This window comes from Salmo salar, chromosome 24 (assembly GCF_965601325.2).
Source record: "Salmo salar chromosome 24, fSalSal1, whole genome shotgun sequence".
In the NCBI taxonomy this organism is placed as follows: Eukaryota; Metazoa; Chordata; class Actinopteri; order Salmoniformes; family Salmonidae; genus Salmo; species Salmo salar.
The window spans coordinates 47,101,285-47,245,463 of NC_138314.1; the positions used below are offsets into that span (position 1 = coordinate 47,101,285).

At 43.5% G+C, this 144,179-nt stretch overlaps 2 protein-coding genes across 4 annotated transcripts; both read right to left on the bottom strand.

The window, feature by feature from the left end:
- Positions 1 to 46,851: 46,851 nt before the first annotated feature.
- On the bottom strand, positions 46,852 to 59,188 carry LOC100136466 (follistatin). 3 transcript variants are annotated; one of them, XM_014172715.3, is made up of 6 exons: positions 58,981 to 59,188; positions 57,225 to 57,416; positions 56,776 to 56,994; positions 56,206 to 56,430; positions 51,910 to 52,140; positions 46,852 to 48,662 (listed from the first exon to the last, which is right to left on the bottom strand). In XM_014172715.3, exons 1-6 carry the CDS (start codon positions 59,066 to 59,068, stop codon positions 48,556 to 48,558), a joined length of 1,062 nt encoding a protein of 353 aa, XP_014028190.1. In that variant the 5' UTR covers positions 59,069 to 59,188; the 3' UTR covers positions 46,852 to 48,555.
- A 2,510-nt stretch (positions 59,189 to 61,698) lies between these two features.
- LOC106585965 (integrin alpha-2) lies at positions 61,699 to 112,358 on the bottom strand. The gene is made up of 28 exons (XM_082968773.1): positions 112,315 to 112,358; positions 111,509 to 111,667; positions 109,018 to 109,127; positions 107,843 to 107,934; positions 106,011 to 106,159; positions 105,621 to 105,771; positions 103,350 to 103,515; positions 103,006 to 103,082; positions 102,449 to 102,590; positions 101,352 to 101,497; positions 97,297 to 97,440; positions 94,417 to 94,620; positions 90,941 to 91,071; positions 90,322 to 90,485; positions 84,586 to 84,743; positions 84,221 to 84,331; positions 82,382 to 82,467; positions 80,522 to 80,663; positions 80,166 to 80,258; positions 77,689 to 77,765; positions 77,501 to 77,584; positions 77,041 to 77,143; positions 75,856 to 75,966; positions 75,195 to 75,302; positions 74,549 to 74,662; positions 73,635 to 73,724; positions 65,020 to 65,136; positions 61,699 to 62,915 (listed from the first exon to the last, which is right to left on the bottom strand). Exons 1-28 carry the CDS (start codon positions 112,356 to 112,358, stop codon positions 62,835 to 62,837), a joined length of 3,354 nt encoding a protein of 1,117 aa, XP_082824899.1. The 3' UTR covers positions 61,699 to 62,834.
- Between the last annotated feature and the right edge of the window lie 31,821 nt (positions 112,359 to 144,179).

The window sequence follows — 144,179 nt, forward strand, 5'->3', positions numbered from 1 at the left end:
ACTCTCTTTTTTCTCTATGCATAATTACTTTAACATCTCTACCTACATGTACATATTACCTCAATTACTTCAACACAGTACATTGACATTGACTCTGTACCGGTACACCCTGTATATAGCCTCCACATTGACTCTGTACCGGTACCCCCTGTATATAGCCTCTACATTGACTCTGTACCGGTACCCCCTGCATATAGCCTCCACATTGACTCTGTACCGGTACCCCCTGTATATAGCTTCCACATTGACTTGGTGCCGGTACCCCCCTGTATATAGCCTCCACATTGACTCTGTACCGGTACCCCCTGTATATATCCTCTACATTGACTCTGTACCGGTACCCCCTGCATATAGCCTCCACATTGACTCTGTACCGGTACCCCCTGTATATAGCTTCCACATTGACTTGGTGCCGGTACCCCCCTGTATATAGCCTCCACATTGACTCTGTTCCGGTACCCCCCTGTATATAGCCTCCACATTGACTCTGTACCGGTACCCCCTGTATATAGTCTCCACATTGACTCTGTACCGGTACCCCCTGTATATAGCCTCCACATTGACTTGGTGCCGGTATCCCCCTGTATATAGCCTGCACATTGACTCTGTACCGGTTCCCCCAGTCTGTAGCCTCCACATTGACTCTGTACCGGTGCCCCCTGTCTGTAGCCTCCACATTGACTCTGTACCGGTACGCCTCCACATTGACTCTGTACCGGTACCCCCTGTATATAGCCTCCACATTGACTCTGTACCGGTACCCCCTGTATATAGCCTCCACATTGACTCTGTACCGGTACCCCCTGTATATAGCCTCCACATTGACTTGGTGCCGGTACCCCCCTGTATATAGCCTCCACATTGACTCTGTACCGGTACCCCCTGTATATAGCCTCCACATTGACTCTGTACCGGTACCCCCTGTATATAGCCTCCACATTGAGTCTGTACCGGTACCCCCTGTATATAGCCTCCACATTGACTCTGTACCGGTACCCCCTGTATATAGCCTCCACATTGACTCTGTACCGGTACCCCCTGTATATAGCCTCCACATTGACTTGGTTCCGGTACCCCCCTGTATATAGCCTCCACATTGACTCTGTACCGGTACCCCCTGTCTGTAGCCTCCACATTGACTCTGTACCAGTACCCCCTGTATATAGCCTCCACATTGACTCTGTACCGGTACCCCCTGTATATAGCCTCCACATTGACTCTGTACCGGTACCCCCTGTATATAGCCTCCACATTGACTCTGTACCGGTACCCCCTGTATATAGCCTCCACATTGACTTGGTGCCGGTACCTCCCTGTATATAGCCTCCACATTGACTCTGTACCGGTACCCCCTGTATATAGCCTCCACATTGACTTGGTGCCGGTACCCCCCTGTATATAGCCTCCACATTGACTCTGTACCGGTACCCCTGTATATAGCCTCCACATTGACTTGGTGCCGGTACACCCCTGTATATAGCCTCCACATTGACTCTGTACCGGTACCCCCCTGTATATAGCCTCCACATTGACTCTGTACCGGTACCCCCTGTATATAGCTTCCACATTGACTTGGTGCCGGTACCCCCCTGTATATAGCCTCCACATTGACTCTGTACCGGTACCCCCTGTATATAGCCTCTACATTGACTCTGTACCGGTACCCCCTGCATATAGCCTCCACATTGACTCTGTACCGGTACCCCCTGTATATAGCTTCCACATTGAATTGGTGCCGGTACCCCCCTGTATATAGCCTCCACATTGACTCTGTTCCGGTACCCCCCTGTATATAGCCTCCACATTGACTCTGTACCGGTACCCCCTGTATATAGTCTACACATTGACTCTGTACCGGTACCCCCTGTATATAGTCTACACATTGACTCTGTACCGGTACCCCCTGTATATAGCCTCCACATTGACTTGGTGCCGGTACCCCCCTGTATATAGCCTCCACATTGACTCTGTACCGGTACCCCCTGTATATAGCCTCCACATTGACTTGGTGCCGGTACCCCCCTGTATATAGCCTCCACATTGACTTGGTGCCGGTACCCCCCTGTGTATAGCCTCCACATTGACTTGGTGCCGGTTCACCCCTGTATATAGCCTCCACATTGACTCTGTACCGGTACCCCCCTGTATATAGCCTCCACATTGACTCTGTACCGGTACCCCCTGTATATAGCTTCCACATTGACTTGGTGCCGGTACCCCCCTGTATATAGCCTCCACATTGACTCTGTACCGGTACCCCCTGTATATAGCCTCTACATTGACTCTGTACCGGTACCCCCTGCATATAGCCTCCACATTGACTCTGTACCGGTACCCCCTGTATATAGCTTCCACATTGAATTGGTGCCGGTACCCCCCTGTATATAGCCTCCACATTGACTCTGTTCCGGTACCCCCCTGTATATAGCCTCCACATTGACTCTGTACCGGTACCCCCCTGTATATAGTCTACACATTGACTCTGTACCGGTACCCCCCTGTATATAGCCTCCACATTGACTCTGTACCGGTACACCCTGTCTGTAGCCTCCACATTGACTCTGTACCAGTACCCCCTGTATATAGCCTCCACATTGACTCTGTACCGGTACCCCCTGTACATAGCCTCCACATTGACTCTGTACCGGTACCCCCTGTATATAGCCTCCACATTGACTTGGTGCCGATACCCCCCTGTATATAGCCTCCACATTGACTCTGTACCGGTACCCCCTGTATATAGCCTCCACATTGACTTGGTGCCGATACCCCCCTGTATATAGCCTCCACATTGACTTGGTGCCGATACCCCCCTGTATATAGCCTCCACATTGACTTGGTGCCGGTATCCCCCTGTATATAGCCTCCACATTGACTCTGTACCGGTTCCCCCTGTCTGTAGCCTCCACATTGACTCTGTACCAGTACCCCCTGTATATAACCTCCACATTGACTCTGTACCGGTACCCCCTGTATATAGCCTCCACATTGACTCTGTACCGGTACCCCCTGTATATAGCCTCCACATTGACTTGGTGCCGGTACCCCCCTGTATATAGCCTCCACATTGACTTGGTGCCGGTACCCCCGTGTATATAGCCTCCACATTGACTTGGTGCCGGTACCCCCTGTATATAGCCTCCACATTGACTTGGTGCCGGTACCCCCCTGTATATAGCCTCCACATTGACTCTGTACCGGTACCCCCCTGTATATAGCCCCGCTATTGTTATTTACTGCTACTCTTTAATTATTTGTTATTGTTATCTCTTACTTTTTTTTGAGGGGGGGGGGGATTTTCTTAAAACTGCATTGTTGGTTAAGGGCTTGTAAGTAACCATTTCACTGTAAGGTCTACTACACCTGTTGTATTCGGTGCATGTAACAAATACAATTTGTTTTGATTTAATTTGAGAGAGCTGACCTGCTCTACTCAGCTCAGACAGACACATTCAGTTCATCAACATCTGAGATATGGGGAAACATTTTACTCCTCTCAGTGCTAAGAAACCACAACAATTTAAATAGAAGGTAGTTGGTAAATTTTTTTAAAACAAATTAAATATTGCAGCACAGCATTACTGCATGCCATTTACATAATCATCACCTTCTTGTGGACAATGTTAGTAAAAGGGATTATTTATTTATTTTTACAAAAAAAAATAAACTAGTCTAGTCTCTCCATAATGATGTGACCAAGCTGCACTTCAAAAGATAACGAGACGAAATAACGAGATGAAATGTTACCAAACAGACCAGACAGGACAGGACACTAGTCATAGCTGCCAGTTGATGCCAAACAAGCCAGCTGGCACTGAAAGACCATGCCCTGAATTTCCAAGCATGGTGGTCGCTGCATCATGTTATGGATGTCCTTGTAATCGGCAAGGACTGGGGAGTTTTTTTTTTTTTAGGATAAAAGAAACAGAATGGCGCTAAGCACAGGCAAAATCCTAGAGGAAAACATTGTTCAGTCTGCTTTCCACCAGACACTGGGAGACAGATTCACCTTTCAACAGGACAATAACCTAAAACACAAGGCCAAATAGACGCTGGAGTTACTTACCAAGACGACATTGAATGCTGCTGAGTGATCTAGTGACAACTTTGACTTAAACCGACTTGAAAATCTATGACAAGACTTGAAAAGGTCTAGCAATGATTAACAACCAACTTGACTGAGAAACCAGAAAGACCAACAGCTGCAAATGCTGCCAAATTTGATTCTATCATGTATTGACTCAGGGGTTTGAATACTTATCTAACGAAGTCATGTTTGCGTTTAATTTTTCATCTATTTTTTTGACAAATGTTCAAATGTTTTCTTCACTTTGACATTTGAGTATTTTGTTAAAAAAAATTATAATTAAATTCATTTTAATCCCACTTTGAAACACAATAAAATGTCAAAAAAGTCAAGGGGTGTGAATACTTTCTTAAGGCACTGTGTTTAATCTAGTATAGTCTAGTGAGTGTGTGAAGGGTCAGTGCTGATAGCATAAGTGCATGATAGGGTCAGTGAAAGAAAGGGTCAGTAGAGATAGGGTCAGTAGAGATAGTGTCAGTGCTGATAGGGTCAGTGCTGATAGGGTCAGTGAAGATAGGGTCAGTGCTGATAGGGTCAGTAGAGATAGGGTCAGTAGAGATAGGGTCAGTAGAGATACGGTCAGTAGAGATAGGGTCAGTAGAGATAGTGTCAGTGCTGATAGGGTCAGTAGAGATAGGGTCAGTGTAGATAGGGTCAGTGTAGATAGGGTCAGTAGAGATAGGGTCAGTAGAGATAGGGTCAGTGAAAGATAGGGTCAGTAGAGATAAGGTCAGTGCTGATAGGGTCAGTGAAGATAGGGTCAGTAGAGATAGGGTCAGTAGAGATAGGGTCAGTAGAGATAGGGTCAGTAGAGATAGGGTCAGTAGAGATAGGGTCAGTGCTGATAGGGTCAGTGCAGATAGGGTCAGTGAAAGATAAGGTCAGTAGAGATAGGGTCAGTGCTGATTGGGTCAGTGTAGATAGGGTCAGTAGAGATAGGGTCAGTAGAGATAGGGTCAGTAGAGATAGGGTCAGTAGATATAGGGTCAGTAGAGATAGGGCCAGTAGAGATTGGGTCAGTGCTGATTGGGTCAGTAGAGATAGGGTCAGTAGAGATAGGGTCAGTAGAGATAGGGTCAGTGCTGATAGGGTCAGTGCTGATAGGGTCAGTAGAGATAGGGTCAGTAGGGATAGGGTCAGTGCTGATAGCGTCAGTGAAGATAGGGTCAGTGTAGATAGGGTCAGTAGAGATAGGGTCAGCGCTGATTGGGTCAGTGTAGATAGGGTCAGTGCTGATAGGGTCAGTGGAGATAGGGTCAGTGAAAGAGGGTCAGTGCTGATAGGGTCAGTAGATATAGGGTCAGTAGAGATAGGGTCAGTGAAGATAGGGCCAGTAGAGATTCGGTCAGTAGAGATAAGGTCCGTTAAGAAAGGGTCAGTAGAGATAGGGTCAGTAGAGATAGGGTCAGTGCTGATAGGGTCAGTGAATATAGGGTCAGTAGAGATAGGGTCAGTAGAGATAGGGTCAGTAGAGATAGGGTCAGTGCTGATAGGGTCAGTAGAGATACGGTCAGTGAAAGATAGGGTCAGTAGAGATAGGGTCAGTAGAGATAGGGTCAGTAGAGATAGGGTCAGTGCTGATAGGGTCAGTAGAGATAGGGTCAGTAGAGATAGGGTCAGTGAAAGATAGGGTCAGTAGAGATAGGGTCAGTGCTGATAGGGTCAGTGAAGATAGGGTCAGTAGAGATAGGGTCAGTAGAGATAGGGTCAGTAGAGATAGGGTCAGTGCTGATAGGGTCAGTAGAGATACGGTCAGTGAAAGATAGGGTCAGTAGAGATAGGGTCAGTAGAGATAGTGTCAGTGCTGATAGGGTCAGTAGAGATAGGGTCAGTGAAAGATAGGGTCAGTGCTGATAGGGTCAGTAGAGATAGGGTCAGTGAAAGACAGGGTCAGTAGAGATAGCGTCAGTGAAAGATAGGGTCAGTGGAGATAGGGTCAGTGCTGATAGGGTCAGTAGAGATAGGGTCAGTAGAGATAGGGTCAGTGATGATAGGGTCAGTAGAGATAGGGTCAATGCTGATAGGGTCAGTGGAGATAGGGTCAGTGCTGATAGGGTCAGTAGAGAGAGGGTCAATAGAGATAGGGTCAGTAAAAGATAGGGTCAGTGCTGATTGGGTCAGTAGAGATAGGGTCAATAGAGATAGGGTCAGTGAAAGATAGGGTCAGTGCTGATTGGGTCAGTAGAGATAGGGTCAGTGTAGATAGGGTCAGTAGAGATAGGGTCATTGTAGATAGGGTCAGTAGAGATAGGGTCGGTAAAGATAGGGTCAGTTGAGATAGGGTCAGTGCTGATAGGGTCAGTAGAGATAGGGTCAGTGATGATAGGGTCAGTAGAGATAGGGTCAGTAGAGATAGGGTCAGTGGAGATAGGGTCAGTGCTGATAGGGTCAGTAGAGATAGGGTCAATAGAGATAGGGTCAGTGTAGATTGGGTCATTAGAGAAAGGGTCACTGTAGATAGGGTCAGTAGAGATAGGGTCAGTGAAGATAGGGTCAGTAGAGATAGGGTCAGTAGAGATAGGGTCAGTAGAGATAGGGTCAGTGCTGATAGGGTCAGTAGAGATAGGGTCAGTGATGATAGGGTCAGTAGAGATAGGGTCAGTAGAGATAGGGTCAGTGGAGATAGGGTCAGTGCTGATAGGGTAGGTAGAGATAGGGTCAGTGGAGATAGGGTCAGTAGAGATAGGGTCAATGGAGATAGGATCAGTGAAAGATAGGGTTAGAAGAGATAGGGTCAGTAGAGATAGGGTCAGTAGAGATAGGGTCAATAGAGATAGGGTCAGTGAAAGATAGGGTCAGTAGAGATAGGGTCAGTAGAGATAGGGTCAGTTAAGATAGGGTCAGTACAGATAGGGTCAGTAGAGATAGGGTCAGTGGAGATAGGGTCAGTAGAAATAGGGTCAATAGAGATAGGGTCAGTGTAGACAGGGTCAGTAGAGATAGCGTCAGTAGAGATAGGGTCAGTGCTGATAGGGTCAGTAGAGATAGGGTCAGTAGAGATAGGGTCAGTGCTGATAGGGTCAGTAGAGATAGGCTCAGTGCTGATAGGGTCAGTGCTGATAGGATCAGTGCAAGATATTTCTGGTGCCTTTAATTTACTGTTTAGCAGTCTGGATATTCAGCAGTCTTATGGGTTGGGGGTAGAAGCTGTCTCTGAGCCTGTTGTTCCCCGTGCTGATTTTAGCAGAGTGAACAGTTTATGTCTTGGGTGGCAATTTTTTGTTCCTTCCTCTGACACCGCCTGATATAGAAGTCTTTGATGTTAGAGAGCTAGGCACCAGTGATGTACTGGGCTGTCCGCACCGTCCTCTATAGCGCTTTGCGTTCAAGGGTGGTGCTATTGCCATACCAAGCGGTGATACAGCCAGTCAAGATGCTCTTGATGGTGCAGCTGTTGAACTTTTTAAGGATCCGAGGGCCCATGTCAAATCTTTTCAGCCTCCTGATGGAGAAGAGGTGCTGCCGTGCCACCTTCACGACTGTGCGGGTATGTGGATCATGTTAAGTTCTTAGTGATGTTTTACGCCAAGGAACTTCATGCCTACGACCCGCTCCACAACAGCCCTGTCGATGTGGATGTGGGCGTGCTCTCCCCTCTTTCTCCTGCAGTCCACAATCAGTTCCTTGGTCTTACCTCTTCTCCATCAGGAGGCTGAAAAGATTTGACATGGGCCCTCGGATCCTTAAAAAGTTCAACAGCTACACCATCAAGAGTCTAGGAAACCACCGATAAATCCACGATAATCGAGAATTTCAATAAGCATTTCTCAACGGCTGCCCACGCTTTCCGCCTGGCTACCACAAACCCGGCCAACAGCTCTGGAACCCCCGCAGCAACTGGTCCAAGCCCCCCCCCCCCCCCCCCCCCTTCTCCTTCACCCAAATCCAGACAGCTGATGTCCTGAAAGAGCTGTAAAATCTGGATCCCTACAAATCAGCTGGGCTAGACAATCTGGACCCTCTCATCCTAACATTATCCACCACCATTGTTGCAGCCCCTATTACTAGTCTGTTCAACCTCTCTTTCGTATCGTCTGAGATTCCTAAAGATTGGAAAGTGGCTACGGTCATCTCCCTCTTCAAAGGGGGAGACACTCTTGACCCAAACTGTTATAGACCTATATCCATCCTGCCCTGCCTTTCAAAAGTCTTCGAAAGCCAAGTGAACAAACAGATCACCGACCATCTCGAATCCCACCGTACCTTCTCCGCTATGCAATCTGGTTTTTGAGCTGGTCATGGGTGCACCTCAGCCACGCTCAAGGTCCTAAACAATATCATAACCGCCATTGATAAAGGACAAGTACTGTGCAGCCGTCTTCATCGACCTGGCCAATGCTTCCGACTCTGTCAATCACCGTATTCTTATCGGCAGACTCAACAGCCTTGGTTTCTCTAAATACTACCTCGCCTGGTTCACCAACTACTTTTCAGATAGAGTTCAGAGTGTCAAATCGGAGGGCATGTTGTCCGGACCTCTATCATTCTCTATGGGGGTGCCACAGGGGGGGAGACACTCTAGACCCAAACTGTTACAGACCTATATCCATCCTGCCCTGCCTTTCAAAAGTCTTCGAAAGCCAAGTGAACAAACAGATCACCGACCATCTCGAATCCCACCGTACCTTCTCCGCTAGGCAATCCGGTTTCTGGTCACGGGTGAACCTCAGCCACCCTCAAGGTCCTAAACGATTTCATAACCATGATCGATGAAAAACAGTACTGTGCAGCCGTCTTCTTCAACCTGGCCAAGGCTTTCGACTCTGTCAATCACCGTATACTTATCGGCAGACTCAAACCGCCTTGGTTTCTCTAATGACTGCCTCGCCTGGTTCACCAACTACTTCTCAGAGAGAGTTCAGTGTGTCAAATCGGAGGGCCTGTTGTCCGGACCTCTGGCAGTCTCTATGGGGGTGCCACAGGGTTCAATTCTCGGGCCAACTCTTTTCTCTGTATATATCAATGATGTCAGTCTTGCTGCGGGTGTTTCTTTGATCCACCTCTACGTAGACGACACCATTCTGTATACTTCTGGCCCTTCTTTGGACACTGTGTTAACAAACCTCCAAACAAGCGCCATGCCATACAACACTCCTTCCGTGGCCTCCAACCCGCCCACAATCACTACTCAGGACAGTTCTGACTTAGAATATGTGGACAACTACAAATACCTAGGTGTCTGGCTAGACTGTAAACTCTCCTTCCAGACTCATATTAAGCATCTCCAATCCAAAATTAAATCTAGAATCGGCATCCTATTTCGCAACAAAGCCTCCTTCACTCATGCTGCCAAACATACCCTCGTAAAACTGACTATCCTACTGATCCTGACTTCGGCGATGTCATTACAAAATAGCCTCCAACACTCTACTCAGCAAATTGGATGCAGTCTATCACAGTGCCATCCGTTTTGTCATCAAAGCCCCATATACTACCCACCACTGCAACCTGTATGCCTCGTTGGCTGGTCCTCGCTACATATTCATTGCCAAACCCACTGGCTCCAGGTCATCTATAAGTCGATGCTAGGTAAAGCTCCACCTTATCTCAGCTCACTGGTCACCATAGCAACACCCACCCGTAGCACGCGCTCCAGCAGGTATATTTCACAGGTCATCCCCAAAACCAACACTTCCTTTTGCCGCCTTTCCTTCTAGTTCTCTGCTGCCAATGACTGGTGCGAACTGCAAAAATCACTGAAGTTGGAGACTTATATTTCCCTCTCTAACTTTAAACATCAGCTGTCAGAGCAGCTTACCGATCACCGTACCTGTACACTGCCAAAAATAGTTATTGGTTTGACAACAAACAACGTTGTTCAGTAATGTTACCTAGCTAGCTAACAACCTGGTAACTTGACAGAAGGTTTAGGCACATCTGATTGGCCCAGCAAGAAAGGACAAAGGTCTGCAACTCATGAGATGTAGAAAGACTAAACTAGATCAAACAGCTATTTCTGGGGCTTCTTAAACTGTGTGTGTGTGTGTGTGTGTGTGTGTGTGTGTGTGTGTGTGTGTGTGTGTGTGTGTGTGTGTGTGTGTCTGTGTGTCTGTGTGTCTGTGTGTCTGTGTGTGTGTGTTAACTGAACAGTAAAGAATGTTTCATACAGATCATTATGCAGTGTACTGTACTGTGAGCTCCAAAAGTATTCGGTGTGTGACCCATTTGTTGTTGTTTTGACTCTGTACTGCAGCACTTTGGATTTTCAATGATACAATGACTATGAGGTTGAAGTGCAGACTGTCAGCTTTCATTTGAGGGTATTTTCATTCATATCGGGTAAACCGTTTAGAAATTACAGCACTTTTGTACATTAGGAGACCAGCAGTATTGGGGCATATTGTGTATTAAAGTACTCAAAAGTTAAGCATTTAGTCCCTTGTTCCTACACATATGTTGGATGCATTTGCTGTTTGTTTTGGTTGTGTTTCATATAATTTTGTGCCCAATAAAAAGAAATGAATGGTAAATGAGCGTATTGTCATTTTGGAGTCACTTTTTTAAAATTGTAAATAAGAATACAATATGCTTCTAAACACGTCTACGTTAAAGTGGATGCTACCATGATTACGGATAATCCTGAAGGAATCGTGAAAAACGATGAGTGAGAAAGTTACAGAAGCACAAATATCATACCCATAAGACATGCTAAACTCTCACCATTATACTAACAGATAGGTTAGCATTTTTAGGGGGGTAAATTTCTCAGAGGGAGACACACACACACACACACACACACACACACACACACACACACACACACACACACACACACACACACACACACACACACACACACACACACACACACACACACACACACAGACACACACACACACAAACACCGTGTCAAGCTGTGTATCAGTGGCAGCCTACCAGCCGGGTCCTGGAGGTCCACAGCATGCTTAATCAAATAAGAATTACTAACAAAAGCTGGTTGGCGCAGGGCAAAGGAGGGCAGGGGCGAGCAGGAGGGCAGAGCAAGGGGAGGGCAGAGGACAGCAGAGCAGGGGAGAGCAGGGGAAGGTATGGATAGCAGGGGAAGGTATAGCAGAGAAGGGAGAGCAGGAGGGCAGAGAAGGGGAGAGCAGAGGAGAGCAGAGCATGGGAGAGGAGAGGGCAAAGCAGGGGAGAAGAGAGGGGAGAGCAGGGGAGAGGAGAGGGGAGAGCAGGGGAGAAGAGAGAGCAGAGCATGGGAGAGGAGAGGGCAGAGCAGGGGAGAGGAGAGAGCAAAGTAAGGGAGAGGAGAGGGCAGATCAGGGGAGAGGAGAGGTCAGAGCAGGGGAGAAGAGAGACCAGTGGAGCGAGGAGAGAGCAGAGCAGGGGAGAAGAGGCATAGTTCTCGGGAATTTAGCATCTTGATTGAGAACAATAGTGTGCAATCCAGCCTAACTCTCTTTTATTTCAATCTGGTCTTGTGAACACAAAAGCAATTTCACAGCTATTGGTAACATGTTAGCTACGCAAGTCAATGAACAGACCACTGACGTTGGCAGAATGATCCAACAAGTCTAGTATTCCCAACCCGGCTCCCTCCCTCCCTCCCTCCCTCCCTCCCTCCCTCCCTCCCTCCCTCCCCCCCCCCCTCCCTCCCTCCTCAACCCTCTCCCTCCCTCCTCAACCCCCTCCCTCCCTCCCTCCCTCCCTCCCTCCCTCCCTCCCTCCCCTCCCTCCCTCCCTCCCTCCCTCCCTCCCTCCCTCCCTCCCTCCCTCCCTCCTCACCCTCTCCCTCCCTCCCCAACCCTCTCCCTCCCTCCCTCCCTCCCTCCCCAACCCTCTCCCTCCCTCCCTCCCTCCCTCCCCTCTCTCCCTCCCTCCCTCCCTCCCCAATCCTCTCCCTCCCTCCCCAATCTTCTCCCTTCCTCCCCAACCCTCTCTCTCCCTCCCCAACCCTCTCCCTCCCTCCCTCCCTCCCTCCCTCCCTCCCTCCCTCCCTCCCTCCCTCCCTCCCTCCCTCCCTCCTCAACCCCCTCCCTCCCTCCTCAACCCCTCTCCCTCCCTCCCCTCCCCCTCCTCAACCCCCTCCCTCCCTCCCTCCCCAACCCTCTCCCTCCCTCCCCAAAACCTCTCCCTCCCTCCCTCCCTCCCTCCCTCCCTCCCCAACCCTCTCCCTCCCTCCTCAACCCTCTCCCTCCCTCCCTCCTCAACCGGCTCCCTCCCTCCCCAACCCTCTCCCTCCCTCCCCAACCCTCTCCCACCCTCCCTCCCTCCCTCCCTCCCCAATCCTTTCCCTTCCTCCCCAACCCTCTCCCTCCCTCCCCAACCCTCTCCCTCCCTCCCCAACCCTCTCCCACCCTCCCTCCCTCCCTCCCCAACCCTCTCCCTCCCTCCCTCCCTCCCTCTCTCCCTCCCTCCCCAACCCTCTCCCTCCCTCCTCAACCCTCTCTCTCCCTCCCCAACCCCCCTCCCCTCCCTCCCTCCCTCCCTCCCTCCCTCCCTCCCTCCCTCCCTCCCTCCCTCCCTCCTCCCTCCCTCCCTCCCTCCCTCTCTCCCTCCATCCCCAACCCTCTCCTTCCCTCCCTCCCTCCCAACCCTCTCCCTCCCTCCCTCCCTCCCTCCCTCCCTCCCTCCCTCCCTCCCTCCCTCCCTCCCTCCCTCCCTCCCTCCCTCCCTCCCCAATCCTCTCCCTTCCTCCCCAACCCTCTCCCTCCCTCCCCAACCCTCTCCTTCCCTCCCTCCCTCCCAACCCTCTCCCTCCCTCCCTCCCTCCCTCCCTCCCTCCCCAATCCTCTCCCTTCCTCCCCAACCCTCTCCCTCCCTCCCCAACCCTATCCCTCCCTCATCAACCCTCTCCCTCCTCCCTCCCTCCCTCCCTCCCTCCCTCCCTCCCTCCCTCCCTCCCTCCCTCCCTCCCTCCCTCCCAATCCTCTCCCTCCCTCTGTCCCTCCCTCCCTCCCTCCCTCCCTCCCTCCCTCCTCAATCCTCTCCCTTCCTCCCCAACCCTCTCCCTCCCTTCCTCCCCAACCCTCTCCCTCCCTCCCTCCCTCCCCAACCCTCTCCCTCCCTCCCTCCCTCCCTCCCTCCCTCCCTCCCTCCCTCCCTCCCTCCCTCCCTCCCTCCCTCCCTCCCTCCCAATCCTCTCCCTCCCTCTCTCCATCCATCCATCCCTCCCTCCCTCCCCAACCCTCTCCCTCCCTCCCTCCCTCCCTCCCTCCCACCCCTCTCCCTCCCTCCCCAAATCCCTCCCTTCCTCCCCAACCCTCTCCCTCCCACCCCTCCCTCCCTCCCTCCCTCCCTCCCTCCCTCCCTCCCTCCCTCCCTCCCTCCCTCCCTCCCTCCCTCCCTCCCTCCCTCCCTCCCTCCCTCTCCAACCCTCTCCCTCCCTCCCTCCCTCCCTCCCTCCCTCCCAATCCTCTCCCTCCCTCTCTCCCTCCCTCCCTCCCTCCCCAACCCTCTCCCTCCCTCCCTCCCTCCCACCCCTCTCCCTCCCTCCCCAAATCCCTCCCTTCCTCCCCAACCCCCTCCCTCCCTCCCTCCCTCCCTCCCTCCCTCCCTCCCCAACCCTCTCCCAACCCTCCCTCCCTCCCTCCCTCCCTCCCTCCCCCTCCCTCCCTCCCCTCCCTCCCTCCCTCCCTCCCTCCCTCCCTCCCTCCCTCCCTCCCTCCACAAACCCCTCCCTCTGTCCCTCCCTGCCCAACCGTCTCCCTCCCAGCCCACCCCTCTCCCTCCATGACAAACCCTCTCCCTCCCAGCCCACCCCTCTCCCTCCCAGCCCACCCCTCTCCCTCCATGACAAACCCTCTCCCTCCCAGCCCACCCCTCTCCCTCCCAGCTCACCCCTCTCCCTCCCAGCCCACCCCTCTCCCTCCATGACAAACCCTCTCCCTCCCAGCCCACCCCTCTCCCTCCATGACAAACCCTCTCCCTCCCAGCCCACCCCTCTCCCTCCATGACAAACCCTCTCCTTCCTTCTCATTCTCCCTCCCTAACCCTCTCATGTGAAAGAAGAGTTCATGATCGTGTGAAGGTACACCGCCGTGGCAAGAAGAAAAATAAAATCAAGCGTTTATTTTTTTCCGGAGTGTTTTGTTCTGTTGGGTGCCGACTGAACATGAGCCAGTGTAGCTTAGTGTCCATGTCTGCATAACGGGTCTCTGTCCTTCTCTGATCGGGCCATTATGTTTCTCTCGTCCACTACAATATAATGAAACCTCTGTGGCCCACAATGCTGAAGCACTGGCTTCTTGGCAATTTTTTTTCATTCTCCCTTTTATCTGCCCCTAATTCTCCAATTATTTCAACCCTGTTTTCTCCTCTGCTGCTCTTCACTGTGGCCCCTGCTGTGAGGACTGATGAGACAGAGACAGAGAGAGAGAGAGAGAGAGACAGAGAGAGACAGAGACAGAGACAGAGAGAGAGAGAGAGAGAGACAGAGAGAGAGAGAGACAGAGAGAGAGACAGTGAAACCCTGGGCTGGCCAAAGGCTTGTATGTCTGTCAGTCTCTGGGTGGTCAGCTCAGCTGTCCTATATGACTACATCCTACATCATTTCATAGTTTCGATGTCTTCACTATTATTCTACAATATATAAAATGGTAAAAAATAAAGAAAAACCCTGGAATGAGTAGGTGTGTCCAAACTGTTGACTGGTTCTGTATATTTACAAATGAAGATATGGGGGATTGGAAATAATGCAGCCAATGGAAGCCACAATCTATTAAAGCTGGTCTACTCCCCACCCCACCAACATAAAATAAAATAAAATACATCAACATATGTGAAAATGGCACATTTCTATGTTTTGTAGTAAAAAAGAGATAAAGTAAGCTTAACGTTTCCAATGACATCATCAACCAATTAGTAGGGAATTTATTTAACTAGGCAAGTCAGTCCCTCCGATGTCAACAACTACAGACCAGTTTCCCTTCTTTCTTTTCTCTCCAAAACTCTTGAGCATGCCGTCCTTGGCCAGCTCTCTTGCTATCTCTCTCAGAATGACCTTCTCGATCCAAATCAGTCAGGTTTCAAGACTGGTCATTCCACTGACACTGCTCTTCTCTGTGTCACGGAGGCTCTCCGCACTGCTAAAGCTAACTCTCTCTCCTCTGCTCTCATCCTTCTAGACCTATCTGCTGCCTTTGATATTGTGAACCATCAGATCCTCCTCTCCACCCTCTCCGAGTTGGGTATCTCCGGCGCGGCTCACTCTTGGATTGCGTCCTACCTGACAGGTCGCTCCTACCAGGTGGCATGGCGAGAATCCGTCTCCGCACCACGTGCTCTCACCACTGGTGTCCCCCAGGGCTCAGTTCTAGGCGCTCTCCTATTCTCGCTATACACCAAGTCACTTGGCTCTGTCATATCCTCACCTTGTCTCTCCTATCATTGCTACGCAGACGACACACAATTAATCTTCTCCTTTCCCCCTTCTGATAACCAGGTGGCGAATCGCATCTCTGCATGTCTGGCAGACATATCAGTGTGGATGACGGATCACCACCTCAAGCTGAACCTCGGCAAGACGGAGCTGCTCTTCCTCCCAGGGAAGGACTGCCCTTTCCATGCTCTCGCCATCACGGTGGACAACTCCATTGTGTCCTCCTCCCAGAGTGCTAAGAGCCTCGGCGTGACCCTGGACAACACCCTGTCGTTCTCCGTTAACATCAAGACGGTGACCCGATCCTGTAGGTTCATGCTATACAACATTCGCAGAGTACGACCCTGCCTTACACAGGAAGTGGCGCAGGTCCTAATCCAGGCACTTGTCATCTCCCGTCTGGATTACTGCAACTCCCTGTTGGCGGGGCTCCCTGCCTGTGCCATTAAACCCCTACAACTCATCCAGAACACCGCAGCCCGTCTGGTGTTCAACCTTCCCAAGTTCTCTCACGTCACCCCACTCCTCCGCACACTCCACTGGCTTCCAGTTGAAGCTCGCATCTGCTACAAGACCATGGTGCTTGCCTACGGAGCTGTGAGGGGAACGGCACCTCCGTACCTTCAGGCCCTACACCCAAACAAGGGCACTGCGTTCATCCACCTCTGGCCTGCTGGCCCCCCTACCTCTGCGGAAGCACAGTTCCCACTCAGCCCAGTCAAAACTGTTCGCTGCTCTGGCACCCCAATGGTGGAACAAGCTCCCTCACGACGCCAGGACAGCGGAGTCAATCACCACCTTCCGTAGACACCTGAAACCCCACCTCTTTAAGGTATACCTGGGATAGGATAAAGTAATCCTTCTAACCCCCCCCCCCCTAAAAATATATAGATGTACTATTGTAAAGTGGTTGTTCCACTGGATATCATAAGGTGAATGCACCAATTTGTAAGTCGCTCTGGATAAGAGCGTCTGCTAAATGACGTAAATGTAGTAAAGAACAAATTCTCATTTACAATGATGGTCTAGGAACAGTGACTTGTTCAGGGGCAGAACAGACAGATTTTGTACCTTGTCTGTTCGGGGGATTCGATCTTGCAACCTTTCGGTTACAAGTCCAATGCTCTAACCACAAGGCTACCCTGCTGCCCAAGTGTTTAATTGGCAATGTGATGAAAACCAATGATGTCATTGGAAACATTTATCTTCCTCTTATCTTTTGTACTACAATAGAAACGCGCCATTTTCACATAAATACATTTTGGGGTGGTGCTGGAGATGATGAATTGGACATTTCTTTTTTACATTTACCTTTAATAATAACAATAATAATAACAATAATAATAACAATAACAATAATAATACATTGTATTTATATAGTGCTTTTCAAGGACGGTCCCAAAGTCACTTTTGTCTTATAACGTAGCTATATACATTGGTTATACCAAACATTAGGAACACCTTCCTAATATTGAGTTGCACGACCATCCCCCACCCCTTGATACACACAGGAAACTGTTGAGCAACAAAAACCCAGCAGGATTGCAGATCTTGACACGAACCAGTCCGACTGGTACCTACTACCATACCCTGTTCAAAGGCACTTACATCTTTTGTCTTGCCCATTCACCCTCTCTGAAAGGCACACATACACAATCCATGTCTCAAGTCTTAAAAATCCTTCTTTAACCCGTCTCCTCCCCTTCACCTACGCTGATTGAAGTGGATTTAACAAGTGACATCAATAAGGGATCATAGCTTTTCACCTGGTCAGTCTATGTCATGGAAAGAGCAGGTGTTCTTAATAATTTGTAAACTTAGTGTACCGTATATAGCTAACCTTTCTATGTTCAAAGCAAGTGTGCGGCTGGATGTCAATGTTTAACCTATGCCATGGTATGTTTTGTTATACAACAATGTGGACAGATGAGAAGGACAACAAGCTGTGAAGACCTTGGATTTCTAGAAAAAAATGATATTAGTCTTTGACTTGTTCTAATGTATAGGGAGGAAACCTTCAGAAAAAGGAGACAGTCAAAACAGGCGATGATGAGGGATGGTGTTGTGTTATTTCAAATCTGTTTGATGACATGTAGTTTGTTGTTCTTCTACCATCATCTTTTATCATCTATATCTAGACTAGGAAATCTACATGTATTGGTCACATGTGCCAAATACACCTTGTAGCTTAAATTATATAATATAACAACCCAATTAATCTCCACCGTTCATGGAAGTTGATGGGTTATTTTTCGATATCATTTCAACAACTGTTTCAATAGTAGAAAGTGAAGAACAAAAAAATTCAGAAGTGAAAATGGAACAGTGAACCGTCATATTTTTGTATAAAATAGCAAATAATGAAAGAGAAGGGTTGTTGTTTTGAATTTAGTGTGGGATAGGTCAAGAAAGTGTGGAAGAGGTTGTCACGGTTGTCGTAGGAAGGAGCGGACCAAAGTGCAGCGTGTGTGTCGTTCCACATTTTATTTTCACTGTGAAACTATGCAATACATAAATAAACTGAATAACAAAACAACAAACTGTGACGCAGAGGTGAAACAAACACACTCAAAGACAATCTCCCACAAACCCAGGTGGGAAAAACCCCTACTTATTAAGTATGATCTCCAATTAGAGACAACGAGAACCAGCTGCCTCTAATTGGAGATCATCCCAAACAAAAACCCAATATAGAAATACAAAACTAGAATATAATAACATTACAAAAACTAAACTAGAAAACCCCCCCTGTCACGCCCTGACCTACTCTACCATATAAAATAACAGCTTTCTACGGTCAGGGCATGACAGAGGTGGAACAACTATTGTTATCCATTAATAATAATAATAAAGCCACGAGGTATAGACAACCTTGAAACTAGTAGCTAGAATAGTAGCCTAAAGGTGTGTGATTAAAAATAGTAAAGCACCCTTCGCTTGCTATAACAGCTGCCAGTTTGCTAAATGTTCTTAGTAAACTGATGTGGAGGATTGTGTTTGATCAAATGCAATGCCATTTTTCAGAGAACAAGTTAACTACTGACTTTCAGCATATAGAGAAAAGGGCACTCAACTTTGTACTGTATCGACTCAGATGACTGATGATAGTTGGAGCTGTATTGTTAGATTTTAGTGCAGCTTTTAATGTTATTGATCATAAATTGTTTTTGAAGAAAGTCACTTGATGTGTTTTTACATCAACTGCCATCACATGGTTGGAGAGTTATTCATCCAACAGAACTCAGAGAGTGTTCTTCAATGGAAACTTCTTTAACATCAGATATGTACAGTGCGGTGTCCCTCAGGGCAGTTCCCTTGGGCCGTTGCTATTCTCTATTTTGAATGCATGATTTGCCACTGTTCTTCCACAAAGCAAGAATATCTATGCATGTGATGATTCCACACTCAACATGTCAAATCAAACCAAATCAAACTGTATTGGTCACATGCACCAAATACAACAGGTGTAGACTTTATAGGGAAATGCTTACTTACGAGCACATTCCCAAATGTGTGTCTATGTGTGAGTGTGTGTGTAGCATCAATATGCATGTGTGTGTGCTTTGTGTGTGTGGGTATGTAGTGTGTGTGTGTGTGGGGGGGGGGGGGGTAGAGATGCCGCTTTCAAGGTGCGTGACACTATTTCAGATGCTTATTAGAAATGCAGTATTTGTTTTATGTGGTTTGGGGTGGTTGTGTGTATGTGTCCATGTAGAGAGGGGTATTTTATTTATTAGTCCAGGGTTTTGGTTATTGTTCTATGTTAGTTTATTTCTATGTTCAGTCTAGTCATTTGTATTTCTATGTTTAGTTAATTGGTGTTGGGGCCTTCAGTTGGAGGCAGCTGTCTATCGTTGCCTCTGATTGAAGGTCCTATAATTAGGGGGTGTGTTTGTATTGTGGGTAGTTGTATTCTGTTTTGTGCTTATCACCTGACAGAACGGTTAGTGTCGTTTCTGTTAATTGTATACGTGTTTATTTTGTTTCTCCTTCTTATATATTAAAAAGAGGAGATGAGTATACACTTCCCTGTTGCGTCTTGGTCCTCCACACACGACACGCGTTACAACAGGACTAAGATTGAATCCTACTACACCGGCTCTGATGCTCGTTGGATGTGGCAGGGCTTTAAAACTATTACGGACAACAAAGGGATACCCAGCCATGAGCTGCCCAGTGATGTGAGACTACCAGACAAGCTAAATGCCTTTTGAGTATATTGAGTATATTACCTCATTATTGTTGTGTCATTTTCTTGTTTAATTTTTTTAATTTTCTTGTATTTTTGTACTTTAGTTTATTTTGTCAATATTTTCTTAACTCTGTTTCTTGAACAGCATTGTTGGTTAAGGGCTTGTAAAGTAAGCATTTCACAGTAAGGTGTTGTAACCTGTTGTATTCGGCGCATGTGACAAATAAGATTTTGATTTGATTTGATTAGAAATGAGGTAAAAGGGATTTACAAGTTTTCCAGCGTTAAAATCACCAATCACTAGGATAGCCGCCTACGGATGAGCATTTTATTGTTTGCTTATGGTCCTAATGTTCTCATGGCCTTATACAGCTCGTTGAGTGCGGTCTTAGTACAGTGAGGGGAAAAAAGTATTTGATCCCCTGCTGATTTTGTACGTTTGCCCACTGACAAAGAAATGATCAGTCTATAATTTGAATGTTAGGTTTATTTGAACAGTGAGAGACAGAATAACAACAACAAAAAATCCAGAAAAACGCATGTCAAAAATGTTAGCGGTTTGTGGTGGTAAATAGACAGCTGCGAAAAATATAGATGAAAACTCTCTTAGTAAGTAGAATTTGTCCTATGGTCTACAGCTTATCATGCGGTATTCTAACTCAGGCGAGCAGATCCCCGAGACTTCTTTAAATATTAGAAATTGTGCAAAAGTCCTTGTCCAAATCAAGGTTAGTGATAGCTGTTCTGATGTCCAGAAGCTCTTTCCAGTCATAGGAAACGATGGTGTAAACATTATGAACAAAAACAAGTTACGATCAGCACAAAAAAAACATAAACAAAATCAATTAGTCAGGAGCCCGTAAAACAGCCGCCATTCCCTCCGGCACCATTCTGAAGTCTGCTGTGATGTTGTGAGACTAGTACACAGTTGAGATGTGGATGGAGTGACACATGGAGGTGAGTAAACCAGGAGAGCAGATTTGGCCACTACCTCACCCAGTGTTTTCCACAAGTACATAGAGTATCCAGCCAAAATAGAAAAAAAAGTAGCCAGCCAGGTGCCCCTAGGCTGTTGGGGGGGGGGGACTTGCAGTCCAAGGGTTGGAAATGGTTTGCCAGAGCTCTATTTTTCGTGGCCTCTGGTACATTCTAATGCCTTGATTCCATCCGAAATAAACAGTTACATTATTGAATGCTTTATTAAATTCACCTTCCAGATTGGAAAAATTTGGTGTGGTATTGATTTTACAATTGAAGTTAATGAAAAAATGTATGAATTCATTGTATTGTTAGTTGTTTTGGATATCGTCTAGGCGATCAGGACTACTTCGTATTTTCAAAACTTTTTTTTTAACACTTAGCAGTTGTGCTGCGAGATATGAGTTTCCACAATGTTTGATCTTCAAATTATTTATTTGATTAAAACAGAAATTGAAGTAAATAGCCCACATTTTCAACAACAAAAAAGTTAGCTAAAAAAAAAACAACATTATATCTTAAGTAGGGCGGGGAATATACCTGTATTGCAATACTCGTTAGTGTTGTGGCAAGGAGACAAAATGAGAAGCAGATTTGACTTCTTTAGGAAAATAGCCCTAATGTTGAAACAAACTTCATTAGGTTTCACATGTATTTATTTTCCAAGCTGAAGCACACAATATTTTAGATACAGCAGGTTTTTAAAGAACCAATGAGATTGGTCTGCTTCGTGTTTTCATTTCTGACATGGAATAAATATATTGATACTGGTATTGATCCTTGGGTATCCTTGGGTATCCATAAGTAGTATATCTTCCTGCTAATCATTAGGCCCTAGAATTCTGTTACGGTTTCTGCCTGATTCTGTTTTGTTTTTTCCCACTTCCGTTTTCTTCTTGGGGGGTTTTTCAGGTTTTTTCTCTCAAAATCACATGTTTGTAATAGAAAAACAACAACATTTGATGTTCTAAATCCAAAACAATGCTTAAACCACATCAGGAGACTGTCACGTCCTGACCATAGAAAGATGTTATTTTCTATGATAGAGTAGGTCAGGGCGTGACAGGGGGGGTTTTTCAGTTTAGTTTTTCTATGTTGTCAGGTTCGAGTTTTGTATTTCTATGTTGTGTTTTGTTTGGGATGATCTCCAATTAGAGGCAGCTGGTCCTCGTTGTCTCTAATTGGAGATCATACTTATGTAGGGGTTTTTGCCCCCTGGGTTTGTGGGAGATTGTTTCTGAGTTAGTGTATGTTTCTACTCTGCGTCACGGTTTGTTGTTTTTGTTCGTTCAGTTTATTGTGTATGTATTGCAAAGTTTCACAGTGAAAATAAAATGTGGAACGACACACGCTGCACTTTGGTCCGCTCCTTCCTACGACAATCGAGACAGAATCTCCCACCACAAAAGGACCAAGCAGCGTGCCCAGGAGGAGCAGGGATCTTGGGCCCGGGAAAGGAAAGAGTGGAGGACGTCCTGGACCTGGGAGGAGGTAATGGCAGGGGACAAGACCCTGCCATGGAAGCAGGTGGAGACAGTGAGGGAGGAACGGCAACGTTACGAGGAACTAGCACGGCAACGACGGAAGCATGAGAGGCACACCCCCCCAAAAAATTGGGGGGGGGGGGCACACGGTGATATTGGCAGAGTCAGGGTGGAGACCTGAGCCAACTCCCCGTGCTTACCGTGGGGAGTGAGTGAGGAAGCAAGCACCATGTTATGCGGTGATGCACACTGTGTTGCCAGTGAGCATTCACAGCCCGGTGCAATCTGTGCCCGCACCTCGCATTTGTCGAGCTAGGTTGAGCATCCAGCCAGGACGGGTTGTGCCAGCTCTATGCTCGAGACCTCCAGTACGCCTCCACAGCCCAGTATATCCTGTGCCTGCCCCATGTACCCGGCCTCCAGTGCGCCTGCTCAGTCCGGAGTGTCCTGTTCCTGCTCCCCGCACTCGCCCTGAGGTGCGTGTTACCAGTCTGGCGCCACCTGTGCCAGCCCCACGCATCAGGCCTCCAGTGCGCCTGCTCAGTCCGGAGTGTCCTGTTCCTGCTCCCCGCACTCGCCCTGAGGTGCGTGTTACTAGTCTGGTGCCACCTGTGCCAGCCCCACGCATCAGGCCTCCAGTGCGCATTCCCAGTCCAGAGCTTCCGGCGACAGTTCCCAGTCCAGAGCTTCAGGCGACAGTTCCCAGTCCAGAGCTTCCGGCGACAGTTCCCAGTCCAGAGCTTCCGGCGCAGTTCCTAGTCCAGAGCTTCCGGTGACAGTTCCCAGTCCAGAGCTTTCGGTGATGTTTTGCAGTCCGGAACCTCCTGAGACGGCCTACAGTTCGGAACCTCCTGAGACGGCCTACAGTTCGGAACCTCCTGAGACAGCCTACAGTTCGGAACCTCCTGAGACGGCCTACAGTTCGGAACCTCCTGAGACGGCCTACAGTTCGGAACCTCCTGAGACAGCCTACAGTTCGGAACCTCCTGAGACGGCCTACAGTCTCGGAACCTCCTGAGACGGCCTACAGTCTGGAACCTCCTGAGACGGCCTACAGTCCGGAACCTCCTGAGACGGCTTACAAAATCTGAGAAGTTGAAATGTTTTTCATTAGTCTAAACCCTCTCTCGTTAGAATGAACCAGAGTAGAGGCCCTCCCTCGTTAGAATGAACCAGAGTAGAGGCCCTCTCAGAGTAGAATAGAGTCCCAGAGCAGAGGCCCTGTCAGAGTAGAATAGAGTCCCAGAGTAGAGGCCCTGTCAGAGTAGAATAGAGTCCCAGAGTAGAGGCCCTGTCAGGATAAAATAATAGAGTCCCAGAGTAGAGGCCCTGTCAGAGTAGAGGCCCTGTCAGAGTAGAATAGAGTCCCAGAGCAGAGGCCCTGTCAGAGTAGAATAGAGTCCCAGAGTAGAGGCCCTGTCAGGAGAAGAATAGAGTCCCAGAGCAGAGGCCCTGTCAGAGTAGAATAGAGTATTGACACGGCCGGATAAAAAACGTACCCGATTTAATCTGGTTACTACTCCTGCCCAGTAACTAGAATATGCATATAATTATTGGCTTTGGATAGAAAACACCCTAAAGTTTCTAAAACTGTTTGAATGGTGTCTGTGAGTATAACATAACTCATATGGCAGGCCAAAACCTGAGAAGATTCCATGCAGGAAGTGGCCTGTCTGGCAAATTGTGTTTCATCTTGGCTCTTTTTATTGAAGACTGAGGATCTGTGCAATAACGTGACACTTCCTACGGCTCCCATAGGCTCTCAGAGCCCGGGAAAAAGCTGAACGATATCGAGGCAGCCTCTGGCTGAAACACTTTATCGCTTTTGGCAAGTGGCCGATCAGAGTACTATGGGCTTAGGCGCGTGCCCGAGTCGACCGAATGCTTTATTTTCTTTCGTCTGTTTACCTAAACGCAGATTCCCGGTTGGAATATTATCGCTTTTTTATGAGAAAAATTGCATAAAAATAGATTTTAAACAGCGGTTGACATGCTTCGAAGTACGGTAATGGAATATTTAGATTTTCTTTGTCACGAATTGCGTCGTGCTCATCACCCTTCTTTACCATTCGGATAGTGTCTTGAACGCACGAACAAAACGCTGCTGTTTGGATATAACTATGGATTATTTTGAACCAAACCAACATTTGTTATTGAAGTAGAAGTCCTGGGAGTGCATTCTGACGAAGACAGCAAAGGTAATAACATTTTTCTTATAGTAAATCTGACTTTGATGAGTGCTAAACTTGCTGGGTGTCTAAATAGCTAGCCCTGTGATGCCGGGCTATCTACTGAGAATATTGCAAAATGTGCTTTCACCGAAAAGCTATTTTAAAATCAGACATATCGAGTGCATAGAGGAGTTCTGTATCTATAATTCTTAAAATAATTGTTATGCTTTTTGTGAACGTTTATCGTGAGTAATTTAGTAAATTCACCGGCAGTGTTCGGTGGGAATGCTAGTCACATGCTAGTCACATGCTAATGTAAAAAGCTGGTTTTGATATAAATATGAACTTGATTGAACAAAACATGCATGTATTGTATAACATAATGTCCTAGGGTTGTCATCTGATGAAGATCATCAAAGGTTAGTGCTGCATTTAGCTGTGGTTTGGGTTTATGTGACATTATATGCTAGCTTGAAAAATGAGTGTCTGATTATTTCTGGCTTGGTACTCTGCTGACATAATCTAATGTTTTGCTTTCGTTGTAAAGCCTTTTTGAAATCGGACAGTGTGGTTAGATTAACGAGAGTCTTATCTTTAAAATGGTGTAAAATAGTCATATGTTTGCATTTTTGCAAGTTTTTGCATTTTTGAGGAATTTGAATAACGCACCACGGGATTACACTGGCTGTTGAGTAGGTGGGACGCTAGCCCATAGAGGTCTTTAAACTTTCCCCCACTTAGTGCACATCAGGTACGTTATTGCAGACGTGGGGCGTTATGCTAACAAGATATACAGTTGAAGTTCTAAGTTTACATACACCTTAGCCAAATACATGTAAACTCAGTTTTTCACAATTCCTGACATTTAATCCTAGTAAAAATTCCCTGTCTTAGGTCAGTTAGGATCACCACTTTATTTTAAGAATGTGAAATGTCAGAATAATAGTTGAGAGAATGATATACTTCAGGTTTTATTTCTTTCATCACATTCCCAGTGGGCCAGAAGTTTACATACACTGTAGTTGTATTTGGTAGCATTGCCTTTAAATTGTTTAACTTGGGTCAAACTTTTCGGGTAGCCTTCCACAAGCTTCCCACAATAAGTTAGGTGAATTTTGGCCCATTCCTCCTGACAGATCTGGTGTAACTGAGTCAGGTTTGTAGGCCTCCTTGCTCGCATACGTTTTTCGAGTTCTACCCACACATTTTCTATAGTATTGAGGTCAGGGCTTTGTGATGGCCACTCCAATACCTTCTCCAAAAAGTACGATCTTTGTCTCTATGTGCATATGCAAACCGTAGTCTGGCTCTTCAGGTTATGTCGATATAGGACTCGTTTTACTGTGGATATAGATACTTTTGTACCTGTTTCCTCCAGCATCTTCACAAGGTCCTTTGCAGTTGTTCTGGGATTGATTTGCACTTTTCGCACCAAAGTACGTCCATCCCTAGGAGACAGAACGCATCTTCTTCCTGAGCGATATGACGGCTGCGTGGTCCCATGGTGTTTATACTTGCGTACTTTTGTTTGTACAGATGAACTTAGTACCTTCAGGCATTTGAAAATTGCTCCCAAGGATGAACCAGACTTGTGGAGGTCTACATTATTTTTCTGAAGTCTTGGCTGATTTCTTTTGATTATCGCATGACACAAGTAATTTTTCCAACAATTGTTTACAGACAGATTATTTCACTTATAATTCACTGTATCACAATTCCAGTGGGTCAGAAGTTTACATACACTAAGTTGACTGTGTGTAACGCCCTGGCCATAGAGAATGGTTTTTGTTGGGTGGGCGTTCTATGTTCATTTTTCTATTTCTTTGTTTTGGGCCGTGTGTGGCTCCCAATCAGGCACAGCTGTAGTTCGTTGTTGCTGATTGGGACTCACACATAAGTAGCCTGGTTTTCTTTTGGGGTTTTTGTGGGTGATTGTATTCTCTTAGTGTGTTTTCCTGACAGAACTGTTTCTGGTCGTTTTTGTTTCGTTTTGTATTGTGTTCGTTCAGTCAATTAAAATTCTAATGATGAACACATCCTCCGCTGCACCTTGGCCTAATTCTGACGACGGCCCTTACACTGTGCCTTTATTGGATAATTCCAGAAAATGATGTCATGGCTTTAGAAGCTTCTGATAGGCTAATTGACATAATTTGAGTCAACTGGAGGTGTACTTGTGGATGTATTTCAAGGTCCACCTTCAAACTCAGTGCCTCTTTGCTTGACATCATGCACAAAATAGATGTCCTAACCGACTTGCCAAAACTATAATTTGTTAATTAACAAGAAATTTGTGGAGTGGTTGAAAAACAAGTTTTAATGACTCCAACCTAAGTGTATGTAAACTTCCAACCTCAACTGTACCTCCCTTCCTGCCTGCCTTCATTTTATAAAGCTAGAATCCTTCATTTTAATAAATATAGAATCATACATTTTATAAATCTAGAATCCTTCATTTTAATAAATCTAGAATCCTACATTTTATAAAGCTAGAATCCTTCTGTTTAATAAATAAAGAATTCTTAATTTTAATAAAGTTAAAATCCATAAATTGTCTAGGCGCACAGAAAAATATTTAGATGCTTATACGAGTAAAATGGTTACACTGTAGAGCCCTGTGTGTGTGTGTGTGGTGTGTGTGTGTGTGTGTGTGTGTGTGTGTGTGTGTGTGTGTGTGTGTGTGTGTGTGTGGCCAACTACTCACCAGCTTCTCGTCCACAGTGATGAGTTGGTTCTCGTCATGCTTTCTCTGCCGGCCTCCATCCCATTAGGCTCACTGACCTGCAACACAGTAAGTCAGAACAGACGGTTCATGCAAAGAATCAGGCATACACAATCAAACACACAACATTATGGAAACAAGTTAGGAACTTCCATGAAAAATAACCATTTCAGAGGACTCAGTGGAGGGGAAGAAAGGTGGGAGGAAGGAAGGAAGGGAGGAAAGGGAAGGAAAGGAAAAGAGGGAGAGAGGGAGGGAGGAAGGGAGGGAAGGAAGGAAGGAAGGGAGGGAGGGAGGGAGGGAGGGAGGGAGGGAGGGAGGGAGGGAGGGAGGGAGGGAGGGAGGGAGGGAGGGAGGGAGGGAGGGAGGGAGGGAGGGAGGGAGGGGAAAGTAAAAGGAGAGAAGGGACAGACAGACAGGCTGTGATGATTTTCCTTCCCTGTAAGAGCCATAACGCATAGAGTAGAAGAAGGTTAGGAGGGAGGGAGGGACTCAGAGGGAGGGACTCAGAGGGAGGGACTCAGAGGGAGGGACTCGGGAGGGAGGGAGGGACTCAGAGGGAGGGACTCAGAGGGAGGGACTCGGGAGGGACTCGGGAGGGAGGGAGGGACTCAGGAGGGAGGGAGGGAGGGACTCGGAGGGAGGGAGGGAGGGACTCGGGAAGGAGGGAGGGACTCGGGAGGGAGGGAGGGAGGGAGGGAGGGAGGGAGGGAGGGAGGGAGGGAGGGAGGGAGGGAGGGAGGGAGGGAGGGAGGGAGGGAGGGAGGGAGGGAGGGAGGGAGGGAGAAGAAAGTGAAAGGAAAGACGGGACAGACAGACAGGGAGATTCTATTCCTTCACCATTAGTTCTGTCTGGTGAGTTTCTGGCAGGCTCCTGCTTGCTGTTAACCCGACCTGCAAGGGTTCAAACAGTATTTTCAAACGTTAGGGCGCCAGGCAGCCTAGTGGTTAGCGCATTGGGCCAGTAACCAAAAGGTTGTTGATTCGAATACCCAAGGTGAAAACTCTTCGATGTGCTCTTGAGCAAGGCGCTTAACCCTTATTTCTCCAGGGGCGCTGTACTAATATGGCTGGGCCTGTAAAGCACCACATTTTATTGCACCAATCCAGTGTATGTGACAAAAAAATAAATACATATAATTTACATCTTTCAAATACTTTAAGCGTTTGTCCCCCAGCCTGCCTGGAGTGCCTTTTGGGCTGTTAGGATTATTCGATTGGATCCATCACACTAGACAAGCTCAATCAAACACAGCTAAAATATTTGAAAGATTTCAAATACTCTTTTAACCCTGGTCTGCTGATGAGTTGACGACAGACCACACTTTATGTTGGCTCACCGGCCAAATGTCCCCGGCTCACTGCCACCGAGTGCCTGAAGAAGGACTCGGATGGCTCTGTGTGGAGTAGTGAACGTGCTGGCTTGTCACTAAAAAGCAGCAAGTCTAGCCAGCTAACAGAGCCCTAAGGAAACTAGGGAGACTGTGTCTGTAGGGGGGGATCTGTGACATGTGAATGACAATGTAGGCTACTGGCTGATAGCTTGTCACAAAACATTAAGGTGCACACCTCCCAGTGAGGGAGACTGACTTTCCCAGGCCATGGAGGGACAGCCGGGGCACTGAAACTCGGTTAAATCCCACTGCACGCTCAGATGAAAAAGAGCAGTGTTCTGGTTAACCCAGGATGTCAGCTGGATGATGATTACAACCACTGGTTAACCCAGGCTGTCAGCAGGGCTGATGACTACAACCAAGGCCCGGGCAGTGAACGTGCTGGATTGTCACAAAACAGCAACGTTCCCAGCCTGGCCAGAGAGCAAGCTAGGGAGACAAACCGGACGGTCAGGGCAGGCAGACCCACTGAACTCACCAGCATTGTTTCTCTTCAGTCAGGCAGAGATCAGTCGGATTCGACCAGGGTCATATTCATTAGTTCACACGGTAGTAAATAATTTTGCAATGGAAAAAGGAAAACAAGTGCTTCTGTCATGGTTCCAAATTCAGCTAGGTCCCTCCTCGTTTTTCCCCCGATTACTTTCTAGTGAACAGACTGAGTTGAGGTAGCAGGGTCCAGGAGACAACATAGGCTAGTAATGAACAGCCATGGATGCTCACGCTATGGGTTCTTCATCGTGGGAGTCTTGGAACAGGCCTGGAACAGGCCTATCTAATATTAAAAAGGTGCAACACCCAGAACGTATCCCATATGTGGAAGCTACGTGAAATGCAACATCACTAGGCTGCATTCAAAACAAATCTCCATCCCCCACATCCCATTTCCCCGTAATATGGAGGAGACTCATGCTTGAGTCTTTTACGTCCCATTTCCCCGTAACATGGAGGAGACTCATGCTTGAGTCTTTTAACGTCCCATTTCCCCATAGCATGGAGGAGACTCATGCTTGAGTCTTTTACGTCCCATTTCCCCGTAATAAGGAGGAGACTCGCGCTTGAGTCTTTTACGTCCCATTTCCCCGTAATAAGGAGGAGACTCGTGCTTGAGTCTTTTACGTCCCATTTCCCCATAGCATGGAGACTCGCACTTGAATCTTTTATGTCCCATTTCCCCGTAGCATGGAGGAGACTTGTGCTTGAGTCTTTTTACATCCCATTTCCCCGTAATATGGAGGAGACTCGCACTTGAGGCTTTTACGTCCCATTTCCTCGTAACATGGAGACTCGCACTTGAGTCTTTTACGTCCCATTATCCCATAACATGAAGGAGACTCACGCTTGAGTCTTTACATCCCATTTCCACGTAACATGGAGGAGACTCATGCTTGAGTCTTTTACGTCCCATTTCCCCGTAGCATGGAGGAGACTTGTGCTTGAGTCTTTTTACATCCCATTTCCCCGTAATATGGAGGAGACTCGCACTTGAGGCTTTTACGTCCCATTTCCTCGTAACATGGAGACTCGCACTTGAGTCTTTTACGTCCCATTATCCCATAACATGAAGGAGACTCACGCTTGAGTCTTTACATCCCATTTCCACGTAACATGGAGGAGACTCGCGCTTGAGTCTTTACGTCGCATTTCCCCGTAGCATGGAGGAGACTCGCGCTTCAGTCTTTTACATCACATTTCCCCGTAGAAAGGAGGAGACTCATGCTTGAGGCTTTTATGTCCCATTTCCCCATAGCATGGAGACTCACACTTGAATCTTTTATGTCCCATTTCCCCGTAATATGGAGGAGACTCGCACTTGAATCTTTTATGTGCCATTTCCCCGTAGCATGGAGGAGACTCGCGCTTGAGTCTTTACGTCCCATTATCCCATAACATGAAGGAGACTCACGCTTGAGTCTTTACATCCCATTTCCACGTAACATGGAGGAGACTCGCGCTTGAGTCTTTACGTCCCATTTCCCCGTAGCATGGAGGAGACTCGCGCTTGAGTCTTTTACATCACATTTCCCCGTAGAAAGGAGGAGACTGGCTTTCCCAGTCCATGGAGGGGCAGCCGGGGCACTGAAACCCGGTTTAGTCATACTGCACGCTCAGATGAAAAAGAGCAGTGTTCTGGTTAACCCAGGCTGTCAGCTGGATGATGATTACAACCACTGGTTAACCCAGGCTGTCAGCAGGGCTGATGACTACAACCACTGGTTTACCCAGGCTGTCAGCTGGATGATGACTACAACCACTGGTTTACCCAGGCTGTCAGCTGGATGATGACTACAACCACTGGTTAACCCAGGCTGTCAGCTGGATGATGACTACAACCACTGGTTAACCCAGGCTGTCAGCTGGATGATGACTACAACCACTGGTTAACCCAGGCTATCAGCTGGATGATGACTACAACCACTGGTTAACCCAGGCTGTCAGCTGGATGATGACTACAACCACTGGTTAACCCAGGCTGTCAGCAGGCTGATGACTACAACCACTGGTTTACCCAGGCTGTCAGCAGGCTGATGACTACAACCACTGGTTTACCCAGGCTGTCAGCAGGCTGATGACTACAACCACTGGTTTACCCAGGCTGTCAGCAGGGCTGATGACTACAACCACTGGTTAACCCAGGCTGTCAGCTGGATGATGACTACAACCACTGGTTAACCCAGGCTGTCAGCTGGATGATGATTACAACCACTGGTTAACCCAGGCTGTCAGCTGGATGATGATTACAACCACTGGTTAACCCAGGCTGTCAGCTGGATGATGACTACAACCAAGGCCCGGGCAGTGAACGTGCTGGATTGTCACAAAACAGCAACGTTCCCAGCCTGGCCAGAGAGCAAGCTAGGGAGACAAACCGGACGGTCAGGGCAGGCAGACCCACTGAACTCACCAGCATTGTTTCTCTTCAGTCAGGCAGAGTTCAGTCGGATTCGACCAGGGTCATATTCATTAGTTCACACGGTAGTAAATAATTTTGCAATGGAAAAAGGAAAACAAGTGCTTCTGTCATGGTTCCAAATTCAGCTAGGTCCCTCCTCGTTTTTCCCCCGATTACTTTCTAGTGAACAGACTGAGTTGAGGTAGCAGGGTCCAGGAGACAACATAGGCTAGTAATGAACAGCCATGGATGCTCACTCTATGGGTTCTTCATCGTGGGAGTCTTGGAACAGGCCTGGAACAGGCCTATCTAATATTAAAAAGGTGCAACACCCAGAACGTATCCCATATGTGGAAGCTACGTGAAATGCAACATCACTAGGCTGCATTCAAAACAAATCTCCATCCCCCACATCCCATTTCCCCGTAATATGGAGGAGACTCGCACTTGAATCTTTTATGTCCCATTTCCCCGTAGCATGGAGGAGACTCGCACTTGAATCTTTTATGTCCCATTTCCCCATAGCATGGAGACTCGCACTTGAATCTTTTATGTCCCATTTCCCCGTAATATGGAGGAGACTCATGCTTGAATCTTTTAACGTCCCATTTCCCCATAGCATGGAGGAGACTCGCGCTTGAGTCTTTCATGTCCCATTTCCCCATAGCATGGAGGAGACTCGTGCTTGAGTCTTTTAACGTCCCATTTCCCCATAATATGGAGGAGACTCGCGCTTGAGTCTTTCATGTCCCATTTCCCCGTAATATGGAGGAGACTCGCGCTTGAGTCTTTTAACGTCCCATTTCCCCGTAATATGGAGGAGACTGTAACGTTCGTCGCCTGGTGACGAGGAAGCGGACCAAAACGCAGCTGGGAGCGAACACATGTTTATTCAACACACTGGAATTAAACATGTACACAAAAATCAAGAAAAATGCAGATACGTTACGTGCTCAAACAAAGAGACAACACCCCACAAACAGCGTGGGGAAAACAGCAACTTAAATGTGATCCCAATCAGAGACAATTAGCGACAGCTGTCTCTGATTGGGAATCGACAGAACCCAACATAGAAATAACCCACCTAGAGCCTACACAAGGCTAAAACGTAAACCAAACACAAACCAATGAAAAATACCTAACATGACACACCCTGACCTAATATACCCGAGTTCACCTGGTCAGGGCGTGACAGAGACTCGCGCTTGAGTCTTTCATGTCCCATTTCCCCATAGCATGGAGGAGACTCGTGCTTGAGTCTTTTTACATCCCATTTCCCCGTAATATGGAGGAGACTCATGCTTGAGGCTTTTTACATCCCATTTCCCCGTAACATGGAGACTCGCGCCTGAGTCTTTTACGTCCCATTATCCCATAACATGAAGGAGACTCGTGCTTGAGTCTTTACGTCCCATTTCCCCATAGCATGGAGACTAGCACTTGAGTCTTTTATGTCCCATTTCCACGTAGCATGGAGGAGACTTGCGCTTGAGTCTTTTATGTCCCATTTCCAAGTAGCATGGAGGAGACTTGCGCTTGAGTCTTTTTACATCCCATTTCCCCGTAACATGGAGACTCGCGCCTGAGTCTTTTACGTCCCATTATCTCATAACATAAAGGAGACTCGCGCTTAAGTCTTTACGTCCCATTTCCCCGTAGCATGGAGGAGACTCACGCTTGAGTCTTTTACGTCCCATTTCCCCGTAACATTGAGGAGACTCGCTCTTGAGCTTTTTACATCACATTTCCTTGGGGTGGTAGGTAGCGGCAGGTAGCCTGTTGGTTAGAGCATTGGGCCAGTATCCGAAAGATTGATAGATCAAATTCCTGAGCTGACAAGGTAGAAATCTGTTGTTCTGCTCTAGAACAAGGCAGTTAACCCACTGTTCCTGGACTGTCATTGTAAATAAGAATTTGTTCTTAACTGACTTGCCTGGTTAATTTAAAAAATAAATCCAACTTTTTTTTACTAGGGATGTCAGTTAAGAACACATTCTTATGCGGATAGTGTGTTGATATCCCTACTATTCGATGAACATCGCTTTTTTGTTCAGTTAACCTGGGCTAGGGGGCAGTATTTGCACGGCTGGATAAAAAAAATGTACCCGATTTAATCTGGTTACTAATCCTACCCAGTAACTAGAATATGCATATAGTTATTATATATGGATAGAAAACACTCTAAAGTTTCTAAAACTGTTTGAATGGTGTCTGTGAGTATAACAGAACTCATTTGCCAGGCAAAACCCTGAGACATTTTCTGACAGGAAGTGGATACCTGATGTGTTGTATTACCTTTAAACCTATCCCATTGAAAAACACAGGGGCTGAGGAATATTTTGGCACTTCCTATTGCTTCCACTAGATGTCACCAGCCTTTACAAAGTGTTTTGAGTCTTCTGGAGGGAGATCTGACCGAACAAGAGCCATGGAACGATGATGGCCCATTAGACACCTGGCGCGCGAGTTCATGTTGGGTACCCTCGTTCCAATACGTTATAAAAGAGTATGCATTCGTCCACCTTGAATATTATTCATGTTCTGGTTAAAAAAGGCCCTAATGATTTATGCTATACAACGTTTGACATGTTTGAACGAACGTAAATATATTTTTTCCCCTCGTTCATGACGAGAAGTCCGGCTGGCTTAGATCATGTGCTAACAAGACGGAGATTTTTGGACATAAATGATGAGCTTTTTTGAACAAAACTACATTCGTTATGGACCTGTGATACCTGGAAGTGACATCTGATGAAGAGAATCAAAGGTAATGGATTATTTACATAGTATTTTCAATTTTAGATCTCCCCAACATGACGTCTAGTCTGTATCGCAACGCGTATTTTTCTGGGCGCAGTGCTCAGATTATTGCAAAGTGTGATTTCCCAGTAAGGTTATTTTTAAATCTGGCAAGTTGATTGCGTTCAAGAGATGTAAATCTATAATTCTTTAAATGACAATATAATATTTTACCAATGTTTTCTAATTTTAATTATTTAATTTGTGGTGCTGACTTGACTGCCGGTTATTGGAGGGAAACGATTTCCTCAACATCAATGCCATAGTAAAACGCTGTTTTTGGATATAAATATGAACTTGATAGAACTAAAAATGCATGCATTGTCTAACATAATGTCCTAGGAGTGTCATCTGATGGAGATTGTAAAAGGTTAGTGCATCATTTTAGCTGGTTTTATGGTTTTGGTGACCCTGTCTTTGAATTGACAAAACATTACACACAACTCTTGTAAATGTACTGTCCTAACATACTCTAAATTTATGCTTTCGCCGTAAAACCTTTTTGAAATCGTAAAACGTGGTTAGATTAAGGAGATGTTTATCTTTCAAAGGGTGTAAAATAGTTGTATGTTTGAAAAATTAGAATTTTGACATTTATTTGGATTCAAATTTGCCGCTCTTGAAATGCACCTGCTGTTGATGGAGTGCACCACGGGGGGGACGCTAGCGTCCCACCTAGCCCATAGAGGTTAAAGTTGATTAAAACACAAAAAAATACAGTTATAGATCTAGACATGGTGGATTTACCAATACTATAAACATTTAGGAACATTTAGAAACCTTTGTACTCTCTCCAAGACAGGTAGTTCCCGAGTGGCGCAGCACTCTTAAGTCACTGCATTTCAGTGCTAGCAGGCGTCAACACAAACCCTGGTTCGATCCCGTGCTGTATCACAACCGGCTGTTATCAGGAGTCCCATAGGAAGGTGCACAATATTGGCCCAGTGACGACTCGGTTAGGAGAGGGTTTGGCTGTTGTAGGCTGTCATTGTAAATAAGAATGTGTTCTGAACTGAGTTGCCAAGTTAAATAAAAGGTCAAATAAAGATGCAGAGAGAGAAGAAGACTATCAGGGTTGAGGATACAGTGTTGGATACAAATGAGGGACAAGAAGATGATTATTGGGCAACTACTCATGCACATTTGGGTGAAGGCATTGTCATATTGTTGTCCTTCATTCATCCAGATGATTGTGTTTTGGGGTCCACCACCTGCACCTTGTTAACACAGCCGAGGGAGAATTTGAAACAGTCTACAGACAGGCTTTAGGAAGACAAGTTGAACTAATTAACAACAATGGCAGTACAGCAAATGTGAATCAACTTTCACATAATGTATTAAAAATGGTGTGTGTTACGGTCGTTGTTGCATGGCTTCTTATCCACAGAGGACCAGTGTGGTGTTATGGTCGTTGTTGCATGGCTTCTTATCCACAGAGGACCAGCGTGGTGTTATGGTCGTTGTTGCATGGCTTCTTATCCACAGAGGACCAGTGTGGTGTTATGGTCATTGTTGCATGGCTTCTTATCCACAGAGGACCAGTGTGGTGTTATGGTTGTTGTTGCATGGCTTCCTATCCAGAGGACCAGTGTGCTGTTATGGTCATTGTTGCATGGCTTCTTATCCACAGAGGACCAGTGTGGTGTTATGGTCATTGTTGCATGGCTTCTTATCCACAGAGGACCAGTGTGGTGTTATGGTCGTTGTTGCATGGCTTCTTATCCACAGAGGACTAATGGGGTATTATGGTCGTTGTTGCATGGCTTCTTATCCACAGAGGACCAGTGTGGGGTTATGGTCGTTGTTGCATGGCTTCTTATCCAGAGGACCAGTGTGCTGTTATGGTCATTGTTGCATGGCTTCTTATCCACAGAGGACCAGCGTGGTGTTATGGTCATTGTTGCATGGCTTCTTATCCACAGAGGACCAGTGTGGTGTTATGGTCATTGTTGCATGGCTTCTTATCCACAGAGGACCAGTGTGGTGTTATGGTCGTTGTTGCATGGCTTCTTATCCACAGAGGACTAATGGGGTATTATGGTCGTTGTTGCATGGCTTCTTATCCACAGAGGACCAGTGTGGGGTTATGGTCGTTGTTGCATGGCTTCTTATCCAGAGGACCAGTGTGCTGTTATGGTCATTGTTGCATGGCTTCTTATCCACAGAGGACCAGCGTGGGGTTATGGTCGTTGTTGCATGGCTTCTTATCCACAGAGGACCAGTGTGGGTGCAGTCAGTTTTTTTTAATAACTCCTTTGGGCTCATTGGGACGCTAGCGTCCCACCTCAACAACATCCGGTGAAAAATGCAGAGCGCCAAATTCAAATGACAAAAATAGTATTAATAAACATTCCTGAAAATACAAGTGTTATACATCGGTTAATAGATTAAGCATACCATGCGATTATCTGAGGACAGCGCCCTGCATACAAAAGCCTACAAAAATTTTCCAACCTAGCAAAGGCGTCACGAAGGTCAGAAATAGCGATAAAATAAATCACTTACCTTTGAAGATCTTCCTCTGTTGGCAATCCAAAGGGTCCCAGCTACACAATAAATGGTTGTTTTGTTCGATAAAGTCCCTCTTATATCCCAAAACCTCAGTTTTGTTGGTGCGTTTTGTTCAGTAATCTAATGGCTCAAAGGCGGTCAAAACATGCAGACGAATACATGCCAATATTACCGGTAAAGTTTGTCGAAACATGTCAAATGATGTTTATAATAATCCTCAGGTTGTCAGTTATCTAAATAATCGATAATATTTCAATATTTCAATAGCGTATTCAATAGAAAGGAAAAAGAACGAAGAGCGTGCACACAATCACACATGCAAACCAGTACTGCATGATTCCATAGATCACTTACCAAAAGGTCTTATTCTTCGTCGTTTTTCAGAAAACAAGCCTGAAACCATGTCTAAAGACTGTTGACATCTAGTGGAAGCCATAGGAACTGTAATCTGGGCCCTAAACCCTTATATAGTCAATCGGCATTCAACGGAAAACAACTCACATAAAAGAAAATCCAATTTCCTGGATGGATTTTCCTCTGGTTTTGGCCTGCCATATCAGTTCTGTTATACTCACAGACATTATTTTAACAGTTGTAGAAACTTCAGAGTGTCTTCTATCCAATGCTTCCATTTATATGCATATCCTCGCTTCTGGGCCTGAGTAACAGGCAGTTTACTTTGGGCACGTCAGTCATCCGAAATTCTGAATACTGCCCCCTAGCCCAAAAAAGGATAACAAAGCAATAACACACCTGATTCAACTAAGCAGGTCTTGATTGAAGTCTATGATTAGTTGATTAGTTCAATCAGGTGTGTACTGGTTGGCAAGAACAGAAGCCTAAGTCCACATTGATCTTTGTGGATACTATTGGACTCATGATGAATAGTAATGATCAGTTTATTTTAATAACTTTAGGGGAGATTCATATAATGTAATTTTACATAACAAATGTCAGTTTAAGTTTTAAACATTTGGAAAATCATTGAAATAGATTATTTTTTAAATTGTCTCATTTGGAAAAACCAATGGGTTTAAAGTGTACATTAGACCCAGTCTGGACTTTTCACATATTTGATCAAATATTTGTACGTCTTAAAAAAAAATTAAAGTAAGTCACGAAACTTCTCTTAATCTTTCATTTTATCTCCACTTTTCTTACAGAAATTAGGGCAGTGCATTCGGAAAGTATTCAGACCCCTTCACTTTTTCCACATTTACTAATGTTACAGCACTGTTCTAAAATGGATGAACTAAACATTTTTCGTCATCAATCTACACACAATGCCCCATAATGGCAAAGTGATTACAGGCAAAGCGAAAACAGGTTTTTAGACATTTCTGTACATGTATTAAAAATACAAAACAAAAATACCTTATTTACATAAGTATTCAGACCCTTTGCTATGAGACTCAAAATTGAGCTCAGGTGCATCCTGAGCTCAATTGTGCATCCTGAGCTCAACCCCATTAATTATCCATGAGATATATATACAACTTGATTGGAGTCCACTTGTGGTAAATTCAATTGATTGGACATGATTTGGAAAGGAACACACCTGTCTATATAAGGTCCGACACCATGAGGTCGAAGGAATTATACGTAGAACTCCGAGACAGGATTGTTTCGAGGCACAGATCTGGGGACGGGAACCAAAAACTTTCTGCAGCATTGAAGGTCCCCAAGAACGCAGTGGCCTCCATTTTTAAATGGAAGAAGTTTGGAACCACCAACACTCTTCCTAGAGCTGGCCGCCCGGACAAACTGAGCAGTCGGGGGAGAACGGCTTTAGTCAAGGAGGTGACGAAGAACTCAATGGTCACTCTGACAGCGTTTCAGAGTTTCTCTGCGGAGATGGGAGAATCTTCCAGAAAGGACAACCATCTCTGCAGCACTCCACCAATCAGGCCTTTATGCTAGAGTGGCCAGGCGGAAGACACTATTCAATAAAAGGCACATGACATCCCACTTGGAGTTTGCCAAAAGGCACGTAAAGAACTCTCAAACCATGAGAAACAAGACTCTCTGGTCTGATGAAACCAAGATTGAACTATTTGGCATGAATGCCAAGCGTCACGTCTGGAGGAAACCTGGCACCATCCCTATGGTGAAGCATGCTGGTGACAGCATCATGCTGTGTGGATGTTTTTCAGCGGCAGGATCGAGGGCAAGATGAACGGAGCAAAGTACAGAGAGATCCTTGATGAAAACCTGCTCCAGACTGCTCAGGACCTCAGACTGGGCGAAGGTTCACCTTCCAACAGGACAACAACCCTAAGCACACAGCCAAGACAACACAGGAGTGGCTTCGAGACAAATCTCTGAATGTCCTTGAGTGGCCCAGCCAGAGCCCGGACTTGGAGTAAAGCCAGTGTGTCTACATATGCAGATGACTCAACACTATACATGTCAGCTACCACAGCGACTGAAATCACTGATACACTTAAAAGCTGCAGTTAATATCAGAATGGGTGGCAAGGAATAAGTTGGTCATAAATATTTCAAAAACTAAAAGCATTGTATTTGGGACAAATCATTCACTAAACCCTAAACCTCAACTTAGTCTTGTAATAAATAATGTGGAAATTGAGCAAGTTGAGGTGACTAAACTGCTTGGAGTAACCCTGGATTGTAAACTGTCATGGTCAAAACATATTGATACAAGTGTAGCTATGATGGGGAGAAGTCTTTCCTGTAAGGACCGACGCTGGAGATGAGAAGAAGGTACGGGGAGTTAAACATTTAATGAGGAATAGACAGGCAACTGGACAGGAACAGCGTCAGCACACGGGTAAACAAGGACATATGACAATCAATGCAGAAGCAGGGAACAGAACCAGACAGATATAGAGAAGGTGAATGAGTCCAGGTGAGTCCAATAATCGCTGATGCGCGTGACAGAGAAAGGCAGGTGTACGTAATGATGACGGCAGGAGTGCGCAATGCTGGGGGAGCCTGGCGCCCTAGAGCGCCAGGGGGAAAGAGCGGGCACAGGCGTGACAGTACCCCCCCCCCCCCTCTAGGGGCACCACCCGGCGTCCCACCTGGGTGAGCCTGACGGGCCGGGCCAAGGCATGGGCGCTGGACAAGCCGGCTGGGCGTGAAACTGTGACGAACTGGCAGAGGCATGAGAGTCTGGCAAGCCGGCTGAGGCATAGGAGCCTATCGATCCCGCTGAGACGTGGGAGCCCGATGACCCGGCTGAGGCATGAAGGACTGTCGATCCGGCTGAGGCGTGGGAGCCCGATGATCCAGCGGAGGCATAGCAGCCTGACAAGCCAGCTGGGCATTTAAACCTGACGATCCGGCTGACGTGGGATGGGCGCCTTCCGAGCCAACCGGGGAAAGAAACCTCTCGAGCCAGCTAGTACGTAGCAGCCCGTTGAGCTGGCTTAGGCACCCCTGGTTCCATCGGTGTCGGGTCCCTGACCCAATGTTGCCACCAACCGGGAAACGTCAGCACACAGACACAGCATTCTGTAACGCCCGACGCTGGAGTCAAGAAGCAGGTACGGGGAGTTGACATTTAATCAGGAATAGATAAAGAGCAAGACAGGAACAGCGTCAGCACACAGACACACAACGACAAACAACAATTAATGCCGCAGCGGGGAACAGAGATTGGGTACTGACAAATATAGGGGAGGTAATAAACAGGTGATTGTGTCCAGGTGAGTCCAATAATACGCTGATGCGCATGACGGGGGGAAGGCAGGTGTGCGTACTGATGGTGGCAGGAGTGCATAATGCTGGGGAGCCTGGCGCTTTCGAGCTCCAGGGAGGGGGAGCAGGAGTAGGTGTGACATGCCCATAATTAAGCACTGCTCTACCTTCTTAACAGTACTATCAACTGGGCTGGTCCTACAGGCCCTGGTTTTGTCTCACCTGGACTACTGTTCAGTCATGTGGTCAGGTGCCACAAAGAGGGACTTAGGAAAATTGCAATTGGCTCAGAACGGGGCAACACGGCTGGCCCTTTGGATGTACACAGAGAGTTAACATTAATAATTTGCATGTCAATCTTTCCTGGCTCAAAGTGGAGGAGAGATTGACTTCATCACTAATTGTATTTGTGAGAGGTTTTGACATGTTGAATGCATCGAGCTGTCTGTTTGAACAACTGGTGCACAGCTCAGACATCCATGCATACCCCACAAGACATGCCACAAGAGGTCTCTTCACAGTCCCCAAGTCCAGAACAGACTATGGGAGGTGCACAGTTCTACATAGATCCATGACTACATGGAACTCTATTCCACATTAAGTAACTCATGCAAGCAGTACAATTAGGTTAAAAAAACAGATACAAATAAACCTTATGGAACAGCGGGGACTGTGAAGCAACAGAAACATAGGCACAGACACATGCATTCACACACATGGTAACATACGCACTATACACACATGTACACATGGATTTTGTGTTGTAGATATGTGGTAGTGGAGTATGGGCCTGAGGTGACATTAGTTGTCTTGGCAGCCGCCAATGGGGATCCATAAAAAATACCAAACCAATACAGAGACAGGGACATGTGACTCATTTCAGGAAACTAGGCATTTGTTGCAAGTCACTACTTCACAGGAGAGACATTTGAACGTAAAGATGTATTTTTTTTAATCAAAATTTGTTTTTTTTGGAATAAGTACCTTCTGGAACATGTGAACTTTCATGTGCCTTGATAACAAACTTGTATTCCATTCATAAATACAAAAAATAAAATTGTTAAATTACAATCCTAGTTGGTTTAGCCACGGAAAAAGTAGGAACCTTCCCGCTAGCCATGATTGGCTGAGATAATGGATGGGCTGGACAAGCCGAGAGATGAGTTCTGATTGGTCTGCCATGTAGCATGCTTCTGTCTATAACATGAGCTGGTCAATATGTGTTGACAGACCTTTATACAGCGCTATTTTTTTAAAGATCTAACGTTAGCCATCAAGAACTACAAAAGTTTTGCTACTTTTCTCAAAAACGTTGATACCCTGAATTTAGCAGGCGCTATCGACAGATCAGTTGTGAAAATGTGATGGGCTACTTTCAGCACACGCCACGGTCGGTATGAACCAGAGTGACTTGACACAATGCTGGCCGAATAAGATGTAGCTAGCAAATGTTAGCTTGCTGCCTCGTTAGCTAACGTTACGTGTATGATCTGTGTAGTAATATTATTCAAATCAGAAATCCATTTGCATTGCTAGTTATAGCCTAATTGTTACGCCCTAATCTGTTTCACCTGTCTTTGTGATTTACCTCCACCCCCCTCCAGGTGTACATCTTCCCCATTATCCCCTTTGTATTTATACCTGTGTTTTCTGTCTGTCTATTGCCACTTCGTCTTGTTTGTTCCAGCCTACCAGCGTTTTGTGTCTCAGCTCCTGCTTTTATTGGCCAAACAAGATGTAGCTACAAACAAAATGGAGGTAAATGGTTCCGGTCTGTCATGAAGCGTTCATCCATTTTATATATTTGCATTGCTAGTTATAGTCTAATGTTAGCTAGCTAGCGAACATTGAATCTAGTTGCTTTAGCTACCTGCAGGTTCACACTACAGCTAGGACAATCAGTTTGTATTGGTAGTCGTATTACTACCAGTAGTAGTAGTAGTATGGTAGGATTATGCCGGTTCATTGTTTAGCTAGCTAGCTACACGTCTAAACCTGGCAGCATCCCTACGCTGAAGCATGGTGGTGGCAGCATCACCTTGGTACCTGATACTAATGTTAGCTATCTAACATTGAACCTAGTTTGTTAGCTTCAGCAACCTACAGATTCATACTACAGCTAGGACAATCAGTTTGTATTGGTAGTAGTATGAGCTGGGATTATGCCGGTTCATTGTTTACCTAGCTACCTAGCTACATGTCAAAACCTGGCAGCATCTCTATGCTACCTACATGTCTAAACAAAAGACTCCACTTCGGACGGATTATTACATGTGTCTGGGGGTTATTACGGCTAGATGTTGCTGGCATTTTCTTCACATGACCCATCAATTTAGACAAGTGTGTCGGGTAAACGTACCATCTACTAATGATAAAATATTTATAAAATATTTGAATCTGGACACTTTCTGTTTTTGATATTGCTACTGTGCAAGTAACCACTTCACTGTACCGTTTACACCTTCTGTATCCTGTGCATGTGACAAATAAACTTTGATTGTATCGATATAGTGTGTGTTTACCACATGGTGTAACAATCGTCGTAGAATATAGACCAAGGTGCAGCGTGTTCAGTACTCATGAAAAAAAAAAAAATAATTAACTCAGAACACTAAAGCAAAGAAACACGACTGTCACGTTCTGCAGGCTTTACAGAGCTGTGCAAAAACAAGATCCCACACAGGAGGGAAAAGGGCTACCTAAGTATGGTTCCCAATCAGAGACAACGATAGACAGCTGCCTCTGATTAGGAACCCTACTCGGCTCAACACAAAGAAATAGACACCATAGACTGGCATAGAATGCCCACCCCACCCCACACCCTGACCTAACCCCAAAAAAGGGAAAATAAATGGCAATCTAAGGTCAGGGCGTGACACATGGCCTCACGTGTGAATCCTTAAACAGATGGGTGTGGCTAAGGATTAAGAGGGTGTGAACGATGCTGAATGGGTGTAGACAAAGAAGAGCTCTCCAGTAGGTGTACCAAATTAGTCAAGGACCATTTTCTTAAAAATTGAGTTACTTTCCCATTCTTTCTCAACTGCAGTCTATGATATACCAATCCCTACTTTAATCCAATGTAAAAAAAAACTTTTTTTTTTTTTTTTTTTTACATAAGACCGAATCAAGGCGGTCGGTCACATAAGTGGTAGTGGCCTGAGGGCACACACCTAACGTGTTGTGAAATCTGTTGTGAATGTATTGTAATGTTATAAAAATTGTATAACTGCCTTGGCAGCAGCTAATGGGAATCCATAATAAATATAAATACAAACCCAATCGATCATCTCTGGACAGACCTGAAAATAGCTGAGAACCAACGACACTCCCCATTCAAAATGACAGAGCTTGAGAGGATCTGTAGAGAAGAATGGGAGGAACTCCCGAAATACAGGTGTGCCAAGCTTGTAATGTCATACCCAAGGCTGTAATCACTGCCAAAGGTGCTTCAAGAAAGTACTGATAAAGGGTCTGAATAATTCTACATTTTTACTTTGTCATTATGGGTTATTGAAAAATGATTTACCCATTTTAGAATAAGGCTGTAACATAACAAAATGTGGAAAAAGTCAAGGGGTCTGAATACTTTCCGAATGCACAGTATGTGAGGACGCCTGCCGCCTGCTGCCTGCTACTGCCTACTGCCTGCTGCCTGCTACTGCCTGCTACTGCCTACTGCCTGCTACCTGCTACTGCCTACTGCCTGCTACCTGCTACTGCCTGCTACTGCCTGCCGCCTGCCGCCTGCTACTGCCTGCCGCCTGCTACTGCCTGCCGCCTGCTACTGCCTGCCGCCTGCTACTGCCTGCCGCCTGCCGCCTGCTACTGCCTACTGCCTACTGCCTGCTGCCTGCTACTGCCTGCTGCCTACTACTGCCTGCTGCTAATCATCAGATGGTGGGGAGGTAGGGGGCCAATATGGGTAACTGGGGGGCCCTGCCTTGATTGGGTAACTGATTAATAAAAAAATGTAAATACCGTGTAATAAATACATGTGACTGGTTAATTGTCTCAGTTAGAGACAAAAAAACCCATCTAAATAACGGTATTTATATATATTTTTATATATATTTTTTGTCCAACCACAGGGACCTGCTCTCAATGTTCAAAATACACCAGAGAGCATCATTTAGCATCATTTAGCCACAGAGGATCAATAGTTTAGAAAACATAACTGTGGATTAAATTTCATTACAAGCGCTTACAAGTAATTGCCAAAATTAAGGAAATACCAACATAAAAACATTAAAGGGTATTGGGCACAAGCTGCCAGAACAGCTTCAATGCGCCTTGGCATAGATTCTATAAGTGGATCTAAACCAAGCCAGGAAAATGCACCTCACACCATAACATTAACTTTGTATTCCTCATTTACTCATCTGTTTCCTTTATTTTGGTAGTTACCAGTATGCCTACTTGTCAGGAAGGCTGCAGTTGTGGCAGCATGCGTATCAAATATACAGCTTGTTGTTGACGCTATAGACATATAATCCATAGAAGGGTTATGTAACCTCTAGCCCTTGCCTGTTAAACTCATGGGAACACTTGCAATGGCTGCCAGTCCTGACTTGAATGGGAATTTCCGTCTATCGATTATTTTTCTATGTTTGGTTGCGGTTGTCTGTTTGTCTTTTGCAAATTTCAAAATACAATCACGGGACAAACGTACAATTTGGATAGCAAATGCCTACAACTGAAAAGAGAAGACTAATCTGTAGATTTAAAAAAAAATCCTAATCCAGCCCGGTTCGACTCCGTTTCACACAGACACACAGTACCATTCAAAAGTTTCAGAACACCTACTCATTCAAGGGTTTTTCTTTATTTTATTTTTTTACTATTTCCTACATTGTAGAATAATAGTGAAGACATCAAAACTATGAGCGTGCAAAGCTGTCATCAAGGCAAAGGGTGGCTTTTTGAATAATCTCAAATATAAAATGTCTTTTGATTTGTTAAAACACTCTTTTGGTTACTACATTATTCCATATGTGTAATTTCATAGTTTTGATTACTTCACGATTATTCTACTATGTAGAAAATAGTAAAAATAAAGAAAAACCCTTGAATGAGTAGGTGTATCCAAACTGTTGACTGGTACTGTAAATATAATGTATTAAATAAATTGAATAAAAATATAAACCCAACATGTAAAGTGGTGGTCTCATGGTTCATGAGCTGAAATAAAAGATCCCAGAAATATTCCATTTCTACAAAAAGCTTTTTTCTCTCAATATTTAGTGCACAAATTTGTTTACATCCTTGTTAGTGAGCATTTCTCCTTTGCCAAGATAATCCATCCACCTGACAGGTGATGAATGAGTCGGTGTTCTAGAACCTTTGACCGGTCGTGTAAATCAAGTCCTGTACACTTTATACCTTTTACTTTTTACCTTACCTTACCTTTTATCTCCTTAACGAAGAGAGAGTCTCTGAGTGCTATTCCAGGATCAGGTCCCCCCCCCTATCCATGTAGTCATATTCATTATGATCTAAAAGGCAAAACAGATCCTATATCAAGATCAGCACTCCTACTCTGAGATGCTTAATGAATATGGGCCCCCAATCATGGGATATTTATTACACAAAGAAGAAGGAGGAGGAGACTGGAAACTTCATTAAATAGTACCCGCAAAACACCAGTCTCAACGTCAACAATGAAGACGCCTTCTATGCAGAGTTGCAAAGAAACACCCATATCTCAGACTGGCCAATAAAAATAAAATATTAAGATGGGCAAAAGAACACAGACACTGTACAGAGGAACTCTGCCTAGATGGTCAGCATCCCGGAGTCGCCTCTTCACTGTTGACGTTGAGACTGGTGTTTTGTGGGTACTATTTAATGAAGCTGCCAGTTGAGGACTTGTGAGGCGTCTGTTTCTCAAACTAGACACTCTAATGTACTTCTCCCCTTGCTCAGTTGTGCACCGGGGCCTCCCACTCCTCTTTCTATTCTGGTTAGAGCCAGTTTGCGCTGTTCTATGAAGGGAGTAGTACACAGCGTTGAACGAGATCTTCAGTTTCTTGTCAATTTCTTGCATGGAATAGCCTTCATTTCTCAGAACAAGAATAGACTGACAAGTTTCAGAAGAAAGGTCTTTGTTTCTGGCCATTTTAAACCTGTAATCGAACCCACAAATGCTGATGCTCCAGATACTCAACTAGTCTAAAGAAGGCCAGTTTTATTCCTTCTTTAATCAGAACAACAGTTTTCAGCTGTGCTAACATAATTGCAAAAGGGTTTTCTAATGATCAATTAGCCTTTTAAAGTGCCATTGGAACACAGGAGTGATGGTTGTCGATAATGGGCCTCTGTACGCCTATGTAGATATTCCATAAAACAAATCAGCCGTTTCCAGCTACAGTAGTCATTCACAACATTAACAATGTCTACACTGTATTTCTGATCAATTTGATGTTATTTTAATGGACAATTTTTTTTCAACTATTCTTTCAAAAACAAGGACATTTCTAAGTGACCCCAAACGTTTGGAAAGGTTGTGTAAATATCTAATATGATGAATGATTTGGTAGAAGACGTAGTTGTTTTGGTATCATTGGCTGAAAAATATCTAATGATTGTCATCACAAAACCCTTTGATTTAGACTCCAGTGATCAGTAAATACAAAACATATGGGAACATTATATTTTATTGTTTCACTCTTTTCATATCTGTACAAATACCATCACACTTTGTATGTACATATGACATTTACATTAAAAAAAAAAATACAAAACTATATACTTCTAATTGTATTTCTCTTGTGATGTTTGAAAATAAAAAAAAAAATGCATTCTGACAACAACAACAGCATTGCCAGTGGAAACAAAGCAAAGCGATATGTTCGATATGCTAATATAAGTACTTCTCTGTAGCCTCCTAGTCAGGTGATATCTGCAAGAGCAATATTGAACAAAACATTGGCAGCACATAAAATTTGTTCACGGCACATTTTTTTTTCTCTGACAAAATCAAGTGTTGTCCCAAAAAAAAATTAAAAAAAATAAAACATATATTTTCTAACATGTAAAATATAAAAATACTACTACTGAGTGACATCTGGGTTAGACATAACATCTCCATTGGGAAAGTAGCCTAACTTCCAGAACTCATGCTGGACTAATGTCACCATATCCTAGGTGCCAGGTGGCTTCTGCTCTTCTGCCAACTCGTATAATTGTCAATAGCTTGGCAATGAAGGAGTAAGGCAAAAGATCTGGGGACCAGGGGCTACCAGCTATAACCACGTTGCACCATACATACAAAGCACCGTTACACTGCAGAACCATTGACAGAATCCCTTTGGCCAGTTATAATGAGGTGTAAACAAGACATTTCTGTATATAAACGATTGACAGATAAGATAGATAACCCATAAATAAACACATAGTAGGTTAAACATGCATCAATGTGTGAATGATAAACATCTGTGATAATAAAGATATGTGAAAGTGAGAAAGCATTTTTTTTTTTTTTTTTTTTTTACAGCTCAGGGAAGAATGATGCCATTTACAGAAAGAAGATGGATACTTTACTTAATAAATAACACTGCTTCTCTTTGGACAAATATATTTCTTCATAATATAAAAATAATGAAAAATAAAAAGAACCATGATAAAAACGGGTGGTAACAATAACATGGTTGATAGTAAGTACAGTGTAACTGTATAAATTATAAAAACACAAACCAAATGTATAAATAAAACATCTAGAACTGAACTAAATGTATACCTTTTGTCTCTTTAAAAAATATATAAGAATACACATATGGACTGTACAGTATGAACATGCTTCCAGGCCATAGGACTGTCCCTATTGCAGACCAGGCAGGCAGATAGATGGACAGTCTATCCAACCAATAAGGAGGGGAGGAAGACTATCCACCAATGAGGAGGACAGGTGGATATGATAGACAGCCTATCCATCCAATAAGGAGGACAGGTGGATATGATAGACAGCCTATCCATCCAATAAGGAGGACAGGTAATTATGATAGACAGCCTATCCATCCAATAAGGAGGACAGGTGGATATGATAGACAGCCTATCCATCCAATAAGGAGGACAGGCGGATATGATAGACAGCCTATCCATCCAATAAGGAGGACAGGTGGATATGATAGACAGCCTATCCATCCAATAAGGAGGACAGGCGGATATGATAGACAGCCTATCCATCCAATAAGGAGGACAGGCGGATATGATAGACAGCCTATCCATCCAATAAGGAGGACAGGTGGATATGATAGACAGCCTATCCATCCAATAAGGAGGACAGGCGGATATGATAGACAGCCTATCCATCCAATAAGGAGGACAGGCGGATATGATAGACAGCCTATCCATCCAATAAGGAGGACAGGTGGATATAAATCGTGTAGTCCTGATCTTCCTGCTCCTCCTCCTCCTCCTCCTCCTCCTCTTCCTCCGGGGCTTCTGTAATGGCTAGATGGGAGAATATATGGTAGCTGTTGTATAAATAAGGACCACAACAGCAATGTAGCAGAATAATATTTACTTAACGTTCTCAAAAGCCCCATATCCCTCCATGAAGCCCCATATCCCTCCATGAAGCCCCATATCCCTCCATGAAGCCCCATATCTTTCCATGAAGCCCCATATCCCTCCATGAAGCCCCGTATAGCCTTTTGGTGATGTTATGTTTCAGGGCTGAGAGGGGACTTGGCACTGAGTCATCCATCCCATAATGATGAATCGTGGTTTACATAATCTAAGGTCTAGGAAGTCAGGGCTATGACAGCAGAGCAGGGGGTGACGCAGGGTGGGGATGGGAGTGTGCGGGGCGATCTGAGGGTTGAAAGGTCTTTTTTTGGCAGCAGAATCCTGAAAGCAGACAGTCAGACACACAACAGCTCTTGTTTATGTTGTAGTGTTTTGCTGGTTTCGTTCTCATTTTTCTTTATGTCTCCGTTTTGTCTCAGACACAGTACAGTTGCTGCCATTGGGCGGAGAGTCTATGTGTCGCAGCAGTTTGACCTATGACCTCTACCAAGCAGGTCATGAGCCAAGCCAACGAATAGCACAGCTTTGAGGTATTTTCCACTGAATATTTTTTTTGGGGGGGGGTGGGGGGAATTGGAAAATAAAAAAGCAACACAGGGAAGAGTGACAGACAGTCCCTCATCATCCAATCCAAATGGATCTGCGTGTTTGTTAGGCAACAACACATTCACCACAATTAGCACACAGAGAAGTCAATGCATATAGATAGTTGACATGTTAATTGACTACTGGCAGACAGAGAGAGAGAGACTGAGGCGAAGTAAGAGAGCTGATTCTTCAATTCCAATTCAATTCCTTTCAATTCAGGAAGCACACTGACATTCCAATTCCCATTCACTTCAATGTTTTTCAATTAAGAACATTGGGAATTAGAATTGAGTTAATTTTCTTAATTGACTGGAATTCTAATGGATTTGACCCCAACCATGGCGTCTTCTGCTTATTATCTGCAAATTGTAAAAGTGCCACTTTCCTCTGCCCCATGAGGTGATCATGACATTGGTCCCTTTTTGGAGTTGTACTCCACACATTCTTTAAGTTACATTTACATTTAGGTAGTCAGTCAGACCATATAATAGTGTAGTGGAGGAAATCCTGATTTATTCATCGTGATGAAAATTAAATGAAATCATCAGACAATCTAGTGACTTGGCATGTAACTCGTATCCTTTTCTTGAGGCTATTTTATGGCAAGTAGCCTCAGTTTAGTGAGTACATTATTTAAGGAGGAATGGCTCAAAGTACCGGTAGAAATAGGTAGTCTACATGTTAAGGTTCACCTTAAATAATCTTAGCTATAATGGCACCAACGTCGCAATCACCTTATGCATATATATGAATGTATGTAACTGTTTACATTCTGACTCTATATTAAATGTTAGCAAAGCGGTGTGTGTTTTCATTCTGACTCTATATTACATGTTAGCAGAGTGGTGTATGCCAATACAGTGCATTTTGAATTACTGATTGATTACAGCCCAAAAAATAAATAAAAAATGTAAATACATGATTAATATATAATTAGCAATGTGACCATGGAATTTACAAGCTGTAAAGATATGACCATTATGTGGCTGTCTAGAAGAAGAAGAAAAAAAATATTTATAAAAACTATAATATTGAAATAAAACTGCATCAAAATTAAAGTAACTGTCCAGTGTTTAAAGATTTCTATGAAATACGACCTATAATTAATTAATTACAATATGAGTGAAGTCATTTTACTTCCCCCAAAAAGTTTAGAAATATGTTAAAAAAGTAGATGTTCTGTGTTGGAATGTTGTGGGGCGTACCCCAACAACAGAATGGTGTGGGCGTATACTGGTCATTAAAAATATTAACGCGAGCAGACAGCTGATTGGCTAGCTCATCCTCCTCAGGAGTATGACGTCACACTCTGTGAGGAAATAGTAAGCAATTTTAAAACAGTCAGTTTGAGACAAGTTTTAGGTGGCTTTTTATTTATTTTTTAAGTGTTTTATCTCAAATTTATGCTTTGGGAAAATAAGCGTGTAGGATGAGTCAACAACATCATTTTCGTATGAGGTAACAGAATATTAACTTTTAAAAGTGAGATTTTTACTAGACAGTTACTTTAAGGCAACCTACTAGAGTACAGCAGATTACTATGGGATCTCTATGACCACTAACTCATCTAGACTTGAAATACAATTAATGTTTTAATTGCAAAAGTTAGTCTCCATAAATGCTTGTTAGTGTAATGACGTTAGCATATAATCTCAACAACTTCCAAGAAATGGTTTTCTTTTGAACTATCTTTACCTGTTGAAATATTTTGTTTATTCACTTTTTTTCTTTATTCTTTTTTATTTTTTCTTTGCTGAAAAAAAAATGCTGAAAAGTTATAGAAGCAGGCAACACAGACGAAATCATGCAAGTTCTCTCTTCTCAAGTCCTTTCAGATGTGTAAGCTGAGCTATGCAGGGGAGGTGGGTGGGTGGGCAGGGAGGTGGGTGGGTGGGTGGGTGGGCAGGGAGGTGGAGGGTGGGTGGGCAGGGAGGTGGGGGGTGGGTGGGTGGGCAGGGAGGTGGGTGGGTGGGTGGGCAGGGAGGTGGGTGGGTGGGCAGGGAGGTGGGTGGGTGGGCAGGGAGGTGGGGGGTGGGTGGGCAGGGAGGTGGGGGGTGGGTGGGTGGGCAGGGAGGTGGGTGGGTGGGTGGGCAGGGAGGTGGGTGGGTGGGCAGGGAGGTGGGTGGGTGGGCAGGGAGGTGGGGGGTGGGCAGGGAGGTGGGGGGTTGCAGGGGAGGGGGCTCAAGAAGAGTCAGGGGTGACTTGGTGTCAGAGGGATTGGCGTCAGCAAGGATTGGTGTCAGAGAAGACTGGGTGTCAGGGAGGGATTGGTGTCAGGATGGGATTGGTGTCATGGAGGGATTGGTGTCATGGAGGGATTGGTGTCAGGGAGGGATTGGTGTCAGGGAGGGATTGGTGTCAGGGGAGGATTGGTGTCAGGGAGGGATTGGTGTCAGGGGAGGATTGGTGTCAGGGAGGGATTGGTGTCAGGGAGGGATTGGTGTCAGGGAGGGATTGGTGTCACGGAAGGATTGGTGTCACGGAAGGATTGGTGTCACGGAAGGATTGGTGTCAGGGTGGGGGGGGGGGATTGTTGTTGGGAAAGAACATGGAATTGTCTCGCTCGGTCGTGATTACTTACAGTTGCAAGATCCTGAATGCTTAACCTCCAGGAGTGTTCCCAGAGAGCAGGCAGTCTGCTTCATAACACACTCTGAGGGGTAGGTGGTGTTGTCGCTGGCGCAAACCGCCTCGTCCGTCCGGCTCTCCGAACACGCCTCCTCACAGAGGGAGCAGCGACCTCGGCTCATCCTGGCGTCCCACAGACACTTCTTCCCTGCGCTGCACTGGATGTCCTCGCACGACTTGGCCTCTGGAACCAGAGAGAGGAGAGGAGAAGAAAGACAGAACTTATCAGGGTGACGTATCGTTGGTGCTGCTTGGCATATAACCATGAAACCGTAAGGGTTAACGAGTCATGTCCTATGTTCAAGTATCCATGTAGTAGGGAGGGAAAAGCTTCCCAGGAAAACACCCCGGCTGTGGTGTGGGAGATGTTGCCAACTTCTAAACAGCAGCAACTACAAAGTAGTGCCAGCCTTGTATACTGAAATGGACCTCCAAAGCAAATGGAGACTCTCTGCTCTGAGAACCTCAATTTATGTTGAATGTTGGCAGAGTGGACACAAAAAGTACTGAAATGTTGGCAAAGTGAAGCAGCCTATGATGTACAGCCTACATTCAGACAATATTGTTTCAGATCACTGTATTTGTCCTATTGTACACATGGTTTAAAGTACATTTGACAGAAACATACCTAACCTCTACCTCTAGATCTCTGTGGAAAACACTTCAAACACAGAGCAATCAAAACAACCAATAATTGGGTAAAATATCAGGATTGGGCTGCCTCCGTAAAGTTAAATATCAGGATTGGGCTGCCTCCGTAAAGTTAAATATCAGGATTGGGCTGCCTCCGTAAAGTTAAATATCAGGATTGGGCTGCCTCCGTAAAGTTAAATATCAGGATTGGGCTGCCTCTGTAAAGTTAAATATCAGGATTGGGCTGCCTCCGTAAAGTTAAATATCAGGATTGGGCTGCCTCCGTAAAGTTAAATATCAGGATTGGGCTGCCTCTGTAAAGTTAAATATCAGGATTGGGCTGCCTCTGTAAAGTTAAATATCAGGATTGGGCTGCCTCTGTAAAGTTAATCTTAGAGGTTTGGACAGGTTTAAGCCATATGGTTAAGTGTCTAGGGGGTATTGTCTAGGGGGTAGTGTCTATAGGGTAGTGTCTAGGGGGTAGTGTCTAGGGGTTAGTGTCTATAGGGTAGTGTCTATAGGGTAGTGTCTAGGGGGTAGTGTCTATAGGGTAGTGTCTAGGGGGTAGTGTCTAGGGGTTAGTGTCTAGGGGGTAGTGTCTAGGGGGTATTGTCTAGGGGGTAGTGTCTAGGGGGTAGTGTCTAGGTTGTAGTGTCTAGGTTGTAGTGTCTAGGGGGTAGTGTCTATAGGGTAGTGTCTAGGGGGTAGTGTCTAGGGGATAGTGTCTAGGGGATAGTGTCTAGGGGTAGTGTCTAGGGGGTAGTGTCTAGGGGGTAGTGTCTATAGGGTAGTGTCTATAGGGTAGTGTCTAGGGGGTAGTGTCTACAGGGTAGTGTCTAGGGGGTAGTGTCTATAGGGTAGTGTCTAGGGGGTAGTGTCTATAGGGTAGTGTCTAGGGGGTAGTGTCTAGGGGGTAGTGTCTATGGGGTAGTGTCTAGGGGGTAGTGTCTATATGGTAGTGTCTATGGGGTAGTGTCTAGGGGGTAGTGTCTAGGGGGTAGTGTCTAGGGGGTAGTGTCTATAGGGTAGTGTCTATATGGTAGTGTCTATAGGGTAGTGTCTAGGGGGTAGTGTCTAGGGGGTAGTGTCTATAGGGTATAGGGTAGTGTCTAGGGGGTAGTGTCTATAGGGTAGTGTCTAGGGGGTAGTGTCTAGGGGGTAGTGTCTATAGGGTAGTGTCTAGGGGGTAGTGTCTAGGGGGTAGTGTCTATGGGGTAGTGTCTAGGGGGTAGTGTCTAGGGGGTAGTGTCTATAGGGTAGTATCTAGAGGGTAGTGTCTATAGGGTAGTGTCTATAGGGTAGTGTCTAGGGGGTAGTGTCTAGGGGGTAGTGTCTAGGGGGTAGTGTCTATAGGGTAGTGTCTAGGGGGTAGTGTCTAGGGGGTAGTGTCTAGGGGATAGTATCTATAGGGGAGTGTCTATAGGGTAGTGTCTAGGGGGTAGTGTCTAGGGGTTGGTGTCTATAGGGTAGTGTCTAGGGGGTAGTGTCTAGGGGGTAGTGTCTACAGGGTAGTGTCTATAGGATAGGGTCTATAGGGTAGTGTCTATAGGGTAGTGTCTAGGGGGAAGTGTCCATAGGGTATAGGGTAGTGTCTAGGGGGTAGTGTCTATAGGATAGGGTCTATAGGGTAGGGTCTAGACCAGGGTTGGGCAACTCCTTTACACAGCTGATTAGTCAAATTGCTTTCTAAACGGAAGATCATGATTAGGTGATTATTGGAGTCAGGTGTGTTAGCTGGGAAACCAATCAGACCATCGAGGAATGGAATCACCTACCCCTGGTCTAGGGGGTAGTGTCTAGGGGTAGGGGCTAGAGGGTTGTTTTTGCACAGACCTACTATGCTGTCTCCTATGTATAAGTCTACTTACCGATGTTCGCAGGAGACAATACTGACTGATGTTCCCAATACTTACCGATGTTCCCAATACTGACCGATGTTCCCAGGAGACAATACTGACCGATGTTCCCAGGATACAATACTGACTGATGTTCCCAATACTGACCGATGTTCCCAATACTGACCGATGTTCCCAGGAGACAATACTGACCGATGTTCCCAATACTGACCAATGTTCCCAATACTGACCGATGTTCCCAGGAGACAATACTGACCGATGTTCCCAGGATACAATACTGACCGATGTTCCCAGGAGACAATACTGACTGATGTTCCCAGGATACAATACTGACCGATGTTCCCAGGATACAATACTGACTGATGTTCCCAGGATACAATACTGACCGATGTTCCCAGGAGACAATACTGACCGATGTTCCCAGGAGACAATACTGACCGATGTTCCCAGGAGACAATACTGACCGATGTTCCCAGGAGACAATACTGACCGATGTTCCCAGGATACAATGCTGACCGATGTTCCCAGGATACAATACTGACTGATGTTCCCAGGATACAATACTGACCGATGTTCCCAGGATACAATACTGACTGATGTTCCCAGGATACAATACTGACCGATGTTCCCAGGAGACAATACTGACCGATGTTCCCAGGAGACAATACTGACCGATGTTCCCAGGAGACAATACTGACCGATGTTCCCAGGAGACAATACTGACTGATGTTCCCAATACTGTCCGATGTTCCCAGGAGACAATACTGACTGATGTTCCCAATACTGACCGATGTTCCCAATACTGACCGATGTTCCCAATACTGACCGATGTTCCCAATACTGACCGATGTTCCCAAGATACAATACTGACCGATGTTCCCAGGATACAATACTGACTGATGTTCCCAGGAGACAATACTAACCGATGTTCCCAGGAGACAATACTGACCAATGTTCCCAGGAGACAATACTGACTGATGTTCCCAGGATACAATACTGACCGATGTTCCCAGGATACAATACTGACCGATGTTCCCAGGATACAATACTGACCGATGTTCCCAGGAGACAATACTGACCGATGTTCCCAGGAGACAATACTGACCGATGTTCCCAGGAGACAATACTGACCGATGTTCCCAGGATACAATACTGACCGATGTTCCCAGGAAACAATACTGACCGATGTTCCCAGGAGACAATACTGACCGATGTTCCCAATACTGACCGATGTTCCCAGGAGACAATACTGACCGATGTTCCCAGGAGACAATACTGACCGATGTTCCCAGGAGACAATACTGACCGATGTTCCCAGGAGACAATACTGACCGATGTTCCCAGGAGACAATACTGACCGATGTTCCCAGGAGACAATACTGACCGATGTTCCCAATACTGACCGATGTTCCCAGGAAACAATACTGACCGATGTTCCCAGGAGAGAATACTGACCGATGTTCCCAGGAGACAATACTGACCAATGTTCCCAGGAAACAATACTGACCAATGTTCCCAGGAGACAATACTTTCCGATGTTCCCAGGAGACAATACTGACCGATGTTCCCAATACTGACCGATGTTCCCAGGAAACAATACTGACCGATGTTCCCAGGAGAGAATACTGACCGATGTTCCCAGGAGACAATACTGACCAATGTTCCCAGGAAACAATACTGACCAATGTTCCCAGGAGACAATACTTTCCGATGTTCCCAGGAGACAATACTTTCCGATGTTCCCAGGAAACAATACTTACTGATGCATTTTCCCTGATATGCTACTCCTATGGATCTGCCCAGGAGACATGTCGCCCTCCTCAGATGGCATGCACTGGCATAGATGATCCCGTCGTTGCCACACAGGAACTGATCCGGTGACCTCTGTTCAGGGCAGATCCGATTACACATCACACAATATGCGTTATTTGTCTGGTCCACGACGCACGTGGAGCTTCCTGGGCATAAAACGTCACGGCAGGTCTCTGTCAGAACAAAAAGTAGTAAAAAAAAAATATGCAATGCTTAAATATCTGCAGAGTTAGAAACTAACCATGTCTATCCTCAGATGTCTGGTAGACACCTGCTGTGAATCAACCACTACTTCCTGTAATCAAAGACAATTCAATTGACCTTTAAAGGCCACTAACTACACACTATGCAAACACAGCAATGGAGCATTTTCTACGTGTGCGTCTCCAATTTTGGAATGCGCCGTGTTTGCTTGCATATGACCCTTTATCCAACATCAGACTGAATCCAATTGATAGTTGTATATGAATAATACGGGCTATGTTCTGTTTTACGCTTCGACCTGCTGGTTTACTTACTCTTGCATTTGCCCTGGTACTGCACTTCCAGGTCCAGATGGACTTTACATTTGGACTTGAGCAACGCACACTCGTCTTTGTATGTCTTTCCATCCGACCCGCAGACAGGTCCTTTCCAAGTGACATTGGAGCAGTCTGGCGCGCAGACACAGCGTGGCTTGCTTCTTCTGTTCATCTTGCATCTCTTTCCAGGTCCACAGTCCACGTTGTCGCACGTTTCTGGAGTGAAATAGATGTCGATGTTCTTCAATTATATTAAACATATGGAGAATAGCCATTGTTTAGATGCAATTAGGTTTAACGACAAAAATTCGTCTAATTTAGTTTCACTTACATTTAAACGAAGTTAAACATTGTCTTATCGGACATGCTTTCACTCTAAAAAACAGACCATGTGAAATACTACGAAGATATATTATATGCGCCATATCATATAAACATCCATGTACCTTTGCAGGGTATGCAGTTGGGTGCTCCGCCGTTAAAGATCATCCACCGGAACAACGTGCTGTTAGGTACGTCCTCCTCGGTCCATGACGTCCCCAGCCTCCCGCTTCTACAGCATTCCTCTCGGTTCATCCCCGGTACGTAGAGTACCTGGCACCTTCCGTTCTTCCCTTGCTGTAACCAGCAGTTACCAGCTGGAAACAAAACACAAATTAGTCCAGTCTTTTTTAAAAGTCAAGGAAGCCAATGCCGCTTTACTGACTAACCTGATCCAGACACAATACGTCAGTCAGTAAGACTCTCTCCTCTCGCTCGTATTTGGTCAGTCCCCCCCCCCCCCCCCCCCCTCCAATACCATGCAACAGTTTTAACACTTTCTTATTCAGTCACCAATAGATGTTCAATACTGACAGCTGGCCAGTAGGATACAGAATTGAAGAAAATACTGACCTTTAATAACTGAGATTTTATATTGATTTAAAATAGTGTTGAGTTCTCCATGTTCACAGAGCAAACAGTTGAACAATCTAGTTCTATTGCCTATCACATAATGGCACAAGTTATAACAGTCATCGAATTTATTCCTCTTGGCCACGTCCAGAACATAACTGTATTCTTGACATTCCTTCCTCTTGGCCACGTCCAGAACATAACTGTATTCTTGACATTTCTTCCTCTTGGCCACGTCCAGAACATAACTGTATTCTTGACATTCTTGATTGATTAACACTCGAACAGTAAAAACATGATCTTTACGAATACAGTAGTTGTATAAACTTTGTTCCAAATGTCTATGCGTCTCACACCACCGGTGAGACGCATCGGTCAAAGCGGTATTTAACGAATAGCTACCGAAAACAAGACTTTGCCGAAAGACACATAAGGGCACTAATAGGTTAGTAGTGATTTTGAAAATTTATTTTAGTATTTTTTTTTTTTTTAAGGGTGCACTTAAACCGCAGGTTATTGTTGACATTTATTTCGTTGGCAGAAAAGAGACCATTTCTGTTCTATGTTGTCAACTTTATGTATCATTATCAGCACCAACTTGTGTTTGTTTCTTATCAATGTAACGATGCTAAAAAGAAAAAGAGAGTACCGATCTCCATACGGCAAACATATCGTAAACCCTGCCCTTGTAGATATACAAGTAAACGTTTAGCAATATGTTTAGATAAATGACATTGTTACACGTCAAATAATATGCGGTCACAAATTTCAAACCACTAAATCTCTTGACTTGTACTCCAACTCGATCTCAGTTTGAGGTAAATGTATTATACAAGGCGCACTGCTATGACAATCAGTTATACTGTTACATTTTTTTCAAAGTATTTTATAAATGACTACTACTATGTTCGTTTTACGGAATGTTTTATACTGAGAGCTTCCACAAAGCATCAAACCTGCGGCATGAAATGAATCAGAAACAACAACAACACAATCATTCCATGTGGCTCGATTGTGTGAGTTACAAAATTATAACAATCAAATCACGTTCAAACTTTCTGGCACCTGTTTGGTTGACAGTCATTTTCTACGCGATCTGTCTAATAGTAGGCAACTTCAAACCAAATGGAAAGAATGTTGAAATGTACCTTTGAAAAGTGTGGAATTCTTGTCAATGTTCCAATTTACACCAAGACGCAGAACAACTAGGCTACACTGGTAAATCACGTTTTTTATTGTTTTTTTTTTTAATATAAAAAAAAACATGTTTTTTTTTTTATCGAAAGATTTGGAAAATAAATAACATACCTTGTACTTTTTGATCTTCCATGAAATGACAGAGCCATATCAATAGTAGAAGCATCCCGGGCTGGAGAGTCTGTAGCATCCTGAGCATGGTACTGGAGACGAAGTGAACAAGTGAACAAGGTATCGGGTATTGACACTAGCAGCTAAGCGAACGGAGTAAATCTGTTTTAAAGGTGGCAGTGAGTGCTGAATGACTGTCAGTCTGAGAATGCAGCGACTCTTTTTAAATCTAGAAGGGGTCTCGGGTCGTCTATCTGTGGTGGGCGGTCTTCTGGTCTGTAGGGGGGGGGGGGGGGGGGGTGGAAAAGGGATTTTTTTTTTTACATTACGCGTAAAACTTCTTTCAATTCTAAATCAGGTGATTTAGACTCAACTTTCTCTGTCAGCAGTTTGGTACAAGAACACACGATAGCAGATTATTAGTACACTTGCTTAATTGCTGTGGTGTAAATTTAACAATGAATAGCAGAGGACCAATTGGACGTGGATACATTGAGGTCGCAAATAAATTCATTTTCACGAAATACCAAAATCTTAAAGAATCTATCGTGTTTATTAATGTACTTTAACTGTTTATTTCAATGTGACCTCTTAATCATTTAAATAGGCTACATTTAATTCATTTATATTTTTGGGTGAGGATTTATTGATAGTTTATAGGTGTGATATAGCGATTATAAATGATATTGCTCCTTATATGAGCGGTTATGGCTATAGACTAAATACAAGTATTGGCCTATTAGGCAGCTATAAATTATTTATAATAGCGTACTAAAACTCTCTTTACTAACACTAGGTGTAATTATAATAGTAATAACACAAGCAGTAGCCTAATTGTAAAATATTGCTTGGCTAATATCAATATATCTGTATGTCCATATTTCATTCACATGTAACAGACAAGTCTATCAAGTGTGCGCACCGCCAATTCCCCAAACTTCAAATGACTTGGTGATAACAGAGTTTTTTTTTTTCTAAATTCCCCCCATCAGCTGCGGATGGAAGGTGTTAATCTTTTAATAAGAGTCCTCTATTGGAATGAATGACCTCTCTCGGTGCAGCATGACAATAATAGATTGCAGTGTACAGGGAGGGACGCTAAAATTAGAGGAAGCAGTTGTTTGGGTTTCTCTGTCAGGTCAAGCTGATAAATATAACTAACCCTGTTTCCGAAGAGGCTTCAGAGTGAAGGAGAGTATTACATTTCATTGAATGAAATAGTCTCTTGGCTAGACTAGACCGTCGACTCTCCTCCTCCACCCCCTCCAATGGAACACAGAACGGTCTTTACAGAGGTCCGCGGGCGACCTCTTCTGCAGACCGTCGGCGATACAACTGTCTTGGCAAGACAAGTGCAATGAGGGAAGTTTGCGGTTTGGCATTTGTCCTCTCAAGTTATACTCACATTTACAAGATAATAGAACATGAATTGTGTAATTACTCGATGTTCTAGGCCTAAGTATTTTCCCCCCGAAAAACACCGATACACGTTTAATTATTGGAATACTTGACACTGATATTTACCCATCGAAATTACATTCATGCGGAGGATTTGGATTGAGGGTCATTTGAGGTATCCAATTAAATATATTAAGTTTGAACTGATAATTGACTTTCGGATATTCTAGAAGGCTACTGAAACACAATTGAGTTTGTCCTACTTGATGGCGAGCGAAACATAACGATGTTATAATCATGGAAATCGGTTTAAAGTGTGATTTTGACAACACAACAACTCCTAGAACTTCTAACAATTTATTTCGGTTCACTGAGCTTTTTTTTTCTCTCTCTCTCTATCTCACACACACACACACACACACACACACACACACACACACACACACACACACACACACACACACACACACACACACACACACACACACACACACACACACACACACGTCTTTCCCAATGCGTCCATCCATCACTACTTGGGCAGCCATCTAAGAGAGCAAACGCTTTGCTATGTTTTCCCTAATATGATGTTGAAATCTGGTAGTCGGGCATCTATGTCCTTATTTAGTCTCAGCCTAGTTATCAGCAGAGCAATTCCAGAAATGGTGCTTCTAGCCTATGTTTGGATGCATTTTTGATGAAATGGAAATCACTAATTTAATAAAAAAATATATATAAACTCCATCACTATGCAATTACTATGGTATAAGAGTAACCTACAGCAGCCAATGTCACAGGAAGATCAAACAGATCATCAAGGACAACAACCACCTGAGCCACTGCCTGTTCACACCGCTACCAACCAGAAGGCGAGGTCAGTACAGGTGCATCAAAGCTGGGACCTGAGAGACTGAAAAACAGCTTCTATCTCAAGGCCATCAGACTATTAAATAGCCATCACTAGCACAGAAAGGCCAATGAAATCATTACTAGTCACTAGTCACTTTAATAATGTTTACATATCTTGCATTACTCATCTCATATGTATATATATATATATATATACTGTATTCTATACTATCTACTGTATCTTAGTCTATGTCGCTCTGACATTGATCTTCCATATATGTATATATTCTTAATTCCCTTCCTTTACTTACATTTGTGTGAAATTATGTTGTGAATTTGTTAGATATTACTTGTTAGATATTACTTGTTAGATATTGCTGCGCTGTCGGGAACTAGAAGCACAAGCATTTCGCTACACCCACAATAACATCTGCTAAACACGTGTATGTGACCAATAACATTTGATTTTGATTTGAACTTTATTTAAAATGTTAGGTAATTAAATACATAAGTTGGTAAAAATGTTAGGTAATTAAATACATAAGTTGGTAAAATGTTAGGTAATTAAATACATAAGTTGGTAAAATGTTAGGTAATTAAATACAGGAGTTGGTAAAAATGTTAGGTAATTAAATACATAAGTTGGTAAAAATGTTAGGTAATTAAATACAGAAGTTGGTAAAATGTTAGGTAAGTAAATACAGAAGTTGGTAAAATGTTAGGTAATTAAATACAGGAGTTGGTAAAATGTTAGGTAATTAAATACAGAAGTTGGTAAAATGTTAGGTAATTAAATACATAAGTTGGTAAAAATGTTAGGTAATTAAATACATAAGTTGGTAAAATGTTAGGTAATTAAATACAGAAGTTGGTCAAATGTTAGGTAATTAAATACAGGAGTTGGTAAAATGTTAGGTAATTAAATACAGGAGTTGGTAAAATGTTAGGTAATTAAATACAGGAGTTGGTAAAATGTTAGGTAATTAAATACAGGAGTTGGTAAAATGTTAGGTAATTAAATACAGAAGTTGGTAAAATGACATCTCACAACTTGGCGAATAAAAAACGCACACACCGCCAACATGATGTTCCTTTGAACTGTACTCATTATGGCGATATCTCTTATCACTTGTATTTCGGTATTTAAGAAATAAACGTAAAAATGCTAACATCTTTCTTACTTTTGAAAAAAAATAAAAAATCGTACAAATTTAAACTTTTTCCCCCTGATGAATAACTTACGACTACATCTATTCTGAAATAGTTCATCGTCCCCAGAAAAGGTATCCATAGTGTAATTATATTTCACAGGTTGAACTAGTTTATAGTAAAATAACTCTCATTGCATTTAGTCCAATTCAGTGCATTATAACTATGTAAACTGCTGCTGTACAATCCCATAGAGGACATTACAAACACAAATACATCAAAACCTTATCTGAACTGCTTATCAGTCCAGGACTATCGGCTTTAATCTTTGTCTGCTAAACCGGTTAGGCACATCCACCTCTCATGTGTCTCACTGCGAGGAACAATATGAGCAATGTCCTTATTTGATGTGTGTGTCCTTTGTCCTCTCTGTCTGTCTGTCTGTCTGTTTGTTCATCTCATGGCCCGTTCTCCTGAGGTTCCTCACTGTACTCTGTCCTCTCACGTAGCTGCTGGTACTTCCTCTTGAAGAAGCCAAACTGGAGACAAAGACAAATGAATAAAAAATAAATAAAAATTCGTCAGAAAATGTTAAAGTACACGATCTCATTAACTAAAGAAAAAAAAAACATATAAACCAAAAAAGGAAATTACAGATTTTCTTTAAAATTCTGATTGTGGCAGATCACACAGTGATCAATATCCTCAGTCCTAAGATATCCTCTTTTGATCAATATCTCTATTACATCCTATGAAAAAGACATCCTATACACATCACCTATACTGTACATCAGTACCAGAGTAGACAAGCTTATCTAGGATCAGGTCCCCCTCCCCCTCCGTCCATATAGTCATATTCATTATGATCTAGGATCAGGTCCCCTCCGTCCATATAGTCATATTCATTATGATCTAGGATCAGGTCCCCCTCCCCCTCCGTCCATATAGTCATGTTCATTATGATCTAGGATCAGGTCCCCCTCCCCTCCGTCCATATAGTCATATTCATTAGGATCTAGGATCAGGTCCCCCTCCCCTCCGTCCATATAGTCATATTCATTATGATCTAGGATCAGGTCCCCCTCCCCTCCGTCCATATAGTCATATTCATTATGATCTAGGATCAGGTCCCCCCCGTCCATATAGTCATATTCATTATGATCTAGGATCAGGTCCCCCCCGTCCATATAGTCATATTCATTATGATCTAGGATCAGGTCCCCTCCACCTCCGTCCATATAGTCATATTCATTATGATCTAGGATCAGGTCCCCCCCCCCCCTCCGTCCATATAGTCATATTCATTATGATCTAGGATCAGGTCCCCCTCCCCTCCGTCCATATAGTCATATTCATTATGATCTAGGATCAGGTCCACCCCCCTCCGTCCATATAGTCATATTCATTATGATCTAGGATCAGGTCCCCCCCGTCCATATAGTCATATTCATTATGATCTAGGATCAGGTCCACCCCCCTCCGTCCATATAGTAATATTCATTATGATCTAGGATCAGGTCCCCCCCCTGTCCATATAGTCATATTCATTATGATCTAGGATCAGGTCCCCCCCTGTCCATATAGTCATATTCATTATGATCTAGGATCAGGTCCCCTCCGTCCATATAGTCATATTCATTATGATCTAGGATCAGGTCCCCCCCTCCCCCTCCGTCCATATAGTCATATTCATTATGATCTAGGATCAGGTCCCCCTCCCCTCCGTCCATATAGTCATATTCATTATGATCTAGGATCAGGTCCCCTCCGTCCATATAGTCATATTCATTATGATCTAGGATCAGGTCCCCCTCCCCCTCCGTCCATATAGTCATGTTCATTATGATCTAGGATCAGGTCCCCCTCCCCTCCGTCCATATAGTCATATTCATTAGGATCTAGGATCAGGTCCCCCTCCCCTCCGTCCATATAGTCATATTCATTATGATCTAGGATCAGGTCCCCCTCCCCTCCGTCCATATAGTCATATTCATTATGATCTAGGATCAGGTCCCCCCCGTCCATATAGTCATATTCATTATGATCTAGGATCAGGTCCCCCCCTCCGTCCATATAGTCATATTCATTATGATCTAGGATCAGGTCCCCCCCTCCGTTCATATAGTCATGTTCATTATGATCTAGGATCAGGTCCCCCCCCCCCGTCCATATAGTCATATTCATTATGATCTAGGATCAGGTCCCCCCCTGTCCATATAGTCATATTCATTATAATCTAGGATCAGGTCCCCCCCCCCCCTGTCCATATAGTCATATTCATTATGATCTAGGATCAGGTCCCCCCCTCCGTCCATATAGTCATGTTCATTATGATCTAGGATCAGGTCCCCCCCCCCGTCCATATAGTCATATTCATTATGATCTAGGATCAGGTCCCCCCCTGTCCATATAGTCATATTCATTATAATCTAGGATCAGGTCCCCCCCCCCCCCCCCTGTCCATATAGTCATATTCATTATGATCTAGGATCAGGTCCCCCCCCTGTCCATATAGTCATATTCATTATGATCTAGGATCAGGTCCCCCCCTGTCCATATAGTCACATTATGATCTAAAAGGCTATACTGATCCTAGATCAGCACTCTTACTCTAAGACTGTGAATATGGGCCCTGATCCTCACCTTCCACAGCAGCCCCACCACCAGAGCCAGTAGGAGCAGTCCTCCGATCACACTGCCCACAATCACCCCCACAGGTACATCTGCTGTCTCCCCTGGTTTACTGACTGTTACCCCCACCTGGATGGGAGAGAGAAGGACATCACCTGACTTACTGACTGTCTCCCCCCACCTGGATGGGAGAGGTTAGAGAGATGGACATCACCTGACTTACAGACTGTTACCCCCCACCAGGATGGGAGAGGTTAGAGGGAAGAACATCACCTGACTTACAGACTGTTACCCCGCCCGACCAGGATGGGAGAGGTTAGAGGGAAGGACATCACCTGACTTACTGACTGTTACCCCCCACCTGGATGGGAGAGGTTAGAGGGGGCACACCGGACGACGACCCCTCACCGGGGGGGGTGGGGGGCCACCGGTTACTGACTGTTACCCCCACCTGGATGGGAGAGGTTAGAGAGAAGGACATCACCTGACTTACAGACTGTTACCCCCCACCTGGATGGGAGAGGTTAGAGGGAAGGACATCACCTGACTTACTGACTGTTACCCCCCACCTGGATGGGAGAGGTTAGAGGGAAGGACAACACCTGGTTTACTGACTGTTACCCCCCACCTGGATGGGAGAGAGAAGGACATCACCTGACTTACTGACTGTCTCCCCCCACCTGGATGGGAGAGGTTAGAGGGAAGGACAACACCTGACTTACAGACTGTTACCCCCCACCTGGATGGGAGAGGTTAGAGAGATGGACATCACCTGGTTTACTGACTGTTACCCCCCACCTGGATGGGAGAGGTTAGAGGGAAGGACAACACCTGGTTTACTGACTGTTACCCCCACCTGGATGGGAGAGGTTAGAGAGATGGACATCACCTGACTTACAGACTGTTACCCCCACCTGGATGGGAGAGGTTAGAGGGAAGGACATCACCTGACTTACTGACTGTTACCCCCACCTGGATGGGAGAGGTTAGAGAGAAGGACATCACCTGACTTACTGACTGTTACCCCCCACCTGGATGGGAGAGGTTAGAGGGAAGGACAACACCTGACTTACTGACTGTTACCCCCCACCTGGATGGGAGAGGTTAGAGGGAAGGACAACACCTGGTTTACTGACTGTTACCCCCCACCTGGATGGGAGAGGTTAGAGGGAAGGACATCACCTGACTTACAGACTGTTACCCCCACCTGGATGGGAGAGGTTAGAGGGAAGAACATCACCTGACTTACTGACTGTTACCCCCACCTGGATGGGAGAGGTTAGAGGGAAGGACAACACCTGACTTACTGACTGTTACCCCCCACCTGGATGGGAGAGGTTAGAGGGAAGGACAACACCTGACTTACTGACTGTCTCCCCCCACCTGGATGGGAGAGGTTAGAGGGAAGGACAACACCTGACTTACAGACTGTTACCCCCCACCTGGTTGGGAGAGGTTAGAGGGAAGGACAACACCTGGTTTACTGACTGTTACCCCCACCTGGATGGGAGAGGTTAGAGGGAAGGACAACACCTGGTTTACTGACTGTTACCCCCACCTGGATGGGAGAGGTTAGAGAGATGGACATCACCTGACTTACAGACTGTTACCCCCCACCTGGATGGGAGAGGTTAGAGGGAAGGACATCACCTGACTTACTGACTGTTACCCCTCACCTGGATGGGAGAGGTTAGAGGGAAGGACATCACCTGACTTACTGACTGTTACCCCCCACCTGGATGGGAGAGGTTAGAGGGAAGGACAACACCTGGTTTACTGACTGTCTCCCCCCACCTGGATGGGAGAGGGAACGACAACACCTGGTTTACTGACTGTTACCCCCACCTGGATGGGAGAGGTTAGAGGGAAGGACAACACCTGACTTACTGACTGTTACCCCACCTGGATGGGAGAGGTTAGAGAGATGGACAACACCTGACTTACTGACTGTTACCCCCACCTGGATGGGAGAGGTTAGAGGGAAGGACAACACCTGGTTTACTGACTGTTACCCCCACCTGGATGGGAGAGGTTAGAGAGATGGACATCACCTGACTTACAGACTGTTACCCCCACCTGGATGGGAGATGTTAGAGGGAAGAACATCACCTGACTTACTGACTGTTACCCCCCACCTGGATGGGAGAGGTTAGAGGGAAGGACATCACCTGACTTACTGACTGTCTCCCCCCACCTGGATGGGAGAGGTTAGAGGGAAGGACAACACCTGACTTACTGACTGTTACCCCCCACCTGGATGGGAGAGGTTAGAGGGAAGGACAACACCTGGTTTACTGACTGTCTCCCCCCACCTGGATGGGAGAGGTTAGAGGGAAGGACAACACCTGACTTACTGACTGTTACCCCTCACCTGGATGGGAGAGGTTAGAGGGAAGGACATCACCTGACTTACTGACTGTTACCCCCCACCTGGATGGGAGAGGTTAGAGAGAAGGACAACACCTGGTTTACTGACTGTTACCCCCCACCTGGATGGGAGAGGTTAGAGGGAAGGACAACACCTGACTTACAGACTGTTACCCCCACCTGGATGGGAGAGGTTAGAGGGAAGGACAACACCTGACTTACTGACTGTTACCCACCTGGATGGGAGAGGCTAGAGGGAAGGACAACACCTGGTTTACTGACTGTTACCCCTCACCTGGATGGGAGAGGTTAGAGGGAAGGACAACACCTGACTTACTGACTGTTACCCCTCACCTGGATGGGAGAGGTTAGAGGGAAGGACAACACCTGACTTACTGACTGTTACCCCCCACCTGGATGGGAGAGGTTAGAGGGAAGGACAACACCTGACTTACTGACTGTTACCCACCTGGATGGGAGAGGTTAGAGGGAAGGACAACACCTGACTTACTGACTGTCTCCCCCCACCTGGATGGGAGAGGGAACGACAACCGACAACAAAATCAGCTACTGACATCAGTTATTCCTACTGAAAGCAGTAACCACCTTGTTCAACCATGGAAAGATGTCTGGGAATATGGCCGAATATAAACAGTGTAGTTATTCCCTCCGCAAGGCAATAAAACAAGCGAAATATCACTATAGGGACAAAGTGGAGTCGCAATTCAACGGCTCAGACACAAGACGCATGTGGCAGGGTCTACAGGCAATCACGGACAACAAAAAGAAAACCAGCGACGTCACGAACGCCGACGTCATGCTTCTAGACAAACTAAACACTTTCTTTGCCCACTTTGAGGATAACACAGTGGCACCAACGCAGCCCGCTACCAAGGACTGTGCACTCTCGTTCTCTGTGGCTGATGTGAGTAAGACATTTAAACGTGTTAACCCTCACAAGGCTGCTGTCCCAGACGACATCCCTAACCGCGTCCTCAGAGCAATGCGCAGACCAGCTGACTGGTGTGTTTACGGACATATTCAATCGCTCTTTATCCCAGTCTGCTGTCCCCACATGCTTCAAGATGGCCACCATTGTTCCTGTACCCAAGAAGGCAAAGAAAGCTGAGCTAAATGACTATCGCCCCGTAGCACTCACTTCTGTCATCATGAAGTGCTTTGAAAGACTAGTCAAGGATCATATCACCTCCACCTTACCTGCCACCCTAGACCACTTCAATTTGCATACTGCCCCAACAGGTCCACAGACGATGCAATCGCCATCACACTGCACACTGCCCTATCCCATCTGGACAAAAGGAATACCTATGTAAGAATGCTGTTCATTGACTACAGCTCAGCATTCAACACCATAATACCCTCCAAGCTCATCATTAAGCTTGAGGCCCAGTGCAACTGGGTCATGGACTTTCTGACGGGCCGCCCCCAGGTGGTGAAGGTAGGAAACAACATCTCCACTTCGCTGATCCTCAACACTGAGGCCCCACAAAGGTGCGTTCTCAGCCCTCTCCTGTACTCCCTGTTCACCCATGACTGCGTGGCCATGCACACCTCCAACTCAATCATCAAGTTTGCAGACGACACAACAGTAGCGGGCTTGATTACCAACAACGAAGAGACAGCCTACAGGGAGGAGGTGAGGGAACTCAGAATGTGGTGTCAGGAAAACAACCTCTCACTCAAAGTCAACAAAACAAAGGAGATGATCATGGACTTCAGGAAACAGCAGAGGGAGCATGCCCCTATCCACATCAATGGGACAGTAGAGGAGAAGGTGGAAAGTTTTAAGTTCCACAGCATACACATCACAGACAAACTGAAATGGTCCACCCACACAGACAGTGTGGTGAAGGCACAACAGCGCCTCTTCAACCTCAGGAGGCTGAAGAAATGTGGCTTGTCACCTAAAACCCTCACAAATTTCTACAGATGCACAATCGAGAGCATCCTGTCGGGCTGTATCACCACCTGGTATAGCAACTGCACAGCGTCTAGGGTGTCAGGTAGGGTGGAGGTGATATGATCCTTGACTAGTCTCTCAAAGCACTTCATGATGACAGAAGTGAGTGCAATGGGGCGATAGTGATTTAGTTCAGTTACCTTAGCTTTCTTGGGAACAGAAACAATGGTGGCCATCTTGAAGCATGTGGGGACAACAGACTGTGATAGGGATTGATTGAATATATCCGTAAACACATCAGCCAGCTGGTCTGCGCATGCTCTGAGGATGCGGCTAGGGTTGCCATCTGGGCCGGCAGCCTTGCGAGGGTTAACACGTTTAAATGTTTTACTCACGTGTGCCACGGAGAAGGAGAGCCCACAGGCTTTGGTAGCGGGCCATCTCAGTGGAATGTCCTCAAAGTGAGCAAAGAAGTTGTTTAATTTTTCTGGGAGCAAGACTTTGATGTCCACGACGGGGTTGGTTTTCTTTTTGTAATACTTGGTTTTCTTTTTGTAATACTTCCATGGAGTCTTTTGTTAAGACATGTAGCTACCTAGCTAGCTAAACAATGGACCATAATCACAATGTTACACCCCTGCATGAATCTGCAGGTAGCTAACCAACCAGGTTCTATGGCTATAGCGAGTCAAGCAAATGTGTCTAAGATACGAAGATCATACACATGACGTTAGCTAGCGACCCAGCCAGCTAACGTTAGCTAGCTACCCAGCCAGCTAACGTTAGCTAGCTAAAAGTACACTTGAAATGACACCACTTTCTGTCAAAATTAGAACTGTGCAATATTCGAAATTGTAGCTAGGTAGACTGTCTTACCAGTATACATCATGGTTGTATAGGACGCGTCTCCTGTCTGATGCCATGCATGGTTGCCCTTAGTTTAACGATGTAATCCAGACTGGTGTTTTCTCCATCTCCTTATTTATAATTCTCAAATTCCACTGATTTCAAAACTTGGTCCTCCAGAAAGTGGAGAGTATACACGTAACGTTAGCTAGCGAGCTAGCCAGCTAACATTAGCTAGCTAACAGTACACTTTAACTTGACATTAGGTTTATGCACTTTTACTGCGCAATACATTTTTAAAAAGCCACGTTCGACAGGATTACCTAGACATGCTGACCAGCTCCAATAGACAAACGCGTGCTATATGGCAGACCAATCAAAACTCACCTCTCGGCATGTCCAGCCCACTCATTATCTCAGCCAATCATGGCTAGCGGGAAGGTTGCTCACTTTTTCTTTGGCTAAACCAACTAGGCTCCTAATTTAACACTTTTATTCACATTTACAGATGGCATACAAGTTAGATATTAATGCACATGATAGTTCACATGTTCAAGAAGACATTTATGGCAACAAAAAAAAACCATTTTGTTAAAAAAATATTTTTTTATGTTCAAACAGCTCTCCTGTAAAGTCGTGACTTGCGACATACGCCCAGTTTCCTGAATCGGGTCACAAATGTCTATGTTCTTCTAGGAAATGTTCTTGTTACTTACAACCTCATGCTAATTGCATTAGCATACAATAGCTCGACCGTCCCTCAGGGGGACCCCACGATCCTGTAGAGGTTTAACATCTGACAACCATGTGTATGTGACCAATATCATTTAATTTGATTTGCTGAAGAGCAGATACAACTTACACCAGCCAGGGAGGGAACTGACTGCCCTGGATAACAACGTTTGTTAACCTGTTATGGCTAGGGGGCAGTATTTTCACGGCTGGATAAAAAACGTACCCGATTTAATCTGGTTACTACTCCTGCCCAGTAACTAGAATATGCATATAATTATTGGCTTTGGATAGAAAACACCCTAAAGGTTCTAAAAGTGTTTGAATGGTGTCTGTCAGTATAACAGAACTCATATGGCAGGCAAAAACCTGAGAAGATTTCATGCAGGAAGTGGCCTGTCTGACAAGGTGTTGTTTTTCTTGTCTCTGTTTATTGAAGAGTGAGGATCTTAGCTGTCCCGTGACACTTCCTACGGCTGCCATAGGTTCTCAGAAGGTGGCAAAATACTGAATCGTGGCTTTACAGGCTCTGGCTGAAACAAAGTAGCGCGTTTGGGTAGTGGCTGGTTACAGTACTGTGAGACTCAGGCTCGTGCCCGCGTCGACCGAAAGCTTTGTTTTCTTTCCTCTGTTTAGCTAAATGGACATTCCCGGTCGGAATATTATCGCTTTTTTACGAGAAAATGGCATAAAAATGGATTTTAAACAGCGGTTGACATGCTTCGAAGTACGGTAATGGAATATTTAGATTTTTTTTGTCACGAATTGCGCCATGCACGCGACCCTGATTTACCATTTCGGATAGTGTCTGGGACGCACGATCAAAACGCCGCTATTCGGATATAACGATGGATTATTTTGGACCAAACCGACATTTGTTATTGAAGTAGCAGTCCTGGGAGTGCATTCTGACGAAGACAACAAAAGGTAATCAAACTTTTATAATAGTAAATCTGATATTGGTGAGTGCTAAACTTGCCGGGTGTCTAAATAGCTAGCCCGTGATGGCTGGGCTATGTACTTAGAATATTGCAAAATGTGCTTTCACCAAAAAGCTATTTTAAAATCGGACATATCGAGTGCATAGAGGAGTTCTGTATCTATAATTCTTAAAATAATTGTTATGCTTTTTGTGAACGTTTATCGTGAGTAATTTAGTAAATTGTTAGCAAATTCCCCGGAAGTTTGCGGGGGGTATGCTAGTTCTGAATGTCACATGCTAATGTAAAAAGCTGTTTTTTGATATAAATATGAACTTGATTGAACAAAACATGCATGTATTGTATAACATAATGTCCTAGGTGTGTCATCTGATGAAGATCATCAAAGGTTAGTGCTGCATTTAGCTGTCTTCTGGGTTTTTGTGACATTATATGCTAGCTTGAAAAATGGGTGTCTGATTATTTCTGGCTTGGTACTCTGCTGACATAATCTAATGTTTTGCTTTCGCTGTAAAGCCTTTTTGAAATCGGACAGTGTGGTTAGATAAAGGAGAGTCTTGTCTTTAAAATGCTGTGAAATAGTCATATGTTTGAAAAATTGAAGTTTTTGTATTTTTGAGGAATTTGTAATTCGCGCCACGCCTATCATTGGATATTGGAGCAGGTGTTCCGCTAGCGGAACGTCTAGATGTAAGAGGTTAAATGACTAAAAATGTAATGTCATGCAAATGAATGAAGGGCAGTGCAACACAACCACAGACATGAGAGAGAGAGACAGACCCAACTGCTGGTGTTGCTGCCATTCGTCTGTTGACCAGTAGAGGTCCCAGTAGGCAACACAACCACAGACATGAGGTTGAGAGAGAGAGAGAGAGAGAGAGAGGAGAGAGCGAGAGAGACCCAACTGCTGGTGTTGCTGCCATTCGTCTGTTGACCAGTAGAGGTCCCAGTGGGCAACACAACCACAGACATGAGGTTGAGAGAGAGAGAGAGAGAGAGAGAGAGAGAGAGAGAGAGAGAGAGGAGAGAGAGACCCAACCTCTGGTGTTGCTGCCATTCGTCTGTTGACCAGTAGAGGTCCCAGTAGGCAACACAACCACAGACATGAGATAGAGAGAGAGAGAGAGAGAGAGAGAGAGAGAGAGAGAGAGAGAGAGAGAGAGAGAGAGAGAGAGAGAGAGAGACAGACAGACAGACAGACAGACAGACAGACAGACAGACAGACAGACAGACAGACAGACAGACAGACAGACAGACAGACAGACAGACAGACAGACAGACAGACAGACAGACAGACAGACAGACAGACAGACCCAACCTCTGGTGTTGCTGCCATACATCTGTTGACCAGTAGAGGTCCTAGTAGGCAACACAACCACAGACATGAGAGAGAGAGAGAGAGAGAGAGAGAGAGAGAGAGAGACAGAGACAGAGACAGAGACAGAGACAGAGACAGAGACAGAGACAGAGACAGAGACAGACAGACAGACAGACAGACAGACCCAACCTCTGGTGTTGCTGCCATACATCTGTTGACCAGTAGAGGTCCTAGTAGGACTAAAACATCCAGTGCTGAGTAGGGTTTTTTTTTTGTAGCCTGGTCCCAGATCTACTTGTGTTGTCTTGTGAGTTTTGATTGACAATAACCACAGGAGTTGGCAAGACAGCACAAACAGATCTGGAACCAGCCTAATGTTTTTTGACAGACACATTATAAAAACGGAAAATCAAGAGTAACAGTAGTTGTCTCCAATGTATCGATCGGTATACCACATCTGCGGGAAAAGCAAATGTTTACCAGTATGTAAAAAAAATATTACCGGCATCTTCTTGTGGGTAATGATGAGTAGATCTGGCTGAGAAGTGACTATCTCTGTGTTTGTAATCAGCTCAATAGTCTGGAAGGTGGCCTGCAACAGATCAATCAATACAGTTAGCCTGCAACAGATCAATCAATACAGTTAGCCTGCATCAGATCAATCAATACAGTTAGTCTGCAAACAGATCAATCAATACAGTAGGCCTGCAACAGATCAATCAATACAGTTGGCCTGCAACAGATCAATCAATACAGTTGGCCTGCAACAGATCAATCAATACAGTTGGCCTGCAACAGATCAATCAATACAGTTAGATCAATACAGTTAGCCTGCAACAGATCAATCAATACAGTTAGCCTGCAACAGATCAATCAATACAGTTAGATCAATACAGTTGGCCTGCAACAGATCAATCAATACAGTTAGATCAATACAGTTAGCCTGCAACAGATCAATCAATACAGTTACCCTGCAACAGATCAATCAATACAGTTAGATCAATCAATACAGTTGGCCTGCAACAGATCAATCAATACAGTTAGATCAATACAGTTAGCCTGCAACAGATCAATCAATACAGTTAGCCTGCAACAGATCAATCAATACAGTTAGCCTGCAACAGATCAATCAATACAGTTAGCCTGCAACAGATCAATCAATACAGTAAAAAGTTAAATAATGATGTTTACAAGACTCATGAAACAGAAAGGACATAGTGACCAGCTGTTACTGTTAAAAGGGCTAAAAACATGTGATTTGTTGATATGTGATTGAAATTGTAACGTGCATACTATGTTAATTCTATACACATACTGTATCCTACCTACCAGACATGGTAAAATCGGTAATGTGTATCCTGGATGCGGATTGGCTGAAACGATATTCCAGCCGTGTGGACATCAGACGATACTTACAGAAGCCAAAGTGCCGTTCCAGATTCTCGTTGTGACGTTCACAAAGTAGACGCTTTTCACTCTCATGTCTTTAATGACGCATTTGATCGCCTGGCACTTCACGTTCCAGCAGTCCTGAGGACATGAGACAAAACAGTCCTGAGGACATGAGACAAAACAGTCCTGAGGACATGAGACAAAACGGTCCTGAGGACAGGAGACAAAACAGTCCTGAGGACATGAGACAAAACGGTCCTGAGGACAGGAGACAAAACAGTCCTGAGGACATGAGACAAAACAGACAAAGGTTTCAGTGGAACTGCGTTGGAAGTACAGGAGGAAAATGTATTAGAGTGTGTGTATATCAGAGTGTGTGTATATCAGAGTGTGTGTATATCAGAGTGTGTGTATATCAGAGTGTGTGTATATCAGAGTGTGTGTATATCAGAGTGTGTGTATATCAGAGTGTGTGTATATCAGAGTGTGTGTGTATCAGAGTGTATATCAGAGTGTGTGTGTATCAGAGTGTGTGTATATCAGAGTGTGTGTGTATCAGAGTGTATATCAGAGTGTGTGTGTATCAGAGTGTGTGTGTATCAGAGTGTGTGTATCTGCCTGTCTATGTGTGTGTGTGCGTGTGTGTGTGTGTGTGTGTGTGCATGCTCACCAGTCTGTGGATACCTCTGAGGCTCTCCTTGGAGAAAAAGGCTGTGTGTGGTTTGGATCCAATCTTCAGTGGATCGACCAGGGCACTGTCACAGCTCACCGAGTCTCCCTGCAGGATAGCAACACACAATTACTAACACACACACACACACACACACACACACACACACACACACACACACACACACACACACACACACACACACACACACACACACACACACACACACACACACACACACACACACACACACACACACACACACACACACCTCACCGAGCCTCCCTGCAGGATACCAACACACCTTTGAAAAGTTTGACTGCGTCCCGACTCCTCAACCTTTTTTTCCCCCCAGAAGTGACACTTGCCCACCCACGGTATAGAATGACAGTGGTGTAAACTCTCCCCTGTGAATAATTAGCCTACAATGCTTTGTTGGGAAGTATGAATGAGCGTCTTTTGGGAACAAGTGTGTGAAATTGGAATTCATTTCGCAATGCAAGACAGGAAACTGATGTTTTAGCAACTAAAAACGGGGTATTTAGATGGGCTGTACGTGTGTGTGTGTGTGTGTGTGTGTGTGTGTGTGTGTGTGTGTGTGTGTGTGTGTGTGTGTGTGTGTGTGTGTGTGTGTGTGTGTGTGTGTGTGTGGTATTCTCACCGTTGGTGTGTCCAGGCCTGTAACGTAGATTAGTGGGTTCCCCCCTCGAGTGGTGACGGGAACAGAGATGGTCAGGTACAACAGCCTGACTGGGAAGTTACCTGTGGAAATCTGAAGGAGAATAAAAATCAAATGTTCTGACAGGGGTAGATAATAGGCATTCATAACACCTTCATAAGAGGTGGATATTAGGCATTCATAACACCTTCATATGGGTGGATATTAGGCATTATAACACCTTCATAAGGGGTGGATATTAGGCATTCATAACACCTTCATATGGGTGGATATTAGGCATTATAACACCTTCATAAGGGGTGGATATTAGGCATTCATAACACCTTCATATGGGTGGATATTAGGCATTATAACACCTTCATAAGGGGTGGATATTAGGCATTCATAACACCTTCATTAGGGTTAGATATTAGGCATTCATAACACCTTCATAAGGGCATTCATAACACCTTCATAAGGGGTAGATATTAGGCATTCATAACACCTTCATAAAGGGTGGATATTAGGCATTCATAACACCTTCATAAGGGGTAGATATTAGGCATTCATAACACCTTCATAAAGGGTGGATATTAGGCATCATAACACCTTCATAAGTGTTGAATTATCATTCTTTACATTTTTTGTATTTATTTTTCCGTTATTTTACCAGGTAAGTTGACTGAGAACACGTTCTCATTTACAGCAACGACCTGGGGAATAGTTTCAGGGGAGAAGAGGGAGATGAATGAGCCAATTGGAAGCTGGGGATGATTAGGTGGCCATGATGGTATGAAGGACAGCTTGGGAATTTAGCCAGGACACCGGGGTTAGCATCCCTACTCTGACGATAAGTGCCATGGGATCTTTAATGACCTCAGAGAGTCAGGACACCCGTTTAACATCCCATCCAAAAGACAGCACCCTCTTAGACCAGAGGAAAGAGTGCCTCCTACTGGCCCTCCAACACCACTTCCAGCAGCATCTGGTCTCCCATCCAGGGAATGACCAGGACCAACCCTGCTTAGCTTCAGAAGCAATCCAGCAGTGGGATGCAGGGTGGTATTCTGCTGGCTATTACAATGTTCATAACACATTTATTCAACATCATTCAAATATATAATTAGAAGAGCATGAAGGCTACCATGACTATACAATCTGTTGACTTCCACTAGCCCACAATCTTACCTTGAGGGAGAAGTTAAACTCAGGGCCAATGTCATCTAATGTTTTTACACTTGTCTGCACCTCCTTGGCCTCATCCACCACATAGAAGTTAATGTTGGATTCCCTGAGGAGGACAGAGAGGGGTGAGTAAACTCATCTCTAGCCACAGTCTAAATCAATGATCTCCAACCTGTGGCTCTGGGACCAACACCGGTCCCTGGGATGTTGCTTAGCGGTCCCTGAAGTGGTTCCCTTACCGGACACTGATTTAGTGAATCGGTTTTCATATGTTCTCTGCTTCGTGGGCCGGTTTTTGTTTTTTTGTTAGAAGTCGACCGGCTCCTCGTAGTGAATACATATCGCTGAGTCTACCTTCGAGCTGAGTTAATTCATTTTGAAAAAAAAAAATCATTTTTTTTGGTATTTTTTTTTTACATAATGCGGACCAGATATTTAATAAAACATTTTACAAGCAACTAACCTGGTCATAATAATCTCAGCATCATAACGAACAGGAATGGTGATATCCACTGTATTATCTGCTGGACTTTCCTCTTTACCATCACTGATGACAAAAACAGGATGTGGATCAAACCCTCATGACAATACATGTGTTTATATTGGACTAGAACGTATTGCACAGGGCCTACTGATTAAACCAACACACACCTTTTGGCCTGAAAACGAACTCTTGCTTGGCTCTGCAAGTGGTTAAGGTTGAAGTCAAAGTTGACCCAAAATTTCACCTGGGGAAAAAAAACTTCATCAAACCCTTTACATGAAGCCTCCAGGTATAATGCTTTATTACTTATTGATGCATGTATGACAATTCATAATGGCTCATAATGGCTCATAATTGTTTATTACAAGGCTTCTTATATGTATCTTTATGTAGGACATTGTGACCATGTGTCTTACCTCCTGGGGTTTCTCTAAGGCAGGGTATCGCTCCTGATAGGCTAGCACCATGAGTCTTACCTCCTGGGGTTTCTCTAAGGCAGGGTATCGCTCCTGACAGGCTAGCACCATGAGTCTTACCTCCTGGGGTTTCTCTAAGGCAGGGTATCGCTCCTGACAGGCTAGCACCATGAGTCTTACCTCCTCGGGTCCTTCTCTAAGGCAGGGTATCCCACCTGACAGGCTAGCACCATGAGTCTTACCTCCTGGGGTTTCTCTAAGGCAGGGTATCGCTCCTGATAGGCTAGCACCATGAGTCTTACCTCCTGGGGTTTCTCTAAGGCAGGGTATCGCTCCTGATAGGCTAGCACCATGAGTCTTACCTCCTGGGGATTCTCTAAGGCAGGGTATCCCACCTGACAGGCTAGCACCATGAGTCTTACCTCCTCGTCCTTCTCTAAGGCAGGGTATCCCACCTGACAGGCAAGCACCATGAGTCTTACCTCCTGGGGTTTCTCTAAGGCAGGGTATCCCACCTGACAGGCTAGCACCATGTGTCTTACCTCCTGGGGTTTCTCTAAGGCAGGGTATCGCTCCTGACAGGGCTAGCACTCATGAGTCTTACCTCCCTCGGGGATTCTCTAAGGCAGGGTATCGCTCCTGATAGGCTAGCACCATGAGTCTTACCTCCTGGGGATTCTCTAAAGCAGGGTATCCCACCTGACAGGCTAGCACCATGAGTCTTACCTCCTCGTCCTTCTCTAAGGCAGGGTATCCCACCTGACAGGCTAGCACCATGAGTCTTACCTCCTGGGGTTTCTCTAAGGCAGGGTATCCCACCTGACAGGCTAGCACCATGAGTCTTACCTCCTGGCGTCCTTCTCTAAGGCAGGGTATCCCACCTGACAGGCTAGCACCATGAGTCTTACCTCCTGGGGTTTCTCTAAGGCAGGGTATTGCTCCTGACAGGCTAGCACCATGAGTCTTACCTCCTCGTCCTTCTCTAAGGCAGGGTATCCCACCTGACAGGCTAGCACCATGAGTCTTACCTCCTGGGGTTTCTCTAAGGCAGGGTATCGCTCCTGACAGGCTAGCACCATGAGTCTTACCTCCTCGTCCTTCTCTAAGGCAGGGTATCCCACCTGACAGGCTAGCACCATGAGTCTTACCTCCTGGGGTTTCTCTAAGGCAGGGTATCGCTCCTGATAGGCTACCACCATGTGTCTTACCTCCTGGGGTTTCTCTAAGGCAGGGTATCGCTCCTGACAGGCTAGCACCATGAGTCTTACCTCCTGGGGTTTCTCTAAGGCAGGGTATCACTTCTGATAGGCTAGCACCATGAGTCTTACCTCCTCGTCCTTCTCTAAGGCAGGGTATCCCACCTGACAGGCTAGCACCATGAGTCTTACCTCCTGGGGTTTCTCTAAGGCAGGGTATCGCTCCTGATAGGCTACCACCATGTGTCTTACCTCCTGGGGTTTCTCTAAGGCAGGGTATCGCTCCTGATAGGCTAGCACCATGAGTCTTACCTCCTGGGGTTTCTCTAAGGCAGGGTATCGCTCCTGATAGGCTACCACCATGTGTCTTACCTCCTGGGGTTTCTCTAAGGCAGGGTATCGCTCCTGATAGGCTAGCACCATGAGTCTTACCTCCTGGGGTTTCTCTAAGGCAGGGTATCGCTCCTGACAGGCTAGCACCATGAGTCTTACCTCCTGGGGTTTCTCTAAGGCAGGGTATCGCTCCTGACAGGCTAGCACCATGAGTCTTACCTCCTGGGGTTTCTCTAAGGCAGGGTATCACTTCTGATAGGCTAGCACCATGAGTCTTACCTCCTCGTCCTTCTCTAAGGCAGGGTATCCCACCTGACAGGCTAGCACCATGAGTCTTACCTCCTGGGGTTTCTCTAAGGCAGGGTATCCCACCTGACAGGCTAGCACCATGTGTCTTACCTCCTGGGGTTTCTCTAAGGCAGGGTATTGCTCCTGACAGGCTAGCACCATGAGTCTTACCTCCTGGGGTTTCTCTAAGGCAGGGTATTGCTCCTGACAGGCTAGCACCATGAGTCTTACCTCCTGGGGTTTCTCTAAGGCAGGGTATCGCTCCTGATAGGCTAGCACCATGAGTCTTACCTCCTGGGGTTTCTCTAAGGCAGGGTATTGCTCCTGACAGGCTAGCACCATGAGTCTTACCTCCTGGGGTTTCTCTAAGGCAGGGTATCGCTCCTGATAGGCTAGCACCATGAGTCTTACCTCCTCGTCCTCCTCTAAGGCAGGGTATCCCACCTGACAGGCTAGCACGTCACTTTGTGTTGTAGACGTGCACTTCACCTCTTTCCCATCACTCTGTAATTTAAATGCACAGTTAAAGAGAGCTAGTGTGCATCTGAAATAGCACCCTATTCCCAATACAGTACACTACTTTCAGTGTACTACATAGGGAGTAGGGTACAGATATATTTACCAAGAATCTAAGATCTTTATAAAATACAGACTATGACAAAATAAAATGTCAGGAGTTTGTTTTGTCAATAAAGTTTTACAACGGTTTTGTCAATAAAGTTTTACAGTTTTTACATTGGTTAAAAGTTCCATCTTTCAGAACTCACCGGAGATGTTATGGAAGCGTAGAAGAGGCTCTTGGAGTACGTGACCAAAATCTGGGTGTTGTACGCATTCTCCTTGATGTTCTTCACTAGTACCTCGAAGGAGATCTCTCTGTTGTTAGAACTGACCAGCACAGAGCCAACACTGTCAAGACAACAACCACCAGTCATTACACCTTATGAATGTAAAAAAAATGTTAATAAAATTTGAGCAAAGATGGTAATATGATGACAAGATGACTACGGGAGGACCTTCAGAGCTACTGTGCTGTAGGTTTTTCATTCCAACCCTAATCTAGCTCACCTCACCTCTAATAACCAGCAGGTTGATAAACTGAATTAGGTCAGTTACAACTGGGGGTTGGAGTGACAACCTACAGGAGGGAACAGGGTTGGAGGGCCCTGTTGTAAAATATCTGTCACGTCCTGACCAGTAAAGGGGTTATTTGTTATTGTAGTTTGGTCAGGACGTGGCAGGGGGTGTTTGTTTTATGTGGTTCGGGGTGGTTGGTTGTTTAGAAGGGTGTTTGATTTATTATTTCCGGGTTTTGGGCTATGTTATATGTTTTGTATTTCTATGTTCATTCTAGTATTAGTATTTCTTTGTTTAGGTCATTGGGGTGTTGGACTCTCAATTGGAGGCAGGTGTTTCCTAGTTGCCTCTGATTGAGAGTCCTATATATAGGTATGTGTTTGTGTTGGTAGTTTGTGGGAGATTGTGCTGTGTATAGCCTTAATGCCTTACGGGCCTGTTATTCGTCATTGTGTTTTGTGTACGTGTTTATTTAGTTTTTTTTCCTTCTTTGCCAATTTAATAAAAGAAGATGAGTGCACATAACCCCGCTGCGTTTTGGTCCGACAATGATTTTTCTTTATCATCTGACGAAGAAGATTGTGACAACATCAAGAGATTGGAGTGACAACCTACAGGAGGGAACAGGGTTGGAGTGGCCCTGTTGTAAAACATCAAGAGATTGATAAACCAGTTTGACGTTCACTATACAAATACAAGGCTGATTTAAAAAAAAAAAGGAATTGAAAGACACCTCACTGAAACAGGATCTTGAACGTGAACAAAATATGTTGAATGCAAAATTAGAAAGTACAGAAATATTCCTGAAATGTCACTGTCATTTTATTTTTATCTGCTGTTAAACACAGAGATTATGTCACACACACACTCACACTCACACACACTCACACTCACACACTGATTTCCAGGCCATTTATGCTCAGACCCATTTTTATGAGTGTTCTGTGTTCTGTTTACACGTAAACGTTATAAGTTGTTAAAGATTTCTTAATTAAAATCACATTACATTTTTTTGGGACTAAAATAGAGAATAAGTCATTGTTGTCAGGGGATACAGGCTGGACAGATGATGTCATTTATTCCACAGTCCCCGATGTCCCCAATGTGTTGTAGTCTTTTAATGTAGCCTACAAGGAACTTCTGAGTAACAGGTCTCTATCTAAACACGGTATCGTTTGAGACGTTCGTTTTTTTAGTAACACTTTATTTGGATAGTGCATCTGAAAATACAAAACACGGACTTAACATTTATTTTTTATTTATTTTTTTCTGCCTTTTGCTACCCAACCAGTGTTGCTGACATTCACCCCCCCCCCCCCCCACCAAAAAAAAAATACCCCCAACTCATAGAAAACACACTATCCAAACGATCTAGTGTTGCTGATTTGCAGTGTCAGCCATAAATATAAACCTGCCCAAGGGACTGCGGTTTGTAAATTAGACGGTTGGCTAAAACCGACACTTTTTACTGAAACGTTTAGATAGAGACCTGTGCACTGTCCCTGTAAAAAAAAATAAAAAAATAAACTGAAATATAAAAAAACACTCACCTGGGTACCTCTGTCACCTTCTTCACACTGAGCACCAGATCACTGACACACACGTCATCAGAACCACACTGTTTGGAGAAGGGAATCTACAGCAGAGACGACGGAAGACCATTGGACAAGATTCACAGATTCAACCAGTATTTTCATAGGGCTGGTGGAATCTCAATTAAATTTGCATTTCTTTTTATAAAAAGTTTTTTTTTTTTTATTATTTTTTGTTTTTAAAGGATGGGTGACGTCCCACTCCTTTCGTAATATTTTTCTGTTGGTTTTTATTGAAGAGAAAATAATGGTGTTGGAAAGACAAGGGGAGGGGGGAGGTCGTAACCATGCCAACTCCGCCGTACACGTGTACCGGGGTCAGCGGCTGTAACCTTTGGACCACACAGGTCACAATTATATTCTGTTTCAGTTGCATTTATCTCTGTTGGGGACAAAAACCGTGTGGGTTTTAAAAGCAATACATAGTATGTATGATATTACCCACCACCCAACAGTTTTAAATACAAGTGCAGGCCAGGGGAAGCATGTTTACATTTAAATGAAAGTGACAGATTTTACCCACATACTGAGACAAAATAAGCAAAGAAAGAGGAGGGAGGCTAACTCACAGAGAGGAGAGAGGCTAACTCACAGAGAGGAGAGAGGCTAACTCACAGAGAGGAGGGAGGCTAACTCACAGAGAGGAGGGAGGCTAACTCACAGAGAGGAGAGAGGCTAACTCACAGAGAGGAGGGAGGCTAACTCACAGAGAGGAGAGAGGCTAACTCACAGAGAGGAGAGAGGTTAACTCACAGAGAGGAGAGAGGCTAACTCACAGAGAGGAGAGAGGCCCGGGGGGGTAACTCACAGAGAGGAGAGAGGCTAACTCACAGAGAGGAGAGAGGCTAACTCACAGAGAGGAGAGAGGCTAACTCGCAGAGAGGAGAGAGGCTACCTCACAGAGAGGAGAGAGGCTAACTCACAGAGAGGAGAGAGGCTAACTCACAGAGAGGAGAGAGGCTAACTCGCAGAGAGGAGAGAGGCTAACTCGCAGAGAGGAGAGAGGCTAACTCGCAGAGAGGAGAGAGGCTAACTCACAGAGAGGAGGGAGGCTAACTCACAGAGAGGAGGGAGGCTAACTCACAGAGAGGAGAGAGGCTAACTCGCAGAGGGGAGAGAGGCTAACTCGCAGAGGGGAGGGAGGCTAACTCACAGAGAGGAGGGAGGCTAACTCACAGAGAGGAGAGAGGCTAACTTACAGAGAGGAGAGAGGCTAACTCACAGAGAGGAGAGAGGCTAACTCACAGAGAGGAGAGAGGCTAACTCACAGAGAGGAGAGAGGCTAACTCACAGAGAGGAGAGAGGCTAACTCACAGAGAGGAGAGAGGCTAACTCGCAGAGAGGAGAGAGGCTAACTCGCAGAGAGGAGAGAGGCTAACTCACAGAGAGGAGAGAGGCTAACTCGCAGAGAGGAGAGAGGCTAACTCGCAGAGAGGAGAGAGGCTAACTCACAGAGAGGAGGGAGGCTAACTCACAGAGAGGAGAGAGGCTAACTCACAGAGAGGAGAGAGGCTAACTCACAGAGAGGAGAGAGGCTACCTCACAGAGAGGAGAGAGGCTAACTCACAGAGAGGAGAGAGACTAACACACAGAGAGGAGAGAGGCTAACTCACAGAGAGGAGAGAGGCTAACTCACAGAGAGGAGAGAGGCTAACTCACAGAGAGGAGAGAGGCTAACTCACAGAGAGGAGAGAGGCTAACTCACAGAGAGGAGTGAGGCTAACTCACAGAGAGGAGAGAGACTAACTCACAGAGAGGAGTGAGGCTAACTCACAGAGAGGAGAGAGGCTAACTCACAGAGAAGTCCCATGCAGTCTGAGAGAAAACATCAAGGACGGGGTTGGCGTCTGGGTTCTGAAGGCCGATGTCAACGCGCAGACTGATGGAGTTCACAAAGTCTGCGCTTTCCTGAAATAAAAAACAAAAAACATTGAAGATAATTAAGATTACTGTATTGATTTTCATGATAATGCTCCCCGAGATGTGATAGACAAATACATTTTAATGCAAGCTATAGTCTGACTACTGTAAATGGATAGCCTAACCCAAAGAGGTTTTATAATATACTTTTAATAACAGCAACAACAACAACAAAAAACGTTGGAAAATGTGAGTTTTATACACATGGTTATATTTTTAACCCTCTTAACGTGTGTCTTCACCTGAACGTAAACTTGGTAATTGTGGCAAACAGAGTTGGTGGATGATGATATCTGAACGTTTCCAGAGAGGAGTCGTTCGCGGTTCTGACTGAACAGGCCTCGTGAGGAGACCCGGGACGACTGCAGGTCAGCATCCAGAGTTAGGTTGAATTTGACAGCTGGAGGGATAATATATGTTTAGTTTTTGGGGAATTAAAGTGTGCGGATGTTATTTTCAGACATTCTGGTAACTAACGTAATATTAATATCATGCCTTCAGAAAGTTTTACACCCCTTTGACTTTTTTCCACATGTTGTTGTTACAGCCTCAATTAAAAATAGCGTATTATTATTATTATTATTAAATAGCGTTTTGTTTTTTTTGTCACCGACACACAATAACCCATAATGTCAAAGGTGAATTATGTTTTGAGTCAATAAGTGCATTTCCACTAGCATTGCTAACTGATACAATCCATTTCCACTAGCATTGCTAACTGATATAATCCATTTCCACTAGCATTGCTAACTGATACAATCCATTTCCACTAGCATTGCTAACTGATATAATCCATTTCCACTAGCATTGCTAACTGATACAATCCATTTCCACTAGCATTGCTACATGTTGCTAAACAACCAGGTAACAAACTTTTACAACGATTGCTGTTATATACAGTGCCTTCAGAACGTATTCATACCCCTTAACTTATTCCACATTTTGTTGTGTTACAGCCTGAATTTAAAACTGGCCTACACACATTACCCCCGAATGTCAGTGGAATTATGTTTTTCATGTTTGTTTTTGTCGTTTTGTTTCACAAATGAATTACAAATTAAAAGCTGAAATGTCTTGAGTCAATAGGTATTCAAACCCTTTGTTACGGGAAGCATAAATAAGTTCAGGAGTAAAAATGTGCTTAAAAAGTCACATAATGTGGCTCAGTTGGTAGAGCATGGTGTTTGCAACACCAGGGTTGTGGGTTCGATTCCCACGGGGGACCAGTACAGGATGAAATGTATGCATTCACTACTGTAAGTCGCTCTGGATAAGAGCGTCTGCTAAATGACTAAAATCTGAATAATAAGTTGGACTCACTTTGTGTGCAATAATAGTGTTTGACATGAGTTTTGAATGACTACCTCATCTCTGTACCCCACACATACAATTATCTGTAAGGTCCCTCAGTCGAGAAGTGAATTTCAAACACAGATTCAACCACAAAGACCAGGGAGGTTTTCCAATGCCTCACAAAGAAGGTCACTTATTGGTAAATGGGTAAAAAGGTCAAAAGCAGACATTCAATATTCCTTTGAGCATGGTAAAGTTATTAATTACACTTTGGATGGTGTATCAATACACCCAGTCCTTCCCAGTCCTTCCTAACTCAGTTGCCAGAGAGGAAAGAAACCACTCAGGGATTTCACCATGAGGCCAATGGTGACTTTAAAACAGTTACAGAGTTGAATGGCTGTGATAGGAGACAATTGAGGATGGATCAACAACATTGTAGTTACTCCACAATACTAAAACCTAAATGACAGAGTTAAAGAAGGAAGCATATACAGAATACAAATCTTACAAAACATGCATCCTGTTTTCTACAAGGCACTAAAGTAATACTGCAAAAAATGTGGCAAAGCAATTCACTTTTTATCCTGAATACAACGTTTTATGTTTGAGGCAAATCCAATACAACACATTACTGAGTATCACTCTCAATATTTTCAAGCATAGTGGTGGCTGCATCATGTTATGGGTATGCTTGTCATGGGAATTTTTCAGGATAAAAAGAAACAAAGGTAAGCACAAGCAAGATGAAATCACATTTCAGCTGTACAATAACCTAAAACACAATTCTAAATAAACACCAGAGTTGCTTACCAAAAACAAAGTGAATGTTTCTGATTGGCCAAGTAAAATTTTTTACTTAAATCTAGTGAAAATCTATGACAAGACCTGAAAATGGATGTCTAGTAATGATGAACAACCAATTTGACAGAGATTGAACATTTTTGAAAATGTTGCACAATCCAGGTGTGGAAAGCTCAGAGAGTTACCCAGAAACATTTTTACATTTTAGTCATTTAGCAGACACTCTTAACCAGAGCGACTTACAGTAGCGAACGCATACATTTCGTACATTTCATGCATTTTCTTTTTATTATACTGGCCCCATGTGGGAATTGAACCCACAACCCTGGCGTTGCAAACACCATGCTGTACCAACTGAGCCGCAGGGAAGACCAGAAAGACCGACAGCTGTAATCACTGCCATCTACCATGTTTTGCTTCTACAAAGTATTGACTCAGGGGTGTGAACACTGATGTAAATTTGATATTTCTGTATTTCAATAAATTTTCAAACATTTCTAATAAACATGTTTTCACTACGCCATTGTGGGGTATTGTGTGTAGATGGGTGAGAAAGAAATAGGCTCTAAGATAACAAAATGTGGAATAAGTCAAGGGGCATGAATACGTTGCGATGGCACTGTTTAGTATAAGTAAGCAAAAACTTAATAAAAAGCGTTACCAAAATCATCAAGATATGCAGAGAGTTACTAGTGAAAACATCTGCAATAATTGGTGACCCAAAGATATAGAGTAGTAGAGTATGTCAACCTTAGAGCAGAGTAGAAAAGAGCAGTACATTAGAGTAGAGTACACTAGAGTACATTAGAGTAGAGTACATTAGAGTACATTAGAGTAGAGTACATTAGAGTAGAGTACATTAGAGTAGAGTACATTAGAGTAGAGCACATTAGAGTACATTAGAGTAGAGCACATTAGAGTACATTAGAGTAGAGCACATTCGAGTAGAGTACATTAGAGTAGAGTACATTAGCGTAGAGTCACTAGAGTACATTAGAGTAGAGTACATTAGAGTACATTAGAGTAGAGTACATTAGAGTAGAGAAGATCAGTACATTAGAGTAGAGTACATTAGAGTACATTAGAGTAGAGTACATTAGAGTACATTAGAGTAGAGTGCATTAGAGTAGAGTACACTAGAGTACATTAGAGTAGAGTACATTAGAGTAGAGTACATTAGAGTAGAATACATTAGAGTACATTAGAGTAGAGTACATTAGAGTACATTAGAGTAGAGTACATTAGAGTAGAGTACATTAGAGTAGAGTACATTAGAGTAGAGCACATTAGAGTACATTAGAGTAGAGCACATTAGAGTACATTAGAGTAGAGCACATTCGAGTAGAGTACATTAGAGTAGAGTACATTAGCGTAGAGTCACTAGAGTACATTAGAGTAGAGTACATTAGAGTACATTAGAGTAGAGTACATTAGAGTAGAGAAGATCAGTACATTAGAGTAGAGTACATTAGAGTACATTAGAGTAGAGTACATTAGAGTACATTAGAGTAGAGTGCATTAGAGTAGAGTACACTAGAGTACATTAGAGTAGAGTACATTAGAGTAGAGTACATTAGAGTAGAATACATTAGAGTACATTAGAGTAGAGCACATTAGAGTAGAGCACATTAGAGTACATTAGAGTAGAGCACATTAGAGTAGAGTACATTAGAGTACATTAGAGTAGAGTACATTAGAGTAGAGAAGAGCAGTACATTAGAGTAGAGTACATTAGAGTACATTAGAGTAGAGTACATTAGAGTAGAGTACACTAGAGTACATTAGAGTAGAGTACATTAGAGTACATTAGAGTAGAGTACATTAGAGTAGAGAAGAGCAGTACATTAGAGTAGAGTACATTAGAGTACATTAGAGTAGAGTACATTAGAGTAGAGTGCATTAGAGTAGAGTACACTAGAGTACATTAGAGTAGAGTACATTAGAGTAGAGTACATTAGAGTACATTAGAGTACATTAGAGTAGAGTACATTAGAGTACATTAGAGTAGAGTAGAGTACATTAGAGTAGAGCACATTAGAGTACATTAGAGTAGAGCACATTAGAGTACATTAGAGTAGAGCACATTAGAGTAGAGTACATTAGAGTAGAGTACATTAGAGTAGAGTCACTAGAGTACATTAGAGTAGAGTACATTAGAGTACATTAGAGTAGAGTACATTAGAGTAGAGAAGAGCAGTACATTAGAGTAGAGTATATTAGAGTACATTAGAGTACATTAGAGTAGAGTGCATTAGAGTAGAGTACACTAGAGTACATTAGAGTAGAGTAAATTAGAGTAGAGCACATTAGAGTACATTAGAGTAGATTACATTAGAGTAGAGTACAATAGAGTAGAGTACATTAGAGTACATTAGAGTAGAGTACATTAGAGTACATTAGAGTAGAGTACATTAGAGTACATTAGAGTAGAGTACATTGGAGTAGAGTAGAGTACACTAGAGTACATTAGAGTAGAGTACACTAGAGTACATTAGAGTAGAGTACATTAGAGTACATTAGAGTAGAGTACATTATAGTAGAGTAGAGTACACTAGAGTACATTAGAGTAGAGTACACTAGAGTACATTCGAGTAGAGTACACTAGAGTACATTTGAGTAGAGTACATTAGAGTAGAGTACACTAGAGTACATTCGAGTAGAGGAGAGTAGAGTGCATTAGAGTAGAGTACATTATAGTACATTATAGTAGAGTACATTATAGTAGAGTACATTAGAGTAGAGTACATTAGAGTAGAGTACATTAGAGTAGGGTACAGTGCATTAGAGTATAGTGCATTAGAGTATAGTACAATAGTGTACATTAGTGTGGAGTGCATTAGAAGAGAGTAGAGTACATTAGTGTACATTAGTGTAGAGTGCATTAGAGTAGAGTACATTAGTGTACATTAGAGTAGAGTACATTAGTGTACATTAAAGTAGAGTGCATTAGAGTAGAGTAGAGTACATTAGTGTAGAGTGCTTTAGAGTAGAGTACATTAGAGTAGAGTGCATTAGTGTAGAGTACATTAGAGTAGAGTAGAGTACATTCGAGTAGATTGCATTAGTGTAGAGTACATTAGTGTACATTAGAGTAGAGTACATTAGAGTAGAGTAGAGTACATTAGTGTAGAGGGCATTAGAGTAGAGTACATTAGAGTAGAGTGCATTAGAGTAGAGTGCATTAGAGTAGAGTACATTAGTGTACATTAGAGTAGAGTACATTAGAGTAGAGTAGAGTACAGTAGATTAGAGTAGAGTACATTAGTGTAGAGTACATTAGTGTAGAGTGCATTAGAGTAGAGTAAATTAGAGTAGAGTACATTAGAGTAGAGTAGAGTACATTTGTGTAGAGCAAAGTACATTAGAGTAGAGTACATTAGAGTAGAGTACATTAGAGTAGAGTACATTAGTGTAGAGTGCATTAGAGTAGAGTACATTAGAGTAGAATAGAGTACATTAGAGTAGAGTGCATTAGAGTAGAGTAGAGTACATTCGTGTAGAGCAAAGTACATTAGAGTAGAGTACATTAGAGTAGAGTACATTAGAGTAGAGTACATTAGAGTAGAGTAGAGTGCATTAGAGTAGAGTAGAGTGCATTAGAGTAGAGTACATTAGAGTAGAGTACATTAGAGTAGAGTGCATTAGAGTAGAGTACATTAGAGTAGAGTAGAGTGCATTAGAGTAGAGTACATTAGAGTAGAGTACATTAGAGTAGAGTACATTAGAGTAGAGTGCATTAGAGTACAGTAGAGTACATTAGAGTAGAGTACATTAGAGTAGAGTAGAGTACATTAGTGTAGAGCAAAGTGCATTAGAGTAGAGTAGAGTACATTAGAATAGAGTGCATTAGAGTAGAGTAAAGTATAATAGATCAATCTTACTTAGGGGTCCCACAGGTTTCTTTGGTCTAAACGTTGCGCTGAAGCAGATGTCTGTCTTGAAACAGGAGAGCTTGTGTCCGTTTATCAAGCAAGGCTTACTCAGGATGTTGATTTTATCAGGGGAGAAAGAAGCCTTGGCCGTCACAGCAGCCAGTCCTCGAGACCTAGTAAAAAAAAAAACAGATCACATCGCTTTTGACGTGAATAGCAGAGGCAAGAGTGGACAACCCTGTCTCGTTCCTTGAAAGACGAAAGATGAAAAATGATTTGCAGCTGGCATTGTTGTTAAGCATACGAGCCACCAAAGAACAGTTCATTTACTTAGAAAATATTATTTCTAGCTTCTAATCTAAGACATCATAAATTAATGCCGAAATGCCCAAATTGAAATAGTCACCAAACGTCATTATCGTTGGAACTTGGATCCAAAGCATCAAGATTTCACGTCATGAGTCAAGACAAAATTTACAAGATTTCATGAACCCCCTCCCAGGAAGCCTGGTCCCAGATCTGTTTGTGCTGTCTTGTTTGGTGTGAAAAATGACCATAAGAGTTGGGCAAGAGACTACAAACAGATCTGAGAGCAGGTTACACTCCAGTGCATGATGGTTGAACTCACCAGAGCTGGATCACCTTCCCATGAGCCCCAACAGAGATATCAGGTATGGTGTCATCATTCATGTCCCCATAGCCATCCAGAGACCGCCCAAAATACTGCATCATGAAGTCAAACTTAGACCCAAGGATTCTCTAGGATAGGAAACCCCATAAAATTATCACCTAACTGATTCCTGTATTTGTGGGGGGGGGGGGGGGGGGGGGATGGGGGGGGGTGTTATGACATCGACGGGGCTGCAGTGGAACGGTTCCTCAGGTTTCCACATCACTAAGGAATTATCATGGTCCACACACACCAACACAGTCGTGAAGAAGGCATGCCTCTTTCTCCCCGAGATGCTGAAAAGATTTGACATGGGACCTCAGATCCTCAAAAAGTTATACAGCTGCACCTCTATACCAGGCGGTGTCAGAGGAAGACCCTTACAAATTGTCAAAGACTCCAGCCACCCAAGTTATAGATTGTTCTCTAAGTGCACCAAGTTTGGAACCAACTGGACCCTGAACAGCTTCTACAACCAAAAGCCATAAGACGGCTACATAGTTAGTCGACAAACTCTTTAGACTCATCACATGTTAGTGTCTATTATCTATCCTTTACCCTATACCTAGAGTATACTGCTGCTACTGTCTATTATCTATCCTTTACCCCTACCTACAGTATACTGCTGTTACTGTCTATTATCTATCCTTTACCCCTACCTACAGTATACTGATGTTACTGTCTATTATCTATCCTTTACCCCTACCTACAGTATACTGCTGTTACTGTCTATTATCTATCCTTTACCCCTACCTACAGTATACTGCTGTTACTGTCTATTATCTATCCTTTACCCCTACCTACAGTATACTGCTGCTACTGTCTATTATCTATCCTTTACCCCTACCTACAGTATACTGCTGTTACTGTCTATTATCTATCCTTTACCCTATACCTAGAGTATACTGCTGCTACTGTCTATTATCTATCCTTTACCCCTACCTACAGTATACTGCTGCTACTGTCTATTATCTATCCTTTACCCCCTACCTACAGTATACTGCTGTTACTGTCTATTATCTATCCTTTACCCTATACCTAGAGTATACTGCTGCTACTGTCTATTATCTATCCTTTACCCCTACCTACAGTATACTGCTGCTACTGTCTATTATCTATCCTTTACCCCCTACCTACAGTATACTGCTGTTACTGTGTATTATTATCTATCCTGTTGTCTAGTCACTTTATCCCCTACCTATAAGTACATATCTAACTCAATCCCCTGTACATAGCCTCGATACTGGTACCCCATGAAGCCAAGTTATCTTTACTCATTGTGAATTTATTCCTTGTGTTATTACTTTCTATTATTTCACCTTTTTTCTCCCCTCTCCACATTGTTGAGAAAGGGCCCGTAAAGTCCGCATTGCACTGTTAGTCTACACCTGTTGTTTAATAAGCATGTAACAAATACATTTAATTTAATTTGAATCATGGACCCTGGTCATTTTGTTATTGAAGTACAATGACACCCTGCCATCTTTTCCTATATTATTATAGGAATATAATATTATATAATTATTTGAAATGTAGTTTCAGTTGGTTTTTAGGACTTGCTTAACTCGTTTTTTTTTTTTTAAGTTTCAGTTTGATAAAAACATTTCTATTTTGTTGTTGTATTATTTATTAATTATTATTATTTATTATTAAGTTTTAGTGCTAAGGACAGAGAGTAGCCTACGTGTGGGTGGCTAGGAGCCAGTTATGTGTTGTAGAACTATAATTTGTTTTTTGGCGACGTCACTACTTGCCAATGGAGGGGGTCAGTAATACAGTAATGGGCCAGGACCATAGGCTTGGATAGACACCATCTCTGTATCTGTGTAATGATGGCGTCTGTGAGAGCATGGACAGCGCCAATGAAATATACATTTTTTTAATATATTATTCTTCACAAGTAAAATTTATTGGCTGATTCTTCCCGATGACCCAGCTGTCAAGACTCCAACCAGGTCATCAGGAGGGATCAGCCAATGAAGTTGGAAGTTCCACCCAGTTGACTACTTCAAAATGGTGAAAGTCCTCAATGGCGCTGCCCCGTGATAACACACACTTTTGTCCACTAAAGGACTCCATACAACTCCTAGGCCAGGACATACAGTAGGTTTGGTTATGTTTAAAATATCAATCAATCCTAATGTGACTTTATATTTAACAGTACTATCAACAAGGCAGGTCCTACAAGCCCTGGTTTTGACACACCTGGACTACTGTTCAGTCGTGTGGTCAGGTGCCACAGGTGCCACAATTGTCTCAGAACATGACAGTACGGCTGGACCTTAACTCCTTCAGGAGACCATTTGAATGGGAGGGAGGCAATACAGTGTACGTTTAATGCAATGAACCATCTTAAAATAGGCTGAACTCCTTGGGAGATCATATAACAAGAGATCTTAGACATGAACACGTGTCTGTTGTGTCTTCATGCACTGTCGTACAATCCAAAATACTGGGAAGTGATAAAGAATCCCATCATAAGATTCCCCTGCTTCCAATTTACATTATTTTTTTTATGAAATCACCTCGAGCTCCTCTTTGGTCAAGTGGGTGTTTGTCGAATAATGGAAAACCTTTAGTAAATAGAGAATGGGAACCTAAAGGTATTTATTTCTGATTTGTTTCATGACAACTATATGAGATTCTACAATGTAGAAAAGTGTAAAAAAATTAAGAAAAACCCTTAAATGAGTAGGTGTGTCCAAACTTTTGACTGAATCTGTACCTCGACACACTTCCTGTACGTTGGAAAAATTCTCCTGTAATTTGAATGACGTTTATTCACATGATAATGAAATGTGGGATGAAATTACAGGCCTGATTACCTCTTCCAATAACTGAGAAGGTTAATGAGTTGATGACTGGGGACCGGTCTCCCAGACATGGATTGGTTCTGGTCCCTGGGCCGTTAAACACTCTTACAAGAAACCTAATTTGGGTTTATCAGCCTGGGACTGGGCCTGGTCTGTGTCCGGGGGACCGACCCTGGATGTTTATGTATTTCTGTGGGTATTTATGTACATGTATGTGTGTGTACTACTGTAGATGCATGAACATTTATATACATCTTTATGAAGTTCAACTCCGTCACCCCTTCATTCCCCTCCCACATTTCAGGATGTTATCGTTATATGATGATCTATGAGAATGGATGAACTGATTTGTTTTGGAAAGTGCAATATTTATTAAATTGGTTGGCTATAAAGCTGGAAAAATATTTTTTTGGGGGAGGGGAGGAAACATTTGAATCTTTCAATATCAAAACCAAGAGTAAACATCAGCATGACTTTATTTATTATTTCCAAATGTTACCAAATGTCCCAGGTTTTTACAGAACTCACAGTAGGAGGATTCCCAATCCAGGAATCATCCATCTGAGATTCCTTAAAAAAACAAGGAATTTGGGGATAGTGCCCAGAATCATCCATCCCTACCTGTGAATGTTGTTTGTGGAGTGTCTTCTTATCTCCGTTGTAAACATAGACCACGCCCCTCCCAGAGTCCTCCAGCGGCGCCCCGACCACCACATCACAGAAGCCATCCTGGTCCAGATCGGGCACAGCAGAGATGGCCGTCCCAAAACGGGCATTCTCCCCTGGGCTCAGACCAACCAGGAAGCCTTGTTCGCTCAGTATACCCTGAGAACATACAGAGAGAGAGAGGTAGATACCCTGAGAACATACAGACAGAGAGAGGTAGATATCCTGAGAACATACAGAGAGAGAGAGGTAGATATCCTGAGAACATACAGAGAGAGAGAGGTAGATATCCTGAGAACATACAGACACAGAGAGAGAGGTAGATACCCTGAGAACATACAGAGAGAGAGAGAGAGAGAGGTAGACACCCTGAGAACATACACAGAGAGAGAGGTAGATACCCTGAGAACATACAGAGAGAGAGAGAGAGAGAGGTAGATACCCTGAGAACATACACAGAGAGAGAGGTAGATACCCTGAGAACATACAGAGAGAGGAGAGAGAGAGAGAGGTAGATACCTTGAGAACATACAGAGAGAGAGAGGTAGATACCCTGGGAACATACAGAGAGAGAGAGGTAGATATCCTGAGAACATACAGACACAGAGAGAGAGGTAGATACCCTGAGAACATACAGAGAGAGAGAGAGAGAGGTAGACACCCTGAGAACATACACAGAGAGAGAGGTAGATACCCTGAGAACATACAGAGAGAGAGAGAGAGAGAGAGGTAGATACCCTGAGAACATACACAGAGAGAGAGGTAGATACCCTGAGAACATACAGAGAGAGAGAGAGAGAGAGAGGTAGATACCTTGAGAACATACAGAGAGAGAGGTAGATACCCTGACGAAATACAGAGAGAGAGGTAGATACCCTGAGAACATACAGACACAGAGAGAGAGAGAGAAGGGTAGATACCCTGAGAACATACAGAGAGAGAGAGAGGTAGATACCCTGAGAACATACAGAGAGAGAGAGAGAGAGAGAAGGGTAGATACCCTGAGAACATACAGAGAGAGAGGTAGATACCCTGACGAAATACAGAGAGAGAGGTAGATACCCTGACGAAATACAGAGAGAGAGGTAGATACCCTGAGAACATACAGACACAGAGAGAGAGGTAGATACCCTGAGAACATACAGAGAGAGAGAGAGGTAGATACCCTGAGAATATACAGAGAGAGAGAGAGAGGTAGATACCTTGAGAACATACAGAGAGAGGTAGATACTCTGAGAACATACAGAGAGAGAGAGAGAGGTAGATACCCTGAGAATATACAGAGAGAGAGAGAGAGGTAGATACCTTGAGAACATACAGAGAGAGGTAGATACCCTGAGAACATACAGACAGAGAGAGAGAGAGAAGGGTAGATACCCTGAGAACATACAGAGAGAGAGGTAGATACCCTGAGGAAATACAGAGAGGTAGATACCCTGAGAACATACAGAGAGAGAGAGAGAGAGGTAGATACCCTGAGAATATACAGAGAGAGAGAGAGAGAGAGGTAGATACCCTGAGAACATACACAGAGAGAGAGGTAGATACCTTGAGAACATACAGAGAGAGAGAGAGAGAGAGGTAGATACCTTGAGAACATACAGAGAGAGAGGTAGATACCCTGACGAAATACAGAGAGAGAGGTAGATACCCTGAGAACATACAGACACAGAGAGAGAGAGAGAAGGGTAGATACCCTGAGAACATACAGAGAGAGAGAGGTAGATACCCTGAGAACATACAGAGAGAGAGAGAGAGAGAAGGGTAGATACCCTGAGAACATACAGAGAGAGAGGTAGATACCCTGACGAAATACAGAGAGAGAGGTAGATACCCTGACGAAATACAGAGAGAGAAGTAGATACCCTGAGAACATACAGACACAGAGAGAGAGGTAGATACCCTGAGAACATACAGAGAGAGAGAGAGAGAGAGGTAGATACCCTGAGAATATACAGAGAGAGAGAGAGAGGTAGATACCTTGAGAACATACAGAGAGAGGTAGATACCCTGAGAACATACAGACAGAGAGAGAGAGAGAGAAGGGTAGATACCCTGAGAACATACAGAGAGAGAGGTAGATACCCTGAGGAAATACAGAGAGGTAGATACCCTGAGAACATACAGAGAGAGAGAGAGAGAGGTAGATACCCTGAGAACATACAGAGAGAGAGAGAGAGAGAGAGGTAGATACCCTGAGAATATACAGAGAGAGAGAGAGAGAGAGGTAGATACCCTGAGAACATACACAGAGAGAGAGGTAGATACCTTGAGAACATACAGAGAGAGGTAGATACTCTGAGAACATACAGAGAGAGAGAGAGAGGTAGATACCCTGAGAACATACAGACAGAGAGAGAGAGGTAGATACCCTGAGAACATACACAGAGAGAGAGAGAGAGAGAGGTAGATACCCTGAGAACATACAGACAGAGAGAGAGGTAGATACCCTGAGTACATACAGAGAGAGGGACAGTCTCTTCAGTCTTCAGGGCGGCAGGTAGTCTAGCAGTTCAGAGAATTAGGCCAGTAACCAAAAGATTGCTGGTTCAAATCCCTGAGCTGACTAGGTGAAAAAATATATCCATGTGCTCTTGGGCACTTAACCGTACTGCTCCTGTATATCTCTCTGGTTATGAGCGTCTCCTAAATAAATGACCCTGAGAACACACAGATACCGTTCTCAATCTACTGATCGTAACGGAGCTGAGCTGTACTGAGCTGGCCTGGTTACACATCCACTACAGTGGCTAGAACCGTGCTTGAATGGAAATATCACAGCCAGCACGGCAAGGTCGGTGTGAGCTGGGAATTCGGCAACTCGCGTCACCTTACCTTGGTAACGGAGAAAAGATAGACCCTCCCTTGCTCCTTCTTCAGGTCGTTCATGAACATGGGAGCTCCGACCAGCAAGACGTCGGACGTACCGTCCTTATCCACGTCCAGGGGGCACAGCACGCTGCCGAAGTACGAGCCGATCTACAGGGACAGACAGTGTCAACACAGTACAGTGTCAAAGGAGAAGGTTCACTTGTTTTATGAAGAAAATAGACATATCGCATAATGTATAGCACAGCAGCGCCAGCCTAGGTTAGCATCCAGCCTAGGTTAGCATCCAGTCTAGGTTAGCATCCAGTCTAGGTTAGCATACAGCCTAGGTTAGCATCCAGTCTAGGTTAGCATCCAGTCTAGGTTAGCATCCAGACTAGATTAGCATCCAGTCTAGGTCAGGATCCAGCCTAGGTTAGCATACAGCCTAGGTTAGCATACAGCCTAGGTTAGCATCCAGCCTAGGTCTGGATCCAGCCTAGGTCAGGTTCCAGCCTAGGTTAGCATCCAGCCTAGGTTAGCATACAGTCTAGGTTAGCATACAGCCTAGGTCAGGATCCAGCCTAGGTTAGCATACAGCCTAGGTTAGCATCCAGCCTAGGTCTGGATCCAGCCTAGGTCAGGTTCCAGCCTAGGTTAGCATACAGCCTAGGTTAGCATCCAGTCTAGGTCAGGATCCAGCCTAGGTTAGCATACAGCCTAGGTTAGCATACAGCCTAGGTCAGGATCCAGCCTAGGTTAGCATCCAGTCTAGGTCAGGATCCAGCCTAGGTTAGAATCCAGCCTAGGTTAGAATCCAGCCTAGGTTAGTATCCAGTCTAGGTTAGCATCCAGTCTAGGTCAGGTCCAGTCTAGGTCAGGATCCAGTCTAGGTTAGCATCCAGTCTAGGTCAGGATCCAGCCTAGGTTAGCATACAGCCTAGGTCAGCATCCAGTCTAGGTCAGCATCCAGTCTAGGTCAGCATCCAATCTAGGTTAGCATCCAGTCTAGGTCAGCATCCAATCTAGGTTAGCATCCAGTCTAGGTTAGGATCCAGCCTAGGTCAGGATCCAGCCTAGGTCAGGATCCAGCCTAGGTCACCATCCAGCACCGTTCTGTTTACACAGTATGTCTCTTACATCTGTTTTCACGTACTTGACTATGATTACAGGGTATAAAAAGTGTTGTATCTATACACTAAAGAAGGCTGCTAAGCTATCCCTGCTGCAGTAAAGCTATCCCTGCTGCAGTAAAGCTATCCCTGCTGCAGTAAAGCTATCCCTGCTAAGCTATCCCTGCTGCGGTAAAGCTATCCCTGCTAAGCTATCCCTGCTGCGGTAAAGCTATCCCTGCTAAGCTATCCCTGCTGCGGTAAAGCTATCCCTGCTGCGGTAAAGCTATCCCTGCTGCGGTAAAGCTATCCCTGCTGCGGTAAAGCTATCCATGCTGCAGTAAAGCTATACCTGCTGCAGTAAAGCTATACCTGCTGCAGTAAAGCTATACCTGATGCAGTAAAGCTATCCCTGCTGCAGTAAAGCTATACCTGATGCAGTAAAGCTATCCCTGCTGCAGTAAAGCTATACCTGATGCAGTAAAGCTATCCCTGATGCAGTAAAGCTATCCCTGCTGCGGTAAAACTATCCCTGCTGCGGTAAAGCTATCCCTGCTGCGGTAAAGCTATCCCTGCTGCAGTAAAGCTATACCTGATGCAGTAAAAAATAAATACAAATAAGTGAGTTGACCCATCACACCTTTTTGCTTATTAATATGAGCCAGAAACATCTATTCCAGGATCAACATTGACTACTAAGTGTAGATAGAATAATGTTGGTCATAAAGTCAGTCTCGTCTACAACTGAGATTTGCAAGAAGATTGGAAAAAAATTGATATATCACGGAATGAATGGTACCGTAACAGTTTTTCTTGGGTTGGGTTTATTTCAATCCTGCCCAAATGCCCGCAGCTGACAGCACCTAAGTATTCATCAATATGGAGTTCAGATGCATGAGACCCAATCGTATTTCCCATGGTCAATTTGGCTACGGACCATCCATAAATTACACAATGTACGTGGGACAATATTTAAAAATAAATAATGAAATAGCTCAACATTTCAATAACTTAAAAACCTCTAACCAACTATAAATTGTAGATATTCATATTTAAATAGTTAATCTTAAAACATGTACGACATGAAAATAATGTCCTATTTATATTGCGAAATGAAGGTAACTGTCAAAATAAAGGAAACATCAACATCAAGTGTCTTATTAATAGAGCATTGGGTCACCTCGAGTCAGAACAGCTTCAATACACCTTGACATAGATTCTACAAGTGTCTGAAACTCTATTGGAGGGAGGAGACACCATTCGTCCACGAGAAACTCCATAATTTGTTTGTTTTGTTTTAAAGGTGGTGGGAAAACGCTGTCTCAGGCGCCACTCCAGAAATCTCCTATAAGCGTTCAATTGGGTTAAGATCTGGTGGCTGAGACGGCCATGGCATAATGGTTTACATCGTTTTGATGCTCAACAAACCATTCAGTGACCACTTGTGCCCTGTGGATGGGGGGGCATTGTCATCCTATGGGGGCAAAGCAACGCTAGCCACAATAATGGCCAAAATAATGACCAGCATTTTTCTACATGACCCAAAGCATGATGGGATGTTAATTGCTTAATTAACAGCACCAGAGATAGGTTATCTAATGTCAAACCAACTTGGCCACGGTCGTACACCAGCTGGCTGAAGTTAATCGGTGAAAGACGTTGGCAACTATTAGCTATCCTAGGTGACTTCAATACACAGGACCTGGTTAGACTGTGTCAAGTTATCTAGGGTGAGTGACTGTAACAGTTTTGACAGAGTGAATGTACAAACCCTTGCCAGGTGTAAACCCACACACATTAAACAATCCACCCCCCCACCAAAGACAACTTTTGTTTGGCTTCAGTGATGGCCGCTGCATTTTGTAATGACCAAGCCGAAAAATGAGGCCAAGTCAGGAAGTTCATCCCCCTTTAAGTAGGAAAGTAATTTAAATTGTTTACATTTGTGTTAGGAGTACCTGTTTCCCTCTCTCAGAGTCAATGATAGGACCCCCGTTTCCCTCTCTGAGTCAATGATCGTAGGACCTGTTTCCCTCTCTCAGAGTCAATGATCGTAGGACCTGTTTCCCTCTCTCAGAGTCAATGATCGTAGGACCTGTTTCCCTCTCTCAGAGTCAATGATCGTAGGACCTGTTTCCCTCTCTCAGAGTCAATGATCGTAGGACCTGTTTCCCTCTCTCAGAGTCAATGATCGCAGTACCTGTTTCCCTCTCTCAGAGTCAATGATAGGAGTACCTGTTTCCCTCTCTCAGAGTCAATGATAGCAGTACCTGTTTCCCTCTCTCAGAGTCAATGATCGTAGGACCTGTTTCCCTCTCTCAGAGTCAATCATCGCAGTACCTGTTTCCCTCTCTCAGAGTCAATCATCGCAGTACCTGTTTCTCTCTCACAGAGTCAATCATCGCAGTACCTGTTTCCCTCTCTCAGAGTCAATGATCGCAGTACCTGTTTCCCTCTCTCAGAGTCAATGATAGGAGTACCTGTTTCCCTCTCTCAGAGTCAATGATAGGAGTACCTGTTTCCCTCTCTCAGAGTCAATGATAGGAGTACCTGTTTCCCTCTCTCAGAGTCAATGATAGCAGTACCTGTTTCCCTCTCTCAGAGTCAATGATAGCAGTACCTGTTTCCCTCTCTCAGAGTCAATGATAGGAGTACCTGTTTCCCTCTCTCAGAGTCAATGATAGCAGTACCTGTTTCCCTCTCTCAGAGTCAATGATAGGAGTACCTGTTTCCCTCTCTCAGAGACAATGATAGCAGTACCTGTTTCCCTCTCTCAGAGTCAATGATAGGAGTACCTGTTTCCCTCTCTCAGAGTCAATGATAGCAGTACCTGTTTCCCTCTCTCAGAGTCAATGATAGCAGTACCTGTTTCCCTCTCTCAGAGTCAATGATAGCAGTACCTGTTTCCCTCTCTCAGAGTCAATGATAGCAGTACCTGTTTCCCTCTCTCAGAGTCAATGATAGCAGTACCTGTTTCTCTCTCTCAGAGTCGATGACAGTGACTTGTTTTGGGGATGTGACGGTGTAGACGATGACTTGGCCAGAGTGGTTTGAGCGAGGAGCCCCGGCAACAAAATACTCTGTCTGTCCATCACTCAGGGTGGTCACAGAGTAACCTGGGAAGTAAAACACAATGTAAAGACACATGGAAACACGATATAAAACATTAAACACAAGAGAGAGAGGTAGATACCCTGAGAACATACAGAGAGAGAGGTAGATACCCTGAGAACATACAGAGAGAGAGAGAGGTAGATACCCTGAGAACATACAGAGAGAGAGAGAGAGAGAGAGAGGTAGATACCCTGAGAACATACAGAGAGAGAGATACCCTGAGAACATACAGAGAGAGAGAGAGAGGTAGATACCCTGAGAACATACAGAGAGAGAGAGGTAGATACCCTGAGAACATACAGAGAGAGAGGTAGATACCCTGAGAACATACAGAGAGAGAGATACCCTGAGAACATACAGAGAGAGAGAGAGAGGTAGATACCCTGAGAACATACAGAGAGAGAGAGGTAGATACCCTGAGAACATACAGAGAGAGAGAGACAGTCTCTTCAGTCTTCAGGATGGCAGGATGCCTAGCAGTTAAGAGAGTTGGGCCAATAACCGAAAGGCTGCTGATTCAAATCCCTGAGCTGACTTGGTGAAACACATATGTTCCCTCGAAGTAGGCAAGTATTCTAAATGGGTTACATTTGGGTTAGGAGAGCTACCCCCAGCACAAGTCTGAATAAAGAAAACTAAGGAATAGATTTAAATAGATTTAAAATGCAAGCACATCCAAGCACATTAACTCATATTATTTCAATAAAGTACAATAGGTAGATTGTCTTCTTGTTTATGGTGTAAAATACTGTCTTGTCCCACCTCACAACAACAACATATAGGCCATTCCCTTTTCCTTACAATAAACTATTCAGCAGCAGTGCACTGTGAAGGACGAACAGACAGGAAGAAGCACGAACAACATCTCAGCCCTACCCAGTAATGAACTGTGCTTCCTGTCTTGAAGGACGAACAGACAGGAAGATGTAGGAGGAACAACATCTCAGCCCTACCCAGTAATGAGCTGTGGTTCCTGTCTTGAAGGGTCCTTTCGAACGCTGACAGAGGGAAGATGTCCGCCCGCTGGCCGCCTCTCTGATGGACCACCGTCCCGCTCCACGCGTACGCTCCCACTGCCCCCAGCATCATCACATCCTGGGAAAGTTAAAGGTCAAACAGGAGTCAGATAAATACAGCTCTCTTTAAAGGTGCCAGTATAAAGAGAGAGAGAAGAAGAAGAGCAAGAGAGAGAGAAGAAGAAGAGCAAGAGAGAGAAGAAGAAGAGCAAGAGAGAGAAGAAGAGCAAGAGAGAGAAGAAGAGCAAGAGAGAGAAGAAGAAGAGCAAGAGAGAGAAGAAGAAGAAGAGCAAGAGAGAGAAGAAGAAGAAGAGCGACAGACAGACAGACAGACAGACAGACAGACAGACAGACAGACAGACAGACAGACAGACAGACAGACAGACAGACAGACAGACAGACAGACAGACAGACAGACAGACAGACAGACAGACAGACAGACAGACAGACAGACAGACAGACAGACAGACAGACAGACAGACAGACTAGTGTACCATCTTGCTGGAGTAGTGAGCGCTGAATCCCACCTGGGACATCTGCATCTGGAAGTCCTCTCCCCCTTTTCCGGTGCCTGGTGTTGAAAAGAACAATCATCCTGAGCATAGGAACTACGGGAAGTACAACAGGACATAAAAGGTGCCCCCACGATCTTTGTGTCCTCTCCCCTCATCTCTGACTTTGGAGGCGAGGAGACGGAGAGAAAAATCACGGAAATACAACTGATATTCCCGTCTATTCTTAAAATATATTTGGGATGTATCATTACTAAACCGTCTGAATTTATGGGCTTTTTTTTCCTCTCTTGATATTTCCGACAAAGTCAAACTGAAGAATGTACCCTCGATGTTGAAGATGCGGTCTCCCAGTGCCTCAGCAATGGATGACAGGGTAGCTTCCTCTGACACGTTGAAGAAATAGTTCTCGGTGGGCAGACTGGCAATGGATTTTATTTCTGCTATGAGGTTCTTGGTGTCAATGTTGTTTCTGATGTAATAACCCAGTACCTGCAAGAAAGAAAAAAAAATCTGTGATTGCCAAAGTTAGGAAATTGATCCGTTCAAAAATGATCAATCTGTTATCTGTACATCATTTGAAAAAAAAAAGACAAGCAAATAGCCAACAACTTGGGGTGAGCGGATGGGCATTCGGAAGGGAAATACAGTATACTGAACTTCTTCGGGATCGGTGTCCCGTCTATGGGACGGTTGAGCTAACGTAGGCTAACACGATTAGCATAAGGTTGTAAGTAACAAAAACAATTCCCAGGACATAGACATATCTGATATGGGCAGAAAGCTTAAATTCTTGTTAATCGAACTGCACTGTCCAATATACAGTAGCTATTACAGTGAAATAATACCATGCTATTGTTTGAGGAGAGTGCACAATTTTGAAATGTTATTAATAAACAAACTAGGCACATATGAGCAGTCTTGATACAACATTTTATAAAGAGTAATTATAAGAAATGAATCATTTATGCCGTCTGGGTTTCCAGTAAAATGTCCATGATTCACATTGTTTCCCTGAACAGCCTCTGCTATTATAAGGTAGATAATTATGGGTTAGGGAAGTCCTGTGACATCACCAAGCTAATTATGGGTTAGGGAAGTCCTGTGACATCACCAAGCTAATTGTTGGTTAGGGAAGTCCTGTGACATCACCAAGCTAATTGTTGGTTAGGGAAGTCCTGTGACATCACCAAGCTAATTGTTGGTTAGGGAAGTCCTGTGACATCACCAAGCTAATTGTTGGTTAGGGAAGTCCTGTGACATCACCAAGCTAATTGTTGGTTAGGGAAGTCCTGTGACATCACCAAGCTAATTATGGGTTAGGGAAGTCCTGTGACATCACCAAGCTAATTGTTGGTTAGGGAAGTCCTGTGACATCACCAAGCTAATTGTTGGTTAGGGAAGTCCTGTAAAATCATCAAGCTAATTATGGGTTAGGGAAGTCCTGTGACATCACCAAGCTAATTGTTGGTTAGGGAAGTCCTGTGACATCACCAAGCTAATGGTTGGTTAGGGAAGTCCTGTGACATCACCAAGCTAATTATGGGTTAGGGAAGTCCTGTGACATCACCAAGCTAATTGTTGGTTAGGGAAGTCCTGTGACATTACCAAGCTAATTATGGGTTAGGGAAGTCCTGTGACATCACCAAGCTAATTATGGGTTAGGGAAGTCCTGTGACATCACCAAACTAATTATGGGTTAGGGAAGTCCTGTGACATCACCAAGCTAGTTATGGGTTAGGGAAGTCCTGTGACATCACCAAGCTAATTATGGGTTAGGGAAGTCCTGTGACATCACCAAGCTAATTATGGGTTAGGTAAGTCCTGTGACATAACCAAGCTAATTATGGGTTAGGGAAGTCCTGTGACATCACCAAGCTAATTGTTGGTTAGGGAAGTCCTGTGACATCACCAAGCTAATTGTTGGTTAGGGAAGTCCTGTGACATTACCAAGCTAATTATGGGTTAGGGAAGTCCTGTGACATCACCAAGCTAATTATGGGTTAGGGAAGTCCTGTGACATCACCAAGCTAATTATGGGTTAGGGTAGTCCTGTGACATCACCAAGCTAATTATGGGTTAGGGAAGTCCTGTGACATCACCAAGCTAATTATGGGTTAGGTAAGTCCTGTGACATCACCAAGCTAATTGTTGGTTAGGGAAGTCCTGTGACATCACCAAGCTAATTGTTGGTTAGGGAAGTCCTGTGACATCACCAAGCTAATTGTTGGTTAGGGAAGTCCTGTGACATCACCAAGCTAATTATGGGTTAGGTAAGTCCTGTGACATCACCAAGCTAATTATGGGTTAGGGAAGTCCTGTGACATCACCAAGCTAATTGTTGGTTAGGGAAGTCCTATGGGAGGCGGGTGGGAGGGAAACACGTTTGTCCTGTGAATTCATACGTTTTTTTTTTCTCCATGTGTTCAGTACCTGTCTTACCAATAACAATTGTATTGATTTATTTACCCTTTATTTAACCAGGCTAGTCTCGTTGAGATAAAACTCAAGAGCGACCTGGACCAAGACAGCAAGCACATTTGTTTTTGTGATCACAATAAAGTCTGTCAAAGTATAAAAGTTTCCCGCGAACTTACAGCAATGCCAAAGCGCCTGATATTTTCCTTCTCACATTCTCTGATGACTGTATCTCTGAAGGCCTCGTCATGTGACTCCCCGTCGGTTACCACAACCATCACCTTGGCTGCCCCGGGACGACCGCCATTGTCTTGATGAAAACCCCACCGACTGGAAAACGTGGACACGTATTATATACCCTGATAATCATCTATGGTATTAAGGTGAAAGGTGAAAGGTGAAATAAAAAAAATGAGGATGACATTCTTCCAGTGGCTGTTATGAACACCCAGGGTCTCTGTTCATAGAGCGTCTCAGAGTAGGACTGAGGATCTAGGGATGTGATCTGATGTAGATCAGCACTTTTTTACTCTGATACTTTGAGAATACTGTATATTCTGTGTACCGACCTGGCGTACTGGATGGCATGAAAAGTGTTGGTAGCAGCACCGTACATCTGAGTGATACCCGAGGCCGCAGACAAAACACCTTCTTTGGTTTTGAAAGTGTTCAGTTTGAATTCAAACTGTGCTGACACCGCATACTGAATAACACTGACCTGACGTAGGAGAAACAAACAAAAAATAAATAACATGATCAAAAAGAGGATCGAGAGAGAGAGAGAGAGAGAGAGAGAGAGAGAGAGAGAAATAGAAATAGAGAATGAAAGGGAGAGAGAGAGATGAGAGAGAGAGAGAAATAGAGAATGAAAGGGAGAGAGAGAGGAGAGAGAGCGAGAGAGAGGAGAGAGAGAGCGAGAGAGAGGAGAGAGAGAGGGAGAGAGAGAGGAGAGAGAGCGAGAGAGAGAGAGAGAGAGAGAGAGAGAGAGAGAGAAAGAGAGAGCGAGAGAGCGAGAGAGAGAGAGAGAGAGAGAGAGAGAGAGAGGGAGAGAGAGAGAGAGAGAGCGAGAGAGAGGAGAGAGAGAGAGAGAGAGAGAGAGAGAGAGAGAGAGAGAGAGAGAGAGAGAGAAAGAGGAGAGAGGAGAGAGAAAGAGGAGAGAGGAGAGAGAGCGAGAGAGAGAGAGAGAGGAGAGAGAGAGCGAGAGAAAGGGAGAGAGCTAGAGAGAGAGAGAGAGAGAGAGAGCGAGAGAGAGGAGAGAGAGAGAGAGAGAGAGAGAGAGAGAGAGAGAGAGGAGAGAGAGAGAGGAGAGAGAGCGAGAGAAAGGGAGAGAGATAGAGCAGAAAGAGAGAGCGAGAGAGAGAGAGAGGAGAGAGAGAGATGCCTACCTGGGTACTTTGTGGGCCAATGTCTAGAGTAGGGAGCAGTTTTTTGAGAAACTCATTAATTGGTGTCCATGGGTAAATGCTGTTGGAGCCATCCAAGACTATCACAATATCCATCGGACCCCCACAAGCTGAAGGAAATACGACAGAAAATAAAGTCAGGCATAAATATTTCTTAACTACTCTACCACGAAATGGCCCCATTTTCTTTTCCTAAGGTAGGAATGGGTCATCAAAGGAGACGGAGGGAGAGAGGGAGGTCCTTGCCCTGGACAGCAGAGGAGAAGGCAGTTATACATTTGAAGAGTGAGACAGTGGGAGAGAGGGAGGTCCTTGCCCTGGACAGCAGAGGAGAAGGCAGTTATACATTTGAAGAGTGAGACAGTGGGAGAGAGAGAGCGAGAGAGAGAGAGAGAGAGAGAGAGAGAGAGAGAGAAAGAGAGACAGACAGAGAGAGAGAGAGAGAGAGAGAGAGAGAGACAGAGAGAGAGAGAGACAGAGAGACAGAGAGAGAGCGAGAGAGAGAGGAGAGAGAGAGAGGAGAGAGAGAGAGAGAGCGAGAGAGAGAGAGAGAGAGAGAGAGAGAGAGAGAGAGAGAGAGACATATATCTTACTTTGTACAGCAGGGGAGAAGGCAGGTACAGATTTGAAGAGGGAGACGAGAGAGAGAGAGAGAGAGAGAGAGAGAGAGAGAGAGAGAGAGAGAGAGAGGGAGACATATATCTTACTTTGTACAGCAGGGGAGAAGGCAGGCTGAGGTTTGAAGAGGGGGCTGACCCCTGCACAGACACCTGGGTAGAAGTCCTGACTCCCACATCTCTGAGCCCACAGCGGACCACATGTCTATGGAAAATAACTTTAGAGCGATGTTCACATCTCTTTCTTTCAGTTATCAAGACGTGCGTTACAGAAACACACCCAATTCCTTTATCTCACTTTAAGAGGTAACTTAATTTTAGAGAGTTTATATTTTATTCTGCAATGTGACCAAACTATTAATCCAACTGTTACTCTCTTACCATAAATCCACTAATTTTGGGCATACGAGTGAGAGTCAAACCTAGACTCATGTTGACGTTGATATTTCTCTCATCTGGAATATTGATGGAGTCTGAAAGAGAAAACCAGATTTTTGTTATTATGTTACATATTCAATAAAGAAAAAGTATAATGATCTTTCATTCCTCTCTTCTTGTCTCTTTCTCAAAACGCATTAGAGGAGAAGATCAGAGGAGATCCTTGGATCTTCTCCTCCAATGAGAAAGAGATGAGAAGGACAGAGGACGGTAGGACAAGACGAATTGTGAAAGTGACGAGGACAGAGGACAGTAGGACAAGACGAATTGAGAAAGAGACGAGGACGGTAGGACGGTAGGACAAGACGAATTGAGAAAGAGACGAGGACGGTAGGACGGTAGGACAAGACGAATTGAGAAAGAGACGAGGACAGAGGACGGTAGGATAAGACGAATTGAGAAAGAGACGAGGACGGTAGGACGGTAGGACAAGACGAATTGAGAAAGAGACGAGGACGGTAGGACGGTAGGACAAGACGAATTGAGAAAGAGACGAGGACGGTAGGACGGTAGGACAAGACGAATTGAGAAAGAGACGAGGACGGTAGGACGGTAGGACAAGACGAATTGAGAAAGTGACGAGGACAGAGGACAGTAGGACAAGACGAATTGAGAAAGAGACGAGGACAGAGGACGGTAGGATAAGACGAATTGAGAAAGAGACGAGGACGGTAGGACGGTAGGACAAGACGAATTGAGAAAGTGACGAGGACAGAGGACAGTAGGACAAGACGAATTGAGAAAGAGACGAGGACGGTAGGACAAGACGAATTGAGAAAGTGACGAGGACAGAGGACGGTAGGACAAGACGAATTGAGAAAGAGACGAGGACGGTAGGACGGTAGGACAAGACGAATTGAGAAAGACACGAGGACGGAGGACGGTAGGACAAGACGAATTGAGAAAGAGACGAGGACGGTAGGACGGTAGGACAAGACGAATTGAGAAAGACACGAGGACAGAGGACGGTAGGACAAGACACATTGAGAAAGAGACAAGGACGGTAGGACGGTAGGACAAAACGAATTGAGAAAGAGCCAGTGTGTCATGTTACGATTCGAGGTTAAAAGGTCAAACTTCAGACTGTGAGATGTTTTATGAAGATGCCCCACACTTACCCTGGATGTTGAGCTTATCACAGCTGGTCTTAGAGCCTGATACAGGACACTTATAAACATCTCCCTTCCTGTTACCAGTGAAGCCACTCCATGGAGCGCCCACCAGGAGCCTAGAGAAAGGAGGACGGTAAGAACAGCACTGCTTACATCAGCCCCATAAACATGTTTATCATAGCTATGTCCCAGAGAAGACCTGAATGAGTTCAGTCAATAGACTGAGTTAATGGTCTGCATTTATTAAGTAGCCTAGAAACACTGATTCTGTAAGAAGACCTGAATGAGTTCAGTCAATAGACTGAGTTAATGGTCTGCATTTATTAAGTAGCCTAGAAACACTGATTCTGTAGATGTCCTGCCTCGAGCTGTAATTGACCGTTAATTAACATAAACACATTTAGCATCACCTGGCTTGGCCAACAAGCCACTGATGCAGAGCTTTGGAACATCTACATTTTTTAAAAAGTCTAAAAAATCCATGTAATATAGCCTACACCTTCACAATAAATCCATGTAATATAGTCTACACCTTCACAATAAATCCATGTAATATAGTCTACACCTTCACAATAAATCCATGTAATATAGCCTACACCTTCACAATAAATCCATTATTTATTTTAGACAGGTCTAAAGAAACATGATATGAAGTAAATATAGTTTATTTGAGATGAACAGAATAACATATTATGTGTTGTCCTTATGTTACGTCCTGATCTGGCTGTGTCATATGGCTGTGGGCTTACACTAGTTCATTTAGCAGACAAGATTTGCTTAGAATTCCGTTGCATTATTTTATAGTATGAAGAATACAAATTGAATGAAGCTGAATAAAATATATTTTCTACAAACGATTTGAGGGAGGGTGCACATGTTGCTATTCTGTGTTGAGCGGTTAAACAAAGAAACAGGTATTCCTATATGCTTAATTTACAGTTATTAATGTAACTTAAGTTGTTCTACAAAGGTTGGGCAATATGTTTAGATTTGTAATACATTGTAAGTCTGCATGATGAGACTCTAATGATGATTTGAAAAAAAGTCCCTTGAAAGGGATGAGCTCTGCTTTGTTTTTTATGCAGGCTGTACACACTTCATCAGTCTCTAATTCACAATTTGACAAGCACTTGATAAAGGCGGCATACCCTTTGAAAATGCACCCTAAAAAAAATCCATGCCTTTTTGCAGCCAGTGGCCGTTGTGCCCTTCTCACTGAGTGCTGAGCATTTAGGATCACCTCTCACTCAATTGATCGGGTCTTTCTCACATGCTACAAGTGAAGACAGACGCATCGGGGACCCAACTGCGCGCGGCCTTATCCAATTCCGAGGTGCACATTGAAGATATTGGAAGAACTGTCCAACTGTCAGCCAACAAGATGAGTACTAGCATGTCAATCTACTATCCCCCATAGTACAAAAGTCAACCTATTCTATTCTGTGCGAGAAATAAATATCCCAAACATAGTCTGGGACAGTTGTGTGATGCGATAGATCCCAAATTAATACAACCACTAGCATCAAAACAACTTGTGGCTGATGCGACAGATCAGAACATTTATCTTAAAAAGGTTTATAACCTATTAGGCTATTTCTTCACATTAAAAGCGTAGCAATGAGCACATGGCAGTAGTCTACAGGAACGAATGTTCCATTAGCAGAAAAATACCATTATCAAAAAGTGACCACCAATGTGATTATGCATATAATGCTTTTAATATAAGGGCCCTGCGTTCATCCACCTCTGGCCTGCTCGCCTCCCTACCTCTGCGGAAGCACAGTTCCCGCTCAGCCCAGTCAAAACTGTTCGCTGCTCTGGCACACCAATGGTGGAACAAGCTCCCTCACGACGCCAGGACAGCGGAGTCAATCACCACCTTCCGGAGACACCTGAAACCCCACCTCTTTAAGGAATACCTGGGATAGGATATAGTAATCCTTCTAACCCATTTAATCTATGCACTTACATAGTGAATGGAGGACGCTTTTCAGTGGTTAATTTTCATCCTAGCCAGGTAGGCTATACTCCTGTTGTAAAGCGAAGCAACGTGCTTAATATTAGGAAAGTTGAGAAATAAATATAGTATGCCTAGCCTATAAAAAGGCAGATGGGATCCTCCTCTTTTTAGTAGAGGCCATCACTCTGTTTTCTCATGCAATTGCATAGCCTATAGAAATGTTGCGCAACATGAGCTCATGGGCTCTCATGAAGTGCTTGATTAGATTTTTGATCACAATAGCATTTATGACGTCAGAGTGATTAGAGGGACAATAGAGTGCTGAGTACCAGGCAGTTAGCAAGTTCGGTAGGCTACTAATGACCATCAGCAGCATCAGAGTTTGGGGAAGCCTAATTACCGTGACTAAACGGTCACATGGAATTTGACTGCCTTCATGACACGTGACTGCCGGTGTGGCGGTAATACGGTCACCACAACATCCCTAGTCTATAGCCTTCAACCAGGGATTTGGAGAGCTGTGTGCAAGTTTCTTACCATTTGCCTTGATGGTTGGTTAGTTGTTGGACAGTGTAGCCAAACTGTTCGTTAGCAGGCCCAGAGAAGACCTTGGCGTCTGCGGTTCCCACATTGAAGGCTTCAGAGCACCAAACCGTGTGCACTGGGGTGAAGAGCAGACAGAAAGAGGGCTTCACACTGACAATAAGGGATTAGCAGTAGTCTTTACACATAACAAACTCATGCGTGTTCTCTGTGACAATGAGGGTGCTTGCGACTTTTGACTAGGGTTCTTGTCAAAATTAGTGGACTATATAGGAAATACAAAGCTCTTTCAGAAACATTTGTAGATATAAAAACAAGATGGCACAAGGAAGTCATTCAACATGGAAGTTGACTGGTTTGATTTTGTTTTCCATTTAATATTGTGTGATGATGGAATGATCAGATGGTTTATTGCCATGAATAGCAACCAGTCTGTCATGAAGACCAGTCTGTCATAAAGACCAGTGGTCAAACTTCCCCCTTGAGTCTATGGACATGTCATGTGATGTTCTTCACAGATGAGCAATAAAGGAATGGATAACACACACACACACACACAATACATCCTCAAACAGCAGTGCTGATGGAGGTGAAGAGAGAACGAGAGAGAGAGAAGGAGAGGAGAGAGCAGGAGAAAGAGAGAGAAGGAGAAAGAGAGAAAGGAGAGAGAGAGAAGGAGGGAGCGAGAGAGAGAGAGAGCCCAACATGGGTACTTTGTGGGCCAATGTCTAGAGTAGGAAGTGTTTTTTTGAGAAGATCACAGGGGGCATGTATTCCTCTTTATGAGCTGTTTTACTCACAAGCCTCGTGGCACATCAGGCTCCCAGTTCGTATCACTGTTCATGCCCGTAGATCTATAATCAGTTATCTATTTTGCTATGTGCTGCTCTCGTATGACCAATTGAAAGACAACCATGCGCAGTGTAACACATGTTGTATTCTGGCATGAGTTCAAATGGAACTTGCAAGAGGCATACCTTGCCCCCCCCAACCCCCCCTCCCAATTGAAAGGCATTTTGCAATGTGTAGGTGTGGTATGTATTACTGTAGGCATTAATTAGCTGGGGTATGTGACATATAAAGGATGTTAAAATAACATATGGGATTCTTTCTGGAAAGCATATTGTCTGAATTAGTATGTCAGAATTAGTAGTAAGTCTGAAATAGTAAGTCTGAATTAGTTAGTAAGTATGAATTAGTTAGTAAGTCTGAATTAGTAAGTTGCCCAGTGTCACACTCCCACTAATGACATTTCCATTAAAACAATCTCAGTAGAGTGAACAGTAGGCTAGGTGGTCGTAGGCCCAATCTCAGTGGAGTGAACAGTAGGCTAGGTGGTCGTAGGCCCAATCTCAGTAGAGTGAACAGTAGGCTAGGTGGTCGTAGGCCCAATCTCAGTGGAGTGAACAGTAGGCTAGGTGGTCGTAGGCCCAATCTCAGTAGAGTGAACAGTAGGCTAGGTGGTCGTAGGCCCAATCTCAGTAGAGTGAACAGTAGGCTAGGTGGTCGTAGGCCCAATCTCAGTAGAGTGAACAGTAGGCTAGGTGGTCGAAGGCCCAATCTCAGTATTTATTTAACTAGGCAAGTCAGTTAAGAACAAATTCTTATTTACAATGACGGCCGAGGAACAGTGGGTTAACTGCCTTATTCAGGGGGCAGAACGACAATTTGTTTACCTTCTCAGCTCAGGGGATTTGATCTAGCAACCTTTCAGCTACTAGTCCAACGCTCTAACCACTAGGCTACCTGCTGGTTACTAGTCCAACGCTAGTCCACTAGGCTACCTGCTGGTTACTAGTCCAACGCTAGTCCACTAGGCTACCTGCTGGTTACTAGTCCAATGCTCTAACCACTAGGCTACCTGCTGGTTACTAGTCCACCGCTCTAACCACTAGGCTACCTGCTGGTTACTGGCCCAACGCTCTAACTACTAGGCTACCTGCTGGTTACTGGCCCAACGCTCTAACCACTAGGCTACCAGCTGGTAACTAGTCCAACACTCTAACCACTAGGCTACCTGCTGGTTACTGGCCCAATACTCTAACCACTAGGCTACCTGCTGGTTACTAGTCCAACCCTCTAACCACTAGGCTACCTGCTGGTTACTGGCCCAACGCTCTAACCACTAGGCTACCAGCTGGTTACTGCCCCAACGCTCTAACCACTAGGCTACCTGCTGGTTACTGGCCCAACGCTCTAACCACTAGGCTACCTGCTGGTTACTAGTCCAACGCTCTAACCACTAGGCTACCTGCTGGTTACTGGTCCAACGCTAGTCCACTAGGCTACCTGCTGGTTACTAGTCCAACGCTCTAACCACTAGGCTACCCTGCTGGTTACTAGTCCAACGCTCTAACCACTAGGCTACCTGCTGCTTACTGTCCCAACGCTCTAACCACTAGGCTACCTGCTGGTTACTGTCCCAACGCTCTAACCACTAGGCTACCTGCTGGTTACTGGCCCAACGCTCTAACCACTAGGCTACCTGCTGGTTACTGGCCCAACGCTCTAACCACTAGGCTACCTGCTGGTTACTAGTCCAACGCTCTAACCACTAGGCTACCTGCTGGTTACTGGTCCAACGCTAGTCCACTAGGCTTCCTGCTGGTTACTAGTCCAACGCTCTAACCACTAGGCTACCCTGCTGGTTACTAGTCCAACGCTCTAACCACTAGGCTACCTGCTGCTTACTGTCCCAACGCTCTAACCACTAGGCTACCTGCTGGTTACTGTCCCAACGCTCTAACCACTAGGCTATCTGCTGGTTACTAGTCCAACGCTCTAACCACTAGGGTACCTGCTGGTTACTGGTCCAACGCTCTAACCACTAGGCTACCTGCTGGTTACTGGCCCAACGCTCTAACCACTAGGCTACCTGCTGGTTACTGGCCCAATGCTCTAACCACTAGGCTACCTGCTGGTTACTAGTCCAACGCTCTAACCACTAGGCTACCTGCCACCCCAGTAGAGCGAAGTGGCTAAGTGGTCGAAGGTCCATAAAAATGTGCATCAGACGATACACACTTTAATATAGTTAATTTTAAATGTTCACAGAAACGTGTAGGGGTCACACAACCCCACACTTGGGGGAATAAATCATTTCCATTACAAAGTGGATATGGTTCATGTTGAAGATACTAGAGACCTCAGTACCAATATAGACGTATATCTGCTCCAGAGGAGGTGTCCACTGAGACTGAAGTATAGCTGTGTTATGTTCTTTGAAATTCCGGTTCATACAGTATACTGATTATTAGCAGGATGTAGTGAAAATACAGGTAAAAACAGGGTTTTGATTGATTGATAAATTATGAAATCAACGTGTGAGTTTTAAACGTTACGTTATCAGAAATGTGTTTATTGTAAAAAATAAATAAATATGAAAACATCCCCATAAATAGCCAAAACACACTTAAAAAAATAGGGCATATTATCGTATGCTATGGTGTTACACAGAATAGTTACTTTTGCAAGTTCATACAAACTAAAGGAAACGTTAGGTTCCATGTGTAAAACAAGCACTTCCTTTTATTGTAATTTACCCGTCTACCTAAGAAAACTCTTATATCACATGAAAATATGCAGCTCTTTCACAATCAAAGTCGTTATCGAAAAGTGTATGTACATAGAATGAAAAAAAAAAAACGTATTATAAATTGTAAGTGTTTTTTATTTATCTGTTTAAAAAGTTACTTACTCAGAATTAGAAATGTAACAAAGATACTCCTTCTCCTTCCGATAGATTGCATTTTCAGGTCCATTATTCCTTTGATGTAAAAGTAAAAAACAAAATATATTTTTTTTTCTTCACTTGTTTACAAACAAGTTTCTTCACAGTCGGTCTGTCTGGGTGTTGAGGTAGAAATGATGTTCCTGAGAGAGGAAGAGGAGTTTGGAGCCAATGAGAGTTCAAAAGAATTGTCCCAAAAGAAGAAAAAGAAAAGAACGTAAAAATGAAGAAAACAAATATTTTAAGCGAAAGTGAATTAATGCATGTTGGGCAAAAAATGAAGAAAAAAATTGAAGAAAAAATATAGAATTTTCAGATTTTTTTTAAAAATTCAATAATATAGAAAAATATTTTGAAGCATTCAATTGATGTTTGCATCCAATCTTAAATGTTCTTTGGTCAAACAACTTATTTTCATTATTGGTCCTTGCGATGACAATTTTTCTCCACCTTCCTTCAAGTCCTCTTTTCTCTGCACTGAGTTTTGGTACTCTTTTGGAGAGGAGGCAGGGTTAGGGGGGAATGGGTGAGTGGAGGCGGGGTTAGGGGGGGGGATGGGCGAGTGGAGGCGGGGTTAGGGGGGAATGGGTGAGTGGAGGCGGGGTTAGGGGGGGGGATGGGCGAGTGGAGGCGGGGTTAGGGGGGCGATGGGCGAGTGGAGGCGGGGTTAGGGGGGATGGGCGTGTTTTTCCTGGTAATAAAGGTGATGGTGATATGCTTCCAGTAAACTACTTCCTGTTTTTTAGCCATTGGTCACTTGTATTATAAACTTAGCCCTTCTCCTGTTTGTATCGTGAAAGAAAATGTTGGTCCCATGTTTCATGAGCTAAAGTAAAAGATCCCATAAATGTTCAATAAAGCACAAAACACTTATTTCTCTCAAATTTTAAGCACAAATTTGTTTACATCCCTGTTAGTGAGCATTTCTCCTTTGCCAAGATAATCCATCCACCTGACAGGAGTGGCACATCAAGAATCTGATTAAACCTCATAACATTAAACAGGTGCACCTTGTGCTGGGGACAATAAAAGGCCACTCTGAAATGTGCAGTTTTGTCACACAACAAAATGCCACAGATGTCTCAAGTTTTGAGGGAGCATGCCACCAGGGCTTTTGCCAGAAAATGTAATGTTAATTTCTCTACCATAAGCCGCCTCCAATATTGTTTTAGAGAATTTGGCTGTACGTCTAACCGGGCCAACTGCAGATCACATGTAACCACGCCAGCCAAGGACCTCCACACTTCTTCACCTGCTGGATCGTCTGAGACCAGCCACCCAGACAGCTGATGAAACTGTGGGTTTGCACAACAACAAAAGAATTCTGCACAAACTGTCAGGAACCGTCTCAGGGAAGCTCATCTGTGTGCTCGTCGTCCTCACCAGGGTCGTGACCTGACTGCAGTTTGGCGTCGTAACTGTTCTTATTTACAGTAGCATAATTACAATGAAAGACAATTAAAGCTCATGAAACATTTGACCAACACTTTAAATGTTGCGTTTATATTTTTGTTCAGTATATATAAATATATTATTTGATAAAATATAGAATTTGGCCTTTACTACTATAGCCTAGAGAAATACATTGAATAACATTCATAAATGGCAAAAAAATGACAGACAAAAATTCAATTTAAGAAACAATGATTTTGTCACGCCTGCTCACTTGCTTCTCGTCTCCCAGCGTCTGTCCTCACAGTTTTGAAGTGTTTGTTATATCTAGGAGATATAAAAAAGCTCAGAAAATATATATTTATATACAGTATATACAATACCGCTCAAAAATTTGGAATCACTTAGAAATGTCCTTGTTTTTGAAAGAAAATTAAAAAAAATGTGTCCATTAAAATAACATCAAATTGATCAGAAATACAGTGCAGACATTGTTAATGTTGTAAATGACTATTGCAGCTGGAAACGGCTGATTTGTTTTATGGAATATCTACATAGGTTACAGAGGCCCATTATCAACAACCATCACTCCTGTGTTCCAATGGCACGTTGTGTTGGCTAATCCAAGTTTATCATTTTAAAAGGCTAATTGATCATTAGAAAACCCTTTAGTGATAGGCCAACAATTATGTTAGCACAGCTGAAAACTGTTGTTCTGATTAAAGAAGGAATAAAACTGGCCTTCTTTAGACTAGTTGAGTATCTGGAGCATCAGCATTTGTGGGTTCGATTACAGGCTCAAAATGGCCAGAAACAAAGACCTTTTGTCTGAAACTCATCAGCCTATTCTTGTTCTGAGAAATGATGGCTATTCCATGCGATAAATTGCCAAGAAACTGAAGATCTCGTACAACGCTGTGTACTACTCCCTTCACAGAACAGCATAAACTGTCTCTAACCAGAATAGAAAGAGGAGTGGGAGGCCCCGGTGCACAACTGAGCAAGAGGACAAGTACATTAGAGTGTCTAGTTTGAGAAACAGACGCCTCACAAGTCCTTAACTGGCAGCTTCATTAAATAGTACCCACAAAACACCAGTCTCAACGTCAACAGTGAAGAGGCGACTCCAGAATGCTGGCCTGAAAGGGCAGCATGGGCTGGGATAAACTCTGTCTTGTTGACCCTAGATCGGTAGTTCCAAACATGGAGACCAGGAATTCTACATGGGTTGTGTTCGCAGGGTACACTAAATTAGCAGGGTTGCAGCCACTGGGTGGGGAACTTCTGTAAAACCTACAGGGAGAGGAGCGGACAGGTATAGAAAACACATACATAGTTGACAAAGCTACAAAATAGCAAAATGAGATAATCTGAATATTACTAGGTAAGATACTCTGCTGAGAGTGGTGAGGAGCCTTCCTCTCTTTCCTCCCAAATGTTAATTTGGCCAATATAAATCAAGTTCCTCATCAGTAAACATGTTATTTTTATCATGATGATGTTTGAATTTCTGGAATCAAAATCAAAATCAAGGGCTTTTGCTTTGCATTGAGCCCTAGAGTATAGCCCACCTGCGTAGAGACAGTTATTATAAACACCCAGACAGAGCTGAGACCAGGATGGGGAACTTTCTGACTAACTCATCACAATGGATGCATCATTGGTCTGCTGAGTTCTATAATGTACATCTAAATGAATGCTTCATGCCAAACACTTCTATATTTGGCATTGTGTTGTAGACAAGATCTCCTGAATTAATAGCATTGTGACCCCATCTGTTGAGTGAGACAGACAAGACAGACAGACAGACAGACAGACAGACAGACAGACAGACAGACAGACAGACAGACAGACAGACAGACAGACAGACAGACAGACAGACAGACAGACAGACAGACAGACAGACACACAGACAGACAGACAGACAGACAGACACACAGACACACAGACACAGAGACATACAGAGACAGACAGAGACAGACTTTGCTTTACCACCATGTTTAGCCTCCTGGCCACTGTTGAACATTTGAACATCTTGGCCATGTTCTGTTATAATCTCCACCCGGCACAGCCAGAAGAGGACTGGCCACCCCTCATAGCCTGGTTCCTCTCTAGGTTTCTTCCTAGGTTCTGGCCTTTTCTAGGGAGTTTTTCCTAGCCACCGTGCTTCTACACCTGCATTGCTTGCTGTTTGGAGTTTTAGGCTGGGTTTCTGTACAGCACTTTGAGATATCAGCTGATGTAAGAAGGGCTATATCAATACATTTGATTTGATTTGATTTGATCTATTGACCGGCTCGGTGACAGATGTCAGGGTAGAGTTTTATTGGAGGAGAAACAGTAGGTTCCTTGATGAAAACCAAATCAACGGTTCGTGATGAGTGGAGGATTCAATCGATGTATGGGCACACTGAGTACGCCCTAAAGTAGTGTGTTACTATCAAAGTTATTAAGTAAAACTATATCAAGTAGTGATAAAGTATACATAATTACTGTACATCTGTCTGGTAAGGTTTAACCACATTATGTAGATACAGTTTTGGTTTATTTTCACAGCTATTAAATAATAGCCTATATAACCTTTTAAAGTTTCATTTAAATAACAGGCCAAAATTCTCTGTCCCGTTCTTGTCATGTTACCGTCCACAAAGACACAAGTGTGCCGTCAGAGGGTGAAGTATCAGCATTGCAACCACTAACTCAATAGTAGAACTAGTTAACCACTAACTCAACAGTAGAACTAGGTAACCACTAACTCAATAGTAGAACTAGGTATCCACTAACTCACTAGTAGAACTAGTTAACCACTAACTCACTAGTAGAACTAGTTAACCACTAACTCAATAGTAGAACTAGTTAACCACTAACTCAATAGTAGAACTAGGTATCCACTAACTCACTAGTAGAACTAGTTAACCACTAACTCAACGGTCATAACAAGTAGAACCAGGCTCTGTCATGCTGCAGTTTTTTCAGTGAGACAACTGACCGAATTCACACAGAAGACCAAAACCACAGAAGAGAAAAACCAAGAGACCATGAACAACACTTCTTGTAAAAGTGAACACTGCATTTCTGAATAAACAGTAAATATGAACTGAAATACAAAACGCACAATTGAAAAACGATGACCTTACTGGAGGATGGGTTTGGGACCACTAAAACAATTACCCTAGTGTTACTGGAGGATGGGTTTGGGACCACCAAAACAATTACCCTAGTGTTACTGGAGGACGGGTTTGGGACCACCAAAACAATTACCCTAGGGTTACTGGAGGACGGGTTTGGGACCACCAAAACAATTACCCTAGGGTTACTGGAGGACGGGTTTGGGACCACCAAAACAATTACCCTAGGGTTACTACATCTCTCCAAACAATCACAGAATAAACTGCAGTGGCATAACTTTCAAAGCAATAAACATGTGGATTTGAATAAACTAATTTGAATAAACAAACACTGATATTTGCTGACTAAACTCAACTCCACGATGTAAATCACATCCTTGGAGTTGAGCGGAGACAAGCTCAATAATGAACTAAATTGAGTCTAACGTTACTCCTTAAAGTCCAAGGACCTTACGTGTCCTGTTTAAATGTGAATTGGCTCTGGATGCCGAAACCGCCGTGTACTCCATCTAAACGTGAATCGATTCTCCATTGCGGGTACGGTTTCTAGAAACATAAAAACCCTCTACTTCCATATCACACAAAAAAAAAATTTGATTCACAGATGTAAAATATGCACTTATTGTACGGTTTTAACAGGTTAACACAGTCGTACCCGACAGTATTTTTTCACTGACAACACGTTTTTGTGGCATCCGTTTTCTGTTTTACAGACAGGTGTTTGGAGACACAGATAGCTAATTAGCAGAGGTACACCTCTCTCTTCCATCTGTCTTACGTAACACGCGCTGTAAAATGGAAATATGGCCGTGTGGGAACCCTAACTTTATAACGGTGTGTAGTAATTAAACTTTAGATTTTTTTTTTCAAAAATAATTTCTTACTCACATGAAATATACATTCCGTATGTTTCTAAAACCAAAACGCAAGTATTCTAACGTTCAGAACAAGGGTCGGGACTCTTAAAACAAAACTCAACAAATTCTTAAACCCTTACCATCCATTGTTTGTCTTTCTCTAGCTGCGTGCCTTTTCTTTGTTTGCTGAAATCCATACTTTTTTAAATAAAATGTTAATAAAACGATCAACTCTTTCCTCGTTGAGTTTCAATTGGCGCATTAACGTTAAGTTGCCATCTTATGGCAACGAGGAAAGAGTCGGTGGTTGTATTTGCTCAAAAGTCAAAATGAAAATGACAAAAATATTACTATTACTGCAGTTATAAAACATAATTTCAATAAACAGTTTTATCAAATTTTACATAGCATGATTAGCTTAGGCCGTGTACGGAGTGTAGGCTAGTCCGTGACTGATTAGTATATAAAGTTAATGTTCTAGAACCGACCATCCACCAGTCAGTCATCAACTGTCAAATTCCCATAATAAGATATTCAGACACTTCTGTTGACATCTTTTGAGTTTATCAAGATGTTGATCACAGATTGGTACACAGAGTTTAAGGAAGTAGGGCCTGTCCCAAGTCCCCCAAAAATATCCTTTGGTCAAGTGTTTTAAAAAAAATATAATAAATCATGTTTTTACATCAATTTGCTTTAGCTACTATAGAAGCTATGATACTATTTATAAGATGTCTATTGTGTTATTATCAAGTTCCAGGATCAGTATGTTTTGTGTTGCTTGTCAGATGAAAGATATTTACTGTTATCGACTATTTTCCTGTCATTTACAAAGAATAAAATTAGGCCTACTCTAATTGGTGGTCCCGTGTGGCTCAGTTGGTAGAGCATGGTGTTTGCAATGCCAGGGTTGTGGGTTTGATTCCCACGGGGGACCAGTATGGAGAAGAGAAGAAAAAAAAGTATGAAATGTATGCATTCACTACTGTGAGTTGCTCTGGATAAGAGTGTCTGCTAAATGACTAAAATGTAAATGTAATATTCACTGTCCATGTGAAGTATGTAAAGTTGCCAGACGATGGCAGTATTGGTCTACGTTTGGTTCGACCTTGACTAGATCAGGGTCTCAGGAGAAAGTTAGATGCGCAAGCACTTTTTCCGTGCGTGTGTGCGTGTGCGTGTGTGTGTGTGTGCGTGTGTGTGTGTGTGTTTGGACACTCCAAGTACAGAGTGTTATCTTGATTCTCTTGGACTTCACAGGCACCCGCAACATTGATCAGAGAACTCAGGGCCTGTCCCCATGGTCTGTGTGTGTGGTGTGTGTGTGTGTGTCTGTGTCTGTGTGTGTGAGTGAGACCCATTCCCACGGTGGTCTGAGTCGAAGATCCAGTTTCAGAATAAAACTTAAACTAGCTAAAAAAATCAATCTGGTTCATCTGGCAGTTCTGCCCGGCTATAGCAACGGGTCAATATTGAAAGGAATAGCCACGGTCGGAAAAAGCCAAGAACGCCAATAACACAAGCCAACTTGTAATGGCTGCAAATCCATGTATGGGTTGGACTGTATGCTATACATGAGAAGGATTGGCCATAGTCGGAGAAGCCAAGCCAAATTACAACAGTGGAGAGCCAACTTCTAAAAACCAACAAACGGTACTTTCTTACTTAGTCCTCTGCGTCGTATGACCACAGCATCTTCTCTGACTTTGTGTCTGTCTTTGGCCTCAGCTTTTGCTTTGTCTCAGGTCGCCGTCAACAACAGTAGCCAACTTGTATTCATCACATGCTTCACAAGCAACAGGTGTAGACTAACAAGTGAAATGCTTACTTGTTGGCCCTTCCCAACAATGTAGAGAGAAAAATTGAACAAAAAGAATGGAAGATAATAACACAAGGAATAAATACACAATGAGTAAAGATACCTTGGCTTCATGGGGTACCAGTATCGAGGCTATGTACAGGGGTACGAGGTAATTGAGGTAGATGTGTACATATAGGCAAGGGGTAAAGTGACTAGGCAACAGGATAGATAATAAAAAGTAGCAGCTGTGTATGCGCTAAATAGTTAAACATTAGATACCCAGACCATCTATTTAGCAGTCTTATGGCTCGAGGTTAGAAGCTGATTCCAGAGTTGTTCCATCGGTACCGTTTGCCATGCGGTAGCAGAGAGAACAGTCCACGACTTGGGTGGCTGGAGTCTTTGGCAATGTTTAGGGCTTTACCGCCTGGTATAGAGGTCCTGGATGGCAGGAAGCTTTGGCCCAGTGATGCACTGGGATGTACGCACTACCCTCTGTAGCTCCTTGTGGTCGGATGTCGAGCAGTTGCCATATGCAGGTGGAGATGCAATGGTGCAGCTGTATAACTTTTTGAGGATCTGAGGGGCTCCATGCCAAATCTTTTCAGCCTCCTGAGGGGGAAGAGGCGTTGTCGTGCCTTCTTCACCATTGTGTGTGTGTGTGTGTGTGTACCGTGTTAATAATTCCGTAGTGACGTCGAAACCGAGGAACTTGAAGCTCTTGACCCTTCTCTACAACAGACCCGTCGATGTGAATGGGTGCGACTTCCATTTCCTGTCGTCCACATTCAGCTCCTCCAATGTCTTGCTGACGTCGACCTCTTCCCTATAGGCTGTCTCGTCGTTGTTGGCGATCAGGCCTACCACCATCGTGTCGTTAGCAAACTTAATGACGGTGTTGGAGTCGTGCTTGTCCACACAGTTGTGATTGAACAGGGAGTACAGGAGGGGGACTAAGCACGCACCCCTGAGAGGCCCCTGTGTTGAGGGTCAGCGTGGCGGATGTGTTGTTGCCTACCTTCACCACCTGGGGGGGGGGGGGCGGCCCGTCAGGAAGTCCAGGATCCAGTAGCAGAGGAAGGTGTTTAGTCTCACAGTCCTAAGCTAAGTGATGAGCTTTGTGGGCACCATGGTTTTGAACGCTGAGCTGTAGTCAGTGAACAATGTTGTCACATAAGTGGAAATGGCAGTGTGAAGTGAACTAGAGAATGTAATGGATGTGGTGTATAATGGAAGGTCTGTCTGTCCGTCTCCTTCTGAAGGTTTTTAAAGGCCCAATGATGGCACTTCTATATCAATATACAATTATTTCTGGGTAACAAATAAGTATGAAGACGTTTTTCTGTTAACTTTACCCATGCCGTCAACTTTACCATGCCGTCAACTTTAACATTCCTTACCATACAGTCAACTCTAATATTCTGCCAACATTACCATTCTGTCAAATTTACCATACCGTCAACTTTACCATACCTTCAACTTTACCATACCATCAGCTTTACCATACCTTCAACTTTACCATACCATCAACTTTACCATACCGTCAACTTTACCATACCATCAACTTTTCTGTGACAATAACTTTATTATATGGTCTACTTTATGATATCGTCACCTTTACCATACCGTCAACTTTACCATACTGTCAAGTTTACCATACCTTACCATACCGTCAACTTTACCATACTGTCAACTTTACCATACCTTACCATACCGTCAACTTTAACATACCGCCAACTTTACCATATTGTCAACTTTACCATATCTTACCATACCGTCAACTTTACCATACCGTCAACTTTACAATACCATCAATTTTACCATACCTTACCGTACCATCAACATTACCATTTCGCCAACTTTACCATACCATCAACTTTACCATATTGTCAACTTTACCATACCTTATCATACTGTCAACTTTACCATACCCCCAACTTTACCATCTTGTCAACTTTATCATGCCGCCAACTTTACCATACCTTCACCTTTACCGTGCCATTAACTTTATTGTACCGTCTACTTTATCATACCGTCAACTTTACCATACCGCTAACTTTACCGTACCGCCAACTTTACATTACCGGCAACTTTAACATATTGTCTGTTTTACCATTTTGTCAACTCTACCATACCTTACCATACCGTCAACTTTACCAAACTGCCAACTTCACCATATTGTCAACATTACCATACCTTACCATACCATCAACTCTACCATACTGGCAACTTTACCACCATGCTGGCAACTTTACCATACTGCCAACTTTACCATACTGCCAACTTTACCATACTGCCAAATTTACCATACCGGTATCTTTACCTTACCGGTATCTTTACCATACCGGTATCTTTACCATACCGGTATCTTTACCATACCGGTATCTTTACCATACCGGTATCTTTACCTTACCGGTATCTTTACCATACCGGTATCTTTACCATACCGGTATCTTTACCTTACCGGTATCTTTACCATACCGGTATCTTTACCTTACCGGTATCTTTACCATACCGGTATCTTTACCATACCGGTATCTTTACCTTACCGGTATCTTTACCATACTGCCAACTCTTCCCCACCTTTTTCTTTTTTATGTCTGAAAGATACTGCCGGTATTAAAGCCAAAACTTGTGTTTCCGCCAAACAACCTAGTAATCGTTTGGGTAAAGTTCTGCGTACGGTTTAGTATGAAACATAGCCGTAATGCTGAGGCGACATTGGCACGCAGTACTCTCTTAAACTCTTGCTGGTTGCTATGCAGCACCCCGTTAAACCTCCTGGCAGTTCGCAACTTTGCGAGGCGTGACACTGTTTTCTTAAATCATAACTGGATGGAACCATGATGAATTACCGTGGGGATAAATATCACTGAATGACAAAACATATTGGAATAAAATAGGCTAATGCAATGGAAGGCATGTATCAAATTGTTGCTTACTAAAACTCCCAAAATCATTCAATCTTTGCAATACATTTTAATCAATAGCCTACCCGCGTGTGGTCAATTTGTTAAGTTCAGCACCGTTTTGATTGGGACTGCTTTGAGACAACTGTCACATTTTTAGTTTTCAACTGAATTTCTGTTTGGATATTGGTTCGGCTAAAGTTAGTCTTGAGGAAACGTTTGTTATGTTGAGGCGAGTGCTGCTCATGATCATCTTGTCTAGTTGATTCATTTAAATAGAACATTTTGCCATGTTATGTAATTTAATTAGCAAGTGAATTATTTTGCTCTTCACTCACAGTCATTTAGTAGCCTAGGCCTCCTACCTACCAAAACACTGTGACTTCACTGACTTGTCTGATAATCAATCAACGTGATTGTGTTTCACTGAACCTCCATCTGTATAGGCTATTTGGTTAATTGGTTTCTGTCTAGGCGAGGGGAGGTGGTATACCTCATCTATTTGTTGGCTCATCTATCACTGATCAGTAAACATTTAGCATGCTATAATGTAGCTTAAATCACTGATTAGAAACATTTAGCATGCTATAATGTAGCCTAAATCACAGATTAGAAACATTTAGCATGCTATAATGTAGCCTAAATCACTGATCAGTAACATTTAGCATGCTATAATGTAGCCTAAATCAAGTGTTAATCTATCACTGATTAGAAACATTTAGCATGCTATAATGTAGCCTAAATCACTGATCAGAAACATTTAGCATGCTATAATGTAGCCTAAATCACTGATCAGTAACATTTAGCATGCTGTAATGTAGGCTAAATCACCGATTAGAATCATTTAGCAGGTTGTAATGTAGCCTAAATCACTGATCAGAAACATTTAGCATGCTATAATATAGCCTAAATCAAGTGTTGATGTATCACTGATCAGAAACATTTAGTATGCTATAATGTAGCCTAAATCACTGATTAGAAACATTTTGCATGCTATAATGTAGCCTAAATCACTGATTAGAAACATTTAGCATGCTGTAATGTAGCCTAAATCACTGATCAGAAACATTTTGCATGCTATAATGTAGCCTATATCACTGATTAGAAACATTTAGCATGCTATAATGTAGCCTAAATCAAGTGGTTAATCTATCACTGATCAGAAACATTTAGCATGCTATACATGTAGCCTTAATCAAGAGTAGGCCTATTAACTTGCTCGATCATGTATAGGCAACTCCAAAAGCCTGTGCAGGTTGTGAAATATGAACATGAGACTCACACTCTTTTGAAAACATAGATCGCAATTTTTTTCTATGGGTATCATGATGTAGGTAACTCCCTAACAAAGCAGAGTGAGGGTAGGAAAGACCCTACGCCTGCTCCCTAACAAAGCGGAGTGAGGGTAGGAAAGACCCTACGCCTGCTCCCTAACAAAGCGGAGTGACGGTAGGAAAGACCCTACGCCTGCTCCCTAACAAAGCGGAGTGAGGGTAGGAAAGACCCTACGCCTGCTCCCTAACAAAGCGGAGTGACGGTAGGAAAGACCCTACGCCTGCTCCCTAACAAAGCGGAGTGAGGGTAGGAAAGACCCTACGCCTGCTCCCTAACAAAGCGGAGTGAGGGTAGGAAAGACCCTACGCCTGCTCCCTAACAAAGCGGAGTGACGGTAGGAAAGACCCTACGCCTGCTCCCTAACAAAGCGGAGTGAGGGTAGGAAAGACCCTACGCCTGCTCCCTAACAAAGCGGAGTGAGGGTAGGAAAGACCCTACGCCTGCTCCCTAACAAAGCGGAGTGACGGTAGGAAAGACCCTACGCCTGCTCCCTAACAAAGCGGAGTGAGGGTAGGAAAGACCCTACGCCTGCTCCCTAACAAAGCGGAGTGAGGGTAGGAAAGACCCTACGCCTGCTCCCTAACAAAGCGGAGTGAGGGTAGGAAAGACCCTACGCCTGCTCCCTAACAAAGCGGAGTGACGGTAGGAAAGACCCTACGCCTGCTCCCTAACAAAGCGGAGTGAGGGTAGGAAAGACCCTACGCCTGCTCCCTAACAAAGCGGAGTGAGGGTAGGAAAGACCCTACGCCTGCTCCCTAACAAAGCGGAGTGACGGTAGGAAAGACCCTACGCCTGCTCCCTAACAAAGCGGAGTGAGGGTAGGAAAGACCCTACGCCTGCTCCCTAACAAAGCGGAGTGAGGGTAGGAAAGACCCTACGCCTGCTCCCTAACAAAGCGGAGTGACGGTAGGAAAGACCCTACGCCTGCTCCCTAACAAAGCGGAGTGAGGGTAGGAAAGACCCTACGCCTGCTCCCTAACAAAGCGGAGTGAGGGTAGGAAAGACCCTACGCCTGCTCCCTAACAAAGCGGAGTGAGGGTAGGAAAGACCCTACGCCTGCTCCCTAACAAAGCGGAGTGAGGGTAGGAAAGAGATGAAATATGGATGAAAAAAGCATGGGCTTGGGCTCTTTTTCAAAATATCGCTTTTATATTACAGCAGTTCCACAATTCCTGTGGCACAACATTATTTGTGTTTTATTCTGTATCATTGCATTATATTCTTACTACAAATACTGTATGTGTGTGTTGACTGTGATCGGGTAGGTGTGTCTTGTGTATTTAATGAACAAAATAATAAACTCTTAATTTCCTTAATTTGGACGTAACATAATTCAACTCAAAATATGGCATTCTATTGTTTGAAAATACATGTTATTAGTCTTATGATGTTTCTTAAGTCTTGCCAAAATAAATTACTAATGGATTTATTTTTTATGTATATTCAATGGATTTATTCAAATAGACCCCAGCGACATCTACACACCATGGCATGCGCACGGGGGGTATAACGTGGTTAAAAATAGGCCTGTTTGTAAAGGGGGCTGTATAAATATTGCCCTGTTTTTTTTGTGGGTTTTTTTTTTCAATGTGAAAACAGTATATCTTACTGTAATAGATTACCATAAATTGGGAAATAAAAAGCTTTTCAGCAAAAATTATTTTCTCAAGCAATGATTTTGCAAGGACTGTCTTGGAGTTATCTGAGTTGGGGGGGGGGTGAAAACTAGCTGTTATTGGCAGCTGTTATTTCGTTCTTATTGGCCTATTAGTACATTTACTGCCTGGTGATGGAAAATACGAAACTCTCGCTCATGCAAACCTACTGATTGGTAGGTCCTGTGTAGATAGTGTTCTCAACCAGCATATATCAGGGAATCACATTTCTTCACACTTTTACACTGTTAATTTCATTAGCTGATCTAAAACATAGAATTTGAACACAACTGGGCCATTTTCTTTTAAATTAAAGCTTCTAAAATTGTTCTGTTAAACAGAAGCCGGAGTAGAAGACCTACTATTTTTTTTTTCATTGCTCACACCGCACACACCTCATTAGCTTTAGATAATGACCTAGTGTTATTTTCACACTGCATGGCTTACTAGCCATCTAGCTGCATCCCCTGGCCTTCGACCATGGCACAGTCGCTGAATATCTCAGAGACAGCGAGTTAATGGGTCCGGCTGGTGGTTTTAAAATAGTAATAGCATTTTAGGTTTTCAACTCGATGAATATTAACAATTGAAGGATGAAATGAAGAAAAAAAAAATCAATCATGTTCTCTTACTATTATTTTAACCAATGAAAAACGTATATTATAAACCAACTTGTTTTTTATTCGTTATTCTGTTCTATTCGAAGGTATTCTATTAAATTATATTTGTATGAGGTGCACTGGGCTGCATGCTTGCTGACTGAATTTCATGTCAGACCAGACCTGACCTAGCTACAGTAACCTTTACAGGGGGGGGGGGGGTCACTCACCATGTCAATGCTTCTCTCGGTCCTTTTGTTAGCTATGTGATGTGCTGTGTGCCTGCCGGAGCCGTCGTGCTGATCTATACCCTCGTCTATACTCAAGGAAGGAACAAAGAGAAGTCAGACCTTCTGGGTAGTCAGCCAGTAAACACTGAGGACCAGACCAGGCAGTTAGGAAACACTGAGGACCAGACCAGGCAGTTAGGAAACACTGAGGACCAGACCAGGCAGCCAGTAAACACTGAGGACCAGACCAGGCAGCCAGTAAACACTGAGGACCAGACCAGGCAGCCAGTAAACACTGAGGACCAGACCAGGCAGTTAGGAAACACTGAGGACCAGACCAGGCAGCTAGTAAACACTGAGGACCAGACCAGGCAGCTAGTAAACACTGAGGACCAGACCAGGCAGCTAGGAAACACTGAGGACCAGACCAGGCAGCTAGGAAACACTGAGGACCAGACCAGGCAGCTAGGAAACACTGAGGACCAGACCAGGCAGCCAGTAAACACTGAGGACCAGACCAGGCAGCTAGGCCTCAGACCAGACTAGGCAGCTAGGCCTCAGACCAGACTAGGCTGACTCACACCCCAGGGCGTCCATTTATTGTGACTGTGTGTGTGTGTGTGTGTGTGTGTGTGTGTGTGTGTGTGTGTGTGTGTGTGTGTGTGTGTGTGTGTGTGTGTGTGTGTGTGTGTGTGTGTGTGTGTGTGTGTGTGTGTGTGTGTGTGTGTGTGTGTGTGTGTGTGCGTACGTGCGTGCGTGTGTGTGTGTATAAGGTCAGTCAAAGGGAGCCCGAGACTCACAGGGCTTTTTTGCACTTCGTAAAATATCGACTGCCCGGGCCTCTGGCTTGTGCCATTGATTTGGACTTAATTCGCGCTGCCGCCTGCGACTGACTGACTGCCTTTGTACTGGCGTGATTAATTAAAAAACAGACGGATTTTAGCACGGGTGGCTGCTTTTCACCGTAGGGTGGAGAGTTGTAAAGAGGAGGGTGAGGAGGGTGACGAACACACATAACAAACACACCCGTTATACTCTCAGGTAAAGTATTTATTTTTAGGGCAACTTATATAGAAATGTTAGAAATCGGGAGATCCAGGACATATCATCATCATCATCATCATCATCATAAGACATCACAGTCAAATGGAGGGAGGTATTGCAAAAGGAAATAACTCAATGGCATTATACTGGGAAAGATGAGTTAATCTGTGGATATCAGAGGGTTGGAGTTCAGATCAGAATGAATGGTGGATTGGCAACTGTATGTGAAAATCCAGCACTTGATGAAAGAAAAACTAGGAATATTTGTCTAATTATTTAACTACCGTGTAAATGTGAGAGAAGTACAGGGCCTTCAGAAAGTACTGCACCCCTTGCTTTAATCACATTTTGTGTTACAGCCTGAATTCAAAAATGGTGTAAAACTAATTCTCACCCATCTACACACAATACCCGATAATGTGAAAACTTGTTTTTAAAAACTTTAGCAAATATATTGAAAATGAAATACAAAAATATAACATTTTAAAGTCAATACATGTTAGAATCACTTTTGGCTGTGGTCCCTGTTGTGAGTCTTTCTGGGTAACTCTCTAAGAGCTTCCCACACCTGGATTGTACAATATTTACTGTAACTAGGTCACTCAGCTACATTCAATGCTGTCTTGGTAAGCAACTCCAGTCTATATTTGGCCTTGTGTTTTAGGTTATTGTCCTGATGAAAGGTAAATTTGTCTCCAAGTGTTTGTTGGAAAGCAGACTGAACCAGGTTTTCCTTTAGGATTTTACCTGTACTTAGCTCTATTCAATTTATTTTTATCCCCCAAAAAACCTCCCTAGTCCTTGCCGATGACCAGCATACCCATAACATGATGCAGCCACCACCATGCTTGGAAATATGTGGTACTCAGTAATGTGTTGTGGCAGATTTGCCCCCAAAATAACATTTTGTATTCAAAACAAAGTTCATTTCTTTGCCTTGTTTTTTACCGTTTTATTTTAGTGCCTTATTGCAAGCAGGAATATTTGTATTCTGTAAAGGCTTCCTTCTTTTCACTCTATCATTTAGGTTAGTGGAGTAACTACAATGTTGTTGATCCATCCTCCGTTGTCAACTATCACAGCCATTAAACTCTTTAACTGTTTAAAAGTCACCATTGGCCTCATGGTGAAATCCCTGAGCGGTTTCTTTCCTCTTCGGCAACTGAGTTAGGAAGGACACCTGTATCTTTGTAGTGACTGGGTGTATTGCTACACCATCCGAAGTGTAATTAATAACTTCATCATGCTCAAAGGGATATTCAATGTCTGCTTTTTTGGTTTTCACCCATCTACCAATAGGTGCCCTTCTTTGAGAGGCATTGGAAAACCTCCCTGGTCTTTGTGGTTGAATCTGTTTCTGAAATTCACTGCACGAACGAGGAAACTTAAATATAATTGTACGTGTGGTGTAACAAAGGGGTTGAATACTTATTGACTCAAGACATTTCAGCTTTTAATTTTGTAAACATTTCTAAAAACATCATTCCACTTTGACATCCTGGGGTATTGTGTGTTTAGGCCAGTGACACAAAAACCTCTATTTAATCCGTTTTAAATTCAGGCTGTAACACAACAAAATGTGAAAAAAAAGTCAAGCGGTGTGACTACTTTCTGAAGACACTGTAGCTGTACGTAGCATTAGAAGTATTGTTGTCCATTAGTTTTCTCCGATTAGGGTAGGGATGGTAGGCTAGAGGGGGAAAAGTATATATATATAAAAAAAATGCAACAATTCAATTGATATAACCTACAATCTATCTGCAATATTAAAGCTGATCAACCCCTCCAAAAATTTAAAATTACAATTAAAAAAATAAACACACATACCCTCTCATACACACCCTCCCATACATACCCTCCCATACATACCCTCCCATACCCTCCCATACATACCCTCCCATACATACCCTCCCATACATATCCTCCCATACATACCCTCCCATACATACCCTCCCATACTTACCCTCCCATACACACCCTCCCATACACACCCTCCCATACTTACCCTCCCATACATACCCTCCCATACATATCCTCCCATACATATCCTCCCATACATACCCTCCCATACATACCCTCCCATACACACCCTCCCATACACACCCTCCCATACACACCCTCCCATACATACCCTCCCATACACACCCTCCCATACACACCCTCCCATACACACCCTCCCATACACACCCTCCCATCCATACCCTCCCATACATACCCTCCCATACATACCCTCCCATACACACCCTCCCATACACACCCTCCCATACACACCCTCCCATACATATCCTCCCATACATATCCTCCCATACATACCCTCCCATACTTACCCTCCCATACTTACCCTCCCATACACACCCTCCCATACACACCCTCCCATACACACCCTCCCATACCTACCCTCCCATACATACCCTCCCACACATTTCCTTCCATACCTATCCTCCCATACATACCCTCCCATACCTACCCTCCCATACCTACCCTCCCATACCTACCCTTCCATACTAACCCTCCCATACATACCCTCCCATGCATACCCTCCCATACATATCCTCCCATACATATCCTCCCATAACTACCCTCCCATACACACCCTCCCATACACACCCTCCCATCCATACTGTGTGCTGTAGGGGCAGCTGTGTGTGTCTTTCTTCTGCCTTCAAGCTAATAGAGCGCACAGGCAGGAAGGAGGGCTACTCTACATTAGCCATTGGTGCTGAGTTTGGACACTTCCTGCCCCCGGGGGCCTGACTTTATGAGCCATTTGGTGTTGCAGTGCATTATGTTCCGTGTCACCTCCCTTTAGCCTGGGCCAGGCCTGATGTCCATTGAGAAAGCAACTTCTGCTCCATAATTCCCTTAAATGTGTCCCAATTGGTACCCTTATTTCCTATATATAGTGCACTACTTTTGACCAAGGTCCATATGGCACTATATAAGGATAAGTGCCCTGGTCAAAGTAGTGCACTAGATAGAGAATAGGGTTCCGTTTGGGACGTAGGCAAGCGGTGATCTGGGGGAGGGGGACTGATAGGAGACTAATGATCGTACAGCCAGGACATATTACGTTGTTTTGTTGTTTCCAGCAGTGTACGGTGTGGCTGGACGGGGACAGACAATCCTTCTGTTCTGTAGTGTAGTGGTCTGTAGTGTTGTGTATTGTCGTGTTGTGTAGTGTAGTGTAGTGTAGTGTAGTGTAGTGTAGTGTTGTGTAGTGTAGTGTAGTGTAGTGTAGTGTAGTGGACTGTGGTGTAGTATTTTGTATTGTATTGTAATAGTGTAGTGTTGTGTATTGTAGTGTGGTATAGTGTAGTGTATTGTAGTGTAGTGTAGTGTAGTGTAGTGTAGTGTAGTGTAGTGTTTTGTATTGTAGTGTATTGTAGTGTAGTGTTGTGTATTGTAGTGTATTATATTGTATTGTAGTGTATTATATTGTAGTGTATTGTATTGTTGTGTAGTGTAGTGTAGTGTAGTGTATTGTAGTGTATTGTATTGTATTGTATTGTAGTGTAGTGTAGTGTATTGTAGTGTAGTGTATTGTAGTGTTGTGTAGTGTAGTGTTGTGTATTGTAGTGTAGTGTAGTGTAGTATAGTGTAGTTCAGTGTATTGTAGTGTAGTGTATTGTAGTGTAGTGTATTGTAGTGTATTGTAGTGTATTGTATTGTAGTGTATTGTAGTGTAGTGTAGTGTAGTGTAGTATAGTGTAGTTCAGTGTATTGTAGTGTAGTGTAGTGTATTGTAGTGTATTGTAGTGTAGTGTAGTGTATTGTAGTGTATTGTATTGTAGTGTATTGTAGTGTATTGTATTGTAGTGTAGTGTAGTGTATTGTATTGTAGTGTTGTGTATTGTAGTGTATTGTAGTGTAGTTTGTGTATTGTAGTGTAGTGTATTGTAGTGTTGTGTAGTGTAGTGTTGTGTAGTGTATTGTAGTGTAGTGTCGTGTAGTATAGTGTAGTTCAGTGTATTGTAGTGTAGTGTAGTGTAGTGTAGTATAGTGTAGTTCAGTGTATTGTAGTGTAGTGTAGTGTAGTGTAGTGTAGTGTATTGTAGTGTATTGTATTGTAGTGTATTGTAGTGTAGTGTAGTGTAGTGTAGTATAGTGTAGTTCAGTGTATTGTAGTGTAGTGTAGTGTATTGTAGTGTATTGTAGTGTAGTGTAGTGTATTGTATTGTAGTATAGTGTATTGTAGTGTAGTGTTGTGTATTGTAGTGTGGTATAGTGTAGTGTATTGTTGTATATTATATTGTAGTGGACTGTATTGTAGTGTTGTGTATTGTAGTGTGGAATAGTGTATTGTAGTGTGGTGTAGAGAAGTGTAGTGTTGTGTATTGTAGTGTTGTGTATTGTAATGTTGTGTAGTGTATTGCATTGTAGTGTATTGCATTGTAGTGTATTGTATTGTATTGTAGTGTAGTGTAGTGTAGTGTATTGTAGTGTAGTGTGGTATAGTGTATTGTAGTGTATTGTAGTGTTGTGTATTGTAGTGTGGTATAGTGTAGTGTATTGTATTGTATTGTAGTGTAGTGTAGTGTAGTGTAGTGTATTGTATTGTAGTGTAGTGTAGTGTAGTGTAGTGTAGTGTAGTGTATTGTAGTGTATTGTATTGTAGTGTAGTGTATTGTAGTGTAGTGTATTGTAGTGTAGTGTGGTATAGTGTATTGTAGTGTATTGTAGTGTTGTGTATTGTAGTGTGGTATAGTGTAGTGTATTGTATTGTATTGTAGTGTAGTGTAGTGTGGTGTATTGTTGTGTAGTATAGTGTATTATATTGTAGTGGACTGTATTGTAGTGTATTGTAGTGTAGTGTATTGTAGTGTAGTGTTGTGTATTATATTGTAGTGTATTGTATTGTAGGGTTGTGTAGTGTATTGTTGTGTAGTATAGTGTATTATATTGTGTAGTATTTTGTATATATTGTAGTGGACTGTATTGTAGTGTATTGTAGTGTAGTGTATTGTAGTGTAGTGTAGTGTATTGTTGTGTAGTATAGTGTATTATATTGTAGTGGACTGTATTGTAGTGTATTGTAGTGTAGTGTATTGTAGTGTAGTGTAGTGTATTGTTGTGTAGTATAGTGTATTATATTGTAGTGGACTGTATTGTAGTGTATTGTAGTGTTGTGTATTGTAGTGTAGTGTGGTATAGTTTAGTGTATTGTATTGTATTGTAGTGTAGTGTAGTGTAGTGTAGTGTATTGTATTGTAGTGTAGTGTAGTGTAGTGTAGTGTAGTGTAGTGTATTGTAGTGTATTGTATTGTAGTGTAGTGTATTGTAGTGTAGTGTATTGTAGTGTAGTGTGGTATAGTGTATTGTAGTGTATTGTAGTGTTGTGTATTGTAGTGTGGTATAGTGTAGTGTATTGTATTGTATTGTAGTGTAGTGTAGTGTGGTGTATTGTTGTGTAGTATAGTGTATTATATTGTAGTGGACTGTATTGTAGTGTATTGTAGTGTAGTGTATTGTAGTGTAGTGTTGTGTATTATATTGTAGTGTATTGTATTGTAGGGTTGTGTAGTGTATTGTTGTGTAGTATAGTGTAATATATTGTGTAGTATTTTGTATATATTGTAGTGGACTGTATTGTAGTGTATTGTAGTGTAGTGTATTGTAGTGTAGTGTAGTGTATTGTTGTCTAGTATAGTGTATTATATTGTAGTGGACTGTATTGTAGTGTATTGTAGTGTAGTGTATTGTAGTGTAGTGTAGTGTATTGTTGTGTAGTATAGTGTATTATATTGTAGTGGACTGTATTGTAGTGTATTGTAGTGTTGTGTATTGTAGTGTAGTGTTGTGTATTGTAGTGTAGTGTAGTGTATTGTGGTGTTGTGTATTGTAGTGTAGTGTATTATATTGTAGTGGACTGTATTGTAGTGTATTATATTATAGTGTAGTGTATTGTAGTGTATTGTATTGTAGTGTAGTGTATTGTTGTGTAGTATAGTGTATTATATTGTAGTGGACTGTAGTGGAGTGTATTGTAGTGTAGTGTATTGTAGTGTATTGTAGTGTAGTGTATTGTATTATATTGTATTGTATTGTAGTGTATTGTAGTGTAGTGTAGTGTATTGTATTGTAGTGTAGTGTATTGTAGTGTAGTGTATTGTAGTGTAGTGTAGTGTAGTGTATTGTAGTGTAGTGTATTGTAGTGTAGTGTAGTGTAGTGTATTGTATTGTAGTGTATTGTAGTGTAGTGTAGTGTATTGTAGTGTAGTGTAGTGTATTGTATTGTAGTGTATTGTATTGTAGTGTATTGTATTGTAGTGTAGTGTATTGTATTGTAGTGTATTGTATTGTAGTGTAGTGTATTGTATTGTAGTGTAGTGTATTGTAGTGTAGTGTAGTGTAGTGTATTGTATTGTGGTATAGTGTAGTGTAGTGTAGTGTATTGTAGTGTATTGTATTGTGGTATAGTGTAGTGTAGTGTAGTGTAGTGTAGTGTAGTGTAGTGTGGTATATTGTAGTGTAGTGTAGTGTAGTGTGGTATAGTGTAGTGTAGTGTAGTGTGGTATAGTGTAGTGTATTGTAGTGTAGTGTAGTGTAGTGTAGTGTGGTATAGTGTAGTGTAGTGTAGTGTAGTGTATTGTAGTGTAGTGTATTGTAGTGTATTGTATTGTAGTGTAGTATAGTGTTGTGTAGTGTAGTGTAGTGTATTGTAGTGTATTGTAGTGTAGTGTATTGTAGTGTATTGTATTGTTGTGTATTGTAGTGTAGTGTAGTCTATTGTATTGTAGTGCATTGTATTGTGGTATAGTGTAGTGTAGTGTAGTGTAGTGTGGTATAGTGTAGTGTAGTGTATTGTAGTGTAGTGTAGTGTAGTGTAGTGTGGTATAGTGTAGTGTAGTGTAGTGTAGTGTTGTGTAGTGTAGTGTAGTGTATTGTTGTGTATTGTATTGTAGTATAGTGTAGTGCAGTGTGTTATAGTGTATTGTATTGTAGTGTGGTATAGTGTAGTGTTGTGTAGTGTATTATATTGTGGTATAGTGTAGTGTATTGTATTGTAGTGTAGTGTAGTATATTGTGGTATAGTGTAGTGTATTGTATTGTAGTGTAGTGTAGTATATTGTGGTATAGTGTAGTGTATTGTAGTGTAGTGTAGTGTATTGTATTGTGGTATAGTGTAGTGTAGTGTAGTGTATTGTATTGTAGTGTAGTGTATTGTATTGTAGTGTAGTGTTGTGTAGTGTATTGTAGTGTAGTGTATTGTAGTGTATTGTAGTGTAGTGTAGTGTAGTGTAGTGTATTGTAGTGTAATGTAGTGTAGTGTAGTGTATTGTAGTGTATTGTATTGTGGTATAGTGTAGTGTAGTGTAGTGTATTGTATTGTAGTGTAGTGTATTGTATTGTAGATTATTGTATTGTAGTGTAGTGTAGTGTATTGTATTGTAGTGTAGTGTAGTGTAGTGTAGTGTATTGTAGTGTATTGTATTGTGGTATAGTGTAGTGTAGTGTAGTGTAGTGTAGTGTAGTGTATTGTATTGTGGTATAGTGTAGTGTAGTGTGTTATAGTGTATTGTAGTGTAGTGTGGTATAGTGTAGTGTTGTGTAGTGTATTATATTGTGGTATAGTGTAGTGTATTGTAGTGTAGTGTAGTGTAGTATATTGTGGTATAGTGTAGTGTACTGTATTGTAGTGTAGTGTAGTATATTGTCGTATAGTGTAGGGTATTGTTGTGTATTGTAGTGTGGTATAGTGTAGTGTATTGTATTGTGGTACAGTGTTGTGTAGTGTGGTATAGTGTAGTGTATTGTTGTGTATTGTAGTGTGGTATAGTGTTGTGTAGTGTATTGTAGTGTACTGCTGTTACGGGTGTCGTAGGGTGTAGACCAAAACGCAGCGGGAAAATGTACACTCATGTTCTTTTTATTGGTGAAGAAGGAAAAACACAAACAACGTAGACAAAAACAAACGAACTGGACAGTCTCGTCAGGCACACAGCTAAACAAGAAACAATCTCCCACAAAATCCCATGACAAACACACTCCTATTTATAGGACCTTCAATCAGAGGCAACGATAGACAGCTGCCTCCAACTGAAGGCCCCAACACCAATTAGCTAAACATAGAAAGACAAACGACTAGACTGAACATAGAAATAAACTAACATAGAACAATAACCAAAACCCTGGACTAATAAATCAAATACCCCTCTACATACACAACCACCCCGAACCATATAAACCAAATACCCCCTCTACATGAACAACCACCCCGAACCATATAAACCAAATACCCCTCTCTTCATGAACACATACACAAACACACCCTGAACCACATAAAACAAATATCCCCTCTACATGAACACATACACAAACACACCCTGAACCACATAAAACAAATACCCTCTGCCACGTCCTGACCAAACTACAATAACAAATACCCCCTTTACTGGTCAGGACGTGACAATTGTAGTGTATTGTATTGTAATGTATTGTAGTGTATTGTAGTGTAGTGTTGTGTATTGTAGTGTAGTGGTGTGTATTGTAGTGTAGTGTGGTATAGTGTTGTGTTTTGTAGTGTTGTGTATTGTATTGTTGTGTAGTGTTGTGTATTGTATTGTAGTGTTGTGTATTGTATTGTTGTGGTGTGTATTGTAGTGTAGTGTTGTGTAGTGTAGTGTTGTGTATTGTATTGTTGTGTAGTGTTGTGTATTGTAGTGTAGTGTTGTGTATTGTATTGTTGTGGTGTGTATTGTAGTGTAGTGTTGTGTATTGTATTGTTGTGTGGTGTGTATTGTAGTGTAGTGTGGTATTGTGTAGTGTATTGTTGTGTATTGTATTGTAGTGTTGCGTATTGTAGTGTAGTGTTGTGTAGTGTTGTGTTGTTGTGTATTGTAGTGTAGTGGTGCGTATTGTAGTGTAGTGTGGTATTGTGTAGTGTATTGTTGTGTATTGTATTGTATTGTAGTGTAGTGTAGTGTTGTGTAGCGTAGTGTAGTGTTGTGTAGTGTAGTGTTGTGTATTGTATTGTTGTGTAGTGTTGTGTATTGTAGTGTAGTGTTGCGTATTGTAGTGTTGTGTGGTGTAGTGTATTGTTGTGTATTATAGTATATTTTAGTGTATTGTTTTGTAGTGTGTTGTGTATTGTTGTGTATTGTAGTGTAGTGTTGTGTATTGTATTGTGTTGTTGTGTATTGTAGTCTAGTGTTGTGTATTGTAGTGTAGTGTTGTGTATTGTGTTGTTGTGTATTGTAGTCTAGTGTGGTATAGTGTAGTGTATTGTTGTGTATTGTAGTGTAGTGTGGTATAGTTTGTTGTGTATTATAGTATATTTTAGTATATTGTTTTGTAGTGTGTTATGTATTGTTGTGTATTGTAGTGTAGTGTTGTGTATTGTATTGTTGTGTATTGTAGTGTAGTGTTGTGTATTGTGGTGTAGTGTGGTATAGTGTAGTGTATTGTTGTGTGTTATATTGTAGTGTAGTGTAGTATATTGTTTTGTAGTGTATTGTGTATTATATTGTAGTGTGTTGTGTATTATAGTGTATTGTAGTGTAGTGTATTTTAGTGTATTATGGTGTATTATAGTATATTGTAGTGTAGTGTAGTATATTTTAGTGTATTGTTTTGTAGTGTGTTGTGTATTATAGTGTATTATGGTGTATTATAGTATATTGTAGTGTAGCGTATTGTTTTGAAGCGTATTGTAGTGCATTGTAATGAATTATACAACGTGTTGGTCTAATCCCGAATGCTGATTGGTTAAAACCAAACTTTGGTGTAGGCTATTGTATTGTATTGTAGTGTGGCTACATAGACCTACATACCAAGCTCTGTGTGTGTGTGTGCCTGCTTGCCTTCCCGAGACTCACAGTAGGTTATTGATTGATTAATATCTCTGCCAATGAACTAAACACATCCTGACCTTTTAAAGTGCAGGAGCATTTAGCTCTCCAGTCATAGAGCCCATGGCTGCAGCCTGCATCGATCATTTAATGGAACATCAAGTCCCATCAATACAGTTGACTAGCTGACTGACTGGCTGACTGACTGGCTGACTGACTGGCTGACTGACTGGCTGGCTGACTGGCAGTGTTTTGTCGCACAGTAGACCGTGATCTATAGGGCTGCCGATAAATTGACCTTCTGTTTGTTTACAGATGGGTAAACAACAACAGAGAGAGAGAGAGGAAGGATGGCCGTTATAAACCTTCATCATCATCATCATCATCATCATCTGTAATGTCTGTATAGAGGAGGGCGAATGAGCATCACAGTCAGCACTCTGTCACGGTCACGGTCTATTCCTCAATACCTCCAGTTAGGTGAATGCCAATTGATCTAAACAGGTCTCTTTTTTTTTTTTTAACTATTAAGTATTTTTTTTTAAGTATTTGATTTGAGCTGTGTGGGTAGCTTGACAAACAGATTTGTCAGCTAAAACCTGCACCATATTGGAACTGAATAAGTAAACCGTTTTGTACAAATATCACATATTAATTTAGGACAGGAGTGTCAAACTCATTCCATGGAGGGCCGAGTATCTGTGGGTTTTAGTTTTTTCCTTACTAATTAGTAACCTAGCCTCTATGGGCTAGGTGGGATGCTTGCGTCCCACCTACTCAACAGCCAGTGTAATCCCGTGGCGCGTTATTCAAATACCATAGAAATGCAAAACCTTCAATTTTTCAAACATATGACTATTTTACACCATTTTAAAGATAAGACTCTCGTTAATCTAACCACACTGTCCGATTTTAAAACATTAGATTATGTCAGCAGAGTACCCAGCCAGAAATAATCAGACACCCATTTTTCAAGCTAGCATATAATGTCACATAAACCCAAACCACAGCTAAATGCAGCACTAACCTTTGATGATCTTCATCAGATGACACCCCTAGGACATTATGTTATACAATACATGCATGTTTTGTTCAATCAAGATCATATTTATATCAAAAACCAGCTTTTTACATTAGCATGTGACTAGCATGTGACTAGCATTCCCACCGAACACTGCCGGTGAATTTACTAAATTACTCACGATAAACGTTCACAAAAAGCATAACAATTATTTTAAGAATTATAGATACAGAACTCCTCTATGCACTCGATATGTCCGATTTTAAAATAGCTTTTCGGTGAAAGCACATTTTGCAATATTCTCAGTAGATAGCCCGGCATCACAGGGCTAGCTATTTAGACACCCAGCAAGTTTAGCACTCATCAAAGTCAGATTTACTATAAGAAAAATGTTATTACCTTTGCTGTCTTCGTCAGAATGCACTCCCAGGACTTCTACTTCAATAACAAATGTTGGTTTGGTCCAAAATAATCCATCGTTATATCCAAACAGCGGCGTTTTGTTCGTGCGTTCAAGACACTATCCGAAAGGGTAAATAAGGGTGACGAGCATGGCGCAATTCGTGACAAAAAAAATCGAAATATTCCATTACCGTACTTCGAAGCATGTCAACCGCTGTTTAAAACATGTCTACCATTTCCAGAAAACAATACATGTCAAATATACCACTTCAAATAAATATAATATCTACGTATTTAGCAGATGTTATTGCGAATATATATATATATATTTTTTTTTAATTATTTTTATAGATATATACTGAACAACAATATAAATGCAACATGTAAAGTATTGGTCCCATGTTTCATGAGCTGAAATTAAAGATCCCAGAAATGTTTCATACACACAAAATGCATTAACATCCCTGTTAGTGAGCATTTGATCATTTGTCAAGATAATCCACTTCAAGGAGAGGGAGTACAAGAATGGTCAGATTAATACTGACATTGAGAAAATTCAAAACAAAACAAGACCTTTTCCAAGGTCAGTCTCGCAAAAAGAAACATTATTGTGTTCTAACTGCCCGCTATTCAAAGCGCTCTGAACAAATTAAAAGAATCGTTCACAAACATCGGCACATTCTAAGATCCGATGATAGTATCAGTAATGTTTTTTCGGACCTTCCCTTGGTCGTATTCTCGCGGGGGCAGAAATCTCAGAGATCAATTGGTACACTCTGATTTACCACCCCAAGATATTCCTGAACAGCGTCTATTTGCGCCCCTACTGGATGGAAACTACAAGTGTTACGGCTGGGCTCAATGCAATGGCACTTATAAATGTAGATCCTTCAAACACCCACAAACAGGGAAATCTATCCCAATCAAAGGTGTTATTACGTGTTCCACTAAGGCAGTTATATATCTTATAACTTGTCCTTGTGGTAAAAATGATGTGGGTAAAACAAAGCGTGAATTAAAAGTACGAATCTCGGAGCATCGTAGCACCATTAGGTGCAAAAACTCAACTTACCCAGTTGAGGCCCACTTTTTGGAAGAAAACAACTCTATTTCATCTCTACGTTCTATCGGCGTCGAACACGTCACCCTCCCTAGGAGAGGGGGGTGACCTCGACAATTTATTGTTAAAACGAGAGGTTGCCTGGATCTTTAACTTAAAGACCCTCGCTCCCTTCGGTCTCAACGTAGACTTTGATCTGAAGCCATTCTTGTGATTATTGTGATTTTGCTATTCATTGTAAATGTTTGTAGGCCTATGTAGTCAAATTATATCTATGATCGTATGCTATCCATTTATGCTTTTTGTATGTTATTTTTATATCTGAGAATTAACCAATGATATCAGGCCACATCCGGCCATGATTACGGACACCTGTGTGTGTCCTTTGACACTATATAAACTAGTCACCTCGCAGTGTTTATCATTATACCCTGATGAAGACGGCTTGTCTGTCGAAACGTTGGTTATTAAATTATTGCATCTGAGCTCCTAGAGTGTGCGGCTCTCCTTAAGTTGTTCAAGTGTTTTACTCCGCGAGCCAGCACCTCACCTACATTGGTGTGTGTTTCTTTCGCCTCAAGATAATCCAACCACCTGACCGGTGTGTCATATCAATAAGCTGATTGAAGAGCATGATCATTACACAGATGCACCTTGTGCTGGGGACAATAAAAGGCCACTCTAAAATGTGCAGTTTTGTGTCACACAACACGATGCCACAGATGTCTCAAGTTTTGAGTGAGCGTGCAATTGGCATGCTGACTTCAGGAATGTCCACCAGAGCTGTTTCCAGATCATTTAATGTTAATTTCTCTACCATAAGCCGCCTCGAGCAGTTTGCCCAACCGGCCTCACAACTGCAGATCACGTGTAACCACACCAGCCCAAGACTTCCAAATCCACAGTATTTCTGTCTGTGGGATTTTTTTTTCTTCTTCACATCCGAATACAACAGATAAACCTTCCGTGAAATGCTTACTTACAAGCCCTTAACCACCAATTCAGTTTTAAGAAAAATAAGAGTTAAGAAACATATTTACTAATAAACTAAAGTAAAATATAAAAGAGCAGCAATAAAATAACAATAACTAGTCTATATACAGGGAGTACTAGTACCGAGTCAATGTGCAGGGGTACAGGTTAGTTGAGGTAATTGAGATAATATATACAGTACCAGTCAAAAGTTTGGACACCTACTCATTCAAGGGTTTTTTCAAAAAGTGTTAAACAAATCAAAATATGTTATTTTAGATTCTTCAAATTATCCACCCTTTGCCTTGATGACAGCTTTGCACACTCTTGGCATTCTTTCAACCAGCGTCAGCTGGAATGCTTTTCCAACAGTCTTGAAGGAGTTCCCACATATGCTGAGCACCATCTCAATTGGTTTGAGGTCGGGTGATTGCGGAGGCCAGGTCATATGATGCAGCTCTCCATCACTCTCCTTCTTGGTCAAATAGCCCTTACACAGCCTGGAGGTGTGTTGGGTCATTGTCCTGTTGAAAAACAAATGATAGTCGCACTATGCCCAAACCAGATGGGATGGTATATCGCTGCAGAATGCTGTGGTAGCCATGCAGGTTAAGTGTGCCTTGAATTCTAAATAAATCACAGACAGTGTCACTAGCAAAGCACCCCCACACCATTACACCTCCTCCTCCATGCTTCACGGTGGGAACCACAGATGCGGAGATCATCTGTGACATGGTGGTTA

What these genes read in the sequence shown, in the direction of transcription:
- LOC100136466 (XM_014172715.3), bottom strand. Translation starts at nt 59,068, where the DNA reads ATGCTCAGGATGCTACAGACTCTCCAGCCCGGGATGCTTCTACTATTG. An exon ending in GGAAGATCAAAAAGTACAAG is followed by an intron (nt 57,417 to 58,980) that starts GTATGTTATTTA and finishes TTTTGTTTCCAG; the next exon opens with CTGGTAACTGCTGGTTACAG. An exon ending in GTACCAGGGCAAATGCAAGA is followed by an intron (nt 56,431 to 56,775) that starts GTAAGTAAACCA and finishes TTGTTCTGACAG; the next exon opens with AGACCTGCCGTGACGTTTTA.
- LOC106585965 (XM_082968773.1), bottom strand. Translation starts at nt 112,358, where the DNA reads ATGAACAGTGATACGAACTGGGAGCCTGATGTGCCACGAGGCTT. An exon ending in CCTGATGTGCCACGAGGCTT is followed by an intron (nt 111,668 to 112,314) that starts GTGAGTAAAACA and finishes CCTTATTGTCAG; the next exon opens with TGTGAAGCCCTCTTTCTGTC. An exon ending in ATTACCAAGTTTACGTTCAG is followed by an intron (nt 84,332 to 84,585) that starts GTGAAGACACAC and finishes TTTTTATTTCAG; the next exon opens with GAAAGCGCAGACTTTGTGAA.